This window comes from Talpa europaea, assembly GCF_964194135.1.
Source record: "Talpa europaea genome assembly, chromosome: 4".
NCBI classification, from domain to species: domain Eukaryota; kingdom Metazoa; phylum Chordata; class Mammalia; order Eulipotyphla; family Talpidae; genus Talpa; species Talpa europaea.
This window is the reverse complement of record NC_140070.1, coordinates 105,855,871-106,000,049: the sequence shown is the minus strand read 5'-3', so window position 1 is coordinate 106,000,049 and position 144,179 is coordinate 105,855,871. Positions and strand designations below refer to the sequence as shown.

Genomic DNA, 144,179 nt, shown 5'->3' with positions numbered 1-144,179 from the left:
AATCCCTCAGTCCCTCTTCCCTTCCTTGTACATATACTCTTCTGCTAAAGCATGAGCAGCTGAAGATTTGGGGGAGCTTAGGGAGATGAGAAGGGAAAATAATACAGAGTGGGGAAAACAGATTAAAATCAACATATTCTTGGGCCTTCCTGGTGGCACAAGGGGTTAAGACGCAACCTATAAAGCTGTCCACAGCCACTGCAGCACAAGTTTGATCCCCGGCCAGGAGCTACCCACATGGCGCAGCAGACCTCTCCTGTCTTGCCTGCTGCTCCCCTCAGCAGTGTATTTCAGTCAGCCTGCCTGTTCTGTTCCCCACTCTGTCTCTGGTGAATCCTCTTACCCCCTACACTTCTGACCTGTACCCCAGTTCTTGAATGCATAAATAAATAAATAAATCTTTAAAAAAATTAAAAATAAAATCAATGTATTCTAAATATCCCAAAATATCCACTTTGGAAATAGAAAATGTTGGGCGTTTCCATTTTAGGGAGATTTCCAGAGTCACTCAGTAGGGGAATCAGAAAAGAGAGACCAGGGAATTTATGAGGTTTCCAGAACCCTGCCCTTCCTGGTGCCATTATTCTGGTTACAGTGTGTTTCCTCTGTGCTCACCTAGTCTTCTTGGCTTAGGAGTCAGCAAAGGCAGGCAGATCAGAGAACAACAGCCTATGTGGGATCCAGTTTTCAAGGGATGGTAGAATATTATTTATTTAGCCCCTGTCTGACTCTAAAAGGATTTTAAGCAAGGGAATACAGTGTGAGATGGAAAGAGAGGTCCTGGGGCAGGATTGAGGAAGCGGGACAGGTGGGCTGGAGGATGGTGTGCCTTTAGGCAGGGACGTGCAAGGGCTGGTCAAGATGGTACAGGCTGGCAGAATTAATACAAGTGTCCAGGGTCCATGAGTTCTCAGGCCAGAAGGGTCATAGGAAGCACCCAGAAGCACCCTTAATAACCGAGCCTTCTGGCTGCCCAGTGATCAGTAACCCATTTCAGGAGGCTGACTGCAAGTGTGACGGAAACACATTCGGCCCCAACTGCCAACATACCAAGGACTTGTGTGAGGAGCCGTGCTTCCCTAATGTGACGTGCACTCCAGGGGAGGGCTGTGAGGCCTGTCCTCTGAACATGACTGGGGATGGGCGCCACTGTACAGGTGAGGAGGGAACAGAAGGAATTTCTGGGGACCTTGGCAGAAGGAAGTTCTGGGAACAGGTGACAACCTCAAGCATCTAGGACAACCAAGGGCAAACAATTTCTCTCCCTGAAGACACTGATGAGGAAAAATCCAAAGCAGTATAGACTGAAGATGGTCTGGAGAAGGAGAAGCCAGGGAACCAGAGAGAGCTGAGGATCTCAGACTCCTCAGAGGTCTGCAGAGATGCAAAGCCCAGGCTCTCTGCCTCTCCCCTGTCAGGACATTTGCAGGGGCTGCCGTAAGCATTGGGTAGCATTGGGTAGCCGGGGTGCCTCATTTTCCCTTTATCCTCCTCCCAGCATCAGTTCCTCAACCTCTGAGTCACTGGAGTCCTGATGAGAGGCCAGTGAGGTCTCCACCAAGACCCCTTAGAAGTCCAAATGAAATACAGAGACCGCTGTGTCTTCCGAGCAGAGGCCAGAATGGGGAAAGCCACCATCTTGTAAAGGCAGAGATCAGAGTGAAGTGAGAAAAGCAGGGTCCTTCTTCCACCAGGCTCTGGGTCCTTTCCTGATGTAGAGGGCCTGGCGGAGGAAAGGGGTTGTCTGGCAGAGAAATGCCTGGGGAAAGGAAAAGGATAGTTTGGGGTTCATAAGTAGAACACATATGGAGTGGGCTTTGGGGAAAAGAAACCAAGCCTGTCTGGAACAGGTTTCCAGGGACAGGGGCTCCCACTGCTGCCTGTGTGGTGCTGCTGACCTCTTGGTTTCCTGTGCAGTTCTAGAGAGCCCTTTCAACTGTCACAACAAGTCCTGCCCTGAGAATTTCTGCTACAACGAGGGCTACTGCTACATCTCCCAGGCGCTAAACTGCCAACCCACCTGCACTTGCCTCCCAGCCTTCACAGACGCCCACTGCTTCTTGGCTGGAAACAATTTCACTCCAAGCATTGTTGAAGGTACAACCACGTAGCCCCCTCACCCGCACCCAACTCCACCTCCACACTTCCCTCACCCTGGTGGGGAGTAGGGGGCACAGTGGTGGAGAACTCTGGGGGCCAAGGTTAGGTTTCTCAAACTCGCAGTGCAGAGCTCCAAGTCTTTCTCAGGTGATGGTACATTGTAGGCCTTGGGAGAAAGCGGGAGAAGCTGTCCCCCATGAACCATGGGCCTGAGGGTCTGCTGAGGAAAAACTCAAGGCAATCTTGTGACTCAAGGACACAAGAGTCAGGGAGCCCTGGCCATAATCAAATGAGCACTGGGGTGAGGGTCAGCACACTCGGCCACCCGTCCTGATTCCCTGGGGTCCTCTGTCACTAGAGAATGGGGCCCTTTCTCTGGGCTGGCCCAATGGCATCCGTGGGTAAGTCTGGGTAAACAGTGAGGTAATTATGAATCTGCTTCTCCCATCTCCAGAGCTTCCTTTAAGAGTCATCCGGCTCTTTGTCATTGAGGAAGAAAATGCCACCAAAGAAGAGGTCAACGCCTCGGTCAGTGCTATAGGCCTGCTCTGGGTGGGAGAGCAGGTCTGGCAGGTTCAGGGTCAAGTTTTAGCCATTACTTGCATGTTTGTCATCTTGTCATCCATCTAGATTCAATTGTCAGAGGAGAGCAGAGCCTCCTGCCTCAGGGAAGGCAGAGGGTGAGTAAAGCAGGAAGTCCTAGAACAGAGACCTCAGAGGAGGTTAGAATGATCGGCTCACCAGAAGCAGAATCTAGGGTGACCAAGTCACCTCAGCCTCTTCTGAGCTTCTTTCTCTGAAGACTTACATTTGGGTATTTTATGGAAGAAACACAAAAAGGCATTTCACCTCCAGGAAACCTTTCCTGACTTCCTAAAGAGAACTGGGGACTCCCTCTTCTTGGCTCCTGCCCTTGTCCATACCTCAGTCACAGACAAAGCAGCACAGCAGTTGAATTTTTGAGCCTCTAGAATTCTACATACCTGAATACAAATCCCTGCCATACCACTCACTAGAGCAGTGTGATATTAGACAAATTATTTTTATCTCATCTGTAAAAATAGATAATAATAGTACCTGTGTCAATAGGTTGTCAAGGTATAAATGATAATATATGTAAAGTACTTAGCACAGTACCTGAAACACAGTAAGTGTTCAAAAATTACTATCATCACCACCACCACCACCACTGCTACTGCTTCTATAGCCCTGCACACTCTGGTAAAATTTGTTGACATTTGTCTACTGAACCAGACTATGGGTCTTTGAGTATAGACTATTTCCAAATCACCTTGATATCCCCAGCACCTGACCATCCTTAGGTCTGACTAAACATGATCAATGTTCAATAAACATTTGGGGAGAGAATCATGGATGAGGTAAGGATCAGAGGCAAAGTAGGAACCATTCATTCTAGATAGTCATAGGAAGCAGTGGCAGGGGCCAGGGATGTAAATGACAAACATTAATTAAGCAGAGACCCAAGCCAATCACGGGCCTAGGCTAGGACATGGGGTTGAACAGATGGGGGGAGGAAAGTTCTGGGGACCAAGGGCTCACATTCAAAGAAGGAAACAGATAGGGATAAATATATGCATTAAAGGAGGGGTCTCCTCTTTGGACTGGGCCTCCCCTCCATTACCTCCCTCCACCCCCAATCCCCATCCTCTGCCCTAGGTGGCCTACATACTGGGGAACCTGGACGTCCGGGCCTTTCTCCGGAACAGTGAAGTTGAAAAAACGTAAGTGGACAGCCCCCCCGGCCCCCGTGTCCTCTCTCCCTCACTCCTTAACTCCTCGCTGTGTCCCTCCCACACAGCGAGCCTCTGATGTGAAGCCGGTGTACGCTGCTTGTTTAGCCCTGAACCACCACGGGTTCTTGTCCCGTGAAGCTGTAAAAAGGAATTTGTAGACAAATAAACTGAAAGAAGCAAATCTTTACTTAGAGTAAAGAAAAGTTGATTTAGAGGAAAAAGAACAAAAGTAAAGACTGCAAGGCAGCAATGCCAAGGAGGGGCAAAAGACGCCATGTGCCTAAGGGATATTTAAACCTTTTTTTCTCTATTCTAAAATCTCGTCATCCTCTTGGTGGCTGGCTCTCTGTCAGTGTCTGTACTTGTCTGGGCAGCTGTGTCCAGCTTTACAGCTCTTAGTCTTTCTCTCACTACCCCTGTCCAGGTTCACTTAACATTTACTCTCCTTGTTAACCTTAAAATTTACTGTCCTCATTAGCCCTCCTGGATTTCTCTGCCTTATCTTAGAAACTTCTTTAATTCTCCCAAAGTTCCTGCCTGCACCGTCCCTGAAGCTGCCCACTTAACCCTAACTTGTCCTAGGACTCGTATGGGGAGCTTTCAGCACTGGGCAGTCACCTCAGAATTCCAGTACCGCCCTCGGGGCCCTGTCATCCACTTCCTAAACCACCAGCTGCTGGAAGCTGTGGTGGAGGCCTTCTTGCTCCAGGACCGGTGGAAGAGATGGAAGAGAAGCGAGGAGCCCAGGAACAACGTGATCTTCTACCCCATCTCCACTAGACAAGTATTCAGTCTGGAGGCTTGTGAGTCACTATTTGGGGTGGGGGGACAGTTACAGGAATAACTGGGGGGAGGAGAAAAGTGGAGAGAGGCTGTCACAGATCTTTAACCCACACAAACCCCTGGCAGAAAAGTGTCCTACACAGAGCCATGACAAACACGAAGCAAGTTAATTTAGAGTTTTGTGTTTGTTTGCAATCTTTGAAAGACATTTTACCTACCAGCTTTCTAGATTGAAAACGGGAACACAAACTCCTTCCTGATGAATCCCCGTGGGTGCAGTCTCAGAGAGCAGCTACTCCAGCAGCTGCAGCTTGAAGTGTTCCTCTTTCCATAGACCTGAGGATGATTTCCCTAAAATGTCATTGCTGGAGGATATGAAATTAAACACTGTAAACCTGACCCAGGGCAGAGCTGTCCTTTCCCAAAAGGGGGGGGGGGTGGTCTGTCACCCTGTGAGAAAGCCATCCCCAATCCAGGCCTCCACAACCCAGAAAAACAGATGGGACTTCTGCGATTGACTTGAACAAATCCCAAAATGAGAATGAGATAAATTGGCAAGCTTGTCAGAGAGGGAGAGGAAGCGCTCACCCTATTTTCAGGGAAAAAGCTGAGAGCTGGTCAGTGACCATTCCAAACCCAACAGAAACTGTTTACTTGGGTCCAGAACCAAGCAAGATTATTCTAGAATCCAGGCTAGCCTCCTCCCTCCTGGGGGCAACAACATGAAATCCTCAAACTTACTGTGTGCATGTGTGGTAGGGGATGGGTTTAGGGGTAAGGGGACAATGACCCCAAACTTGACTATGGCTTTTGTTAAAGAAAACAAGTCAAGTCCCACTTCTATCATACAACATGCTGGTTGTATAGACTTAAGAACACAAATTAACAAAAAGAAGAGAAAAAGTAACCACCCATAATCCCAACCCTCAGAGACAAGTCCACGTTGCACATTTCCTTCTGAATTTTCTTGTATGAATAGAAACCTTCACACATATCAATATACATATACACACATATATATACATATATACTTATGTATAAAAGGATCATATCACACCTAGTGCTTGATAACTTCATTACATAAATGATTGTGAACATACTGCCTTGTATATTGTGCACAGACTCCCATCAGATCCATTGCTTTATATGACTGAATATAGTGTGATATAATATACTTTAGATAGAGGCCTATGCTAACAGCTGCCATGTATTGAGTGCTTACTGTGTGTCAGCCTTGGACTGAATATTCTGCATCTTTTACCTCATTTTTAGTCCATAGCAAAGTAGCTACTGTTATTATTGTTTCCTTTTTATTTATTTACTTTTTAAAAGATTTTTTTTTTTTTATACAAGTACTGGGTACAGTCAGAAGCGCAGGAGGGTGAGACAGTTCACCAGAGCCAGAGCTGGGAGCAGAGCAGGCAGAAGGACCGAAGTATACTGCTGAGGGGAGCAGCAGGCGGCAGGAGAGGTCCGCGCGCCATGTGGGACCCTCCTCTGGTGGCCGGGGAGCAGCCAGGGATTGAACCGGCACTGCAGAGGCTGTGGGCAGCTTCGCAACCCAGCGCTCAACAGCTGTGCCACTGGGGAGGCCCTAGTGTTTCCTTTTTAAAGATAAGGAAACCCGTGCTGAAAGAGTTAAGAGATTTCCCTCAAATTTCCAACTAGTTGGTAACAAAGTTTGAATTTCAACTCAGAACTGGCTGACTTCAAAACATAGTAAATCATGTGTAAATTATATGCTACAGGAATGTCTTTACCAATGTGGTTTCCATGCCCTTGTGCTTATTTAACAAACCCCTCCTGTTAAACATTGCTACGCCTATAAACTGTGCTGCCCCAGACATCCAAATATTTCTCAGGAAAAACACCTAAGATTGGAATTCTTGATCCAAAAAGTATGCAGTTGGCATTCATCTATCGCTTTCCTTGTTATCCCGGTCCTCCCTGACAGGGAATGTGAGCTTTCTGGAGACTCGCTTGAGCTGCAATGGTTACAAGGGTTACCGCCTGCTCTACAGCCCCCAGGATGGTTTTACCTGCGTGTCCCCGTGCAGTCAGGGCTACTGCGAGCATGGAGGCCGGTGCCAGCACCTGATTGAAGGGCCCGAGTGCAGGTGAGTGGACGGAGCAACAGGAGGCGAGAGCAGCACCAAGTTGGTAAAGATATAGCTAGGGGTCCAGGGACGCCATTAGAGCTCATGCTGGCTGACAATTCACAGAGCTCCCTTTGTGACTGAGAGAGTGTGGAATCAGAAAAAAAGAGAGTGGGGAAGAAGATTTCTGAGTTCTTACTCTCTGTCAAGAATAAATGTCCTGTATTACCTCTGAAAATCAAACTAGCCACCAGGTGGGTATGATGATGATTTTAAAGATGAGAAATCTAAAAACATAGAGATGATAAAGAACCTGTCCAAGGTACCCAGTAAGCTAGGTGGCAGGATGTGCTTTCCAAAGCCAAAGTCTCCCATCTGATAGTGCTTCTGGAGTGGACACCCTGCTGTCTCCCCGTGGAGAAGGAATTCACTGTGTCCAGGCCCAGCCCCCTCCTCCTTCGAAGTACTCATTCAGAGAGGCCTTCTGGCACTGGTGCCCTGTATCCTCTTGGTTCATCAAGTCTGAGTTCCCATGAGGAAGTGCACTAAGTCAGCAGGTGTTTTAAGGAGACAAAGGCAGCACTGCTTCAACCCTGCCCCACCCTCGCCTCTATTGCAATTACGGATGGGCCAGCCCCTTTCCCTCCCTTATTAAAGGTGTGACAAGGCTGGGGTTAAGACTTCAGTCCTGCCCTACATTTTGTGGGGTAGTTAACTCAAAGTGAGTTTACGGTGAGTTCAACCCTTTGCGTCCTCCTGTTGCTCAGTGGCCACACTTTAGCTAGGCCTCAAGGCTGTCCATCTCTGTCCTTGGAGGGGAGCCCAGCCTATTGTGGAGAACCATCTCTGGTCCAGCCGGCAAGGAGGAGTGAGGAGGCTGAGTGCTGCCTCCCAGCTCCTGACTATGTTCCCTCTCCCCGCAGCTGTGTGCCCTTCTCCATCTACACCCCCTGGGGAGAGCGCTGTGAGCGGCTGAGCATAAAACATGGAGCCTTCTTCGGGATCCTCTTTGGAGCCCTGGGGACCGTCTTGCTGCTGGGGACTGTGGTGTTTGTGGTCCTGCATTACTGGGGCTGCCCCAGGACCCGGTACTCCTACCCCCTGGACATGGCAAGTTGAGGCCTCCCCACCAAGGGGCAGTTGTGGCCTGAGATACCTCAAAACCCACCCTAAACTTACCCACACACGTCTAGGCATTGCTTTGGAGAGATTGGAAAAGAGAAAGTGACTGAAGGCGAATCAGGATTTTTCAAGTTTGAATAATGGGAGTGAATAATAAAAGGGCAAGAACATACCTTGTCAGAAGACACTGGGGCAGAGAGGATAAGGCCATAAAGACCTATAGCTTAAATGGGTGGATTCTTACACAGACATTGTGTAAGAATGGACATTGACCCACACACAACACAAATACACACACACCAGAGTTAATAACAGGGGGTGGCTTTAAGTTAAAATAGACTTACATACAAAATTCTCCAGTTTACTTCTAATTAAAGTTTATTTAAATAAAATCCCTTTTATCATTTGTGTTTCGAAAACCATGGATTTCATGGTTGATTTTCCTCTGGTGACTGAAGGGCTAAGAATGTGGGGTGGAGATTAAATGTTGGGCACTTGGTGGAGGTGCAGAGGGGGCTGGACACAGTCCTGCTTCAGCCCTCAGTTACTCCCTGTGGGGAAGCCCCAGTTGTTCTAGTGTAGACTTGGATTCTTGTGTCACTCTCCACATTGCTTCTTCCCCTCCCCCACAACACATGCCAAGGCGTTCCCTCTGAGGAGAACAGAGATATTCCCATAGGGGATATCCAAGACTCTCTAAGGACCCCTCCCTATGTTGCTGGTCTCTGTCCATCACTTTCAAGAGGATAAATGTATTGTGTCTTCCCTGGAGGAGGGATTCAATTATTTCAGCTCCTTTTCCAGGAACCAACTAGAGGAGCATGCCACCATGCCATCCTTAGACCATGGGCAGCCAATCCTGATACACTTTCTCTGTCTCTACCTGGGTCCTAGGTAGAGTCTTCTGGGCTTCTCCACCAGTCATCCCTCAGCCACATTGTCTGTTTGTTCCAGAAATGTAATCAGCTTCCATGTCATCCTCTCTCAGCCGGCAGGACTTTACATCTATCTGACCCACAACTCCTGTGTCTAAAGCACCTCAGTTCCAAATCTATGCAGAAAGTTGGTAACTGTCTTGGTCCGAAATACCAGATCCTCAAAGCAAGACTCTAATGGGTTCAGCTTGCATCAGTTATCTATTGCTGGTCCAATCAAGTGTGGCCATAGAGCAGGAAAGGAAGTCACATGATATAAACCTGGTGCTCAAGCTAAGAAATATGATCTTTGATCTGAGCAGAGGGTCCCAACTGTCTGCTTTACATCGAGATTGACTTTTTCCAGCAGGTGAAGCCTCTCCATATGTACAAGGTTCATAGGCCCCAAAATGTAATCAAGCCTCCACATAAAACCACATTCTTTTCTCTTTTCTTTTTAAATTTATTTATTTATGTATATTTTACATCATTGTTCATTTTTGTACAATATTTGCTTTCTCCTTTCAGGTGTAGTCCCCTCCGTAAAATCCCCACCACCAATTCACCCATGCACCATCACCATAGTCCCTTGTGCTCTTCCCTCCCCTGTTTTTGAGCCCTCTCCCCCCCCCCCCCCGCAGAATGTCTCTGATTTATGGTTGCTTGTTAATTTTGGCTTTTTATTATTATTTTTTTTTCCTAATCCCTTATTTGATTCCCCTATATTTCTCCTATAAGTGACCCATCTGATATTTTTTCTTTTTCCTTCTAGCTTATTTCACTGAGCATAATCCCTTCCAGCTCCATCCATGTTGCTGAGAATGGCATGAGTTTATCTTTTTTGATTGCTGAGTAATATTCCATGATGTATATGTACCACATCTTCTTGATCCAGTCATCTATTTTGGGGTATTTGGGTTATTTCCATAGCTTATCTATTATAAATAGTGCTGCAATAAACATAGGGGTGCATGCATCCTTTTGAATTAATGTTTTTGTGTCCTGTGGGTAGATTCTTAAGAGTGGAATTGGTAGGTCATATGGTAGCTCCATTTTTAGTAGTTTGAGGAACCTCCACATAGCTTTCCATAGTGGTTAGATCAGTTTGGATTCCCACCAGCAGTGTAGAAGATTCCTTGCCAACACTTGTTGCCAGATTTTTATTTTTTTTAATTTATTTTTTTTAAGATTTATTTATTTATGCATACAATACTTGGGGTACAGGCCAGAGGTGCAGGGGGTGAGAGGATTCACCAGAGACAGAGTGGGGAACAGAACAGGCAGACTGACTGGAATACACTGCTGAGGGGAGCAGCGGGCGAGACAGGAGAGGTCTGCTGTGCCATGTGGGCAGCTCCCTGGTGGGGGATCGAACTCATGCCGTAGTGACTGCAGATAGCCTTGTAGGTTGCATCTTAACCCCTTGTGCCACCCAGGAAGGCCCTGCTAGTTTTTTTTAATATGTGCCATTCTTACTGGTGTAAGGTGGTATCTCATTGTAAAATCACTTTTTTAAAATAAATTTTTATTGAGATAACATTGTGTTATAACATTGTAAGTTTCCCATGTTCAGCAATGTAATTTGACATCTGTATACACTACATCATGACATCACCAAAAGTGTAGTTTTGACCCCTTTGATCCATTTCAGCCATACCCCAAACCCCTTTCCCTTGCTACCACCCATCTCTTCTCTGTATCTTAGTTTTTCATTTTGTTAGTTCCTTTGCTTTGTTTCTTTGTATTTTACCAATTAATTAAATCAAATTAAATAATTTGTATGTCTCTTATTTATTTCACTTAACATAATCTCCTCAAGGTCTCTCCATGTTGTCAATGGCAAGATTTTATCTTTTTTAAAGAAATATAAAAACCATATGTTAATATCAATAGATGCTGAGAAAGCTTTCGACAAAGTGCAACACCCATTCATGATAAAAGCCCTTGAAATTCTTTGGATACAAGGAACATACCTCAACATCATAAAGGCCATCTATGACAAGCCAACAGCCAGTATCATTCTCAATGGTGAAAAGCTGAAAGCAATTCCATTAAGATCTGGAACAAGACAAGGATGTCCACTCTCACCACTGCTTTTCAATATAATACTGGAAGTCCTAGCCAGGGCAATAAGACAAGAGAAAGACATCCAAGGAATCCAAATAGGAAAAGAAGAAGTCAAACTATCACTATTTGCAGACGATATGATATTATACATAGAGAACCCCAAAAACTCCACAGAAAAGCTAATTCAACTCATCAATCAGTTCAGTAAAGTGGCAGGATACAAAATCAACACGCAAAAGTCAGTAGCCTTCCTATACACAAACAATAAATCTGAAGAAGAAGAAATCAAAAAAACCATCCCTTTTGTTATTGAAACAAAAAAAATCAAATATTTGGGAATAAATCTAACAAAAGAGGTAAAGGACCTATACAAAGAAAACTATAAAACACTGTTAAAAGAAATAGAAGAAGACACAAAGAAATGGAGAGACATCCCCTGCTCGTGGATTGGAAGAATAAACATTATTAAAATGGCCATCCTTCCAAAAGCAATATACAGATTCAATGCTATTCCAATCAAAATTTCAATGTCATTCTTCAAAGAAATAGAACAATTATTGATGAAATTCATATGGAATCACAAAAAACCCCGAATAGCCAAAGCTCTCCTGAAAAAAAAAGAAGGGAAGGGAGGCATCACACTCCCAGACTTCAAACTATACTACAAAGCCATAATCATCAAAACTGCATGGTATTGGAACAAGAACAGACATACAGACCAATGGAATCGAATAGACAATCCAGAAATAAACCCACAGATTTATGGTCAACTAATCTTTGACAAAGGAGCAAAGACTATGCATTGGAGCAAAGAAAGTTTGTTCAATAAATGGTGCTGGGAAAACTGGGTCGCTACATGCAAAAGAATGAAGCTTGACCACTACCTCACACCATACACAAAAATCAACTCAAAATGGATTAAAGAACTAGACATAAGACCTGAAACCATAAAATATATAGAAGGAAATATAGGCGAAACACTACGTGATTTGCACATCAAAGACATCTTTACAGACACATCACCCAAAGCAGTGATAGTGAAGGCAAAGATAAACAGCTGGGACTACATCAAATTAAAGAGCTTCTGCACAGCAAAAGAGACAATAACAAAAACAAAGAGAAACCCCACCAACTGGGAGAACATTTTTGCACACAACACTAATGATAAAGGACTGATCACAAAAATCTGCAAAGAGCTGATGAGACTCAACAACAACAAAGAAAAGAATCCAGTCAAAAAATGGGCAGAAGAGCTAAAAAGAAACTTCTCTGAAGAGGAAATGCAAATGGCCAACAGGCATATGAAAAAATGTTCAACATCACTTGCCATCAGGGAAATGCAAATCAAAACTACCATGAGATACCATCTTACACCAGTGAGAATGGCACATATTAAAAAAACTAGCAACAACAAATGCTGGCGAGGGTGTGGAGAAAAAGGAACTCTTCTGCACTGTTGGTGGGAGTGCAAACTGGTCCAACCATTGTGGAAAGCTGTGTGGAGATTTCTGGACCTACTAAACATAGAGCTTCCATATGATCCAGCAATTCCACTCCTAGGTATTTACCCAAAGGACACAGAAACATCAATTCCAAAGAACACCTGCACCCCTATGTTTATAGCAGCACTGTTTACAATAGCTAAGCTTTGGAAACAACCCAAATGCCCAAAAATAGATGACTGGATCAAGAAGATGTGGTACATATATACCATGGAATATTACTCAGCATTCAAAAAAGATAAACACATGCAATTTGCAGCAACATGGATGGCGCTGGAAGGGATCATGCTCAGCGAAATAAGCCAAAAAGAAAAAGAAAAATACCGGATGGTCTCACTCATAGCAGGAATCTAGAAAACTTAAATAAGGGACCAGGAAAATGAATAACTATAAGAAAGTGAAAATCAAAATCAACAAAAAACTATGAACCAGAGACACTTTTAGGGGGGCGGGGGCGGGAGGGGAGGGATTGGGGTCAGAATGGGGGGGCTGCAATTGTATGGGGAATATAACAATAAAATTTATTATAAAAAAAAAGATTTTATCTTTTTTAAACTGAGTATTCATTTATCTATCACATATATACAGCATATTGTGTGTGTGTGTGTCTACCACATCTTCATTCATTCATATGCCAATGGACATTTAGATTGCTTTAATATCTTGGCTATTGTAAATAATGCAGCAATGGGCATAGGGGTGCATGTATATTTTCAAATTATTGTTTTCATATTCTTTGGACAAATACCCAAAAGTGAAATTACTGCATCACATGGTAACTCTATTAATTTTTTGAGAAATTTGTATAGTGTTTTCCATAGTGACAATTTACATTCCCATTAACAGTATATGAAGAAGGTTTCCTTTCCAACACATCTTTGTTTTTTCTTGTCTTTTTGAGAATAACCATTAGAATAGGAGTGAGGTGATATCTGATGTGGTTCTGATTTGCAGCCTAAAAGGATGTACATTTTTAACTCTTTAGATAAATCACCAAAATATCCTTCAAAAAGGTTGTACCTATTTTGTGCACAGTAGCAGTATTTAAGGGTACTCTTTCTCACAACTTCATTAATATGAATATTATAATTTTTATAAATCCTTACGTATTTGGCACACAATAGGTAATATATCACATATTAATTAACCTTTTCTTGTAAGTAAAGTCATATTTTCAATTTCGTGGTAAAGAGGCACTTATATTCCTTGTTTTGTGAATTGCTTGTCTTGGACATTTGTTCACTCTTGAACAGGTATGTTTGCCTTTTATTGCTTTATAAGAGCTCTTTGTATATTAAGACGCTCTGGTTTTGCCCTATATGGTAGTATAGAGTGGTTCTTTCAGTTTATTATTTGTATGCATGCCTAATCTCCCCTATAAACTTTAATCCCCATGGGAATAGACTTCTCTGAATCCCCATGATACCCAAAATAGTCTCTTTCATTGTAGATACTGAAGAAATATGCTGGGATGACAGTTTGATTTTTGTTTAATCCACTTTCTAAAATTCATTCTGTTCCACCCTGCCAGAGGAAGGGTAGTCAATTGAATATACATATTCCCCTTAGAGCAATATCCAAGTTGTTTTGGTGATTCCTTCACACATTTAACAAATATTTATTGAGCACCTTTTATGTTCCAGGTATTGTCCTCAGTGGCTGGGATACTATAGTGAGAAAATTCTTTCATTCTAGCTGAGGGAGACAGATAATGAAGACAAATAAACAAGGTACAAAAAAATATGTTTTTGAATAAAATACGTTAGGCTGTGGTCAGTGTAATGAAGAAAATCAAAGAAGAGGATGCTCAGGTAGACTTTGCTGAGAAGATAGGGGAGGTGGGGGCATTAGCCTGGTGGCTATCTGAAGGAGAAGCATTCTAAGCAGACAGAGCAACATATGCCATGGTCCTAAGGCAGAAACAGGCAAGAAACAGTAGGGAGGTCAGTGTGACCAGGATGCAGCGAGCAAGTTAGAGAGCCTGGTGGGGCGGGTGCATGTTAGCTTTGCAGATCATTGTAGGAATTTTGCTTTTTCTCTGAATCAAATGGGAAGGTTTGGAGCAAAGGAATGTCATGGTCTGCCCGAGGTTGTAAAATCAACAGCTCTAGCTGACCTGTTGGGACTAGACCAGGGCTAGGAGGCAATGCTGAAAACAGGAAGATGGGCTAGGAGGATATTCTTAATCCTCACGGGAGATGACGACAGCTTGGACCAGGATGAGAGCAGTGGAGATGGTGAGGAGAGGGAAGATTCTGGGCAGATTTTGACAGCAGTAGAGCCAACAAATTTCCCGATGAATTGGATGTTAAATGTGAAAAAAAATATAGAGGGATAAAGAAAGTTTCCAAGGATTTTAGCTTAAGCATTAAAGAATTTAACTGTCATTAACTGAGGAAGATGCAGGCAAAGCAGGTTTAAGGGAAAGATCATGATTTTGATTACGGAAATGATGAATGCAATGTATCTCTAGAAATCAAGTGAAGAGATTGAATATATACATTAATAATAGTTGTATTTACACGGTATGACTCAAGAACTGTTTTTCTTTCTCTTCCTTTCTTTTCCCATTTCTTAAATTTTTTCTTGATCTTTTTGAATTTTTCAAAACTTTTTTTCTCAGCTCCATGTCCTCCCATTCACAATACAGTCCAGACCAGGGGCCTGGACTGGGGTGTATGTGGGGTGGTTTTACTTTGCCTCCTCTTTCTATACAGTCAGCATAAAGAACAGAGCCTGTGGTAAGCACTAACAGGCCTATTTTTCAAATTTTTAAAATCATAGGCAAGTTTTACTTTTATAGAAAAAAAATGTTTAATTTTAAAAAAATTATAAACTATGAGTTATGCAGTAGGAATAATTATTACAGACTTTCTTTTAAAACTTCTTGTGTCATAATTTGAAATTCAAGTGAATTCAACAAACATTCTCTGTGATCCTGCCACAGGCCCAGCGCTCTGCTAGCTTTAGAGGCAATTGAGATAAACTAACGTGGTCCCTGTTCTGAAGGAGCTCACAGTTCAATAGGCTCCAGGCCAGTCTCAGTAAATGGAGTCATCAAGGTCCAAACCAAAAACTGGGAGTATGAAGGGAGGAAGCAGTGGTGAGGTTGCACAAAATTTCTCCTTCATAAAAATGTCACAAAACATACAGTTCAGATAACTTCTGAGCCACACAGACATCAATTTTGATGTAGGTGGAAGCACACAGCAGATGACAAATGGGTGATCAGGTCACTTTTTATTGAAACGTTTGCCAAAGAAAATCCAAGGACACTTGCAGAACCAAGGAAGACCCTCTCCTAATACATGCCCCCCCCAGCAGACGTGAACCAGAGTCCCACTGCCATGTCTGGAGTAAGGGGCTCAGAGCACTTGCCTCTGTGGGAAACCTCCAGGGACATTTCCCTGCAGTCACGAAGCTCCAGTTGTGGCGGGGGCCCAAGCCATAGGCAGCACTGCCCCTTTCTGCACAGGCCATGCCTGACTGCTGCTGAGGTGCTCTAGTCCCTTCTGACACGCAGCAGGGAGACTTGGGTGGGAGGCACATGGGAGTACAGTTCGCGAAGGAGCTAGAGGGCAAAGGAAGCAGTTGGCATTTCTAGCCCATCTGGACCATGAGCTCACATGCCAAGGGCAGGAAGCAACAGTGGGAAAGAACTATGAGGAGGGCAGTGACACTTCCTGAGACCCCAGCAGCTGGGCACACACTAGGTGCTTCATGCACACTATGTCTCCGTTTAAGCCTCATAGCAACATTATAAAGCAGGTAGTATTCTATTCATTTTATGAGGGAGGAAACTAATAGGAATTAACTTACCAAGGGCACATAGTGAGGAGCTAGAATTCACACAGAGCTATCTGACTCCTTAGCTCATTGTTTGATCCCCGAGCCTTCTACCAGTGGGCAACTCTCAACAAGAACTAACTCAAGTATCCCTATAATCTGGCTCCTGCACCTCAGCTCCTGACCTGCTCCTGAACTGTCTATATAGTTTCAAGTTTAGGGCTCAGATCTGGCACAACCCTAGAGTCCCTCTTCCATCGGATTTATGCTTTCTTCTTTTATTATCATACATAATGAGCATTTGTCAATTATTTGGCTGATCCATTCAAACCCCCTTTGTCATGTTCCAGGAACTCCTTATTATGGGAGTCCTAATGGGCTTCCAGTAAGAGAACTTCACAGACCCAGATATTTCCACTTCCCATGAATGGCAGCATTATGTGGGCACAAGAGCCAGGCTGAAATGACCCATCCTAATCTTCTGATGAGTCACACCATCCCCCAAAGCCCAGAATTCTATTCCTGGAAGCTTGGGCCAGTGATGTGGACTTTAGAAGAATTTTCCCAACTAGTTGTACAAGTATATCCTGATCTTGGTTCTCATCTAGACCATACATCTACATGTTTATTTGTTTGTTTTTGGCCCAGCATTTTATTTCTTTTGAGGCCCATTCTATATGGTCCAGATTGGGCTGGTCATGCCAATGAAGGCAGACCTTCCTTGGTATGCTATACAGATCTTGGGGGAGGAAGTGCCTTGTGAATATAGGGCCATCACAACCACCCTTCCTTACAGATGCACAGCAACTTTGACAAATGAAAGGTGTAGAGCTAAGCAGGGAGAGAAAGAGAAAATCCTGATGCTCATGTTTGAGCTGCTGGGTCCAGACATAACTGGAACTAGAGAACCACTTCTAGTTTCTTAGCTTATCCCTTGCCTTTTCTGTGTAAGCTACTCTGAGTTGATCTGTCCACTTGCAGCCAAAAACCCTGCCTACCTGACAATCAATATCATTGGCTCAAGGGCCAGAAAGCCTGCACTTTCTAGAGACAGAGGAAATTGTGAGGGAAAAATATTTTTTTGAAACATAGTATAAAAGGGGACTGGGAACTCAATATTCAGGTAAAATAGACAGAAGGAAAACCAGGAAGGGATCCTTAGATTTAGCTTCTGATTTCCCCAAGAAACAGACTGCTCCCAGGGGTAGCAGTTGCTCTTCTGTATCCTATAGATCTTCCCCAGTGTCCCCAGGAATCTCTCTATTTCCCTTGAGAAAGTGCCCACTCACCTGCTGCATCAGCCTCTCTGCCACTTGGGGGTCAGTGAGGTCTTCTGGGGAGGCCACATTCAGCCGCAGGAGGAGGATGCCTCCATCATCCCCTGCAAGTTGAAAACAGTAGGAAGATGAAATATGGTTAAATCAATTCAGGAATCAAGATGTGCCCTGAACTACCAGCCTCTTTCTCCCCGCCACAGATATGTAGACATTGCCATGTGTTCACATGGGCTCTCACACTTACTCACCATAAAGACAAAAGAGGATAACTGGGCTCATTGTAGTGTCTTCCCAGCAAGTGTGACGGGAAGTTAACTAAGGACACCAAGAAAACAAAACATTTAATTGGCATCTGCCGTCTGGTTCCTGGAGGCTGTCCTTCCCGAGACATAATTGTTTGACTCTCTTTTGTGCGCTGCTTGTATCCTACCACTGCTTTCTCTTTTGCATAAGCTTTCCTGAGTTGCTTTCAGATATCTGCAACCAACTAATTGACATATTAATCTTCTCACCCTGAAGAACCCATGATCGTATCAGCCCTTCCTTGAACAGTCTTCCTCTCACAAAGAAAATCCTCTAATTTGTGTTCCACCTACCCATACCCAGCCAGTCCCTCAAGACCCAAAACTTTTCAGTAATTATCTGTGCCCTCCTTGATCTCCCTCTCTGGTTTTCTTTAACATCTAACAAACCATTGAACTTACCTTTCCTTTATAAATAGTGCCTTGTTCCCCCCCAAAAAAAAGAAAGAAAAAAATCTACCCTACAGGAAATAATATGCATGTGAGAAATGTACTATTTACTACAGTGTTTTTCATAACAAAATACTGGAAACCACTTAAATATTCATCCATAGAAGACTGGATAAATATATTTTGGTAAAACAAAAATGAAATGCCATGAGCCATAAAAACAATGAAAAAAACAGACAGAAATCTGTTTTATCATATGTCCCACTTGCATAAAAGAACAGGATGAAAGATATTTTCTTATATATATCATACTTACATGCATTATATAATAATAATTATATATTACATATCATATATAATATATAATACTTGATAGCTATAATATATTATAGCTATAATATATTATAATATATATTTTATATATAATATATTATAGTATAGTATATATAATATAATATGTACAAGCTACATTATATAATATATAAGCTATAATATATATTATATATCATATATAATTTACATATATATTTCCATATACATGTTCCATATCCAGAAGAGGCTTCAAAAGAAAGGGATACTATTGGTTATATGTGGAGGAAACCTGGGTAGCTGGGGACAGTAGAGGGAGAAAGACATTTTATGGTGTACCCTTTGTACCTATTGCATTTAAATCCTGTGAATCTATTATCTAACCAATAAATAATAAATGAAAGGGAGGGCACAGTGGAAAAAGACTGTGGGTTCCTGGATGGGGTGGTGGGGTGGTAACATACATCTGACAGGGTGTGAACCTGTTCCCCTAAATCATAAATAGTGTTGTAAACCAATGCTACCTCAATAATAGTGTTGTAAACCAATGCTACCTCAATAAAGGGTGGTAATAATAATAATAATAATAATTACTAAACTGAATTAAAAATAAAATTACTCAACTGAATTAAAAACTGAAATAAAAAATAAAGGCCCACTAGGAAGACTATGAGTTTTTGCATCAAACAGACTTCCATTTGAATACCACTAGTCTCTCTTAAGATAATTTAGTTACCGTCTATACCTATTTCCTACCTCTCAGATGCAGTAATAATACCCACCTTATATGGTTGTTTTGAAGGTATAATCAGAAGAGATATCATGTGTAAAGCTCATGCAACCCACCTGGCATTAGAGAACATCCAACTGGTGCCAGTGTGTACCGGTGTGAAAGATTTGTTATCACCCCTCCTCAGAATAAGATAATCAATCAGGTCTCTCTCAGGTCCTGGCTTCCAAGATGGCCAACAATAGACCATGGGAGCAATGGGGGCCTCCCTGGTGGCGCAGGGGTTAAAGCCTCAGTGCTGTCAAGCTATCAGTCTATCTCCAGACACTGCAGCATGAGTTTGATCCCCAGCCAGGGAGCTGACCCGTATGGTGCATCAGACCTCTCCTGTCTTGCCTGCTGCCCCCCTCAGCAGTGTATTTCAGTGGATCTGCCTGTTCTGCTCCCACTCTGCCTCTGGTGAATCCTCTCACACCCCGCCCCTCTGGCCTGCACCCCAGTTCTTGTATGCATAGGTAAATAAAAAATAAATCTTTTTTTTTTAAAAGGAGTAATGGTTGTTCCAAAGAGGGCAGCAGTTTATCGCTGTGCAGCTGTGCCCAATGTGTGCCCAAGAACAAGGCCATTAAGAAGGTTGTCATTCTAAACATGGTATTGGCCATAGCCCTCAGGACTTTTCGGAAGCAAGTCTCTTTGATGACTGTGTGCTTCCAACTGTATGTGAAATTACATCACTGCATGGGCCGTCATTCACAGCAGAGGAGTCAGGAACACTTCTCCTTCTTGGAAGGACTGAACACCCCCACCCCAATTGAGACCTGTGGGGGCTCCCCCATGACCTCCACCAAAGTCCATGTAAGGACCTCAGTTTATAAGGACTGAAGAAAAACTGTTCCTCTGAGGAAAAAGTAAAAGGGAAATTATACTTTAAAAAATATGTATTCAGTAAGGTTGTGATTAATATTTTCACTTCTCATCCCAAAAGGGCAGGGCAAGCTAAAGTTACTACATGGATGAACACGAGGACAAAGTGACAGAAAATGGTGCGGAGTTTATATGCTGGCCAAGGAGCCTCTGATTTCCACCTGAGAAGTGTCTGTTATCTCAGATTACAGCACCAGTAGCTTTAAACTCCCAAACTTTCACCCAATTTATCTTTTCAAGTAGTCACCACTCTAGCTCCAGCAGGTATATTCAGTGAACCCCACTTTCAGAGGCCCCACATGCTGAAAGGCTGGCAACTTGAGTCACATGCCCAAATGTTGCCCCTCTTTGTGGCTCTGACTGAACCAGAAGTTTATGAGCACAAGGGTCATGTCTTTTAAATAAAATTTGGGACCTTCTAAGACATACAGCAGTTACTCAGTTAATTTTATATGAGAGCAGTAATGGAAGGGACTTCGGAGCTCATCCAACGCAACCCCCTCCAGAGACAGGTGAAGAAACTGCAGCCCAGAGAGAGAGGGACTTGTCCTAGGTCACTGAGGTTGTTAAGGGCAGAGCCAAGATCTCAAGTCATTCCTCCAGATTTGCAGCCTCATAGTCTTTCCATACACTATCCTAATCTACTTGTTATAGATTTTGGCAAGAATCACGAGAAGATGAGGAGGTGACTCCAGAGACAGGGCTCAGAACAGACCCCCACATCTTTCCTTTCTCCCTACTCCTTAGATGTGAAACATCTTGGAGACTTCAAATCCCAAATCCCCAAAGGTCACACAGGGGGAAGCCACTTACTTGCAGTAACATCTGTGGTGCACCTCATCCAAGCACTGGTAGGTAGGATTGCTGGGGTCTTCCCCGGAGCCATGGTGTCTGTCTTTGAGGTCCCCTCTGAGCCTCTGGTCTTGGCTAAGGTGCTGTTTGTTTCTTGGCTGCCTTTGATGGTAGTCAGGTAGACATAAGGACCAGGGCTCCTTGTGCTGGGGGAGAGTCCAGCGGTGGTGCTATCTGAGGTAGAAGTCTGGGAGGGGGTGGAGTTCTTGATGGTGGCTACTTTGGAGGGGCTGTAGACTGTAGCTGAGGACTCCACAGGGGAAGCTGACCCAGCCTCTGTGGATATTGAGAACTTGCTGTGGCTTGTTGTCTCAACAGAGGGGCCTGAGGTTTCTTCCAGGTTCATGCTTCCTGTCATCAAAGTTCCACTGGGTGTGATGGTCTTGGCTGCTGTTGTTTCTCTTTCTGTGGTGCTGTTGGCAGTGAGTGGAGTCTCGACTGTGGTGTCAGATGCGGCTGACTCTGTGGTGCTGTCTATTGACGAATGTTTCACAGTGGCTGTGGTTCTGGTGCGGTATGATTTTACTTCAGTGGAATCAGACATTGCAAAAGTCTCAGGGGTGGATGGGGTCTTTCCTTTTTCTTCAGGGCTGTGATCTGTGTCTGAAGTCTCAGGGATCGCAGTTGTTTCTATCTCTATAATGCTGCAATTGATAACCTTGGTGTCAGTGATGTTATAGGCAATCAAGGCTTTAGCTGGGGCAGTGGTGTCAGGTGCCAGGGCTTGGGAGGTGGGAATGGCTGGAGCTGTGCTCTCAGGGTAGGGGCTGCTCTTCCAGGGCAGGGCCTCGGTTTCTGCCGAGGTGTAAGCCAATGTCAAGACATCAGTAGTGATCCTCTTTACCTCTTCAGAGCTGTCATCAGTGCAAAGGATGTCAAAGACATCTTCTGACAGATGGCTGCCTTTGACCGTCTCAACTGTGGTCATTGCTGTTCCTGTGCCACTTGTGACTGATGTTGCCATAGAAGTGGGGATCACAACCTTGAATTTGGAAGGTGTTATTTTTGTGAGGGCCTTGGTTTCTATTGCAGGAAAAATGGTTTTGGGGTCCCTGGTCTTTGCTTCTGAAAATGTACCTGGTAGGATTAAGTTCCTGACAGACGTCCGGGTGCTCATGGTTTGAGTTTCCAAAGGGGTGAGTCTTGGTGACGAGATCTCAGTGAGGTCAGTGGTCTGGAAGTCTCCCTCTGAGCTGGTCCCAACCCCTGGCGTCACAGCAAGCACCTCTATGTGGTTCACTGTCACCAAAAGGCTTGGTTGCTTGGTCCTATGGCCTGTATTGGGTAAACCAACTTTGTGAACATGTGACCCTGATTCTAAAGTTGTTTTTTTTTTTTTTTTTTTTATACAAGCACTGGGTACAGTCAGAAGCGCGGGAGGGTGAGAGAATTCACCAGAGCCAGAGCTGGGAACAGAACAGGCAGACTGACGAAGTACACTGCTGAGGGGAGCAGTGGGTGGCAGGAGAGGTCCGCGCGCCATGTGGGACCCTCGGCGGCAGCCAGGGATTGAACCAGCGCTGCAGAGGCTGCGGGCAGCTTGGCAACCCAGCGCTCAACCACTGCACCACCGGGGAGGCCCGTGACCCTGGTTCTAAACCTGCATTTCTTTATGTGTAACATGGAGCTACAGTACTTACTTCATGATATTGTGAAGACTAAAATAAATATAAAATGTGCAACACAAGCCTGGTAGATGAGTGCATGCAGGAGGTGGTATGGTCCAGGGGTTAGGCAAGTGTGGCTCTAAACTCTGGCTTCTGCAGGCGACTTACTTAATCACAGGGAGACTCAGTCTCACAAGGGAGCAGAGTAATTAAAAATTGCACCTCTTTCATAGGGTTATTATGAGGATTAAAAAGATAATGCGTGGGGATATATAGGTTATCTCTCTTTCATCCTCTCAATATTACTATGAACCACAAAAAATAACACCTGATAATGACATACCAATGTAGGTTCATCGAGTCTAACTCCAGAGCAGGAAAATGATAATGAGGGAGGCTACGCAAGGGGGCAGGGAAAGAGTACATGGAAACTCTATTTCCCACTCAATTTCGCTATCAACCTAACACTACTTTTAAAAATGAAGTCTTGAAAGAAAGATAATGCAGGCACAGTTCCTATTACAGATCATTACTTCTCTTCTGTCGTGAGAGCATTGCCTATTTCAGAATTCATCTTCCCCAAGGAGTCTGTGACAGACTTTTCTCACACATAGAAAAGTACATTTTAAGGAAATTCTAAGAGGCATTAGAATCTTGTCAAGCCACATTCTTTGGCACCAGCCCAGCTGCCCTGGCCCCCTCACACTTCCCACCCCACTGACGTACACACATAGACAAACACAACGTCACCTCACAATGATGACCCTCAAAATGATGTCACTTGTGTATGGGCCACAACATCATACAGGCTTAAATGGACACATTGCCCTTTGCATATTCTTTATCAACATAGTCTGATGACTATAATTAGCTCAAGGAGAACTGCCCTCACCACTAAGGGTGACCAGTGCTGAACGTCCTCAGAGCCCTCCCAGGAGCGAAGCCCAAAGGCCCTCTTACCCACTTACCTGCAAAGCTCTTGGGGGCCCCAGGCACCCAGAAGAAGAAGAAAAGGGGCAGAGCTAGGCCCCAGAGAGAGCCCATCTTAGCCGGGACTCCAGTCACCCAGCGCCCTTGGCCTCTCTCTCACTGCCAACTGTTCCTGCTTCCTCAACCCAGGGAGGAGGGGCGGTGCCTGCCTAGGTGTGACTACATAGCTTCCAGAATTCAGACAGGCCACCACAAACACATAGGCTGAGAGCCAGCAGGTTAGGCTGTTGCAAGCTAACCTTCCCACCCTGTTGTTCAGTGACCTCTCCTCTCTGAAGTCTGGTTTGAAGATACAGAATCATTTTCACAATTGCAAGGCCATAAGAGGTAGCTTTTCACCCTTCCCACCCACCTGCCCCCTGCCCTTGCTCCGTGCCTAGGCCTTGGCCTCTTGTGTTCAATAAAGGAATCAGAACCCCGACAGATACTCAAGCAGAGAGATGGGGTCTGGAGGAGACAGCCAGTGTGGGGCAGGACTTTGAGGCCTAACATCCTTCCATCTGCAGTGTCCTGAAATTGTGACAATGTCCTGCTCAAACCAGAACCTCATCCTCCAGTCTCATGGGAGGTACAGGGCAGGGAAGACATGAGCTGGGAGACTGAAAATGTGCCTCGGATCACAAAAGTGAAAATTTGGTAAAGGTTTGGGTATTTGACCACAAGAAGAGGAATGAAGTTGCTCATGTATCTCCAAATGCCCTAGAGAAGACTTTTACCCTCTCAAGGTGTCAAGGACGTGAGCTGTTTTGATTACAGCCAGTGGTCAGACAAGGCTACATTCAGAGCAAGAGTTTTGTGATGAAAGCATATTTAGGGCAGAAGAAAGATTGCTGGGTTAGCATCAAGAAATCACAAAATCTCCATGTAGAAAGGAACTTTATAGTGAGATCAGAAGGCCTAAGTTTGTTTCCTGCTACTTCTTTAATGGCAGCACAGAAGCTGTGTGGTCCTGGACAAGTTGTTTACCCTCTCTGAACCTCCATCAACAAGAGCTTCAAGGTCCTCCAGGCCAAGCAGTCCAAAGTTCTACCTTGGCTGTATGACTGTCTTCTAGAACTTCACCCTGCATTGGGAAAAAGGGTTCTGCTGCCAGGAGGAGGGAGTCAGGCCAGGTCAGGTGGGGAAGAAGACTCTGAGAAGAGGCTGAGGGGGGGGTCCATCTGGGACACATCCAGAATTAAGGTTTAGGGATTTGGGAGTCCAGTTCCACTATACCATTAATTGGAAGTATACTCCTGGCGGGTCAAGTGTCCATCCTCCCATTCAACCTGTCCCCTTCACTTTATAACATGGGAGGGTAAATTTCCCTTTGGGGAATTTCAGGGAGAGAAAGGCGCCTAAGGCATAGCAATGACCCAAATTCTGACTGACCATGTCTACTACCATGTGATCTAGTGGAAGGCATCCCCAGAGAAAAGAAAGAGAAATCACATCAAAATGCAGCTGCTTTCTGCCACACTCAGCCTACCTGAGCCACCTCTCTGCCCCACCCAGGCTGAGACAGGGACTTCCTCATTCCAGCAGCCAGTGACTTTATCCACAGAAGTATTCCAGGGGGCTTTTCATGCTCCCCTTCTGATTCCCTGTCTCCATTTCCATTTCCTTTTTATCATTTAAGTGATCAATAGCTCAGTTCTAGCCCAGTTGTCTCTGATGAGATCTAAACAGGAAACTGCTGGGAAGGAACCCTGGCTGAATGCTAGCTTGGGTTTGCTGAATTTTGTCTGCTCCATTTTCCTCTGTATGTGGGTGAATTTCCAAGCCTGGCACATGACTGTTGGTCCTGGGGCCATAATAATCTAATCCAGAATGTTCCCAGACGTTTTTTTCCAGCCAACTTAGCTCTCACCCTAAATAAGAGTAGCGGGCTAGTTTTATTAATTTAACACATCTCTATGGAGCACCAACTATAAGCCAGACACTGTTCTAGGCACTTGGAATACATCACTAAGTAAAGCAGATCCCTGAACTCAGGTAACCAGTTTCCTAGTGAGGAGAGATTACAAACAGTAGACATAATAAATAAGTGAATTATATAGGGATGAATACTACAGAAAAAAGAAAAGAAAGAGATAAGAGGACCCTGATGTGTGTGGTGGGAGAAGGGGAGGTTGCAATATTCAATAACTTGGTGAGATTTGAGCAGTGACTCCAAGTTGGTGAGAAAATTGGTCAAGGGGATACAAGCGGGGAACATTCCAGGCAGTCGAAACTGCTACAAAGGACCAGAGGCTTAAGGCAGGAGCAAGTTCAAGGAACACCTCTACAGGAGATAGAACTGGGTAGGGGTGTCAGTGGGGGGAGGTAGATATAAAGGGCCTTGTTGGTCTTGGTGCTGTTACCGTGATTGTGGTGGAGCTGCCCCCAGGGAGTCTTGAGTAAAGAGAGACAGGATACTACCAGGGCTTTAGAAGGGTCACTCTGGCAGCTGTGTTCAGAATGAAGGAGGAAACTGGGAGGTGGGCTTTTGCTCTAGTCCAGGCAAGAGATGAGAAAGGCTCTGACCTTGGAGGTAGCAGAGGAGGTGGTGGGAATTGGTCATATTTTTAATATATTTTGAAAGTAAAACTGATGTGGTTTTCAAATAAAGTTGAGAGAGAGAGAAGAGGAGGAGGAGGAAGAGGAAGAAGAAGAGGAAGAAGAGCAAGAGGAAGAAGAGGAAGAAGAAGAGAAGGAAGAGGAAGAAGAGGAAGAAGAAGATAAGGAGGAAAAAGAAGAAGAAGAAGAGGAAGAGGAAGAAGAAGGAGAAGAGGGAGAAGAGGGAGAAGCAGGAGAAGAGGGAGAAGAGGAAGAACAACTGTGAAGTTTCAGCCTGAATAACCAGAAGGCTGGAGTTGTGATCAGTGGCAATTGTACCAATTCCTACTCCCCTCAGCACATCCAGCGCGTCCTCCCTCACAACAAAACCAGTGCATCTTTAGGGATGAATCTGACTCAGGACAAGGTGTCATGTAAAGCCCAGAGCACTGGCCGGCTAAGGGCCTGATAACAGAGCTGACTTGATCAGATGTCCTTGAAATATAAGATTAAAGATCTTACAGGGTAAACTTTACTGTATTCATTTATTGCTTCTAAATTTTTTTGTGGAATTTTTAGCATTTTCTATGTATAATATGTCATCTGCACATAGTGACAGTTTTACTTCTTCCTTTCCAATCTGGATACACTTTATTTCTGTTTCTTGCCTAATTGCTCTGGCAGGACTTCTCATACTATGTTAAATGATGGTGGTGAAAGTGGGCATCCTCTTGTTCCTGACTTTGGAGGAAAAGCCTTCAATTTTTCCACATTGAGTGTGAAGTTGGCTATGGATTTGTCATATGTGGTCTTTATTGTCATTAGGTATGTTCTTTCTATGCTGTTTCATTGAGTTTTTAAATCATAAATAAATGGTGAATTTATCAAATACATCTGCATCTATTGAAATGATCATATGATAATTATATTTCATTTTGTGGATTTGATGAATCATATTGATGGATTTGCATGTGTTGAACCATTCTTGCATCCCTGGAATAAATCCCACTTGGTGATGGGGTGTGATCTTTTTAATGTATTGTTGAATTTGGTTTGTTAGGGGTTTTTTTGTTTGCTTGCTTTTGTTTTCAGGATCTTGGCATCCATGTTCATCCAAGAAATTGGCCTGTGGTTTTCTTTTGCTCCTCCCTCCCTCCCTCCCTTTCTCCTTTCTCTTTTTTGCTGTCTTTGTCTGCTTTGGGTATCAGAATTATGGGGGCCTCATAAATGGAGTTAGGAAACATTCCTCCTTTTTTCGATTTTTTGGAAGAGTTTGAGAAGAATGAGTATTAGATTTTTGAATGTTTGCTAAAATTCACCAGAAAAGAGGTTTGGTTCTGGACTTGATGTTTTTTGAGAGGTTTTTGGCTACTGTTTCAATTTCTTTATACAAGATAGGTATATTCAGATTTTCTTTCTTCATGACTCATTCTTGGGAGGTCATACGATTCAAGGAATTCACCCATTTCCTCTAGGCTGCCCAATTTGTTGGCATATAGATATTCATAGTAGTCTTGTATGATCTTTTCTATTTCTGTGGTATCCATGTGTTTAATTTTAGTATATAGAATGTGCCCTCTTGCATACACTAGCAATGTAGAAGAGTTCCAGTTGTTCCACATTCTCATCCACATTTGGTGTCCTCAGTCCTTTTAATTTTAGACTTTCTGTGGATGTGGGTTTCTCATTGAGTTTAACTTGCATCACAGGGAGCCCTCTGTTTCCCAGGTGGCATGCCGCTGCCAGGGAAATGACTTTCACAGGAAAGGTATTTGGAGGATTCAGTGAGGGAGCATGGAGCCAGGTAGAAATAAAATATGCACTCACACTTGCTCATATATGCACACTCAACTAGCAAAAGCCTGTGCCAGTATAGGAACATCTTGGACACTGTCTCTTCAGTTCGAATAAACCTAACTACGGCTGGGGTAGAGTAGTGAGGTAGGAGACACAGGAAAAGGAGATGAAGTTTCTGGGCATTTGGAAAGAAAATGACAACTGAGCCAAGAGAGGCAAAGAGCCCACAAGTCAGCATTTTTGGGCTCCTCTGAGGCCCACAGGATGATCCCAACTGTAGAGGCTTCATTCCACAGAGTGGTACCTGAAAAACTCTTCCTGGTAAAGAAAGGCGAGCTCAGCTACTAGAAGTATGAGTAGAGGCTCTCCCAAACAGGGCCCAGGGCTGTCTCTTCCCAGACTCAGCAGGAAGAGAAATCCACAGCTGGAAGAGCTGTTGAAGCCTATGTTCCCAAAAGCCACCAGGTGGGGCAGCTTTTATGTATCGCTTCAAATCCTCTTGGCCTTGCTTCCCACTCCAACCACTGCTGCAGTGACCAGATTCCTAAGAGTGACCAGGTAGTGCCTTGTCCTGTACACCTTGCTCCCTACCCCAGCACTTCCCTGGTGCCAAGGCTTGGGATGTTTCCAGAGCTGTTTAGCTCAGCTATCCAAATAATAGAGCACTGGGACAGTTATCCCCCATGGAGCAACCCAGAAGGCAGGGAAATGGGAATCAATGGACGATGCTTCCTTTTTCACCCCCTAAACAGACAGGTCTCAGGCAAATTCCATAAGATCCATGGGATCTTATGAAGATTCCATGGGATCAAGCCAAAGGCCAACTGTATAATACATCTTTGTACTGCTCTTACTTTTTCCCTGCTCCACTTCCCCTTTCCCTCATCCCTGCTCCTTGGGTTATGTTCCCATATTAATTATTCAGGCTCTGCATCCAGGAAAACTTAAGCTAAAACACACCAGTAATAAGGCCCCATGCTGACAGGGCCTTCTATGCCATCATTTACTTAAAAAACAGTTTTTAGATTTGCAAAGGCTGAGTTTGCTTGGGGTTTTGTTGTTGCTGTTGTTTGGAACTTTATTTATTTATTTTGTTTTTTATGGAAGTAATATTGTTCTATAACATGTTTTAGATTTCAAGTGTACTCATTACAGACCAGCATCTGTATGTTCAACTTCATGTTCACCACTAGAATTCCGGTTTCCATCCATCACCACACACCTGAGCCCTTTTACATGGTTTACCACCCCCTCCTGACACCTTCCCTTTAAGTAACCACTCTTGTTCTTATAATCTAAAAGTGGTTTTTGACCTGGAACTGGCAGTACCAGATCTCTGTTTTGGGTGGTGCAACGTGGGCAGAGATTGGTTAAGGCAAGAGGACCAGTCAAGAGCTGTGGCCTAAAACTTCAGCAGTGGTGCTGTAAGGGGAGCATATGTGAACCCTGTTGTCAAGTGGAACTAGGAACACTCAGCACCTATCAGGGGGAGAACTGGGGAAGAGAGAAGTGGAAGACGATCCGGAAGTCTGGCGTCCAGAAGGCTAGAGAACAGGGAACCATCCACAGAGCAGGATAAGCAGGTCTGGGAGGGAAGATAATGGGTTCAGCAGACCCCAGAGACCCTGGTCTCATCCTCCTAGAGCTATGAAATCCTGCATACAAGAAGACCCCCCATGAGGCCAGTCCCAGCCACCAGAGAGGCCCATCCCTCCTTTCACCCTGGAAAAAGAAGGGGGTAGGTGAGTACCTGCAGGGTTCAGGTCATTTGGGGACTTACCAGCAATAATGTGGAACCCGGGAAAGAATATTAAGGAGAGAGGCACAACTTTCTTAGCCAAAGTGGTGTTAAGTTCTTATTTTCTACTTTCAAGAAATGTTTGCTATATTCACTGTAACCACTACGAAATAACAAATACCATCAACAAGATTTATGTTCTATCATTTGTTATGACTGATGCTATGCACATTTAAATGTGTTTATAACAACCACAGATTTCCATTTTCCTCTATTTGAACCAACGTAGAAGCATCACTGGGCCCAGCGATAATGGCCCCAACAGGCCCAGTGGGGAGCACCAGCTCTGCTCTGCAGGCCTTGCTGCCTTCGGTAGGGAGGAGCTTCGGGGGAGGTGTCAGGCTCTCTTCTTGATTCCCTTCATGGAGATGGAGAGGGGCAGCCCTGGGAAGTTGCTTTGGAGAAGCTGTTGTACCTAAGTGAGCAGTAAGCAAAGCCTTTTCCCTCTCCAGCTTATTCAAGTGTTTCCACATAACCATGCTCTTGTATATCCACCAGAATCAGGCCCTCTCACAGTAGCCCTACAAGAAGAACTCTAGGACACAGGTGAGGAAAAGGGAGGCTCAGAAAGACTGAAGGATTTGTTTGAGGTCACCTAGTAATAAATCATGAGGCCAGGATTTGAACCCAGGTCTTTCTAGTTACTGAGTCCATGCTCCTGCCATTGTACTATGCTGCCACATATATGTTAGGGTGGGGGCCAAGGCCTCTCCTCCAGCATTGAGAAGAGAGCTCTGGCCAGGTCAGGGCTGAAGCCAGGAAACAGAGGGAAAATAAAGAACAGATGGTTTATGGCAGAGAGTGGAAAATCCCAGTCCCTCAGCCAGTCTGTTTCACTGCCTGTTTTTGTACATTTCAGAAATTAAGAATTTTTTTAATATATTTTAAAATGGTTTGAAAAGGTCAAAAGAAGAATAATATTTCATGACCATGAAAACTATAAAACTCAAGTATCAATGTCCATGGGTAGGAATTCGGATTCCTACTACCCTGAAGCCTGACTGCAATGGTGCTCTGTCCCTGCTCAGGCCTCGGATCCCTTCGATAATTGCTCTCCAACTTTGGAGACTGGAGGACAGGGAGATAGGAAAAGATTGCCTACCATTCTGGGTGAAACTCCAGGACACTCACCATGCTCTGCATCCAGTTTAGATTGCTTCTGTCAGGGTTTGGTGGCTTCTCCATCCTCAGCACCATCTGTAGCACCATCTTGGTAGCCCGAAGAACTGAGAAACAGGGTGAAAACTCCTGCCTTCTTCCATGCCACCCATGCCCCTCCCTGCTCCTGCTCAATATCCCTGCACTGCTCTTCAGAGTCTATCTGCCCTCAGAGGTCTACATTGTGCAGATCAAGAGACTTCCACACTGCAAGAGAAGGTGGGCACTTAGGTGGAACCTGACCTCTCCATTCCCCACTCTTAGCTCCAACCACCTACAGCTTAACCCTTTCTGTGGGATATGCAAAAGTGGCTCAGAGGGAGCAGCAGGTGGAGAGGAGCAGTAGGGAAACAAAGGTGGAAGGAATGTATAACACTTTGACATGAAAGGGACAGAATGTGAGGATTGTGGAACTGTCAGGGACCTTAGAAGTTATCCAATCTATATCCTGTCCTTGGCCTGTAGTACACATCAGGGATTTTCCTCTGTCAGGCACAGCATCCAACTCTGCCAGAACTCAAAAGGCGCCTCCATAGGAGTTACCAGGGTTACAGAGAGCATGGTGGTCAGGGCAGCAGTCTGGCACTACATGGCAGAATTCATCGCAGTAGCAACTTCCTCTCTTGCAGTGGTCATCTGTCCCAAGGCAGCACAGGGGCTGGGGTTGGGAGCAGCTACCTAGAGAAAAAGGGACATTAAAAGGGATGTATTTAGGGCCCTACACCTGAGGGGAGAAATCAAATACTGTACAAAAATGAATAGCAATGTGTAGAAGGTAGCAGACCCCTTAGGGCCCACGCTCAGGCTGTTTCAAGTGGACGTTAGACAAAAGCGAAATTCCGGTCCAAGTTCAAGACAATGAGAGGCCGAGTTCCTGTTCATACAGGATACATGTACCCACCACCCCCGCTCCTCCAGCACCCCGTACTTGGAACCCAGAACAAGGCCAAATGCTCTGCTGCTTGTAATAGCATATTTTAGCTTCTGTACTCCCACTTGCTTTTGGCACCTGCAACCTCTCGGATGCGGTTTACGGCTTTAAAAACCCTTGTCACGCCCTGCTCAGAGCTGTTCCCTGACGGAGGATAAGAATAGAAAAACTGGAAAGGAGATACAAGGTCAAGAACCTAACTCACACAAGGAGGTAGGGGTAGAAGGGATTAGCATAATCCATTAACCCACTTATAGACATCAAGACCCTTAGACATCAACGCCCAGATCAGGAGGTGCAACAGCCAGGAACTATCAAGACTGCTATAGGGAGTGTCAATGGCACAAACCATCCACACACAAGGAGCGAGCCCCTCCCAAACAGAAGACTGTATCAGTGCAGTCTATGCACAGGCTCAGGGCAGCACTCCCTCTGCTCACCTGTGCCTATGCAGGTGCCTATTCCTACCAACTCTCTCCTCTGCAGGGCAGCAGCCTCCTGCCTGCCCACGACCTGTCCATGTGGGGGCTTCTCTCCACTGATCTCCCTCAGCAGAGGCCACTCTCCTCAAGGCCGCCCGCCTGCAGCCATGCAGGCCTCTCTCAGCAAACCTGTCCTTTCCCTTTCCCTAATAAATCTGTTCTTTAAATAAAACTGTTGTAGAGCAACCCCGATACAAAACAGGGTGCCTGACTGTAGGTCCTCACCCGCGCGCTTAAAAGGACTCATCAATGCTCTACTGCAGGCACACGCGAAAGGTTCATAAAAGGTTTATTTACAAGGGAAGGGGAAATGAGGAAATGTACAACTCAGGGGGAAAAGTGGGAGACAAAGTTTTAAATGCATCCTACCCGATCCGCCGATCAGGAATCACAAAATGGCGCTCTGAGAGCTGGCCGCAAGCCAGGAGCCCTGAAGCCAGGAGGCAGCGACAGCGAGCCCCCCAAGGCCCACGTGTTTGGTTTTTATATCCAACCTGGCTGCCCAACTCCACCCTCAGGTCCCAGCCACCCTCCCTTGGTGGTGATGGGATTTGTCTTTCCCAATGTCCTGATGGCTTTAGTCTGGAGTGGGGGTGGGGTCCACAAAGCCTGTATGGGATTAGCTCAGGACATCCTTTCCCCCTAACAAAACTACTGTCTCTGTCTCGTGGAGAAACTCGCCTGGGAAACTCACCGCGTGCCGCTGAAACCAAGGCTCTGGTGAAGCCTTTCCCAGAGGGAACCCAAGGTCCCCACACTAACTCTACAAAACCACATCATTCCCTCTGTGAGGCACAGTTGCCGGGCGGCTAATAAAGACTTTCTCTGAAACTGAGTCAGACTCGGGTCTGTGTCTAGGGGGAATCACCACAACAAATGGAAAAAAAATTTAAAAATTAATAAAAGGAAATAAAAAAAGAGCTGGATTTAACAAATGGGGCTGGGACAACTGAACATCCATGTGCAGAGGAATGAATCTGGACCTCTACTTCACACCATTTATAAAAATCAACTCAAAATCAATCACAGGGAAGAGCACAAGAGACTGTGGTGATGGATCACCGGTGCTCTGGTACCAGCAGGGAGAACAACAGGGACTAGGCCGGAGGGAAATCAAATGTTATCCAAAAATTAACAAAGATGTATGTGGAGGTACAAGACTCCTTTGAAGTTAGACAAGAGCAGGGCACTTGATGGCCTTGGGGCAATGGGTATATATCACCACGGCGGGGTGGGGGTGGGGGGCGCTGACTGAAGTACTTTACATCCTGGGGACTGATCAGTGGAATGCCTTGTTAATAAGATTGGAGCCGTGGGTGGGGGTCAGAAGTACATCAGCAGACTTACCCTCCCTAAAGCCCTAAATCCAGTATTCAGTTTGACCCACACTTTTCTCTGTCAATAAAAAGGCCAGGATTTTTGCTTTTTTTTTTTTTTTAGAAAGCGCTGCCCCGAAAGGGATAGGTTTGCTGAGAGAGGCCTGCATGGTTGTGGGTGGGCAGCCTTGAGGAGAGCTGCCTCTGCTGAGGGAGGCAAGGAGGAGAGAGAGAGACAATAGACATAGGAGCAGACATCAGAAAGGATGACAAAAGGGACAGAAAAAAACCCCACAAAGATAGAGGAAGAACTCTATGATCCCTATTCTCAAAACAGTTTCATCAACCCCAAGTCCTACCATTTCTCAAAATTGCTCAATTCAGTTATTATCTGATTGTTGCCCATCCACTGTGAAGTGAGGGGTTTTTCTTCTGTAAACAATGGGAAGACAGGCATTGACTGGGAGGGACCAGGTCACATGATGAGTTTGTGACTTGGGGTGGAATATACCCAGGTCACTCCCAAGATTCTAGATGCTGTCCTCCCTCTAATTTATTTTGACCTTCCCAATTGCTTTCAGTTAGGTTAATACCTGCCTGGGGCTTTGTTTAAGGATAAACTTGAGAGCTTCCAAAATTGACAAGATCAACAGGGAGCAGGCCTCTGGGAGGATGTAGGGTTAAGCATGGTCAACCCAACCTGTTGTGGAAACAGGAGTCAGCAGGTGTCTGGTGAAAGTTGAGCGCTGGGCCCTGGGAGGTGAGACTTCTCAAGGTGATGGTGAGCTGGCTTGGGGTGGTGGCCTCTGAATTTGACCTGCCTGATCTCTGCCATCCTCTAAACCTGCATACCCGTGCTTTGAGTATTATTTGTTCAAGTTGTTTCTTCTGCTTGGAAGGCTCATCCCTTCTATAGCCACTAGAAGAAACATTTTTATCCTTCAAGACCATGTTTAAATTCAACCTTCCTGGGGCCTCCCTGGTGGCACAAGGAGTTAAGTGTCAGCACTATGAAGCAAACTGCAACTACTTCAGCACGAGTTCGATCCCCAGCAGCAAAGTGACCTACATGGCGCAGCAGATTTCTCCTCTCTCGCTGCTCCCCTTAGCAGTGTATTTAAGTCGATCCACCTGTTCTGCTCTGTCTCTGGTGAGTCCTGTCACACACCCCCACCTCTGGCCTGTATCCCAGTTCTTGTATGCATAAATAAATCTTTAAAAATAAAAATACAGGGCCTCCCTGGTGGCACAGCGGTTGAGTGCTGGGTTGCGAAGCTGCCCGCGGCCTCTGCGACGCAGGTTCTATCCCCGGCTGCTCCCCGGCCACCGGAGGAGGGTCCCACATGGCGCGCAGACCTCTCCTGCCGCCCGCTGCTCCCCTCAGCAGTGTACTTCGGTCCTTCTGCCTGCTCTGCTCCCCGCTCTGGCTCTGGTGAATTCTCTCACCCTCCCGCGCTTCTGACTGTACCCAGTGCATGTATAAACAAACAAACAAATAAATAAATAAATAAAACATGCCTCTATTTAAAAAAAAAAATAAATAAAAAAAAAAAATAAAAATACAAAAAATAAATTCAACCTTCCCAAGGTTGCTAGGAACTAGTTCATTATTCAGAAAATGATAACAAATCACATTTATCCAAATATTTCCATACAAATCAAATATTTGATGAGGGGAAGCCTTTCTTTGTAGGAAAACTCCAGGTAATAAATGCAGAAAGAATGCTAGAATTTAGAAAACTACCAATTGGCAGTCCCATCTGGCAAGAAAAATGCACCTCAGCAATATTTATCCATAAAGGCTAAAACCATTAGGGAAAAGTTGAGGAGGAAATTTTATAATGGTCATATATAACTGATAAAGTTTAACTCCAGCAAAAGCAGGACAGGCAGAATTACTGAAATACATTGCTAAAGGGAGCAGCAGGCAAGACAGCAGAGGTCTGCTGTGCCATGTGGGTAGCTCCCTGGCTGGGGACTGAACTCAGGCCATCATGGTAATAGTGATGAGACTTAACCCTTAGGCCATCAGGGAGACCCCACTATGTGTGTATTTTAAATTTTCCACAATAAAAAGGATTGTTTTTTTTTAAACTAACTATGCTCTATTCTAAGAGGACTTTTTTTTTATCTTTTTTTTTTATTTTTATATTCCCCATACAATTGCACCCCCCTTCTAAGAGGATTTAAAACCACCCCCCCTCAAACCCCTGCTGGGCTTAACATCTTCCTTTTCCTCTTAAAATCTATTGATTTTAGGTTAGAAGTTAGGTTAGAAACCTCTAACATAGCATTAATCCCTGTCCCCATGATTTTTGCAGTCTTTCTGAAAGTGTGTATCTGTCTTCCTCACCAGTTCGTGGAAGGCAAGAAATGCATCTTTGTATTTCTGGTGTTAAAAATTTTTATTTCATTTAACTTAAAAGATCTGAATCAAACTTGTGTCCATGGACCAGAAGAGAGCTACACAGTTCCTGATAGTCCTGATTGGTGCTGCATAGTAAGGAAAAGGGAGGGCACCCCACAGTGACCAAGCAGACATTCACTCACACATTTAATTTATTCTGCTGAAGCCTTCCTATATGCAAACAATCTGAAGAAGAAGAAATCAAGAAAACCATCCTTTTCATAATTGAAACAAAAAAAAAAATCAAATACTTGGAAATAAACCTAAGCTCTCTTATCCATTTTGAATTGATTCTTGTGCACGGTGAGAGGTAGTGGTCTAGTTTCATTTTTTGCATGTGGTGGTCCAGTTTCCATTGCATACTCTGTGCTCCTTTGTCAAAGATCAGGTGAAAGACCTATACAAAGAGGTGAAATACCTATACAAAGAAAATTATAAAACACTGTTAAAAGAAATCGAAGAAGACACAAAGAAATGGAACAACATCCCCTGCTCATGGATTGGAAGAATTAACATTAAAATGTCCGTCCTACAAAAAGCAATATACAGATTCAACGCCATTCCAGTAAAAACCTCAATGACATTCTTCAGAGAAATAGAACAAATACTGATGAAATTCATATTGAACCACAAAAAACCATGAATAGCAGAAGCCCTGCTGATGAAAACAAAGGAGAAAGGAGGTATCATACTTCCAAACTTCAGGCAATACTCAAAGCCATAATAATTAAAACAGTTTGGTATTGGAACAAATACAGAGACACACAAACCAATGGAACCGAATAGAGATCCCAGAAATAGAACAACACTTACATGGACAACTGATCTTTGACAAAGGAGCAAAGAATATGCAATGGAAAAGGACAGTTTGTTTAATAAATGGTGCTGGGAAAACTGGACCACCACATGCAAAAAAATGAAACTAGACCACCACCTTTCACTGTGCACAAAAATCAACTCAAAATGGATGAGAGAGCTGGACATAGACCTGAAACTATAAAATATATAGAAGAAAATATCGGTAAAACACTACAAGACATACATTGCAATAACATCTTTAAAGACTCATCATCACCCAAAGCAAAGAAAGTCAAGGAAAACATAAACACCTGGGATTACATTAAACTGAAAAGCTTCTGCACAGCAAGAGACATTAACCAAAACAGAGAGACACCCCACTGACTGGGAAAAAACTTTGCACTCCAGTCAATTGATAAGGGACTGATCACAAAGATATACAAAGAACTCACACAACTAAACAAAAACAAAGCAAACAATCCAGTCAAGAAATGGGCAGAAGGGGCCTCCCCGGTGGCGCAGAGGTTGAGCGCTGGGTTGCGAAGCTGCCCACGGCCTCTGCTGCGCCGGTTCGATCCCGGCTGCTCCCCGGCCAATGGAGGAGGGTCCCACATGGCACGCAGACCTCTCCTGCCACCTGCTGCTCCCCTCAGCAGTGTACTTTTAGTCCTTCTGCCTGCTCTGCTCCTTGCTCTGGCTCTGGTGAATTCTCTCACCCTCCCGCACTTCTGACTGCACCCAGTGCATGTATAAACAAAACAAACAAACAAACAAACAAACAAATAAAACATGCCTCTATTAATAAATAAATACATAAATAAATAAATAAAAAGAAATGGGCAGAAGAATTTAAAAGACATTTCTCCAAAGAGGAAATGCAAATGGCCAACAGGCATAAGAAAAAATGTTCAACGTTCTTTATAATCAGGGAAATGCAAATGAAAACCACATTGAGATACCACCTTACACCAGTAAAAATGGCACTTATCAAAAAAACAAGCAACAACAAATGTTGGCGAGGATGTGGTGAAAAAGGAACTCTCCTACATTGCTGGTGGGAGTGCAAACTGATCCAACCACGATGGAAAGCTGTCTGGAGGTTCCTCAGTCTACTATAAATGGAGCTACCGTAGGATACAGCAATTCCACTCCTAGGGATCTACCCAAAGGACACAAAACATTGATTCAAAAGACCACCTGTACACCTATGTTTATTGTGGCACTATTTACAATAGGTAAAACCTGGAAACAGCCCAAATGCCTAAAAATAGATGACTGGATCAAGAAGATGTGGCATATATACAAATGGAATATTATTAAGCAATCAAAAAAGATAAACTCATGCCATTCGCAGCAACATGGATGGAACTAGAAGGAATTATGCTCAGTGAAATAAGCCAGAAGGAAAAAGAAAAATATCGGATGGTTTCACTTATAGCAGGAATACAGGGGAACCCAATAAGATGGCATTGTAAAAAAAAATAATAACAGTACAAAACACAACAAAGCAAAAACAGACAATTACAAATCAGAGACATACTGCAGGTGAGAAGGAGGGAGAGGGATGAGAGGGAGGGAGGGAGGAGCACAGGGGACTGAGGTGATGGTGCACGGGTGCATTGGTAAAGGAAACTCTATGGGAACTACACCTGAGGGGGTAGGGGGGGAAGCAAATATTGTTTAAAAATGAACAATGATGTAAAAAAACAACAAAAAACATTTTAAATAATTTATTCTACTGAGCTGGGTTGGGTTCCATGGTGGACCATGGAGATACATTGCACTATGCCCACCCACTCCCCACCCCAACACAGCTCCCCGGAGCTCAGTCGGCTGAACAGAGCTTCCTCATACTACAAGTAACCAGAACATCACACATGTATGGCAAGTAAAGACCTGCAGCTAGGAGGGGAGTGCAGTGGAGTTTGGTGGGGAAGCAGTGAGCCCATTGGGAGTGGCTTCCTGGGGATAGCTCAAACCACACCTCTGTGACCAAGAGGTTAGTAGAAGTAGCAAGCTATTCCTCCTGGGGGTAGCCAAGAGAAGGCCCAGAAAGGACTATGCAAAGGACCCAAGCCTAATATTTTGCATCTCCGAAGCAATACTCTTTAAATATGTCTGACTCTTCTGATAATTTTACGAGACGAGGGTGAGCACTGCTGGAGAAGGATTTGAAGGAGGGCACTGGGCAGCTTCCTCCTCCCCTCTATGGTGCCCAGCAATCCTGCTCCGGCCCCAAACTTGCAAACCCAATTCAGCAAAACTGAAGCCCTGCCCTTCACCAGAAGTCCTGTCTACCAAGCAATACATGTTAATATGTTAATAACATGTTTATTACTTAAGCACACCCCTTGAGGCTCCTACCCTGCAAGAAGTATCCTACCAATGACATCCAGTTTTCTCCCAAATGAAGTTCTAGTAGATACAATATTATTCACGCCATTGCATTTCCAGGGGTGTTTGAGCAAATCTAATGGGTTAGTACTGGGCAGTTACCCAGTGAATCAGAGCTGATAATCTGGATCTGGGCTTATCACACCACCTTCTCCTGTCCCCCCCACCCCGCCCTGACAGTGCATATTCTAGAACCCACACTGCCTCTACTCACAGGAGCTCCTCTGCATACTCCTTTGAATCATCCCACCAAAGCACACCTTCCCAAACGAATCACCCAAGACACCCAAGTTTACAAATATGAAGGTGTATACACAGAGAAACCAGGTTAAGCACTAATTAATGAATTACTGAATATTAGCCCCCAGAAGGTAGATCATGCCAGGGACAAAAATGATTGAATGAATGAATGAAAGAGACTAGAGGCCTGGTCCCTTTGACCCTTGTAATGGTCATATTTAACTGATCAAGTTTAACTCCAGCAAAAGCTATCCTGGATCCTCACCTGTCTCCTGGTTTGGGGCCACAGGGCTCAGCCACAGCAGGAGGAGAACCAGCCACATGGCTGCAGGCACCAAGCAGAGAGAGTGTTGCAGGGACCAAGGCCAGGACTTTTAATTTTTACCCATCCCGGCAAAGTCATTTGGTGTCTGTAACCCTGGGGAGGAGTCAGCTGACACCTGGGTAGCCACCGGCAGAGATCAGAGACATGGCCCCAAAACAGTGGCACAGGTGTCCCAGCTGCTTGGCATAGCTTGCCAAACAGAGGAAATAGCGGCAAAAAACCATTTTCCCATCACCTGGAGACTCCTGGCCAGTGGGAGGCAAGATTCAAGAAATCAGGTGATATTACTGTCCGTCATATTACACTGGTGACAATCTGGTCTGAACATCCCATTTCATAGATAAGGGCCCAGGTAAACAAGGAGTACCCCAGGTTCACACAGGTCGGATTTATAGAGTTGAGGTAAGAACGCTGATCTGGTTCCCACACCAATGTCCTCTCAACCAAAATGTAGTGGAGGTATACAGAGGGACCATCAGTCAGGAAAACCAGCTGGGCAGCTCTATTCCCCTAGAACTGGTGTAAGATGTTCTCGCCGCAGGGATTTTAGAATGCTTGACAGAATAAGAGAAGACTGAGGGGAATAGATTTGAGGGAAATAGCTATTGTAGGAAAAAAGTAAGTTGACTCAATTGGTCACCAGAGACCCGGCTCTCCAGGCAGAGACTAGACAGAGGTGCCAGTTCTTAGAGGAACTGGCCTTGAGGCTGAGAAGATCACAAAAGGAGGAACCCTGAAATTTTGCTGGGTGAGCTTGGGTCAGCTCATTTTGTGCAGAAGAATAATCTGAAGGTATTGTAAAGCAATAGCTGTCTTGACTGCCCTTCAATACTACAGACTTTTGTACATACCTCCATATTTCAAGGGGAAGAACTTACTTCCCTAAAACAAAAGCAAAACTACCTCTTTTAATTATAAAAATGTGATTCTTTATAGTAATCTGGGTAAGCAGATAAAAGGGGTAGAAGTGACTATAATCCCATCATTTCAACACAACCACAATTTCATTCTTGTGTGTTTCCTTTCCTTCCTTTCTGCATTTTTTTTCTTTGCAGGGATATTTTTCCATAATTGTAATATAGATATATATATATAGATATATGCATACATATATATAAACTATTTTGGAATCATTTTGGATTTATAGAAAAGTTGTAAAGATAGCATGAGTTCTGCTATATCCCTCACTCAATGTCAGTTTTCCCTAATGCTACCATCTTACATTTTTCAAAAGTAAGAATTAAAATTGATACATTACCCTTTTACTAAACTCTACACTTTATTCATATTTTTACCAATTTTGCACTCGTGCCCTTTTTCTGCTGCAGGATCCACCCAGGAAAGCACACCGCAGTTAGTGGCCGTGTCTCCTTGGCTCCTCTGGTCTGCGACAGTTTCTCAGCCTGTCCTGGTTTTCCACAACTTTGACAGTTTTGAAGCGCACAGGTCATGCGTTTTGTATAACGTCCCTCAAACTGGGTTTGCCTTATGTGTTTTTCATTTGACTAGGGTTGTGGGTTTTTAGAAAGAGTACCACAGAGGTGATGTGCCCATCTCATCACATCAGAGGTCCATAATATCAACATGACACTCTAAACGATGTGAGCCTTGATCACTTGGTTAAGGTATTATGTGCCAGGTCTCTCTGCTGTAAAGTGACTATTTTTCTCTTTAAGTGAATCACTAACTCCAATCTATTCATAAAGTAAGGAGGGGTGAAGTACACCTCCTGGAGGGAGATAATTTACATATATTGCTTGAAATTCTTCTGTGAGGAGGATTTGTCCTTCCTCCCATTTATTCAATCATTTATATGTATCAGTATGGACTCATGATATTTGACATATATTTTTTTCACATACATTGCATTATAAGATTTCCCCATGTTACTATGTCATCCTCTCTAATCATCATTTTAATGATTGCATCAATTTTTTTCATATTCTCCATGATTAACTTTGGACACCCATAAATTATGTTGTCGTAAACATTTTTTGAAACAATCTATTTATTATTCTTTGTTTTCTAGCTCTGGCATCATATGTGAACACAGAACAGAGTGAATGTTCAATAGATGTTTGGTTGAACAGTAGGCCTGTTTTCCTCTTGAACAGTCTTCTCACTCTTGGCTTGTAAAGATCTCACGTCTAAGTCAAAAGTAGGGAAGAGAAGCTTGAGAATTTGCTGGAAATTAAGTTTTGTCTTCCTGTGAGCCATACCTAGCTCGTAACAATAAACAAAGGTCCTTAGCACAAAGCAAACACTTTGTACTATAAGCTATTTTCCCATCTTTGTTTGGCAAACATTTTATCAGAGTTAGCAGTCTTTCACATGACTTTATCATTCTTCTCTCAGCTATCTTTACAGACATAACAATGACAAATACCTAGGGGGTTTTAGGGCACATAAATATCATCATCTCTCCCAGTTTAGTCCCTGGCAAGTAAAAAGCTGGCAGTTTAACACTATAGTGAGCAAAGGACATTTGGAATGTTATCTTCTTTGATAATAACTACTGGGCAAAACAAAACAGAAACAGTTGCAGACAAAATAGCTGACTTAGGAGAAGGGAGATGAGGACATTTCCAGCACTTCAAAATTTGGGAAAGAAACCACAAAGAGATTTGGTGGCAAGTAAAGAGATAAGAGAGCTAGAAAGCAGTCAGAAACAAGGTCAGAACAACCCTGTCTCTCATCCCACAATGTACTTTTCTTTTCTAAAGATTTATTTATTTATCCATGTAAGAGCTGGGGTACAGGCCAGAGTTGCAGGGGATGGGAGGATTCACCAGAGAGACTGGGAACAAAACAGGCAGATTGACCAAAGTACACTGCTAAGGGGAGCAGCTGGTGAGTCAGGAGTGGTCTGCACCCTGTGGGTAGCTCCCTGGCCTGCCAGGGGAGCGAACTCGTGTTGCAGAGGCTGTGGACAGCGTCATAGGTTGCGTCTTAACACCATGCGCCACCAGGGAGGCCCCCACAATGTACTTTTGATCACTTTTATTCCCACTGAGAGGTGAGGAAAGAAGCACATCATATCAAGAATGGAATTTTCCCCAAGAGGTTCACCCCTTCCTCTCCAGGAATAGTGTCTGTCTATGTTTGTATAGGAAAGAGATAGGTAGTTGAACCCATGTGGACTCTGAGGGGTTAGGCATCAGAGTTTGTCTACATTAAAATCCTCTGGGGGTCCCTGATGTGGGGTAAGTCTTGCAATTAGACTAGGGAGCCCCAGCACCAGCAGGCTTCATATTTATCTCAGACTTCGGTGAGTGCTCTATTCAGGCTCTTTAAGTTAGAAGAAATGAGACCTACTGAAGCTGATAATAAAAAGGTAGAGCAGGGGCCTCCCGGGTGGCACAGTGGGTTGAGCACAGCTCTGTGAAGCTGTCCGCAGCTTCTGCAGTGCAGGTTTGATCCTGGCTGGCCGGCGAGAATCCCACATAGTACAGAAGACCTCTCCTGTCGTGCCCGCTGCTTCCCTCAGCAGTGTATTTCTATCATCTGCCTGTTCTGCTTCCTGCTCTGTCTCTTGTGAATCCTCTCACCCTCCCTCGCCTCTGGCCTGTACCCCAGCTCTTGTATAAAAATAAATAAATCTTTAAAAAAAAAAAAAAAGGTAGAGCAGTTGTTGCAAAGATCCACAGGGCTAAGAGGAGAAATGACTAAATTCACCTGACTGCAGGGCCCAAGAGACTGCCTGGGAAAGAGAGCAGCCAGAATGAGCACAAGTGGACTGCCCCTGCCTGGGCCTCCTTTCTGCCTAAGAACTCAGCAGGCGTCTTTCTGACTTACTTTGGAAGAGCCTGAGCTGGGTCTTTGCGGATCATCAGGTTTTTGCAGAAGGACTATGAGTTTAGAATGATTTAAAAGGACTGTGTTTGACAGTGGTAACTAAATGCCATTGCTGCAGTGAAGGCAATCCTTGTCAAGAAGCACACTTAAAGCTGTCCACCTGTCTCCATTATATTCTAATGGCCATCCAGCAATTCATGCATTCATTCAACTAAGTCATGTTTGCTTGTTGTGCTAAAAGGGGGAACATTAAATAACAAGATTGCATGAGAAGTGCTTTAACAGGAAGTTTAGAGAGTGCCAAGGGTTCATGGAGGATGGGTAGAGTTAAAGTCAGTCAGGGAAAGCTGGGGTGTAGGTGAAATACCTCTTTAAAGAAAGAAAGATCAAAGTGCATTAAGGAAATTGTTCAGTAATTCAGGGAATGGCAGATGAGGTTAGGAAATTAAAAAGTATGGCTGTGTATGAAAGATCCTTTAAGTGCCAGGGGAAGAATCAAACTTTATGCTATGTGAAAATGAACACTGGTGAGTTAGGAGCAGGAAAGTGAGACCCCACAGTAATGTTTTCCATACTCCCCACTGCTCTACTTACCCCTACCATGAAGGACAATTTAGTAATACTTAACAAAATTATAAGTGAATCTTTTTGTGCTGACCTTTCTACTTTAGAGAATTTATCCTATGATACACATGCACCCATAGAAAATGATCAACAGTTTTTTTTTCATTGTAGCATTATTTGTATTAATAAAGATTAGAAATAACGTAAAAGCCCATCAATAGGTAATCGTATTGTCTATCCATACAATCAAAATGTGCAGCTTTAAAATAAAGGAAATGCTTCATACAGGTAGTTCTCTAAGATAATACTGTTAGAAAAAAAGGTACACAAATATGTCTATAGTATGCTACTTTTTAAAAGGTAAAGAATAAGGAGTGTGTGTGTTTCTGGGCGTGTGATTTACATATAATCACTATAAGGATAAGGATAAGCAGAAAAGTAATCAGTGGCTACCAAAGAGGATGAGGCAGAAGCGAATACAGAAACAAGGACAAGTGAATACAGAAACAGGAGGGAGGGAGGGAGATTTGTTATCATTTTCCCTTCCTCTCCAGAAAGAGCCTTACACATTGGGTTTTGGTTAAGATATTACTTTCTAAGGGGCCTTAGTTGTTGTACTGTAAATCAAGTATCCTTGTTTTATATATGTGTATATATATATATATATATATATATATACACACACACACATATGTATATATATATATTACACATATATACACACATGTATAAAATCAGATGGCATATGTGCTCTTTTCCTTCATGGCGCTTGTAATTACATACTCATTATGGTGACAATTACAACTTGTAATTACATTCTCATTATGGTGACTCTGAGCAATGTCTGTTTCCCCCATAAGACTCTAAGTTTCTCAAGGGTGGGCTGTCTCTGTTTTGGGGCACTGTAGCCCCAGTCTACCACAGAAGGAGCATATAGTAGCTACCCAAATATTTGATGAATGAGTAAGTAGGGAGAAATGGCATGGTTGGAGATAGTTGAGAGGTAAGATAAGAACCTAAATTTGTGTGCTAGTGGTAGAAAAGAAACAAGAGGTTTATTTTAAAGAGGAAAATCAACAAAATTTTGGTAACAGGTGGTGGGAAGCTTTATAAGCTGAAAATGCCACTTTAAAACAACAAATACCACTTGAGAAAAAGGAGTCCAACACATCTAAGTTTTCAGACTGGGGTGGCTATTGGTTAGGTTTTGGGAAACATGATATTTATGTTGATTTTAGACATACCACCTGGAGATGATCAAGGATCTGAGGGAAATGTTGATAAAGTTTCAGGATGGAGTTAGAGCTCCAGTGGGCCAGGAGCATGAGAGAAAAAGCCAGAGACAGATGTTCACAGAAGAGGAAACAGAAACATCTGAGACAATCCAGATGTTGTGGAGGCAAAGATCCACTTCACTTTAAGGGACAGCATGCCAAGGGTGTGGGCACATACATTTGAAAGGACAACATGCCACAGAGTCTTTTATACATGAAGAAACAGAAATCCAGAGATTGGAAGTGACTTGCTCGCGGTCACACAGCAAGTCAGTGCTGAAGCATTTCAAGCACTCTCCTGACTTGTTAGGTCCAGTTTTCTGGCATTATATTACAGAAGCCCTCTGAATTTTCAGACATATCTGCTTTACAGTAAACTCTCAATACCGTTTCCTGATAGTCAAGGCAGGCAAACAAACAGCAGACTTTCATTTCCTTAGTTTATTAAATATGACAATGAATTGTTAGGCTGTACATGAACGACAGCAAGTAAAATCCAGTTCAGAATGTAAGTTGTACACACACAGAACATCTCTATTTAGACTCTTGCTCCTTTTATATTAAATCAAACAAAAATTCTAAAGCATTGGCAGAGAAAGTCAATAACAGCCTCATTTAAGTGGAAAATATATGCCTCCCACTCTTCTGCTATGACTTGAATCTTGTCTCCACCTAGCAAGCAAAATTGTTTTCCCTTCATTTATAGCAAAGAACACTTCTTTCCTCCCCTTTAATTCAGAAGGAACTCTTCTTCAGTGCATTCAAAATTTCTCTCCACAACAGTAGGGGATTTTTAGATACTGGTAAGTTACAAAGTGCTTTCAAAACATCCTATCCACTTTCCTCTCTCCCCCTACTCTCAAATGGATATTTAAACAGTGATGACAGCAGAGTGTCAGGGTCACTAAAACAGATATGCAATAGGGATGGATACGGGAGATGGGAATAAAACAAGCAGAAAAACAAGCAGGAGCATGTATGGTCACTGAGCTCTGCTTTAGAAACTGTGTCAGCATTTTCCTTCCTTGATCCTATGCTAATATGAAATGGGCAGGACAGAGAGTATGTCTCTCTTCCAGTGTAGTGACTTGGAATAAGGAGCTGGACTTGAAATTTTAATCAAAACTGCAAGTAGAGCTCACCATTTTTTCAACCCTCTAAGTCTGAACCTGAAGACTAACCTTTAGCGAGACTTGAGTTTTATGGGGTCATGCCCAAAGCTCCTTAAAGGATGGGGGAACTTCTACTCAGCTATTTCTGAGGCACTGGTTTTCAGAGCCTCCTAGCTAAGGGAAGGGAACCCTCTGGGCGTTCTAACCCACCCAGCCTTCAGATCCCAAGTCTGAGGCAGAGGGACCCACTTTATGAATCAGTTCCTCCCTGCTCCCTCTTGCCCTGGTGGAGTCTCAGCTCTGGTCTTTACCTTTATGTTCCTTCTACTTCCTGTGAGACTCTTGCATGCTCCAACTCAGGCACTCATCAGCTTCCACCAACTATGTGCAACGTTCTGTTCAGCTTTCTGGGGTAGTACCCCTATTAAGTGTTTTCTACTAGCAACCAACTATGGACAGACAGGTAGAAAGGAAGAAGTCAGTCCCAGAACAAAACTGCTGTGGGCTTTAATTCATAGAGCTGTCAGTCCTTGGTATAGAAACACTGGCCACACAGGTCAGGAGCTGTTGCAACTTAAAGACCACAAACGTATATACAGTTTCATCAAAATACACACTTAAAAAGAGGGTGTGTGTGTGTGTGTGTACTAAAATTAGTACTATGAAGAGGACGGTTGAACATAAGAATATCACTAGGCTAGAGAGTTAAGTGCATAATTGGCATAAAGGCTTTTGTTAGCCCAAGAACACAGGAACATCCACATATCCACAAATTGTCAAAGTCTTTACCACCACTAATAGTAGAAAGCTTTGCCCCCCAAATTTAACAAAAGAAACTCGACAGAAATCAGCCACCAGGGAAGGTTCCAACTCTGCTGCAGGAAGAGGAGAGAAGGAATGGACTTGGACATATTTTCATTCAGAACCACAATGACCATTAGCCAAGGACATAGTGGAAAGAGTCCTACAAAGATGGTGAATGGAGCTTCTGTCCTCAACTGAAGATGGCATCATGGATTTGCCTAAGCTTAAAAGACCGTACTTGCACCAAAGACCTAAGGTGACTGAGAGGGATCTTATCACTGAAAAGGAAGCCAACAGCTCCTCTGACTGATAAATGCTTCTTATAAGGTCAACAGAATTGTAGCCTCACTTATGATTGGTATAAGGCTACAAATGGCACTGGACTAAGCTTTTCTTGGTGGTTTTAACACCACCAAGGTAAAGAAAAGCTTGTTACATCATCTGTGCCTGGATATTTCAAACAAGAAAATCCTGGCTGCTTCGAGGTTTCTGAGGATTCTAATATGCTCTCAAAAATACCTAAATAAGTTGGACAGAATGCCCATGACATAGTCCAATTTCTTTTGCTTCTCCTCAGGGCACAGTTTGACCCTATTCCAGGACTTGGAGAGAGAATACTCCATCCTCCTGTTTAGCAGCAAAGGAGAAGTGAGTTGGTTGACCAGGCCTGGCTCAGAAGCTCTAGAACTGAAACAAAATAAAACTGGAAATCATACTTGAAATGCAGTTGAAACCAATGGACATGCCACTGGAAATGCCAGCTGATCCAATGGAAAGGCCATGGATGTCAGAAGAATTAGGTCTCATGGTCCATCCCCCTGACAGAGGCACTAGAAGTTTCATCTAAAGATCTATGTATCACTTCTGATGGAAATACCTGGAACCAACAAATGGTCATAACAGAATGGACCCCACCAACCTGGACATTAAACAAGTCATATAAAATAATAATGATAATAATTTAAAAAAAAAAACACAAGTGGGGAAAGTGCTTAAAAGGGTGGCTCAGTTCTGCATTATGTATGACCTTAGCCCTAGAAAGAGGGCCTAACTTGCTTTCTTCAGGTGGTCTCCAGGATGGTGGCCTCTAGAGCCAAGGCTTCAGTAGGTTCCTCCTCGAAGTCTGACATGTAGGACTCCAGACTCTGCTTGGCTAGCAACTCCCGCCGGGCCTGCAGCCGCTCACACCGGGGACAGCGTCCAGACTTGAAACAAGCTTTATGGTAACATGCTTTACACTCTATTCAGGAAGGGAAGTGACAAAGAGAAGAGAGCAATTTGTATTATCTCAAATTGGAAGTAAGTGACTGCAATAGCCCTTCTCACCATGCAGCTAATTGCTCCTGTGGTGAAACACCAGGAGTTGCCGAGTCAAGCCAAACTCTTATTAATAGGGTGACTGAATGGAAATATACCACTGTGTTCAGTCTTGTTTTCCCACCCCACAGCTGGCACCAGCCTCACCTTCACAGGTCCGGCACTTATGGAGCTCAAAAGGAAAGATGATGTCATCCTCATTCTGACAGAACTCACAGATGAAGCCTTTGGCTTGACAGAGCTGGGGAGGAAAGGGATAGGCATCAAAATGAGGGGCAGCATAGCAGGAATTGGCACCAGTGGGTGACCACAAATGGGGGCAGGGGAAAAATATAAATAAGATATGAATGAGCTTTAAAAGGTTCTCCTGCCTTCTGGGAAGAGAACAGAGCTGGGCTTGGAAGCCAAACATGGGCCAGGTTGGGCAGTGCCAGACAAGGCTCTAAGGTGGAGCTAAGAGAGGCAAGAGCTTGAGAAAACCCTATCATTGGAATGGCTCTCAAAGAAGAGATGAAAAGAAGGAAGGAATGTGCCATTAAAGACTTCTTAAAGTCAATACTCCAGTCTGGGTAATGATTTTATTTAGAAATAGGAAACATGGGGCCTCCCTGGTGGCACAAGGGGTTAAGATATAGCACTATGAAGCTACCCACAGCCACTGCAGCACAAGTTTGATCCCCAGACAGGGAGGTGACCCACAAGGCACAGCAGACCTCTCCTGTCTCGCCTGCTGCTCCCCTCAGCAGTGTACTTCGGTCAATCTGCCTGTTCTGTTCCCCACTCTGTCTCTGGTGAATCCTCTCACCCCCTATACCTCTGGCCTGTACCCCAATTCATGTATGCATAAATAAATAAATCTTTTTAAAAAATAGAAATAGGAAACACAATTAAGATAAAATGGGAAGGCAAGGATATTTCTCCAAAAAACACACAGCCTTGAGTCAGGTTAGTGCAAGTCTTTTCTAATTCCCTATACTACACAGGACTCTTTGTATAAGCTCCATTTTGATCTCTAACTCTAGAACTGTCAGAAGAATAAAAACTGGGTATATCTAAGATGGGAAATCATAAAGATGGAATTTTTGGCATATTGGGTCTATCAAGAACAATAATAACATAGCTATAGAATACAATAGAATACTTAGGCTATAAAATGCTTTCACATAAATTTTTTGATCAATCCTCAAAAACTGAGAGGACAGGGCAGTGGATATTATTATCTTCATTTTAGATATAAGAAGATTAAGACATTTAAGGACAAGAAATAATCTCAGAGAAGCAAAGTATTCCCTTTGATCACAGTGACTAAAAACAATAAAACTAAAACCAAGTCCCTCTCAGATGCTAATTCAGGACTTTCCTCCCATGTCATGACAATTCTTTTTTTTTTTTTAAAGATTTATTTATTTATTTATACAAGCACTGGGTACAGTCAGAAGCGTGGGAGGGTGAGAGAATTCACCAGAGCCAGAGCAGGGAGCAGAACAGGCAGAAGGACTGAAGTACACTGCTGAGGGGAGCAGCGGGCGGCAGGAGAGGTCTGCGCGCCATGTGGGACCGTCACCCAGCAGCCGGGGATCGAACCGGCGCTGCAGAGGCTGCGGGCAGCTTTGTAGCCCAGCGCTCAGCCGCTGTGCCACCAGGGAGGCCCTGTCATGACAATTCTTTAGTGGAAATCTGCTTAGTCCTGCCCATTACCCAGAGGCCAACAATAAATCTCCCTCTAATTCTAGGTTCTTTAGATCTAGATGATTTGGCTGTTCACCAGCCCTAGGAACGGCACTCCTCTTCAGTTTCTTTCACAGTATTGACAGGCTACTTCAGCTTCCTAGAACTAAATGGCAAGAGCTCTGGGTCCACAGCACTTTCTGTAACTCTAAGCAAGGAAGTAAGGGCCCAGTTACAAGCTAAAGCAAGACTTTCTTACCATGCAGCGCTCTACGTGGGCAGTCCCTGCCCTGGTGAGCTCAGCAAGCCTGGGCCCCAGCTCCCCCTTCCTAGTTGCAGTCAGGTCATTCAGTGAGTACAGGTGGAGATCCTCTGTCAGATGGCCCGGAACTACATCAAAGGAATCCAGAAGCCTACAGAAAATGAGGAAAAGTGGGTTGGAGCAGGAATGAACATTTTATGTGGCATAACAGACCAGCAGGAAGGGGAAGAGAAGGGTCCCAGGCAGAGGTAATGAGGATGGGCAACACTCAGACAGCCCAGGTATTCCCTCCCACAATGCCAGGTGTCTGGATGGCAGAAGTGACTTTGATACTTCTTCACAGAGTGATTCATGCCAGCTTATAATGAGCAGAGGTGGGTCTGCCCTGGATAGAATGATCACAGATTTCCGTACCAGGAAGAAGGTTACGGACTGTGCTGTGGTTTTAACATTTCTGTAGCCAAAGGCTCTACCCTTGAGCTAGCACCCCCTCCTCCCCCATTTAATATTTCTGGAATTTTCTGCAAGATTCCCCTGCCGCGGACCAGTACAGCGATGGACGATGAGGCCGTCTCAGGGTTGAGAGACTGCGCAGGGTGGTCAGGGATTCGATGAATAAATGACACACAGACACACTTCAAGAGAGTGAAAATCTGAGTGCGTCTTTATTAAGCTAGTGGTCAGTATATATATGTTTTTCTAAAAGCATAGGAACAGTGAACATCAAAGAGATCAGTTTGCTCATAGGCTTAGCTTAATTGACAGGGCAGTGATTTATGTCCGAAGTTACATCTGGACCTAGCCTCATTCCTAATTGGACAGGCTATAAATTCTTTTTACTGTTTTATATAATTATTTTCTAGTTGCACTAACTATCATTTTTACTCATAATTAATTGTCATGGGTGAATTTATTTTATAATGCAGTTAATATCAAAGGTACTAAAGTTAAGCACATAATAGAAAGATTATTAAACTAACAATTCTATTATAACACAGTGTTTAGTAATGTTTCATTTGCATTAGCCTAATTATTAAATTATGTATGTTTTTTAATTAGCAATCAATGACCAGAAAAAGGAAAGATTTTAGAAAGACAGTTGTAGCAGAATAAAGTTTGTGGGCCTTGAGAAAGCGAGATAAGGTTCCAGGTGGTCAGCATTTCTTTTAATCATTTTTGTGGCAGCTTCTGGTGGTCATTATTTATTGGCAGGCATTCGGCTTCTCTGCATCTTAGGGAGTTTGCTGTTCTCCCCCTGCGCGCATGGTTCCTTGCCCACGCCGGACCTCAGGGACCATGGCAACAGCCATTAGCCCTGAGGGTCACTGCAGGGGGGGGGTGCAGCATTCCCCTACTCTCCTTCACATAACAAGGGTAACTGCTGGGACATGTCTCTTTCATAGACATTAATTCAACCAGAGACCACCGGCCTCCACTTAAGACTTACTCTTTGGGGGCCTCCCTGGTGGCCTAGAAGTTAAGTGCTATCATTATGATGGCCTGAGTTCAATCCCTGGCCTGGGAGCTAAACCACATGGTGCAGCAGACCTCTCCTGTCTTACCAGCTGCTTCCTTTAGCAGTGTATTTCAGTAAATCCACCTGCTCTGCTCCCCACTCTGCCTCTGGTGAATCCACTCATCCGTGCACCTCTGGCCTACATCCCAGTTCTTCAATGCAAAAATCAACAAAAAAAAAATTTTAAGACTTACTCTTTGGCCAGTCGGCATGTCTTGAACATGTTCTTCATGTGATATAGCTGGATTCGCAGCAGCTAAAGAGTAAGACATTGTGGTGATGGGCAGGGAGTGAGAAGAGGTGTGGAAAAGAGATAGACAACTGTTAGATGTACCTTCAAACCCTGGGGGTCTGGAAGTTGTGCATGCAGCAGCCAGAACTAGACTGTTTTCTAAACTGTAACTCAACAACTCACTTCAAAGTGACTCCCAGTCAGGGAAGACCCCTCTTATAGGTCAATCTGTCCCAATCACATACACAGCTGGAATCAGCTGTGAAACCCAGAATTAGAATCCCCCATCTGATACCCTATTCTCTATTTAGTAATATTTTCAGTGAAGAGAAAAATCTTGCTTGAGTGTTATTTATAGCTTGAGTTGCTATTGCCAGGTATGAGACTTTTAACTAGACAAATACCTATGAAATGGCAAGAAATTAAGAAAGTACACAGAGAAAGCATGAATGATGAAACGGGGACAAAGACAAGTGTGGTGATCTTGGGAAAGCCTGTATGAATAGAAACAGAGGGGTAAGGGGATGATAAGGATACTCAATGGTGCAGCCTTTTCCATGGTCTTACCCGGACTTGATTGAGCAGCTTGACCTTCCTATAGAGGGCACTATTGATGTCCTGCACATTGAAGAGAGGATCATTCCAGATCTTTATGAGTAGGTCCTTGGAGAAATTGCTGACACAGTACTTGCTGAAGTCCCACTTGCGCAGAATCCGGCTGGGTATGACCATCTGGGCATTCTCGTGGCAGCACTGACAGAAGTACTTGCCCAAGTACTCACAATACCGCAGCCGCTTGATATAATCTGGAAAGATGGGCAAGTCACAAGGTCAGGTGTGACTTTCCCATCTGGTGAGGTACAAGCTCGTGAGGCAGCATGATTTTGCTGCTTATTCTGGAAGAGTGAGCCACTGGGCTCCAACCTGTGTCCCAACCCTCTAAAGGCCACTGAGTAAACAAACCCTGCCACAGTTGGTAAGATCTCACCTCCAAGAATCTGGCTGAAAGTATTCAATTTTCTTCAGAATACAATACTGGTAATGAGCTCCCAGAAACAATTTCCTCTGAGTTCCAGCATTCTTTCCCAGTCCTAAGCCTTCTCCTCAGACCCCTTCTTTCACTTTCCCCCATTCTGTTCTGTCACCTGCTCTTACTATATCTCTGGTCAGTCCCTCTCTCAACTGTGGGAGATGATAAAGTCCTTGGAGGTAGGTTGGAGGTCAGGAAAGAAACTCACCTGGGTCAGTCCGGATGCCACATCCTGCACATCGGTAATTCTGCTTGGCTACAGCAATTTTCCTCCTGAGGAAAGGGGAAAGAAAGGAAATTGGAAATACCAGCTGCATGAGGCCTCTGAGACATAAAGGTGAGGATACACAGAGAGAGATTCAGCTATTTTTTAGAGTTGGAAAAAAAAGAACCCATTAGAAGAACTAATACAAGCCAAGAATTATGAGGTATGAATTTAAGTCTAGGCAGCAACTCTCCCCACTAATTAACCATGCTTTCTGTACAAATATAAGAGATTAGACACAGTAGAGAGAAAAACACCCACTTATCTTAAAAGGACAGTAATCTCCCAAAACTATTAGGAAAAAGGCAACAGGTTGGGAATATCAGTGATCAAAGACCTCATTTCCAGTTAGTTCTGGGAAGGAATGGGAGGATCAAGTATAAAAATTAAGGCCAAGATGGATAATTCTCTCTTTATGCCTTTCAGTGAATAGAACTGTGTAGGAGGTACAGCTACAGGCCAAGATGAGAGGGTAAGGAGTTAGTCCTGATAATCCAGAGGGTGTTATCCATTTTTCCACAAGGCATAGCCACTGGCTACTTACGTTGGGGCTGGATGAACATTAAAAATTATCTGAGGCCTTGGTGGGGCCCACTCCAGGTTGCCACGAACACGAATACGAAGCTTGTAGATGTCAGCATGCTGCCCATCATCTGGTGAAATGGGCAGTGAGTCAGGGATGGGCAGGAGCTACAGAAGAAAAGCACAGGAAGAGGTAACATGGACTATCTGCAGAAACTCATAGGCTTGACCCTCTGGCCACGACAGAAGCATAGTTAATTGATGAAAGACATTTCAGGAGCACTCTAAGTAAGGGTTTCAGAGAAACTTGACCCTCAAAAAAAAAAAAAAAAAAAAAAAAACCATAAGGCACCAGGCTACTAGACATGAGGGCCTTGGGTTCCAAGAAGCAAATGGAATAGAAACATCACCCCACTTTGGTGGCATGCATTGCTAATGCTGTCCCTGAATGCACTCTAGGACCCTTGGCATGCCGGGTCCTTCATGTCTCACTCCACTGCAAAACAAAGAAGCATCTGAACAATTCACTTTTTCATGGTGTCTCAAAAGTGGTCATAACACAGGAGTTCCACCTCTGGGTCTCACTAGTGAGCTGTCATGTGGAATTTCTCCTCGTTTGACAATTGTAGGGAAAACCTAGGCAAGCAATCATTCATTCATTCATTTAATGCATCTGTAATGAATGACTTCTGTGAGTAAAAAAGGAAAAATACATAGTTTTTTTTTCTAGTTCATTCTAGACTGGAGACATGGGATAAAGAAGTACAAGTTCAGAAAGCCTGTCCAGTCCCCTGGGGCTGGAAAGAGGGTACAGAAAATAAGCTGAAAAACCTACCTTCTGAGGGGCATCATGCTCTGGAACTAGCCATTCTAGTTCTGAGGCAGCTGGGAGCTGCATCCCCTCAAACTGCTTCAGGAGCCCCATGGCCACTGCCTCTGCAGATGTGGAGTGTAGGAAGCAATGGGAGCTGGAAAGGAAAGATTCAAGGAAAGGTTAGCACAGCTAGACAAGAAGACGGGAGCTTTCCCTTCAGGATCTGATACTATATGCACTGACTTCTGGGTTAAGAGAATATTAGTAGCATGCCCAGTCTGCTCAGCTTTTCCTATCATTTTCACACATGTGTTTAGTGAAAAATGTACTGGTCTTACATGTAGTCCTACTACTAAGGCTACAACTCTACTTAGTAGCGTTACACAGCAGTGTTAGTTAAGGATTCTGTATCATTTCCTATCTCTAAACTTCAGTTTCTTTAATGGCATAATGAGTATTTATAAAGTTTGTTTAGAAAATAAGACCATAAAGTACTATTGTTACCCCAAGTAAGCTGCTATTTTCCCTATATGGGGCCACAGTGATGAAACCTGTTTAATCATGATTCACTGCTCTCTCAAGACCTGATCTTTTGGGGGCCTCTGATATTATCACAGTCAGCAGAGAAGGAATACCCTCTATCAGAGGATTGCGTCTACCAGATTCTACCATCTTTGAACCAATGATCTTCTGTTCTCTTTCCTTGGACTTGCCACCATCAGGGAGGCCAATCATTTTAACCTTGCCACTTTGTGAATCTGGATGGTTTCATCCACATCCTTTCCCATCCATATGCCTACATTAGGTTTTGTTCCTCCAAATGCTTAAGGGTTATATTGATATTTGAAAATATACACACAAACAAAAAGTACTTACAAGGACTGGGAAGAAATGAAGGATTTGCTGTTTGAGCCTGTGTTCCTTCTGATGTCAGCATCTAAATGGAAACCAGTGATAAGTGGAGCAAAAATGAGAAACGGAGGAGGTAAAGGATTAATTATAGAAGTCATTCAAGGTATTGATAGCTAAGCGCTCAGGGTAGTGGTTAGGTGCTCCATTCTAGGGGAGAGGGGATAGGAATGGGGGTAAGGAGCAAAGTCCAGGTGAAGCACTACACACAATTAATAGTTTGGCTCTGTTCAAGTCACAATCAGGTTGAATTAGTGACAATGCATAGCATTATGAAGGTCAAAGTGGCTACAAATCTAGATGGAAATACAAACTCAGATTTGGTACAACACAGTAAATAAGAAAAAGAAGCATCACAGGAACACACCCTCTACTACGGAAAAACATGAAATAAATTACTCCAATCGCTCCCTTATTCTCTAAATCTCTAGATCTCTTAAATAACATACTCTCAGAGGCAAGAATTCTGTCCAGTTCTTTGCAGTATCACAATAGTATCACTGTAGTATCAGTGCCGAATACAGAATTTGAATCATAGAGGTTACTCATTAAATGTACATGGAATTGAAACTTTTCTTCTGACATCCCCCACTACTGCTGTTACCCTTGAGTGTGAGAAATTTTCCATATCCTTAAAAAAGCACCAAGGAGAAGATTTCCTTCCTGTCTAGCAGCACAAGGAAGAAAAAAGCTTTTCTATGGATTGGCAACTTGCTGGAGATACTTGGTAATCAATATTCATGGAGATATCCAATATAATATCCAATATAATATTCAAATATTCACAGAGCTAGCCAATATAATCTTTACTATAGAATCCTCAGGCATAATTACAGGAAACTATGGTAGGTTTTCCAAAGCCTATTTCTGATAAAGGATTTTGAGGAGGATTTCTAATAATAACATGCCTGACTCTCCAGAGACCTCATCTCCCCCATACTTGTGATGAGGAGTATGTGAAATATAAGAGCCATGGCAAATAGAGCCTATTCATGTCAAGAAAACACGACTATTCTGATAAGTCTCATTCCTTTCTTTCAATGTCCAGAGAAAAGATCTTTTCCTAACTAAGCCTATACAATGAGCAGTAAACTTACATGACATCACTCTGTACTTAGCCATGAGTAGCTCAACTGTTCTTCATGCTCCTGTGTGTGTGTGTTTATATTTTTGTATGTGCCACTAGACTGTAAAATCTCCTTGCAAGGAAATGAAATTGTGTCTAATTCTTCTATTTGGTTTCAAAATACCTAACAAAGAACTTTGTATACAAGCACATATTCAAATAATATTCCTGACAAATTAATGTCTAGAATATTCAAAAGCTATATACACAAGTGATAGAACAGAATTTAAATCAGATTAGTTTTCATATATTCTCTAACCACAGAAAAACTGAGAACAGCAACAAAACATTTGACTAGTAAAGAACACATCAGATTTTACTTAGAAACAAAGATCATTTATGTTATATTTTCGGTCCGAATTTGAACCACCAAAATCCAAATTCCACTACACTGCTGGTTGTCTATACAATTCTAAATACTAGAGTTAGTGAAGATAGCAAAACAATTCCAGGCAATAGTGGACCAGATTTTTGCAGACCATTTGGCTTGTAACATTTATTTGGCTAACACTTATACTGCTTGGAATTGTACATTGCCTTGTCCTTGTAATCTTCAGAGTGCTTTGCATGTAATAGGCTTTTGGAAAATATTTTCTAAATGAATGATTAACTGGCTAAAAGCAAAGAGCAAATTTCAGCCTGCTTATGAGTGATAAGGAAGGGAAAATGAGAGAATGTCTTAGGTATGCTTGAATAAAGAGCTAACCAGTGTTGTTACTTCAGGGTTAGACTATTAAAGAAAATACTGTAAACCAAAGAGGAGAGATGGTTGATAATTCATGGTTGCTAAGGAAACCATTGTCGTCATAAAAACTCTTCAGCATTTCTTCATCCTCACAGAGAAGTCTTTTTTCCCCTTGAGGGAGAAAAAAATATTCTCTTTCCTTTGGAAAATATATTCAAGTCATATTCTTTTATACTTTTCTTTTTCTTTTTTTTTTTTTAACAGCAGTGCAATGAGGTCAGTGGTACGTGGCAGGGGCTTCGTAGCTAACAAAGAATACTTCTAGAGTGTAAATGTCCACACAGCTTAGGATGTAAAGATCTTATTCCAGAAGTGGTGAGGGAGAGGCAACACCTGTTATCAAAGGCACATGACAACTGACACTATTAAGTCTCATAAAGGCCCTTAGAGTACTGGGCTTTGGCTGCATCCTACTGACTCTGCAGTCAGTTCAAACAGATAATTAAATGAATATGGCTGGAACACTAACTGAAGATCTGAATAAAAGTAGACCAGGGTCTAAGACAGACAAGTAAGGAATAAATATAGAGGAAAAAACTATTCAACTAGATGGATTAAACATACCTCAAATGAGAGCATTTAGAAAGAAGTTTGAGATCACTTTCCAAGTGGAAGTTAATGTAATTATGAAAATCTTTGATTCATTCTATAAAAACAAGTATTTCTTTCCTAACAGAACTGATATGAAATGCTTCTGATCCTTTAGGTAAGTTTATTACTATTGACTGAAAAAAGGCTCAAAAATATAAAAACCAACTAACAAACCCCCAAAAAGTGACATTATAAGAAAAATTTTTGCACATCCAGACACTAATAGTGGGATGATCAGGGAAGAACCACTTAGAACTTTGATAGTCTAGCAAAATCTATAAATTTTTAAACAAAATAAGTGAGGCAGATTAAGAGAGTCAATTTAGAATTTATTGGTCAATTTGATGTTAGTCTCCATCCTGCTTTCCTTCTAGATAAGGTGATAACCCAACACATTTAGAAATCCAACTTCAATGAACTTCCTATAACTGCTGACCCAAGAGAAAATACTTTAAAATGGACACTGTTGTCATTGTTTTATAAGGAGAAAAATTTTTTATTAAAAAGGGGGGGCTGGTGAGAAGCAAGTGATTAGCTTGAATTGGATATACTTTTAAAAACTTGTCAGAAAATACAGCTTATAAACTTTGTCTTTATACATTATATTACCAATTTATTGCCTACCAACTCCAAACCTGCCCTTCTGTTTTGTCTGCTCTGTAATAATGCAACTGGACTGGTTGGTAAACGCTGGTTTCTGCCAGCTGGCACGATATTAAGCTTTGTCAGTAGAGGGCACTGGAGGGACACTGGATACGGAAGGGGTTTCTCTTGCTGGTTCTGGTGTGCTCCTCAGGGCTGACTCCTGTAGCAGCTGTGACTTTCCTTTGGGGAAGAGTGCCTTCACGCAGCTTGCAGCTCAGTGCCACTAGGGGTACTTTTCATAAAAGGTTTCCCTTGGCACCTCCTGGGAAAGCTTCATAGCAAGTACCATAGGCCTAGCACTTCCCATGAACCATTTTTTCCTGTATCCTAAGTCATGGCAACTCCCTGGCGCCAGCCTTCTCCTGCACTCCAGAGAATAGTTTCTGGGCAAGGCTGTTGGCAAGGCATCTCCCAAGGACAGTGTCCCCTCACACTCTCTCAGGGTACCTCTGCAGCTTCAGAGGCACTGTTCCACTATCCAGTGTGCCAGGAGACCTGAAGCTCAGCCTTGGGGATACAGCCTTCTTCTACTGATATATTTTCCTTCTTTTCCCAGATGTTCTACTTCAGCCTGAGTGACAGTGTCTACCACATTTGTCTGCTATTCCCATATTCTTTAGATTTCTCTTTACTCTTTATGGGCCAGCCTCCCATTACTTCAATGCCCCTTATTAATAATTCTTTATATTAAATTTTCCCTATTCAAGTTACTGTGGTTTCTGCCATATGTGTTTTGTATATGAAAGACTAAGATTCTACAAAGGAAGAGAAAGAAGAATTGATGTGATGTGCCAAAGCACTGGTGTTATAGTGGTTAGCATAGCTGCCTTCTAAGAAGTGATGAAACTGTAACAGAAGAGGCTGAATGGGGGATAAAGGACAACAAAACCCTAAAACTAAAGAAATTGAAAAGACTGAATGAGAATGCGAGATTCATGAATGGTGTCACACCAATTTAGCAGATACCATCAGAAGCAGATGAAGTAAAAAGCCAGACACAAAAGATCACATATTGTAAGATTCCATTTATTTGAACTGTCAAGAAAAGGCAAATTTCAAAGACAGAAGGTGGATTAGTAGTGGAATAGGGTTTGAGATAGGAATTTGAATTAATTGTAAAGGAGCACGAGGGATCTTACTGGAGAAATAAAAATGTTATAAAATTAGATTATGGCAATGATTGAACAACTTAGTAAATTTACTAAAAATCACTGAACTGTACACTACAGTGGGTGAATTTTTATATTATGCCTCAATAAAATTGTTTTTTTAAAAATAAACAGATGCTGACGAATACAAAGCTTTCTATGAATAAGGTTCCTATGATCACATGGTTTATATCCACTTTATTGCCAGAAGGAAGTAACTTTCAAATGTATTTCCTTTATAAACACTTCTGCTATTGATACATAGGTCTACTAGATAAATCAAGATCCAAGAAATATGATTTATATTAAACACATATATAAATATAATGTTATATTTATATTAAGCAGAATGTTATAGTATGCAGAGTATTTATCAAGTTCATAATACAATGCTTAAGTACTTTAATTTTTCTAAGAGTGTTATGGATTATGATGACCTTCCTCTGATAGTATCCCAAGAGACTTTTAAATATCATAATCATTTAAGGCATCAAAAAGAAATATGTCTGTAAACTTTTGGACTTGGTCAGGAAGACTGCTAATGAAAAGTTTTAGAAAGAATTTCGTAACAGTAGTAAATGTGACTAAGATCAGAAAGAGATGATAAACAGAAAGCAATGCAGAGAAAGAAAAGTAATCAAGAAAGGTGAATTATCAATTATACTTTCATAACTGAGATTCTGTGTATGGCAGGAAGGTAAAACAAGCCACTCCTTTTGAGAAATGCTTGTTGTGGTTGTTTCCCCCATTCTCATAATGTGTTGGGCTAAAGTAATTTTTTTAGTTGAAAGTGTTTCATATTCTTGTGCAAAACCTCTCATATGTATTTTTAAAAGCTTCCAAACTCTCAAATGTGGGAGAAAGGATGCTAGGAAGCCCAAATAAAAGTATATGTTATGATTGATGCAGATTCAATATGATCTCTTGGAGAAGTCAATCAGCAAAACAACAAAGGACTATAGTGGTTAAGTTAGAAGTCAGCTAAAAAGTGACTTTGGATAATTGCTTCTCAAGCAGGAGGAGGACTACTTAAGAACAAATTATAACTGGTAAGGAGTAGAGAATAAGGCACCTAAATTATGTTCATTTCTCAAAACCTTTAATGTAATTCATTGAGATTTTAGTGGCTGACAATAGTAACAGTTAAAATCAACTAATAAAAAGTTTGGAGTTTTGTTGTTTGTGTATTTTAAGGACACTTGGAATAGGAACCTGTTACTTTCTTTCAGTTAGCCCACCTATAGAAAGCTTATTTGTTTGGATCACAAAGCAACTATTGAGGTCAAACACTTGCAGCAATAAATCATAATTGCATACAAAGTACTTAGAAGAGAAAGCTTTCTGAAAGTTGATTCTGCAAATTTAAAACTCTACAAGAGACTCTAAGGGTCACATTGTTGCTGTCTGGATGAGCAGCAATAACTTCCCTACAGGTTTCAACTAAAATTTCTATAACTGGCCATTCCTTTCTTAACTGTCCACCACTTCCATCAGCCACAATGACCATTTAATCTATAATTATTATTGTAGAAAAGGATCAACAAGGACAATCTCAGTAAGGATGACTGTTGGGGTGACATGAGGAAGAAGAAAATGAATATCTGAATGTTCCTGGCTGGAATCACTTCAGTTCCTCCCACTGCAACCCTTTAGTCCTTATAACTCTGACAGGTGTCATATGATAAAGTATATACAGAAGCTGGTGCAAACATCCACACACATGCATGTACGAGCACACCCATACTTCCAACAGGCTACCTGAAAACATGGAGGCCATTGACACTGAGAGTCCACTCATTGACATGTGAGTCAGGTTAGATCCTTCGCTACCATCTGTGTAATAATGATTATAAAAGGAGGTTCTGTAGTATTCAGACATGAAGTAAATTGATGAGAATGACAATTGACTTTTGCTCCAAAAGATGAAACAGCTTGTAGGAACTAATGTCCACAAGTAGCTACTCACTACAGCTTATTATTGCTGCTTTCCCAAACCAGCCTAACCTTAAACACTTTCTAAGGCCTCCCTTGTTTCTCAACCAGGGGAAACTTGGTCCTCTTGCAGATAGTTGACATTTCTGAAGATATTTTTGATTGCCATAATTGAGGAGGAGGGTGAATTGCTACCAGCACCTAATGGGTAGAGGCCAGGCATCATGCTAAACATTCTATAATGCACAGGACAGTCTAGGACAGTCTAGCTTTGAGGTTGAGAAACTCTGCCTTAAGGTCTTTCCCTTTAAGGATTTTTGTTCTGAAACTGACTAGAGAGTTAGCTAATCAAACATCTCCTCTGGGTCCATACTGTATCAATGGTTTCCAATACAATATACACACTTTGTGCCACCCCCAGGCAGGCTATTTCAAATGTGACTCCTCCCAGACTGATCAACTTCCCCAGGCTCTGTGCTTTGTTGCAAGAAACAGACTTAGCATTAAAAAGAAACAATAGACCCAAAATGGAATCACTTATGCTAAACTCCACAGACTAAATAGCTAGTGTAATTACAGTTTCAACTTCTCCCAGGAGTAGAGTTTTAAACCAATCAGTCTGGAATTTTCCTGATCAACATTAGTAAAATTATCTGCCTAATAAAACCACATCCTTCCCAGGACTGAAGGGAAGATAATCTTGCCTGAAATAAACCCTTTCTTTTACTTTACTAATAACTTCCTTGTCCTGTCCCACTTTGGACAGTAAAAACCTTCCATTTTGTACAGTTCTTTGAGTGTTTCTTTCTACTTGCTAGATGGAATCTGCTTCAATCATGAATCACTTAATAAAATCAATTAGATTTCCAAATTAGATTTCCAAATTGAATGAATTTTGTGTTTTTACAGTAGTTAAGTGGACTGCTCCACAACCAGGGAAGGAGCATGCTGTGAGTTTACCTCTGTCACTATGGTTCCTATGGGGAATGGTGGGAAGCCCTGAATTTGCAGTTGGATAGTTAGGTGTGCAAGTAGCCTGGTGACCACATTTGTATCTGGCATTTGAAACAGTCTCATAGGATTGAGTCCTTAATGTGTGCGGAATGTGGCGACTCCAGGACTTATGGTCAGAAATGATATGTAGGATACTCAGTTGGTACCAGATAATTAGAGAACCATTATTGGAAAACTATTTACAAAGACAAAAATGGATTTCAAGTGATTATTATTGTCATGAATAGAAACCAGATACATCATGAACACAAGAAAAACTTCCTAGTGACGTGAAAAATTGTATAAAAATTGTATTTCTGATTGGGGAAGAACCCAGCTTATCACAGCTGGAGTTCTCCGCAGCTGAATGGATTCTCCAGATTGGTATAAATAGGAAATCAAAACCTCATGCAATAAAAGTTGTCATAAAATAAACATCATTGTGTAATGGAGGATTATAGTACAATTTACCTCTGAAAGAAAATTACTCTTGGTTTCATCCATGGGGGAAAAGCTTATATCTGTGTGTTTTTGCTTATTCATTTGCTTGTTGGACTTATCAGAGCTTCTAGAAACCTATGATCTATAGGACTAATTGACCCATTAATCACAGGGTTAGCTTGATTTTAACAAATAGCCTTCCCAGATTAGAACCCCATGGGAGCATTTCATTGTTATGCAAGTGCTCACAATAACAGCAGGAATCTAATTTTGCTAAGGAAATTAGTACTTTATAAACTTGCATCACTTCTCTACTTGGTAAACTTGATTTTCCCCCTTCTTTTACTTTTGTTCCCCCAATAACTCTTTCTGTCCTTTTCTGACTTTAACAGTCAGTCCATTCCACTTCAAACTCTTCCTTTCAGTGATCTATTCTGCTTAACATTTAAAGGGGGGTTTTAGCAAGAAATGATATGCCTTACAAAAGGTAACAACATCCCATAATGGAACATGTTGAAGATCCCAAATTGAAGGGAAGGTTCTCAGTCTATGATTCCAATCGAAAGGAGCAGGTAACGAAAGCCCCCTTGAAATAAACTGCTACTTCTTACCTTGGATTTCAAATTCATCAATCTCATCGGCAGAGCCTGAGTCAGAGAACTGGGCCGAGTCACGTGAACTGAACTGGGAGCTACTAGAAGTGACCCGAAAACCTGTTAAAAAAAAAAAAAAGTAATAAACAGGGCAGAAAGAGGTTTACTACTCCTAGGGTCACAGTATGACTTCAACAAAGAAGTAAATAGAACTCTGGCTGGGAGTGATGCTGCGCAAGTAAGAACTAGCTCTTTTTGTTGGTTGGCTCCATTTTATTTTGAAATTTAGAACATTTTATGTAAATAGAATTCTACTATCTGGGAAGTGAATCTGAGACCAGCAATCTTTCCTTATATCAGAAACCTGTTTTTTTAAGTTTATTTTATGTTATTTTATTTTAATTTTTTAAATTTTACATTAACCTTTACAATACATAATTTTTTTAATAACATTTGCTTCCCCCCACCCTATAGAGTTGAGTCCCTATAGAATTTCCTTCCCCAAGGCACTGTGCACCATCACCACAGTCCCCTGTGCTCCTCCCTCTGATCCCTCTCCTTCCTCCTCCCCTGCAGTATGTCTCTGACTTATAATTGTCTGTTTTTGCTTTGTTGTGCAGAAACCTATTTTTTTGGAAGCTATTTTGAGGTAAGAAATGGATTTTACTCTAAGACTCTGGTCTGGTAGGAAAAAAATCAAACCTTAGAAATTTTTTTGACAGCAGAGGAACCCTCATTTGATTATAAGATCTCAAATTAAGGCCAAAAAAAAAAAAGGAAGCCCATGAGGAAGCAAGTTATATTCTAAAACCTGCAGAAACAGAACAAAGTAGCTGACACCTTACTTACTTCCATGCTCCGTCTCCTGGTACACTGGGAGCAGATTCTTAGTCCGAATCTGCTGGCGACGAAGGCGGATCTTCTGCTTCAGTTCCTGGATCTCTCTATCACTGTCTTCCTCTTCTTCTTCCCCTTCTTCTAGGCACTGGTTCATCATGTTGCACTTCATTAGCTCAATGGCAGCAATCAAAGACTCTGAGATGCTGAAATGGGCATTCTCCTACAGGAAAGAGATTATCAAAGAAGTTGTTAATAATAAGCTAAAAATACTGGATGTCTCACTGAGTTCAGTAGTCTTCCTTTATCCCTGGGAGATATAGTCCAAGATGCCTGAAACCGTGGACAGTACCCAACCTATAAAACACTATGTTTTTTTCCCACATAGACATAACTATGATAAAGTTTAATTTATGAACTATATACAGTAAAAAATTAACAATCATAAAAAAGGACAATATACTGTAAGAGTTATGTGAATGGGTCTCTCATCTCTCTTTCAAAATATCTTATTGTACATATTATTTTTCAGACCAGGCTGACTGAAACTAAGAGTTCAAATAAGAGTAAAGTACTAATGTAAAATATTGAAAATTAGAGTTTCCATGACTCTACTCATATCACCCAAGAGGAATGTATATTTCAACTATAGGAAAGATGGTGGCCAGAAAAACTGTCCTAGATTCTCTTTGCTCTCACACTTGGCCATTCATGGCCTACTTTGTACATAAAAACATAACAGAGATATAGTCCAGGATTTCATATCAGTCTTCTAAAGTCATATACTTGTATACAAAATATTAAGGTACATACAACGCTTCAAGACAAAGTGAGTTGTACGGTACAAAATGCTCAGGGGACGTTATTTATACAAGCATCAGAACAAAATGTACATGTTGACTCTGGAAACAGTTTTTACCTAAGGTTCCAGAGTCAAGGAAACAATCATCACATAGCTAAAATTCAATGCTTCTCTGACCAGGTAGCTTCGAAGACAGAATCAATAATATTTTTGGACTCAGTGAAGAACAAATGCTCCCTGAAGAGCTCTCCTGAGACAAAACTTGAGCTTATCTTTATTATGAACTTATCTTTACTATAGTCTATACCATGTCACTGACGTGTACGCAAATCTCTTTAGAACAAGAGGCCCACAACCTCTCAGATCAGATCTCTCAACTCAGGGACTCTTAGCAACCCCTTAGATTCCTCACCTTTTCCAGATCTGCACAGCTGCCAAAGTCTTGCTCAGACAAGTAGCTGATGAGAGACTGTCCTTCTGATGGTCTTCGGAACATCCCTTCCCCTGAGCATAGATACTGACCACCCTCTGTGGGAAAATGGAATGTGGATTTGAAAAGCAAATTTGGGTGACAGTCAAGTTTCTTTGAGAAATATGGGGATTTTACAACAAAAGATGCTCCCAACTCTTCCTGGCTAATAGAAGGGAGAGACGTCTACCTTCTAAAGGAATTTCTCTAAATCTCAGAATTCCAGAGTACCAAGCCTTTTGGTTAGAGAATGGTAGAATAAATGGAGAGACATCCTTTTATCATCTAAATTTAAAGATGATATACTGGCCCTCCTACGCCACAAAAAAGAAAACATAAAACCTGTAATGAGAGTCAGACAGGAAACCAATGGCTTCTGCCTATGGATGACTTCCATGTGGAGCTCATCTTCTGGTAATTAAGCCCAAACACTGAAGTCTCTTTTCTAGGTTCCTCTCACCCACTCAGAGAGCCATTCCATCTGGATCAACAGACATACGTGGTGATAACACCCATAGCATAAGAGAGGGTGGGACCCACAAGTTGAGAGGAACAGGAAAAATGGCAGGGCGGTGTGATTTCTGCCACAGGGGTTGAAAATGATGAAAGGGAGGGCGAGACTGTACAGCATGTACCCTCCAGAGCTGAGGTGAGCCACACATCTCAGAACTTAGCAGGCACAAGGGGAGAACAGAGAAAAGACATAATGCAGCCCTGACCTTCCTAATACTCACTTACCATACTCCATGTACAGAGAGCTGGGTGTGCTGACTTCACTGCTTTGGCCAGAGTAGGGCAAGGGGCCTCTCAACTTCGACTTATCACTGCAGGATTCTAGTGTCAGTGACCACCAGGGAGTAAAAACACACATACGAGGTGAGCAACAGACACAGTCCCAAGCTTGGAGTTTCAACATTTAACTGCTCCCATTCCCAATGCCCCACAGGAGAGAGGTGGCACACCAACAGGGAACAGTCCAAAAATGCAGGAACACATGAAGGAGAGGAAATGGGAAGTCTGTATATTCTAATGGGAAAAGAGAAATCATGACCCAAAATGGGACAACACAATAGTGAAACAGAAATCAAAGTAGATTCCTGAATTTAGTTCTCTTCTATCTCCTCACCATGACCTTCCAAATGTTCAAAGACTACCAGCTTCTATCCTCTTGACAAACCAATTTAGAAAACTATCCTCAGATGGTAAGACAAAGTATACTTAAACTTTCTGATACCATGATACTAGGTTTACAACAAAACCAGAAGGGTTACACTCACCACTCAACAAGAAAATACTAGGATGTGGCCTCCCTTGAACTTGAACTGTTAATTGTCCCACCTACACATTTAATACGCTTCTGAATTGGCAGAACAACAAAATAAAATCCAGCAATGTCTTTAAAGAAGCATCAAGGCAATGCTGAAGCAGTCAAGGATGATGGCCCAGAGCCAAAGGGCTCAGTCCCAGAGTTGCAGGTCCAGCCTTACTGAGAAGGGAGGGAGTGGTTTCAAGGAAGGCTGGCAGTATAGGAAATGCCAGGGTAAAGGAATAATGAGACTTGGGCGTGAAGAAACAGCAGCAAGAGGGGCTCAGGCTATAAGAAGGGAAACAAAATTTCCAGTGCCACAGAAAGAGGAGCAGGCAGAAAAGCCGTGGGTACCTAAGAAATGAGCAGGATGCCCCAGGAGAATGAGTAATTGAGCTGCATCCAACCCATGTCCCTGATGGGTAGTACCAGCTTGTCAACTGCTCCTCTCACAAAAAGTGCCACAGTTGTGTGAAATAACCTTGTGTTTTCCTTGGGCCTCAAAAGATTTCTTGTGGTCCTGCCAGTGAGCTCTGCTCCATTACTGAACTGAATACAAACCAGCAGTCACCATTACATCTTGGTAAGTAAGAAACCAAGACTTTGAAGGGACTTTGAGGTCCCCAGTCAAACTTACTGTACAACACAAACTCTATCACCAGCACCCTATTCCTTTACAACACAGTGTTCCTGTCTTTGTTTCCTGAGCTCACTTCTTCCTGATATTGCCCATTCAAGTGAACAGATCTAATTCTTGTAATTCCACTTGAAATCTGTCTTTTTAAAATTTCTTAGCTCATATGAACAACAATGTTCTAAACAATGGTCCTATAGGCTTATTCCTCTTTAAGCTTCTCTTTGCTAAGTTAACTTACCCAGTAGCTTCAAACATTATCAGGAGGCCATGGTTTTCAGTCTTCCCTCACCACACTGTCTCAGTGTTAAATCTCCAAGAATTAAGGTACCCAGAATGGATCACAATATTCAGGTTGAACACCACCATGAAAACCAAAGAAACAGTCACTAAAAAACCCTGTGCAATGGCTGGAATGAGGATGGGGGGACTTACAGGTAAGGAAGATGGATGAAAGAGAAAGGAAATAGGACTGTAGGCAAGGCAAAAAACCAAAACAAAACATGCACCCACATTCAAGTCCACAGAAAAGGGAAAAACACATTCTGGTGCTAATTCGAAGAAAATAAAGTAATTCATAGTAAGCACTCAGTTACAGGAAAAATTCTGCACACTGATTTCTCATGATCCCTTAGACATACATAGGGCCACAGTTTCACTTTTGGTAAGTCATGACTCTGCCTCCCAGAAGCTGTTGGGAGACTGAATAAGACATATGGAAGTTGTGTGCAGAAAACATATCATGTAAAATACTGCATCATTTTATACAAACTTCCAAGCATCACAGCAGGCCCAGACTGTTCTTAATTTGACACCAGAATGGAAAAGGCGGTTCTGAACTAAGGAAGATGGTCACGGAGAAGGAGGAGGTGGTTGCAGACAGAAAGGAGGAGGACTGGCTCCCAAACCTGCAATGGGATCTTCAACTATAATGGTGATATTCCTAGGGCCTTCTGGAGGTAGACACACAGGTGCAGAGTAGAGTCCAGAGAGGAAACGAGAATAGAGAGAGTAAAAAAAAGAGAGTGTCCTTTTATCTAGTGGAGGTGGGGACTCATCTCCTGAGAGGGAACCCTAGTGTTGAAAGAAAGATGACTCATGAAAAGCTACATGTGATCTATACTCCTCTCTGCTTAGGTTTTCTCTGACTCTCTTTTTCACTGCAGATTACTGTGATTTCTGGAATCCATATGGATTCAAAAGTGGGGCAGGGAGTTTCATATGCTCCAATGTCGGTGGCCTGGAGTTTAGTAAACACCAGGTCTGCAGCAGAAGATGTGAAGTAAGTGTCTAACTCAAGCACTCTTCAAACCTAAGAAAGCTTGTGGGAAGAAAGACTTTGATTTGGAGGTTTTTTCCCCCTGAAGAGTTCCAATAAGCCAAACTACATTCTTTCAGGGAAAAGGGACAAAAGTTGTTATTCAGATGCCTCAGATGAGGGTCACAGCTCTCACCTTCAGATAATTACAAAGAGAAATCAATGGCAGCTCCAGGGCTAACGGAAGCCCTTTTTGTTTTTTAAGAATTTTTTCTATATTATTTCTGTGACTTTGCCATACAGACTGGCTTTGACACAAAGGTCTACATTATACTTGCAGTTTATGGGGATTCTTCTACAAATAAAACCCAACCCAAAGTCTGCCGAACACCAACAATCTGGGGGATGCGATGACAGGAAGATGGCAAGAACGACGAGACCTGATTCCCCATGCCTAGAGTGCTCTCTGCTAGCAGCTGGTGTTTCTGTGAAAGAGGTCTCAGTGGCCAGGGCCTTCTGACCTGACTGCCTCTCAGCCTGGATGACTGATGCAGCAATTATCTCCCACTAGTGTCTACTAGGTCACAACACCCCACACTCATTGTGTCCCTAGTTTTAATGAGGAAATCCTAATATCAGTTTGTCATTGTCATATTGGTATTATACCCTGACCAGATCTCTATTATCACAGGAAGGGGAAGAATTTAATGGGATTATTGTTAAAGCTCATTAGTACTTCCCCTCTATTAGAGCGATAGTTAAAACTTGAATTCAAGTCAGTCACCCATCCTCTGATAGTAAGGAACTAGTGAAAGTATTTGCTGTTCAGCAATGAATGAAAGAATAAAAATATTCTCAGAAATTTCTGGATATCCATATTACACTACAAATTTCTCTCTTATGTCATAAGTTGGATACCCACCAACTCATCAGAAATATAACATCTCTTTCTGCCTCTTGAAGATCCTTAAGAACAATCCCTCCCTCCACCCTAAATTCAGGAGGATACTAGGGTCTGATGATTGTCATTACCTGGGGTTCCTCTAGAGGCAATGTTGGTATCTGAATGAGAACGAGTATGGCTCTTCTTTGTTCCACTGGTGACAGTGAGTATTTGTCCCTCCGAGAAGCTGGACCTGCGAAGCACACTGGACAGCTGATTTTGCCCACCTCCCTCGGGGTCCCCTAGGGAAGATGCAGCAGAATCTGGCTTCTGGGAGCTGCTGGAGGAGAACAAATTGGAGCTGCTGCTCTCAGCATTGCTGCTGTGACTCTGACAGCTGGCAGTTCGGCCTCGGGGGTCCAAGTTGCCAATGGCCAAGTACTCAGGCCCCTCACTGGCATCACTTGGGGAATCATTCTGGCTGCTGACCCATGATGCTTCTATGGGGCTGGTCAGAGTGCTGGAGCTCATATCATTTGGGGTTGAAGAGGAATCCGTGGTTAATGCAGAGCCTGGAAGCAAGGGTGCTTGGATGGCTGGATCCTCTGCTGGTGAGATGTGCCCTCTGCTTTCTTGAGGTTTCTGAGGAAGGTCAGAGACTGAAAAGGAAGTAGATCTTTTTTCTAGAATATAAAAGAAAGGGAATAGAAAGGTAAATTAGAATCCTTTCATATATGTGAAAATTTTTTTCCCAAATAAGACCAAACTATCTGTCATTGGCGCCCAGGACACATAGTATGACCTCAAAATTGGTATGTCATTTGAGGTAAGGAAAAAATTATTTAGAAGCAGTTAGGCCAAGAGTCTGGACCCTTGAGACAGTAGTTTTATCGTTTATCCGTATGCGTTCCTCATCTGTAAAATAAGCAGTAATAAGTAATAACATCTACCTGACAGGCCTATTTTGAGGGTCCAATGAACTAATACATGTAAATTGATAACAACATGGCACATGGTAGGCACTCAATAAATGTTAGCAATTATTACTGAAATGCCTTCTTGGCATGTGGATTACACTTGATCTTAGTCAAAAGGCCGAGAAGCAAATGGCATGTGGATTAGAAACCAGGGGAATGTAAAAACATCTCTTTTCTCTGTTGCTTTAATGATTCTACTGAAATATCTTAGGCTAGTTGCTATACAACTTTTGAAGATGTCCATTATTAAGAGATGAATTATCAGACTGCACCAAACTAAGGCTCTATCTATATCCAGCCTGAGAACAGCCACAAGGCCCTCTACTTTCCAAGACTGGAGATACAAACAATGACTAATCCTCCTTATCTCCATACCTGAGTCATGACTGGGCATAGGCTGGTGGAGGCTCGAGAAGGACCCAACGTAGGAATGCTGAGTGTAACTAGTTGGAGGAGTATATGTGGAACCAGGCAGAGCTGTCAGACTCTGGCTCTTTGTCACCAGCAGCGGGCTTTCATGTTTTCTGGCAAACTACAAAAAAAAAAAAAAAAAAAAGGGTTCAAAGTCAAGGATAGAGACTCTTAGAAGACTGGCACTTGGCAGTACAGGAATACTGGCAGAAGCTGGCCTTCTGGAGCAGACATGGACTGCAGTCAAAGTTTATAGACACAGAGTAGAAAGTATAACTACCTTCTATTACAGCATACAACTTTGCAACAACAATGTCCCACTGTATACTCAGCTTCTACTGCTGGAATTCTAGGTGGTAAAGAAAGAATGTTTCTTAGTGGAAGCAGTACGACAAAGTACTTAAGACTGTGCACATGGACTCAGGAGTCAAATAGATGAAGGTACAAATCCAGGCCCTATCACAAGCTATTTGGTCCAAACTTTGACTGTGATTTACCTGCTCTGTCTCTCAGTGGTCTTTTTTATAAAGTGAGATTAATGCCTAGTTTATACAGCTGAGAGGATTAAATGAAAAGATATACATATTGTACATGGCACCACACCTGGCATGTAGAAAGTATCCCATGGTAAACATAACTCAGATTTAAGAACAGGAGAGACATGGAATTACTCCTTAAAAGTAATTCTTGTCTAGCTGAGACACTAATATTCATCATAAGGTGAGAGAACATCAAGTAACAAACTTTTCTTTATACCTCAAGGATAAAAATAATCCCATATAATCCTACTCCTCTCTCCCCCCCGTAGAATATCTGTTTTACAGTTGCCTGTTGATTTTGATATTGAGAATTTTACAGGGACTATAGCCAAGATGAGAAAGCATGTATTATACAAAAATTAAAAATGATGTAAAAAATATATAAAATAATAAAAAAAATTACCCTGTATAATACTTGGCCATACTAGGTCTGACGCTAGAAATCCTACTCTCAATTCAAAATTACCCCCTCTTTTCCCCAGCTCTTTGTCAAGCCTCCTCTTAAGGAGGTGATTTTAGTCAGACTTTAAAAAAAAAAAAAGAGTTTAAAACTACAGACACTTCCCTCCTCAAATAGATGTAAGCTAAAACTTTTTACTTTAATAGGTATTTAGCCAGTACCTCCCTTTCTCCCCAAACTTTTTGTTTGTTTCTTTTGGGTTTCTTTTTTGACAGTCTTTTTTTTTTTTTTTAAAGATTTATTTATTTATGCATACAAGAACTGGGGCACAGGTCAGAGGTACAGGGGGTGAGAGGATTCACCAGAGACAGAGTGGGGAACAGAACAGAGAAATATACTGAAATACATTGCTGAGGGGAGCAGCGGGCGAGTCAGGAGTAGTCTGCTGCGCAATGTGGGTTAGCTCTCTGGCCAGGGATTGAACTCATGCTGCAGTGGCTGCGGACAGCCTCATAGTATTCCGTCTCAACCCCTTGCGCCACCGGAGAGGCCCTCTTTTTTGACAGTCTTTCAGAAAGCCTTTCAGGAAATCATGGTGTTGCCCAGGAGCCCAACATCGACAAAATTAATTCCTTGCCCCCTTTACCATAGATGCATCTATCTGAGCCAGGAGGCGGGGGTTGTTCTGTTCCACTGCTTCCAGGCATTGGAGCATGGCTGTGACGTGGGCGTCGCTTAGCAGGAAAGCAGTATCTGGGGAGAGAAAAGCTACCGCTGTGATGGAGCCCAATAGGGAGATCTTTAGCTACTCTCTATGGCCCTGGGAAAGTTCAGAGAAGGAGAGAGGAAAAAGGTAAAAATGACTACAGGAGACTCATGCCACTGTGAAGAGAAGAAGAACCATGGATAAATAAAGTACAGGAGAGACTAATAATGTGCAATGTAGCAGAGAGACCACAGCACAAGGGTTCAAAAACAAAGGCTGAGATTTGAATCCTGGCTCTGGGTGACTTTGACCAAGTCACTTAACTTCCTTGAACTCTGCTTCTCTAATTAGAAAATAGAGATACTAATACCTAATTCTCATAAAGAATGTATGTTATAAAGAGTATATGTATAAAAAGTATAAAAGAGTAATTGACATACAGGAAACTCTTAATAAACTCTTACTGGTTTCTGTATATAGTTTGATTGTGTTTTACATGGGAAGTAAAAAAAGAACGAATATGTGCTCCTAATTAGAATCTTTATGACATCAAGAAAAAGTATGAGGCACTAGGTGAATCTACAAAGGAAGAGTAAAGTAGAAGAGAATGAGGAGTATTATCACCCATCCTAGCTAAGTGACTTCTACCTACCTGTGTAGAATTTTCTGATATATTGTCTATCTCCAAGCAGAGGTCGGAGTTGGGCTGAAAGACAATGGCATTGCAAGCTATGCTGCAGCCACAGCTCTGCAACAGCACGTTCATTCACACCATCAGTGCTGCTTTGGCCATTCTCATGCAAGTTGATGAACTGGAAGACAAGGAAACATGAGTCAAAACAAATATGTCCTCATAAATATACAAATATGAGACATAATAATCCTAATTATCTCAGAAAAAAAAAAAACTGAGACAGTAAGAGGAGACAATCAGAAAAGTATTTTTCCTCCAGCTAGCATCTAAAGGTTACTGAGAAGAGGAAGGAAGGAAAGGATTACTGGCTCTGCTGCTAGACTGGGCCAGAGGAATTAAGCAGTTCAGACCAGATATGCAGCTCCAAGAGAAGATATTTACCGCTGCATCTCTCTCTTTATGTTCTAACTTCAAAGAGGCATCTATTCAGAGGAATGGTGAACTTGATCTCTTGACTTCTCTCAGAGAACTCTGTTTCAGGTGGCTTCCAGAAAAGAATACAACAAAAACTTGGGAGAAAGGATCTAGGAACGATGCAACCAAAGAGAAACCATCTGACACATCTTTATGGCTTTAAGCACCGCATTCTTTATTTGGAACCTCCTTCTACTGGCTGTTTTTATTTATTTATTTATTTATTTTTTAATAGAGGCATGTTTTATTTATTTATTTATTTATTTATTTATTTATTCATTTGTTTGTTTTGTTTATACATGCACTGGGTACAGTCAGAAGCGCAGGAGGGTGAGAGAATTCACCAGAGCCAGAGCAGGGAGCAGAGCAGGCAGAAGGACCGAAGTACACTGCTGAGGGGAGCAGCGGGCGGCAGGAGAGGTCTGCGCGCCATGTGGGACCCTCCTCCAGTGGCTGGGGAGCAGCCGGGGATCGAACCGGCGCTGCAGAGGCTGCTGGCAGCTTCGCAACCCAGCGCTCAACCGCTGTGCCACCGGGGAGGCCCTACTGGCTGTTTTTAAAAGGAAGGTCTCATATCCAGGGATTATTGCAAAAAATGTATGGATGGCAATTTCAGGAGCTTCTAAGAGGAAACGACCACAGCAATATATTTTGAAAAGGGAAGTTAGAGGAGTTGGTGGGGAAAACAAAATGAGAAAAACAAAAAAATCTACTTAAAAAAAATCATTGGGTTCCAGCCTTTTCTCATTAAAAGGCCATTCTTGTGATTTGGTTCCCTGACAATTTAAAAACAAATTAACTTTCCTAACATCATTTCAGCAATGAATCTGGCATTAGGTGAGGTATAGAGCAAACAAAACTGGTCATATATCAAGTACTGAAGCTAGATGGTAGATGTTTGAGGGTGCATTACACCATTCTCTTTAATTTTGCTTGTTTTTAAAATTTCCCAGGGGGGTACTCTGCTGAGCTGAGAGGACAGGAAATTAGAGTGCTACACTGGTAGCCAAAGCTCTTAGGAGCACCAGCCTCCAGAAACCTTACTTTTTTTTCTAATTGGTATATCCTCTTCTTAAACAGTTATCAGGGTATCAGTTCTACTTCCCCCAAGTTCTTGGATTTTGAAAAGCTTTATTCTGATGCTATATATGTAATTTGAAAATAACAAAACTTTTTCACACCTTCCCCAGAGGAGAGGAAGTGACCTGGTACAATGGGCTTAAAAAGATATATCTGTTTTTTTTTTTTTCTTTTTTAATTGGGGTGAGAGGATTCCCCAGAGACAGAGTGGGGAACAGAACAGGCAGAACAACTGAAATACACTGCCGAGGGGAGCAGCGGGTGAGATAGGAGGAGATAGGAGAGGTCTGCGCGCCATGTGGGTTGCTCCCTGGTGGGCCAGGGATCGAACTTGTGCTGCAGAGGCCTCGGATTGCTTCACAGTGTGGTGCTTAACCCATTGCACCATCAGGGAGGCCCCTAAAAAGATATATCTTTAAAGCAAACAATCTTCACTTCCAAATCACTGCTACAGGGATAATTTCCTATCCTCAGTTGACACAACACTTGACACACACCATCCTTTTACTCTAGGACATTTTTCACACAGAACATCAACAACAAAGCCTATGGTTACCTTCACTTCTTACCTTTTCCACATGAAGGGCTGAATGGGGACTGAGCCAGCGAATGTCTTTCACAAATTGCCAGTAGTCAGTCTGGCGGCAACATACCTGCTATGGGAATATATAAGGTGAACAAATCACTACCATTTTGAACTAGGTCTAGTTCTAGTGTTGATATTCAGAGAGAGGAAAAAACACATAAACTTCCTTGCCTAACAGGTTCTCTCAGCAGCAATTAAAGGAATACATACATATATCCCTTTAAAGGATATTTGTTTAAAATTATTTTAATCATCTATTTGAACAGGAAATATATGGATATGATAAAGAAGATTATATAGTGAAAATAATCTATTTTCTACCCGTCTCTCTACCATTCAGTTTCCTAGAAGGTAATTCTTAAAACTGATCAAGAGTTACTTGCTAAAAATCAGAGATGGATGTTTTCAGTTCTTACTGCAACCAAAATCAAGTCAGTAAAGAGCTATTTTTCCCATGTTATTCAGATCTGTAAAGGGCTGCATTTAGAGTCAAAGAAATGCTTAGTTCTAGATAAAATAGACTCAGACTGGAAAAGGCTTGAACATGACAAAAAATGTTTCTATCATGAAGATCTAATTCTTATTTTTTTGAGAATCCTTACCCAGACTAGTAGGCAAAGGTTAAAACTGAAATCTGAGTAATTAAAAATATAGAACTAGCATAAGTATTGAGAAAGACTAATTGGGGGACAAAATAAACAGCCTAGAAAGAAACGTTAAAATAAATCATAACTTGATAAATGATCCCAAGAAGCACCTCAAAAATCAATGGGCCCCTCACCTAGATTGGGAAGGTAGAGTGAGAATTAGAAGAATTAGAAGTGTCAGATGTACAGGCTCTTTTGCCAATTAGAATCATAAAGACCTTTAGCACTTGGCAGCAGTTAAGCAGAGTTTCTAGTCTCTGTGGTTTAGTGGATATTGAGTGGTCAGGAGTGGGAGCAGTGAGCTATCAAGTCCAGCATGTCTCCTGGTTATGACACACTGGATTCCTTTCTTCAGACAAAATTTAAGGATAACTCAGAAATGAAATAGGGAACATCACTACAGATCCCATGGACAAAACTCCACAAAAGACATCTGATAAAGGACTGTTATCCAAAATATATAAAGAACTCTTAAAAAGCACAAAGAAAACAATCTAATTTTTAAAAATGGACCAAAGACATTAACAGATACCTCATTAAAGAAGATATACAGATGGAAAATAAGCACATGAAAAGATGTGCCACATCATATGACCAGAGGGAAATGCAAATTAAAACAACATGATACTTCTATACACCCATTAGAATGGTCAAAATCCAAAACAACATGAACACCAAAAGCTGGCAAGAATGTAGATCAAAAAGGACTTTTATTCTTCTTTGATGGGAATGCAAAATTGGTACAGTTAACTTTATAAAAGACTATTTGGCAGTTTCTTACAAAACTAGACATACTCTCACCATAGGATCCAGATATCACACTCCTTGGTATTATCCAGAGAAGTGGAAAATTCATTCCACACAAAAACCCATACATGGTTATTTGTATCAGTTTTATTTAAATTGCCAAAACTTGGAAGTAAACCAAGATGCCCTTCAATAGGTGAATGGATAAACAAGCTGTGGTACATGCAGACAATGGAATATTATTCAGCACCAAAGAAAAAGATAGGAGTTGTCAAGCCATAAAAAATACCTGGAGAAATTTAAATACATATCACTAAATGGAAGAAGTCAATCTTGAAAAGCTATATATCACATGATTCCAACCATATAACTTTATAGAAAAGGCAAATTTGTGAAAACAGTAAAAAATATAAGTGGTAACCGTGCGTTAGGGCATGAGTAGATGAAGCACAGAGGATTTTTAGGTCAGTAAAAATACTCTGATTATAATGGTAGGTAGATACATATCATTATATATTTTTTCAAACTATAGAATATATAAGACAAAGAGTGAATCCTAATGTGTTTTTAACATTACATACATAAATATACTCTGATTTATTTCATCAGTACTCTACTGAAAAATGTTCACATTATTTGCTTTTTTCATAATTTTTTCTGTTATAAAAATGCTGAACATTCATGTTTCCTTTTTTAGTTTTATGGAGAGAAATTTAAAATTTGAGACTACTCCTTACACTTGTACTTTTTTGCAATGAAATTTTTTTTCCATTTTAAAATCAATATCCTTATTTTTTCCCCTTATAGATTTTTAGTTTGCATTTTCTTTCATATTTAATTCTTCAATCCAGTTGGAATTTATTTTAGACTATGGTGTATGGAGAATGCTTAAATCAATCTACTTCTAACTACCCAATTTTCCCAACAGTGATTGCTGAATGATTATTTCTTTTCCACTGATATTTTTTTCAAGCAAAAAAGTTATTTATTTTTAAAGGGCATAAGTCTAAAAAAATTTTAACAGCTTTTCTTTTTTAGAGCAGTTTCAGATTCTTAGCAAAATTAAGCAGAAAGTACAGAGATTTTCTATAAACTCCCTAGAGTCTTCATTAATGCATGGTCTCCCCAGATATCAACATCCCCTACCCAAATGGTGCATTTGTTTTTTTTTTTTTTTTATTGTTTTTTTTTTTAAGATTTATTTATGCATACAAGAACTGGGGTATGGGCCAGAGGTGTGGGGGGGTGGTGAGAGGATTCACTGGAAACAGAGTGGGGAGCAGAACAGGCAGACTGACTGAAATAATCTGCTGAGGGGAGCAGCGGGCGTGTCAGGAGAGGTCTGCTGCGCCATGTGGGTAGCTCCCTGCCCGGGGATCAAACTCGTGCTACAGTGGCTGCGGACAGCTTCATAGGTTATGTCTTGACCTCTTGCACCACCAGGGAGGCCCCACCGAGTGGTGCATTTGTTACAAGTGATAAACCTACTTTGAAAGATCATTATTATTCACAGTCCATAGTTTACTGAAAAATCAGGCATTTCTGCAAAATGAAAACCATCATAAGAACTATCAAAAGACAAATTAGAAAAAAATATTTGCAACTCACATTACAAAGAACTAATTTCCTTAATAAATAAAGAACTCCTAAAAATCAGTAGGAAAAGACTTACAATCTAAAGAAAAAGGGGGGGAGCAGAGACAAGAAACAGTTCAAAGGAAAAAAATTTTTATGGCTCTTATGGATGTCTTTCATGGCAAGAGAAATCTAACTTTTTACCTATCATATGGTGATAGTTTAAAGTTTAGTAATAGGGCCTCCGCTGCTGGCACAGCGGTTGAGCGCTGGGCTGAGAAGCTGCCCGCAGTCTCTGCAGCACTGGTTCGATCCCCGGCCAGCAGCCAGCAAGGGTCCCACATGGCAAGCAGACCTCTCCTGCTGCTCCAGCGGCTCCCCTAGCAGTGTACTTCATCTGTCTGCCTGTTCTGTTCCCCGCTCTGGCTCTGGTGAATTCTCTCACCCTCCCGTGCTTCTGACTGTACCCAGTGCTTGTATAAATAAATAAATAAATCTTAAAAAAAAACTAAAAAACAAAAAACCAGGCAGTAAGTGCTTCTTTAAAAAAAAAATAAAATAAAAAATAAAGTTTAGTAATACTCTATATTGGCAAGGATATAGAGAATCAGATACCCTTACACACTGCTGGCAAGTTTCTAATAGGTATAATTTCTTGGAGGGCAGTTTAGCAATAGCAAACCAAAACTGAAAAGCATATATCCTTTAGTGCAAGAAATTGTATTTTTTTTTAATATTTATTTATTTATTTATTTATACAAGCACTGGGTACAGTCAGAAGTGCAGGAGGGTGAGAGAATTCACCAGAGCCAGAGCGGGGAGCAGAGCAGGCAGACTGAGGATACACTGCTGAGGGAGCAGCGGAGGGCAGGAGAGGTCTGCGTGCCACGTGGGACCCTCGCCCTGTGGCTGGGGATCAAACCGGTGATGCAGAGGCTGCGGGCAGCTTCGCAACCTAGCGCTCAACCACTGCACCACCGGGGAGGCCGAAGAAATTGTATTTCTAGGAATATCCAGGGCAATGGGCAAAATGACCAATATACAAGGCTATTCAGTATAGCATTTCCACTAACAGCAAATGATGGGAAACATTCTAAATGTCCTTTACCAGGGGACTGGCTAAATAAATTATGGTATATAAATACAATGGAATATTATAAAATGACAGCTATAAAAAAGAATGAAGAAGCTCTTGTATGTAATGATTTGGAAAGAATTACAAGATATACCAATGGGAAAAATTAAGGTGCAGAATAGTGATTATAGTATGCTTTTACCTGTATAAAAATTTAGGAGGAGGAATAAAGAAAATTATTCATAATGCTTTTATAAGGAAAAAGTTCTCTGGAAGGAAGCTATTAAACAGTACCTACTTATGGGTTCAAAAGGAAATGAGATTTCACTATATACATGCTCTTATACTTTTTGGGTTTTTTTAAACTAGATAAATGTATGATCTGGTTTTAAATTAAATATAAAGTCACAAAGTGATATGTAGAGTACGTTAATATTTCTAAATACACGTGATGTATACAAAAAAAGAATAAAAGATTTACCAGAATGTTAAAAAGAGTGGTTGTTATTACTTGATATTAAGATGACAGGTAATATTTACTTTCTTCTAAATTCTTTTTGGTATCTTCCAAATTTTTAACAAATAAAAATGTTACTAATATATTCAGAAAAGAAAAACACAGAGGTCTTTCTTGCTATTTTGTTATTTGTCAACTGGACCATTTATAGTGCCAAGAATGGATTTCTTCTTTATGGCAGAAAAACAGGGAATCCTCTCACTTCTATTCAGCTGAGAAATCTTGGGGACTGAATGAATCCACATATCTAAGCTGCAGAAAAGAAGTTTATCATATGTTTCTTGCCTTATGAAAGGACTACAAGGTAGCCCAGATGCAGGCTATCAAAGAAAATGAGATCCCACTAAGAATATGCCTTTGATCTGATAGCTTTCCTAAGCCCCTATATGATAAAAAAAAAAAATAAAATAAAATACACTTCACATTCTATAGTACACGCTTCTTATGAAAGCACATCAGAGATATGACCGGCATGAATAAGCCCTTCCCCCACTGCAAGGGCACAACACCCAGAATAGCTTCCTAATGACGCAACAACCAGAGCCTTTGAAAGTCTTAATCTTTAGGGAGGAAATGAAAAGGCAAAGCAAGTATTCAACATACTGAGTTTAACTTTTGGATTCTTAAGAGGCAGAACACAGCAGCGGTGAAACTGGTATAGATTTTTTGGTTTTGATTCTTCTCACTAGCGCCTATAATTGCTAAATGTATCTGTATATGAAAGATTTGCCTGCTTTGCTCTGCTTTCACTTATTAACACTATTATTGTTTTGCAGGTTATCATATGCATTAATACTTTTCATTCTGATGACGAAGTGCCTTCACAGGTATCATCATCACTTTTAATAAATACAAAAAATATGTTAATATTAATTTGCTTTTGCATACCATCTTTCATTTGAGAATTTTTTTGACTTTACTATTCCTGACACATTTTCTCCTGGCATAGATGGTAAAACTATTGGAATAAGCTAAGTAATTACTCTAGATGATAATGCAAAATTAGTGACATAGCCAAGAAAAGAACCCCTTTGCTATCAAGCCACAAGTACTTTAGCCACTAAATGGCAATGTCACTTATCTTGTAGCTATTTTGGTCATCATCTCGGAAAGTCTGTATTGAGATTTTGTAAAACGTGTTGGCATGACTCCCAAATTTCTGGCTTGAGAGACTTAGCAGCTGGCAATAACACAAATTAAAACTATCAAGATGTATGTTTATAGCAGCACTATTTATAATAGCTAAGCTTTGGAAACAACCCAAATGCCCAAAAATAGATGACTGGATCAAGAAGATGTGGTACATATACACCATGGAATATTACTCAGCATTCAAAAAAGATAAACACATGCAATTTGCAGCAACATGGATGGCGCTGGAAGGGATCATGCTCAGCGAAATAAGCCAGAAAGAAAAAGAAAAATACCGGATGGTCTCACTCATAGCAGGAATCTAGGAAACTTAAATAAGGGACCAGGAAAAGAATAACTATAAGAAAGAAAATATCAAAATCGACAACTATGAACCAGAGACACTCTATGGCGGGTGGGGGCCGGGGAGAGGAAGGCTTGGGGCCAAAATAAGGGGGTTGTAATTGTATGGAGAATATAAAAAATAAAATTTAAATAAAAAAAAAACTATCAGGAGGGAGGGCAATTTCATGAAAGAAAATAAGTTTGATTTAGGTTATGTTGTGCATGGCCTATAGGACACAGAGTTACACGATAACTTACAGAGAAGTTAGTCTTGTAGATATGGAGTTCAGCCAACAAGTCTGAACTAGGTGGGGTGGGGTCATTAATATAAGAGTTATAGTCAACACATTCAGGAAAATGTACAAAGTAAGATGAAATAAGCACATAGTTCAGAACCCCATTACAACAAAACTCCAAGAGGAAGAGAATCCAAAGAAACAAACTAGGAAAGGAGTAGTGACAGAGGTAGAAGTATCCACATCAGAAGACAACAATGCCAATTTTTCACAAATCAAGGTATGATGATTATCAACAGCAAAGAACACGACAGCGCTCAAATGAGAAATGTTCATTGGATTTGGTAACATGAATGTCACTATTTTATGCAAACTTCAGTAGTAATATCACCAGTGGGAAGTGTAGAAAACACACTGTAGTTAGTCTGCTTTGTAAATTCCAATGGTCATAATTATTTTTTTATTGAACTACATGTCATTTGAAAGGAACATTTATTAATTACTTTCTATGTACCACAAAGTACACTAAACAAATTTATATATATTTCATCTAATCTCCCCATCAAACACAACATAAATATTATTCTCATTTTTACAGATGAGATTGGCAAGGCTCAAAAAAACCTAAGTAATACGAGTGACTGACTGTTGTTTTCTAGGTATTTTTCATGTATTATCTCACTGAATTCCCACAATAATCCTGAGACGAGTACCAGAGTTATCTCATTTTAGAACTGAGACACCAAGAGGCAACACGAGTGACGTAATTTACACAATACCAAAGAGTAACGATGCTGAGATTAAAATGTGAGCAGTCTGACTCGAAAGTCTGTAATTTTAACAACTGCGTCACTATTTCACAAGGACTTAAGCAATGAGTCTGGATTTTAATCCAGATTCTATCTGATTCCAAAGATTTCTGTCAATCTACTATATATAATGTTGCCTCCAAATTCCCACAATGGTGTTTTAATAAGATAGCCATTAAGAAGAAGTCAGTTCTTGAAAGAAGAAAGTCTCCCAGTGCCCCATCTTCAAAGTTCTTTGAGAGAGGTCTCACTTTCAGAACTTACTGTGAACAGAGAAAAATCTAACATAAGCAAACTTCTCTACTGAACATCAGTTTCCAATGACATTCAACAGAGAAATGACATTGTAAAGAACACTAAGATATTGTCCAGAGATAATAAATCCATATTTTTAGAAGGAAGGGCAGCAAATTAAGTCCTATCCATTATGAATATCTTAATACCAATTCATTGCTTAGATCTTTTATAAAGTGATAGCTAGTTGAAAATAGATTCTACTAAAAAAGAAACACAAATCTGGCTCAGGGGAAAGAGGACCAGCTAAGAATACCAGGTCCTGACATGGAAAGAGCGTAGGTGTCTGGGAGCACACAATTATGCATGTATTTGTGAGGTCTGATCTTTTAAAAGTAGAATAACAGACCCAATACTCATTTAACTATTTTATGCAGAACCAGACCTTGTTTAAAATTCTGTAAATGAAGTTAACTGCCAATGATAAAGCAAAAACCACTAAGTATTACTGGATTCCACTCATTTTCCATAATCAAAGCTCAAAGTGTTTGAGCTTATTAAGGAGAAGAAACTCAGCATCAATAAAGTTGTAGGGCCTCCCTGGTGGCACAAGGGGTTAAGACACAACCTATGAAGCTATCTGCAGCCACTGCAGCATGAGTTCAATCCCCAGCCAAGGAGCTACCCACATGGAGCAGCGGACCTCTCCTTCTCGCTCGCTGCTCCCCTCAGCAGTGTATTTCAGTCAGTCCATCTAATCTGTTCCCCACTCTGTCTCTGGTGAATCCTCTCACTCCCCACACCTCTGGCCTGTACCCCAGTTCTTGTATGCATAAATAAATAAATCTTTTTTAAAAAATAAAGTTTTATATTTTAAAAAATGTAAGCTATAACTAAAACTACCATTCACAAGTATCAATAATTTGATGCAGTGGCGCAGCGGTTGAGCTCTGGTTTGCAAAGCTGCCGGCAGCCTCTGCAGCACTGGTTGGATCCCCGGCTGCCAGGCGAGGGTCCTACATGGTGCGCAGACCTCTCCTGCCACCCACTGCTTCCCTCAGCAGTGTATTTCGGTCCATCTGCCTGTTCTGCTCCCCACTATTGCTCTGGTGAATTCTCTCACCCTCCCGCACTTCTGACTGTACCCAGTGCTTGTATAAATAAATAAATAAATCTTTAAAAAAATGTATGAAAAAATGGTGCTCAGAGAATAGTCTGAAAATGAGACTATCTTGTAAATACTTCCCATCTATGTCCTAGGATGTTCCTAAGAGGAAAATCCCAATGATTCATCATCATTGTCCTTATGTTCTTCCTTGTCATTGTCATATAGCAGTCCTAACTTCAAAGGTTCACAGGCTAGTAGGTTTCATCTCCTCCCAGCCAACAACTTCATGCAAGTATTTCTTTCCAACAAGTGATTTAGTCAGTCTGGCAAAAAAGAAGAGATCTGCATACCTGGTCATGGATAAGTCCATGATAGAGAATACTCTGCATGTCCCTGCAAAGCCGCTCCAGGCCACCATACTTGGACCAGACGTTTGGGCTGTTGACTGACACCAAACCCTCCACTGTAGTCTTCAAATTACCCAGCAACTGCCAGTGCTCCCTCCTGCAAGGGCATCAATTATACTGATGGTTAGTTGACTTTGTTATACCTGCCCCTGATTGCATCAGAGAAAGTCAAGCCAAGAAACCTCATGCCCACATCCTAACATTTTCTCCCCTGTTAATTTTTTACTTGGGCATAAGATCCAATTCCGAGAAAATTAACATTGTAAAGAACACTTAGATTTTTTAAATAAATTCTCACATTCACATAGCATATTAAGCTTTATAAGGTGATCTTCACCTACTATCATTCAAGCCTCACCTCAATAGCATATTGCCCTATGTTTCTAGGTGTATGACCCATTAAAATCTACTTCTGAACAATGACAGTACATGGACAATATATAAAGAGCATTTGCTCAAAACCATTAATCTTTTGTCAAACAAAAAAGCCAACAAATGACATACATGAGGTACATATACCCGCACACAAATAGTATGGATAAAAATATAACCTGCCTGTGATTTCCACCCCCCTGATTTTTGAAGCTAAAACTGAGATAAAAATATCTTGCTTGCACTGAGCCACTTTTGGTTATGGCCCTAAATCAGTCAACTATTGGCTTATTCTTCTAGATGATATGAAACACCTTAATGGAAAATTTTTAATATTGCTACCCTTGATGATCTTCAAGGTTCCTCTCAAATCTCCAGAATTTTCTCAACAGCTTCTAACCCAATAAAAACTCCAAACCAAATGCATTTATTTGAACAAAGAGTTGGATGCATTGAATAATACTGGTTAAGAGGACTGGAGGAGATGAGGTGTCAAATTATTCCTCTTGGTTCCCCAATTGTTAAGGGACAATACTTCACACTCCCTTTTCTTTCTTTTTTTTTTTTTTAAGATTTATTTATTTATACAAGAACCAGAGTACAGGCCAGATGCATGGGAGGGTGAGAGGATTCATCAGAGACAGAGCAGGGAACAGACCAGGCAGACTGAAGAAATATACTGCTGAGAGGAGCAGCAGGCAAGACAGGAGAGGTCTGCCTTGCCATGTGGGATTCTCGCTGGATGGCTTGTGCTGCAGAGCCTGCAGACAGCCTCACAGTGTGGCACTCAACCACCTGCGCCACCAGGGAGTCCCTCCCTTTTCATTTTTCACTAGAATACAGCTCTTTCTCTTTATAAGGACAGTCATGGGCATGGTAGTAATTTCCTCAAGGAACTTATACCAAAACTATTTTACGTGATTTAAATGCTTATAGGAGTGAGAGGGTAATGAATTGAATTCTAATTCTATCAGTACTCAAAACTGATCACTTGTACATTTTATACATTTTCTGGTCATTTAAAAAAACAGAAGAATATAATAAAAGAAGATAAATAGAATAAAAGAAGCTAGGGTTTGGTATAGGAGTATCATCTAAAAAGGCAAAACCTGGGGCCTCCCTGGTGGTGCAAGGGATTAAGACACAACCTATGAAGCTGTCCGCAGCCACTGCAGCAAGAGTTCGATCCCTGGCCATGGAGCTACCCACTTGGCACAGCAGACCACTCCTGACTCACCCTCTGCTCCCCTCAGCAGTGTACTTCTGTCAGTCCGCCTGTTCTGTTCCCCACTCTGTCTCTGGTGAATCCTCTCACCCCCCCACACCTCTGGCCTGTACCCCGGATCTTGTATGCATAAATAAATAAATCTTAAAAAAAATAAATAAAATAAAATAAAAAGGCAAAACCAGACAGATCTCTGGTCTTCTGCTCTGAAGGTCTTAAGACAAAGAATTCAAACCAGGAGACTCATGAATTTTTTTGGTTTCCCAATGCACATAAAAGTTATATTTACACTGTACTATAGTCTATTAGTTATGCAATAGAAGTGTATCTAAAAAATATACATATCTTAATTAAATATGACACAAGCACAGGTGAGCACATGCTGTTGGAAAAATGGTATTGACAGACTTGTTCAATACAAGATTGCTACAAACCTTCAATTTGTAAACACATTATCTGGAAATTACAACAGAACAAAGCTCAATAAAATGAGGTATGCCCATATACCCAGAAGGAGAATTGCTAGATCATATGGTAGTCCTATTTTTAATATTTTGAGGACCCCCCATACTGTTTGGTGATACCAAGTGGTATCACCAATTTACATTTTACCAACAGTGCACGAAGATCCCCCTTTTCCACATCCTCACCAAAATGTATCTCTTATCTTTTTGATGATATCCATTCTAACAGGTATCAGGTGACATCTCATTGTGGTTTTGCATTACATTGCCCAGATTATTAGTGATGTAGAATATCTTTTTGTAAAACTATTGGCTATGTAACAATTCCATTTCTATACCAATCCCATGAGGTACCTCAAAATAACTAAGATGAACACAGGACTGAGGTGATCACTAAAATGCCATTTACTGTTATACTGTGAGAAACTGCCATAACAAAGGTGAGCTAAAAGTCAACTTTTCCTTCAGTAACTCTCCATCACCTGTGCTTTCTCAGGGCTAATCTGACCTGGTGTGACTGGCATAGATTTTACAATCCAACAGACTACAATCAAGTCAGTAATTCTAAAAATGAATCTGAGTCCTCAAGTGACTCTGCATGTCCGTGTTCTGATTCATTCTGTATTGATCTAAGCTCAACTGTCAAAGAACATCATAATCTTACAAAGGTTAACTTATGATAAAATCTGAAAGTAAGTCCTAAGATCCTAGGGTTTTGATTCTAAATTTATACAAAGAACTCTTAAATCCTAGAACCTGGAGCGTTCATATCTACTACCAACTTCTAGATGAAGCTAATAAACTTTCCTTCCCCATAAAAGTGTCACTGAGATACCAAAGCTAAAAGAAAATGTGGCTTAATTCTAAGATACACCAAGCCATGTATCTTTGATATATGTATGTAGAAAAAAAAATTTTTAAAAATGTGATTTATACAGCTAGTCTGTTTTTAGGATCCTTTATCCTAGTGATAGAGTTATCATTTTCAGAGAGTTGAAATACTAAGTGCAACTGAAGCCCATAAACAGCATGAGTTCGATCTTCAATGCGATTAAACAGATCATCATGAGAACTCAAATATCCCTTCCTATTCTTTATCCACATTTGCAGCAAGGTCAGTTTTTCCTAGGGTAAACCTGTTTGGTAATAATTGTTTCAATGACATTACCCTGTATTCACATTAACCTTCAACTAGGCACAAGGCAGGCCTTTGAAGTGTATGAGGTTCAAAGCCATCCTTTGCAGAACCACTTCTGAAAGTTTCACAGACTGTTCTCCTTTAATCAACATAAATTATAAGCAAATATTTCTAAGCAGCTCACCCTATCCCAAAGAAGATCAAGCCTGAGTGGCAAGAGACAGTATAATTCATCTCTACCCTAATAATTGTCAACAACGAACCCTAAAATCCTATTTTCTTCTGGGAGGAAAGAAGTCCTATTTTCTTCTGGGAGGAAACTGACTACATTCCTCTTTTAAAGAGGAACAGGAATTGTTTGAGCAACTCAAGGATATTGGAGGTAAAAAAGCTTTCCTAAATGTCAACTCAGTCCTCTTAAGCTTGCTTTTAAAAATACAATTAAATGTGTCACTCAAGGTTAAAACAGAAGCTTAAGTAAACGTTATTTTTTAAAAAGTGTTACACCATAGAACTAATCACTAAAATAAGTGAAAGATGGGGCCTTCCTGGTGGTGCAAGGGGTTAAGGTGCAGCACTATGAAGCTATCCGCAGCCACTGCAGCACAAGTTCCATCCCTGACCAGGGAGATACCCACATGTTGCAGCAGACCTCTCCTGTCTCACCCGCTGCTCCCCTCAGCAGTGTATTTCAGTCAATCCACCTGTTCTGTTCCCCACTCTGTCTCTGTGAATCCTCTCACCCCCCACACCTCTGGCTAGCACCCCAGTTCTTGTGTGCACAAGTAAATAAATCTTTAAAAAATTAAATAAAAGAAGTGAACGATGTAGTAAATACTGTGCAATTTTAGAGTGAGATTCAGTGCAAGAAATACACGTTGGCATTGCTTTGGTTCCCAAAGCTCTTTTCAGTGGTGAAAGGAAACAACTTCTATATATTGGTATATCCCCCCCACAGTTTGCTGTGAATCTGAAATGGACTGTGCTATCTACCTGAGATCACAGTTGGGGGTTAGGTCGTCCTCAGAATCATTTGGAAATGTGAGGAGAAATGAGTGATAGCCATGTAATGGAATATCATGAAATCATTATGAAAAAGCAGAAAAAAAACACTGAGAGAATGTGCTGTTATTAGTAGTTACCTTTCATTAAACAAGGGGATGGCAGAGAGGTGAGGAACTACTTAGGCCATCCTGAAACTAGCAATTAAAAAGTGATCAAAAATATGAACAACCCCTATGTTCACAGCAGCATTATTTACAATAGCCAAGACATGGAAACAACCTAAATGCCAACTGACAGATGACCAGATAAAGAAGTTGTGGTATATATACTAAATAGATTACTACTGAGATATTTAAAAAGATGAAATCATGTCTTTTGCGACAATATGGACAAAACTTGAAGTGATTATGTTAAGCAAATTAAGTCAGAAAGTGAAAGACAGGATGGTTTCTCTCATATGTGGAATATAAATAACCAAAGCAAACTAGAAAATCACAGCAAAAATAACTCTTAGATTCAATGAGAAATATTGTGGTTATGGGGAAGGGGAAGTGGAGGGAAAGGCAAAGGGAGTCAATTTGATAGTGGGAATGGCACTAGAAATTTGGTGGGTAGGTGACGTGAGGTTTACACACATAAGAGAGGTTGGAAGTTGTATTCCCAAAATGTATACGGTATTGTAAAACAATGAAATTTTATTTATTTTTTTTAAAGATTTATTTATGCATACAAGAGCTGGGGCACAGACCAGAGATGCAGGGGGTGAGAGGATTCACCAGAGACAGAGTGGGGAACAGAACAGGCAGACTGACCAAAAACACTGCTGAGGGGAGCAGCGGGCAAGACAAGAAGATCCGCTTCACCATGTGGGTTTCTCTCTGGCCGGCCAGGGATCGAACTCATGCTGCAGAGGCTGCAGATAGCTTCACAGTTCTGTGCTTAACCCCCTGTGCCACCAGGGAGAACCAAAATTTTATTTTTAAAAGTCTGAACAAAGCTAGCAAACAAGAAGCTGGAAAGTACCATAAAGGACTTTTTTAAACACCCAAGTACCCAGGTATCATCTAATGGTGAAAGACTGTGGTCAGGCACGCACCTGGGACTTTTAATGTCAGAAAGCACTTCCTGGAAAGAAGTAATGGGTTCCTTTTTAAAATAGAGAAAAACATAATTAAGTAAAATAATTATTGGTAACAGAAAGGGGGCAAGAGATCTCCACATTTAATTTGTGTTCAATATTCTTAACTGGCTCTATATTTCTGTTTTTAATTATACAGTATTTAACTTGCAGAGTATGTAGTTAAATATACAGGATGCTTTTTAAATAAGCAATGTGTTTGTAGAAAAAAAACAAACTTGAGTCGATCATATAATCTCTTGGCTCTGGGACACCTAGGTGAACAATTGACCAGTCCCATCCCTTCAATGGCTGACAGCAGAATCTCAATAAATTCATACCTATTAAATAAATGTCTCCTACTAAATTTGAATAACATCAAATTTGTTGAATTTCAATGATCAGATTTAATAAAAGAAACCTTGTGTCAAAAACCCAACCAGCAATGATGTATAAACTCCTATTAGAGTTCAAAATTTATCAATCATGTGGACCTAAATCTAAATACCAACTTTTCCTGCTCAACTCTACTTTTCTCAATTTGAATATAGTCTCTCTCTTTACCACACTTTAGTACAAATATATATATCCAGCTCAGGCCTACTTCCATGACTTCAAGCAGCCCTTTCTACTTGGGATGCTTCTCTTCTTGTCCCATTCCAAGGATTCAGGTTCAGCTTTAAATCAGTCTTCTCCAAAGTTCTTAACTATCTGATCTGCTACAACTCTTTTATTAGAACCCCCACAACACATGCTGTCAATATGATACAGAAATCATAAAAGGGAAAACTGTACTGCAGCACAGTAAAGTGGTGCTATTTTCCCCATCCCCACTTAAATGCCTTGGACTGCAAGTACCATGAACTGTGTATGGACTACAGTATGCCATGAATCAGATTTCCTGAGGGGGAAGAAGAGGGAGAGAGTTACTGGGATCTAGATGTGGAGCTAAGCAGCCGGTGAACCTACATAACATGAAGGCAGACAGGACCAACCAGCTCTTGTTTTTCCAATTTTGACTTGTACCCAGGGAATTGGAGGAGATGCATGGAAGGAGACACCTGAAGCAGAGACATGTAGTAACTCTTGGAAAAGACGTGGATGAGGGCCTCCCAAGTGGTGCAGCAGGTTGAACGCACTGTGCTGTGAAGCTGTCTGCAGCCTCTGCAGTGCCGGTTCGATTCTGGCTGGCCAGGGAGCTACCCACATGGCACAGCAGAACTCTCCTGCCTCGCCCTCTGCTCCCCTCAGCAGTGTCTTCCGTCCATCTGCCTGTTCTGTTCCCTGCTCTATCTCTGGTGAATTCTCTTACCCTCCCGCGCCTCTGACCTGTACCCCAGTTCTTAAAAAAAAAAAAAAAAAAGATGTGAGTGAGAGACATATGGAGAAGTTGTCCCTAGCCCTTGACAGAGACAATGTTCACCATTATATTGATATGTACTTTGATTTTGCATCTTCTTTTTCTACTTTGTCCCAGCTTTCTGGGACCTGCCTTATGGTTCAGGCTGAGAGCCTCCACTTTGGGCCAACCCTCTTTGGCTGGGCATTTGCCCACAAAGGGAAGGGTATTTTTGAGGGTTTTATTGGGCAACTATTACTAGACAGGAGAGGTCTGCTGTGCCATGTGGTTTAGCTCCTTGGCTAGGGATCAAATTCATGCTGCAGTGGCTGGTAATAGCTTGACAGCACTGAGAATTTAATCCCTGCACCATCAAGGAAGCCCCATCTTTTCTATTTTAATAAACAGAGAGAAAATGTCATGCAATGAAAAGAGAACAAGCTTCAGAGTCAGGTCCACCTGAATTTGAATCCAAAAACAAGCTGTGTAGGCAAGTCATTTAAACTCTGTAAGTTTCATTTCTCTCTGTAAAATGCAAGTAACAACTGCTTCATAAAGTGGAGTATAACTGATAATCTATAGAAAAGTACCATTATAGAGCAGACAATAATATTCCTTTCTTCTCTGTCTTTTCCTAATAAATCCAATTAAATCAGACCTAAAATAAAGCCTTCTTACCTATTTCAATTCAGTAAAAATTCTGCCAAAAAAAAAAATCTGGGATTAGACATTCTGCAATATAATTAAGATTGGTCACAATGCTCATCCATATCCAAGAAATATCTCAAATGCACTTAAACAAGGTTCAAATCTCCTCTTCCTGAGCTCAGATTCCAAGGCCTTATTTATGTTCACGCTACCCTCGCTGACAGAGGAAAGCAAGGAAAGTCTTGAATACTGGATATAACTTGTAAATAACAGAGATTCAAATCTGCTTACTTGACAGAATGGAAGAAACAGAAAGTTTTACTGCAAAACATAAAGTCATTTTATAAGTATATAAGAAAGCTAATCTCATTACCTCATAGTCACATTGTCTGGGTGGCAGAGTGCTTTACAAGCAAGACAAAGGAAATACATACCACCACTTCAACAGCAAAGGCCCACTAAGTTTTAGGGATACTATTTCAAAGTGAAAGGTAGCCCTTGGGCCTCCCCTGTTTGCGCAGCAGGTTGAGCGCAGTGCTATGGAGCTGTCTGTAGCCTCTGCAGCATGGGATAGATTCCCGGCTGGCCAGGGAGATACCCACATTGCACGGCAGACCTCTCCTGTCTTGCCAGCTGCTCCCCTCAGCAGTGTTTTCGGTCCGTCTGCCTGTTCTGCTCCCCGTTCTGTCTCTGGTGAATTCTCTCATCCTCCCATGCCTCTGGCCTGTACCCCAGTTCTTGTATAAATAAATAAATCTTTAAAAAAAGGAAAAAAAAAAACGGTAACTGTCATTAGAACTAAAACTAGACTATCTTAAAAACAGCTAAGGAGGGGCCTCCCCAGTGGTGCAGCGTTTGAGCGCTGGACTGTGAAGCTGCCCTCAGCCTCTGCAGCGCCGGTTCAATCCCCAGCCGCCGGCGAGGATCTCACATGGTGCGCAGACCTCTCCTGTCTCGCCACTGCTCCCCTCAGCAGTGTATTTCGTCAGTCTGCCTGTTCTGTTCCCCGCTCTGGCTCTGGTGGATTCTCTCACCCTCCTGTGCTTCTGACTGTACCCAGTGCTTGTATAAATAAATAAATAAATCTTTAAAAAAAAAAAAAAAAGCTAAGGAAAGGAAATACCAAGAGAACATTATAAAAATCATTTTGAAAAGATGATAGAATTAAGACCAAACAGGAGATAAAAATAAATGTCCGTGGAATAAACTCAGTTGTTTAAAACAAAACAGCCAATTAAACAGAATTGTAAGAGAAAACTAGGATATGAATATTGCGTCCCAGGGCAAGTTAGGGTTAAGTAGGCATTTTCAGGGATAGCACAGGCAGCGACTTCAGGAGAGTTAAAGAGGCTTCTGAGAAAACTGCAGAGAAATCCAGGAGGCCTAATGAGGGCAGTAAATTATAAGAGATGTTGGACAGGGGCAGTGAAAGACTAAGGTAAGAGCTGGGAAGCTGAACACAGTTACCTGGGGGAGTATGGCCACTGTGAGAGTGCCGATCACAAACAGGATGACCAGATTTTACAGGAGAGGGGAAAAAAAGGTTCAAGTACCCCTAGACATGGGCCCACAACAGCTTCCTTGCCCCTCCCAAGTACAGCGTATCTGGGAGTCCTTACTTTCTTCCTTTAAATGAACTTTACTTTCTTTAAAAAAGTTTGTTTCTCTCTACTTACTTATCTAAAATGTCTGCGAATTCCTTTTTATGGTTTCGTGGGATAAGAACCTGTGGTGGTTCAAGGGCTAAATTAACAGTGCACATGGGCTTCAATATCAAGGCTGTATTCAAGGCAAGTCTCGTTGAAGACAATGAAGGCACAATGAAGATTATTAGCTCCCATGAATGTTTATGTTTATAACAGCATTGTCTGGAATATAGAAAACAAAACACACACACACACATGCACACACACAGAGGAAATAAAAACTGTCTAAACATACAACAAAAATAGAAATGAAGATGGAAAGGGAAAGGGAAAAAACAACAGTAATGGGAGATTAACATTAAGATCATGAAAATCAAAAGTAAAAAAATAACTAGAAGAGCTGAGTAATATACAATTTAAAAGGTTCTATTGTTCCATTACATCTAGAACACTACATCCTGAAAAACACTTCTTCTAAGTACCCATAGAGCAGTCACAAAAACTGGCCTTGTACCAATGCACACACTTGTAAAAGTCCATAAATCCTCTTAAGTAAAAGTACTACAGACATATTCTCCGACCAATAATACAGTGAGGAAATAACAAAAGTAGGATGGGGCAGGAGGAAACAAAACTTCAAAACATGAAAACTCTCAAGGACTCTTGAGGCAAAAAAGAAAAAACCACGGTCTTAAAGGACATGGAAGGGGACCAAGAGCACGACCATTACTTGTTTCTTTCTTCTCAAAAGTATCCAAATGAGCAAGTTCATATGGAGACTCTCTTCATATGGAGACCTTGTATAGAGACTCTTAGAATCCTTTGGAAATTATGGAATTCTACTGACTATTTTCTAGTCAAAAATCAATTGTCTCTTCAGTTCTAATAGCCAGCAGGTTTTTTTGTGAATTTCACTGACATAAGAAATTGCCTCACAAACTTTGAGAAATAGTTTGCCAAGTCCCTAGCTAGCTATTACATTTTATAAGTGCCTTTAATAATCTTTTCTCCTCTCATGCAAGTGTGGGCTAAATCTCAAGTGAGCCTAATCCAGAAGAACTAAAACTATTGTAAGCATACTTTAGTTGTTTCTTGAAAAAAATTAGATTTAATAGTATTGTTCAACTGAACATTATGTAATGATGGAAATGTTCTATATGGCAGCCCCTAGCCACTGTGGTGATTAAGGACTTAAAAAGCTCAGTAGTGTGACCAAAGAACTAAAATTTCAGTTTTTATTTAAACTTAAATTAGCACATGTGAGTAGTGGCTATAATGGTGGAGAGACATGGTAGTTTGGTGAATCTTATGGAGGAAAGATTGCAAAACAAAAAATGGGAGAAATGCAATTTAGTGGAAGAAGTGATAGAGCAGATATAAAAAAAAAACAGCTGTGAGAAAGGTAGATGTGGAGAAAAGCTTCAGTTTAGGGTCTTTTCTTTTAGTTCTTACAGCTTTCCCTCTTGGGTTCTAACAATAGCATTTTTCCTAAAAGCATAAAAAGTATGTTTCTCTGGAGGACTTTGTACTATTAATTGGACTAACTGTGGATTGCTCTAAAATCATGTGATCCTCCCATTTTGCTATCAGTTGTAAAAAATCATTGGTCAATGGAAAAAGGGAAAGGGAAGAAAATACAAAATGAAGATAAATGTGAAAGTGAATAGGGAGAAAGGGATAAAAGGGACTTTTTTTTTTTTTAAAGATTTATTTATGCATACAAGAGCTAGGGTACAGGCCAGAGTTGTGGGGGGTGAGAGGATTCACCAGAGACAGAGTGGGGAACAGAACAGGCAGATTGACCGAAATACACTGTTGAGGGGAGCAGTAAGGCGAACCAGGTGAGGTTTGCTGCGCCATGTCCCTGACTGGCTGGGAATCGAGCTCATGCTGCTGTGGCTACAGATAGCTTTATATGTTGCATCTCAACCCTTGCGCCATCAGGGAGGCCCAAAAGGGACCTTTTCAATGACAACAGTGCCACTGGCACCTGCCCAACAATAAGAAGCATGACCAAATTGTTAACATTTTTATTCCTTACACAAATATTCATGAACACCAACTATATGTCAGGCATTGTGGAAGGCACTGGGTTTGTGTTGGTTAAAGAACATCCATTCCCCAATGTATTCAGAATGCAATGGGGGAAATGCGCCCTTATATAACTATGCTATAAAGTGAAAAATGCTATGAAAGAGATGGAAAGGGCAGGTCAGGAATGCCTTCTAAAGGAGCATTATTTAATGAATGACTAACAGCTCTCCAGGCAAAGGAGGAGGCATTTCAGGGAATGCAGAGGAACAAGAATGAGAATAGTGAAGACGGGGGTGTAAGAGTAAGAGATTATCATGGTTTTGTAACTGGGAACTACATAAGGACGAAAGTATAGATTAAATGAAATGAATTTTGACTATTTTGAGTTTCAAAGAGAACCACTGAACATTTCGGAGCAAAATACTATAGTAAATTTGTTTCTGAAAAATAAAGCAGGCAGCAGTGTGGAGGTTGTCTGGAATGGGAGGCTGCATTCAGTTTGGAGAAATAGTTAGGAGGGTACTGAGATTATCCAAAATGAGACATATTAAGATTCTATCTGCCCAGAATTCACGTCCCTTTATTTTGGTAACGGAACCCTAATTTTCCATAGAGGAATCACCCCACAACCACTTAATCTAGTCCATAAAGTTCCAAGAAAGCTTCACCCTAGGATCCAGGATTGGGCATATAAATCATATAATATCTGCCTGACTGTGCAGATATTTCATACTCTGATTACAAGAACAGGAACATAACTCAAGGAAGTCAGTGCCAAAAGAACCCCAGAATTTTCACTTTTGCTGTACCTCATCCCATTTGGGATTGCTAAACTTGAAGTTGCTAAGAGTTATCCTGGAGAAAAATCTGCCTGAAAATAAAGCAAACACATCCAGGAAACAGAGTCTAGAGATATGGAGTTTTTTTTAAGCACCTACATTTGGCTATGCCTGAAGCAATACTATTCCCTAAATTTTTAGTAAGATAAGTCAATATATTTAGAAATGGAGTTATAAATAAAGCTTCAAAAGAAAAATCAGGAACAGAATTCAAATACCTGCTTAGGCATGGGAAATAAAAAAGAGGGAATTATCAGATTTCACTCTGAAGGTCTGGCTAGGTTGATTGAGCAAAATGCTAATAACTAAGAGACCAGAGGAAGAAAAGTTTTTGGATCAATGAAATGATCTTAGTTTGGAGAGAGTAACATATATCTTAATACTTGAATTCTGACTCTATCTGGAGCACAATAACAGGAAAACAGTGCACAAGCTGGATTCCAACCTCACAAGCACTGAGTAGATTGCACAGCCCAAGGCAATCTAGGGTCACCGGTCAATGCTAAAAGAACCATCCCTTTAATTGTATAGTAGTTTCACCAGACAACTTCTGGCCTGAATAATGGGTAAAGAATGCTTTAAAAGTATTTTATGGGGCCTCCCTGGTAGTGCAAGGGGTTAAGCACCGCACTATGAGGCAGTTTGCAGCCTCTGTGGCACGAGTTCGATCCCCAGCCAACCAGGGAGAAACCCACATGGCGCGGCAGACCTCTCCTGTCTTGCCTGCTGCTCCCCTCAGCAGTGTATTTCGGTTGATCTGCCTGTTCTGTTTCCCGCTCTGTCTCTGGTGAATCCTCTCATCCCTTGCATCTCTGGCCTGTGCCCCAGCTCCTATATGCATAAATAAATAAATCTTGTAAAAAAAAGTATTTTATGCATTTCTTTGTCCCAGTATATTAGCATAATGAGACATACTGAAAGTACACAGTATAGGCATTAGAAAAGCTTTTTATTTTGTGCCTACTTGTGGCTGTGCAAGTGTCCTCTTCTCTGTTCCTTTTCCTAATAAATCTTCCCCTTAAAAAATGTTTTTAAAAAGTGCAGACTCTTTCCTTTTAGTCAGAATTACCATCTTCCATTAAGTTGCCAAAATGACCAACACAAAAGGAAAGAGCAGAGGCATCCGCTATATGTTTTCTAGGGTCTTTTTAGAAAACATGGAGTTGTTCCTATGGCCACAGACTTGCAAATCTACAAGAAAGGTGATATTGTAGACAACAAGGGGGTGGGCGCGATTCAAAAAGGAATGCCCCATCAAAATAGAAGAATCTATAATGTCACCCAGCATGCAGTGGTAACAAACAAGGATAAGATTCTTGCCAAGAAAATTAATGTGTATATTGAGTATATTAAGCATATACTAAGAGCTTCCTGAAACTTGTGAAAGAAAATGATCAGAAAAAAAAAAAGGAAGCCAAAAAGAAAGGTACTTAGGTTCAATGGAAGTGTCAACCTGTTCCACCCAGAGAAGCACACTTGGCGAGGACCAATGGAAAGGAGCCTGAGCTGCTGGAATCCATTACCTGTGAATTCATAGGTGTGTGACAGCTGTGGGGAAGAAACTAAAATAAAACTTCTGGACTATATAAATAAATATAGTGCAGGCTCTGGAGCCAGACTGTCTAGGTCTGAATCCCAGATCCACCATGATTCAGTGTGTCACCTTAGCAAGTTATTTATCCTGTCCATCCATATCTCAGTTTCCTCATCTGTTAAATGGCGCTATGAATATTACCTACATCATACAGTTGTTATGAGGTTAAATAAATTAATATTTGGAAGACTTTTAAGCAGTACCTTGCATGTGGTCTTTGTTAAATACATTAAATGAATAACTAGCTCAGCTAGATGTTTAACTAGATGAGGAGGAAATCTGAGCTTGAATTTCTGACCCAACCTTTCCCACATAAACTAGTAGAGGAAAATAAAAATTACACTAAAATTTCTTTAACAATTTATATGGTACTTTTACAGGAAGCATTTCATAGACATCTGGAGGAAAAATAAATAGCCAAATATACATAAGCAGAAACTGAAACATGGAAAAGGGAAGTAAGAGGTTCAGTTTCACTGAACACATCATTAACAGATCTCACACAGGACTCTAAAGTCTGGTCAGTCCAGGTTTTATACAGTAAGTCACAGGCTAACTGTGCACATAAAAAAGGAGTTGCCCTTAAAAACAGCCTGGTCTTCACTCAGGCACAACATCTCATGAATTTTCCCCTGCTGATATTTTCCCAGATTATTCTATTTCCAATCTCTACACCCCAGCTGCTTCTGAGACCATCACTATATCTCAATGTTTTTCAAAGTCAAGCACGACTCCCCTAGGCCACATTCCTTCTCCATTCTGTCATCACACCAGATTCTTAAGAGATTAAAACTAGAGTTATTAATGAAGCAAACCCCACAGGAAGCACCCTACAGCCTAAGCCACCATTTATCAAAGCTTTTAAAATCATAAATTCTCTAATTTCTAAAAGGTATGAACTTGGTGACAATTCCTCGTAAATAAAATTGTGAAGCCGCTTAGAATGCATTGTGGAAAAGAAGTGAACGCTCTGAAAAGGGAAAGGAAATAACAGAGAGGTCGTGACACTCTAACAGGGATCCAGCATTGACAAAGGGCACACACACAATTTCAAATCTCATTAGCAGGACCCCACCCCCACACCACTGCCAAAACAATCGGCCACTTTCAACAACCGTCCCTCATTCTTTCTGTTTTCTTCACATTCATTCCCTGCCTAAGCTTCTTTACAGGTCAGTCACAATGCCTAACCTTTGCTCTCACAATCTTATATCAGCCTTCTTGGTATTGGCTCACCTCGCTCTCACCGTCAGGTTTCAGTCCGGGCAGCAACCTCGTGCCCTACCCATATCTATACACTCTGGCCTATATACTCTCAGTGCATAACTTCCCCAGAGCCACCTCCTCTCAGCAGCCTTGGATCTGAACCTCGACCCACTTCTACTCCCCCGCCCTCAATATACCTACCAACCACCTCCACCTGACCCCCACTGAGCCCGTTCCCTCGATCTATCCACGCCCTGTCCGAGCCCCCCTTCGAAATTCTTCCCAAACAAGTCGCCCACGACAGTGGCCCGAAGGTCGCAACTGGCACTTCTCCCCGTGCTCTCCGAGCCGCCCAAGCCTTCCGTTCCTTGGGCGCACCCTTCTACCCGCGACTCCCCGAGCCCCTCCCAGCCCACCTGCTCTCCTCGGGCAGGGGCTCCTGGCAGCCACCGAGCTCCATTCCAGCGCCCTCCGGCCGCATCCGGGACTACGACGTCGCCTCTTCTTTTAAGACAGGGTTCCTGCCGCTTCGCCCCTCAGGGCTCCCGGCGCTTCCCGGGAACGGAGGAGACACCCACGGCGGGTGGGATCACGGTGATGCACTACACCCGGGTGACAGCAGCAGCGGTGACTGCTGCCTCAGCTGCAGCTTCTAGCCCAGCCACCCCCACTTCCGGCTCCGAGAACTACAACTCCCAGCAAGCACTGGGAAGTCCCGGCCGTTCCCGCCATGCACCGCCCTAACCAATCCCAGGACGCGCTCGCTGCGGAAAAAGGACCCTGGCGGCGGGCACGCGGGTCTGAAACACCTGCCAAGGCCAGTCTGTGCTAGGCTTGCGGGCCTTTGCGCTTGCCTGTCCCCCGCCATCCTTTGAGTCAGACTTAGTCAAGGTCTAGATTAGGAGATAACACTGGTTTTAAATAAAGTACAGTTAACCTCTCCACCTCCACCTACACTTGTTGGGAGTAAGGGGAGTTTCAAGCTTATCAGTGAAGATGCTCGCAAACTGAAGAGCACAGTTGCTTTGGGATCAAACAGGAAGAAGAAGACAAAGATTTTGGGGAAGGTTTTCTGGAGGTTTTGTGTCAGAGTTTTTAAGATAGTTGGCTAGGAAGAGACAGTGGAGAGAAAACACAGAGGAAGCATGCTGATTTGGGAACTGCCAATTTCAAATAGTGATCAGTTTGGAAGAGGTGGAGGACAGAATGGTATGGGTTCCCTGCGGACCAGATAATGATGTGTAATTCTAGGACTTTGGATTTTATCTTGAAAACATAAGGGTTTTATCCTGAAACATGCATGCAAATCAAAGATAAGCAAATCATTAAGTGATTTGATCAAACTTGGTTAGAAAGCTTTTGACAATGTGGAGAGGGAAGAGTTGGTGGTAAGGGTGGAAGAAGAAATATGAAAAGAGATTGGAAGGATCTTAAGGGGGCAAGCAGGTATTGCCAATGAGTGAAGTGACCCAATTGTAAGATAATGGCAAAAATTATCTGAATTGGAAATTCCATGTTTCCTCCATGAAGGGAAGTTTCACCTGAGCTATATTTGAATGTTGCCAAATGAGTATGTAGAGCTTCAGATATTCTGATATTTTCCCCAAATGCTTAAAAAAAAGTTTTAAAAAAATAGATAAGGATCTTAGTGTGGTTTGTGCTTTCTTATGACTGCATTTTGATCAATATAACCAAAATTTTAGTGTTTCATATGGAGATTTCTTCACTTATAATGATAACTTTTAGGTGTATTTTAAGTTACTTTCTGTTTTTTCTACAGTCTAGCATTATTAGAAGTCTTTGGCCAGTTTTAATGAACAGTTCACTAATTTTCCAAATTTATTGATTTCTGAAATTCTTTTTCTCTGTAATACAGCTTAGAGTAGTGCATATCAAACGGAATCATTTTAAAAACTCTTCAAGATTTTTCTTAATTTGAATTGATTGGTTTCTATTTTGTCCTTACATCAACATTTCCACTTTCTTTAAGCATTTCTATTGGTTCATTTATTCAGTTATACAGGAGGAAAACACATTGCCACCCATGGGCAATCATACAAATTAAGATTTCTCTCACCCTCCCGCGCTTCTGACTGTACCCAGTGCTTGTATAAATAAATAAATAAAACTTTTTAAAAAATTAAAATTTTAGAAAATTACAATGAAAATTTTAAAATCTTATTTCTGGACTGAGCAAATCCTTAGCACATTTGAAGAATGTTCACATCTGTCCCAGCAGTGTGCAACTCTAGCTGTATAAAGCTGGTCAAGAGATAAGATTGTCTACTGAAGGAAAGGTACAAATGAGAATTAGTCCAAGTTCAACCTGGCCCCTTTGTGCAGGACCAGGGAAGTCAGGGAGCAAAGAGAGAAGCATGAGGAGAAGGAAGAACGTCTAAAGGCTGCATGTCCCTGGAATCCTGTCTCTTCAGAACCTTCATAGACTACTGATTTATCTAGTACAAACCGAGGATATCTTTTCAAAAAGAAACAATCTTTATGTAAATAAAGATATGCTTGCCAGGATGCCTGCCCTGCCCAGAGAAGACAAAGCCTAATAAGGAGAAAGCTAAAAATCTAGCCCCTGATTCCCGGCAGAATTCCCCTTCAAGTTCCCCTGTCTACCCAGAACAGTTTCCTTAGTCAGTGAAAACAAGTGTTCAGGCACTTGGAGATATTAATGCTTCCAGCTATGCCTGCAATGCTGCCCGTCAAGTTCTCTGCTACATGACTGTACTATAGCAGTTTGTTGCACATAGTAGGAACTCAAACTGAATAAATGAATGAATAAATCCTGAGATTAAAATGCAGAAGACTAGAACAGCAAAAGTTTAGAATGAAGGAAAAGGGCAATCCAAAAAAGGAACAGGAAGCTATTGCAAAACAGCAAAGAAAAAGCTACTACAGCAGGAAACAGTATCAAGGTGGATAGATTGAGAAGAATTGAGCAGGAAAGAAAAACTACTGTGCATATAAGTATCTTGTATAATACCAGCATTAATACAAATTAAATCAAGATATGAAATCTAAAAATCCTCTTCTGAAAAGCAAGAGTTGATAGCAAAATCAGACAAAGATATTACAAGAGAAAGAAATTATATACCAATGTTACTCTTGAAAAGAGAAAGTTATAACAGAATATGAGCAGTAGCAGATGCCTGGTAAAGGGCATCTAAAAAAATCTAATATACTTAATATGGGAGTGAGGCAAAATATGAGTGGTGATGTCCATTTTCACCACTCCTATTAAACATGGTACTGGAGACACCAGTCAGTGCAATAAGGCAAGACACAGAACAAGAGGCACACAGATTGGAAACAATGATGCTGAGTAAAATAATCCAGATAAAAAAAGTATATACTGTAGGAGTTCATTTTTATCAAATTCTAGAAAATGCCCATTAGTCTATAGTGACAGAAGACATAAGGTAGTGGGTGGGAGAAAGAATTATAAAGGACAGAGCACAAGAAAATTTTGAGTTTGGGCAGCAGTTCTTCGGCCCACCTGTGACTATGCAGGTGCTTCCTTTCACTAACTCTCTCCCTCTTCAGGCCAGCAGCCTTCCTGCCTGCCCATGACCTATACCATGCCAGGGCTTCAGCTCTCCTCAAAGCCACCTCCCTGCGACCATGCAGGCCTTTCTTAGCAAACCTGTCCCTTTTGGGGCAGCTCTTCCTGCCTGCTTGTGTCTATGCAAGTATCTTTTACTCCTTAGTCCTTTCTTTTCTAATAAACCTGCTCTTTAACTATTAAAAAAAAATTTGAGGTTGATGACTGTATTTATAATCCTGATTATGGTGGTATTTTCCCAGGTGTATATACTGTACACCTGTGTAAACTGCATGCATTTAAAATATCTTTTAGTGTCTATCCGTTATACCTCAATAAAGCTGAAAAAGGAAAACAAAAGATATATCAAATTAATAAAAGTGAAATGGTAAATGTATAAGAGTTGTGCTTACCTTTGAAAAGAAGATGGTACTCCATGCACATTGTGGAGAGAGCTAGAAAGTGTTAATAGAAAAGTATGTTAACGTTGCCAAATTTAGCAAATAAAAATATGACTCCCAGTGAAATCTGAATTTCAGATACAGTTAACTGTTGAGTAAAAATATATTGTAAAAATATATTTTAAATATTGCATGCAACACACTGTGGTTAAAAAAATTGATGTTTATCTGAAACCTGAAGCAAACATACTTAAAAATTGCTCATTGTTTATTTGAAATTAAAATTTAATTGGTCTTGTAATTTATCAGGTAATCCTAGATGTTGCCTTATCTACATTGGATGAAATCAAGCCTCTAAAGAGGGCAACTACTCAAATTCTGTGTTTATTTTGACTTAGATCAAACTGATGAACTGCTGTACTCCATACAAAGATTGTATTGCCCAGTGTCTATCTAGCACCAGTGCCTTATTCAGAGTAGATGCTCAGAAAACATTTTTTGCTTTGCAAGCTGTGTGAAAATAGGGACCACATCCATCTTGCTCACCATTTTATCCCCAGGGTTTATTACAAGTCTGGTTCTTAATGAGTATATGATTAAATCAATAGCTGCCCCACATGGCCTAGAAAATTGCAGGGATGACCTTTTAACTCCAGCCCTCATAGCTGGCTGACTGACTTCTTGGACAAGCCCCAGTTCTGATTTCTTGGCTTGTCTGTATCTTCCCTTTTCCTGTGTGTATCTCAGAAAGCAGTTTGGTTAGGACCGCTCCCCCAACCCTGCACTGCTGTCTGAAAGTAGGACAATTCCTATTTGGTATGATCTGATAAGTTACTTTTTGGCCTGGGAATGCTATACTATTAAACTGGATAAAAAAAAAATTTGAGCATTCCCAGATTTCAAAATAACCTACCAAAACATAGCAAATAGGAACCTTCCACTGTTCTCTTTGTGAGGGAAGCCTGTATTATTTTGTGTGTTACTGACCTATCCTTACATACAATGCCTCTTTTTCTCTTGTTTTTTTTTTTTTTCCCCCCTTTGGTATCTGGATGATTGCTTTGAGACTCTCAGATCCCCGGGGAAATCTGAAAATTTAAAACACAAAAGCGAAGATTGCTTAATGAAATATTAAGGCATTTCCCTTTAGAGCTAAGGAGATTTGGGTTGGGGTTTCAGTTTGGGGAGGAAAAGTAAGATAAAAGGGAATCTTTATACATTGGTGGTATGGAGGATTTTATATTTCATATTTTTATATTTTTTATTTCTAGACCTATAAGTACCTGAAGTATAAAATGCATCCAAACTCTAAATATATTAATTTTCTCCCATAAAATGATAAACTTACCCTAATGACCCTCCCTGCACGTTACTCAGCAGAGATTGTAGGATTGTAGAAGATATTTCTAGTGAGAAAAGGATAGTGTAGAGAAAAATGTCTTGTGTTTAGAGGACGTTAGAACACACTAAGCAATCTTAGGAATAACTAATTCTAACATATTGTTAGAAGAACTACTTCCTTGTTTTGAAGAGACCCAGCTTCCAAGCTCACACATTGAATTGACTGGAGTGAGAAAGGTACTGCTCAATAAAATCTAGGTCTACTGAATACTTTTATTTCTATAACCTTTTTTTAATCCTAGTTCTTAGTAATCTGGAGAGGGGGTAGAAGTAATATTAGGCATATTATGCTAAAAGCATAAGTGCTGTTGTCCTTGATGTGCAGTATTTTGTTCTGGAGTCTTATTGAGTCCTCCGCCATTGAAGTTTCTTGTACCCCTTTACAGCTCTGTCCTTGGCTGATTCACTATTCTTATATGGTCATAGTTTGTCTTTGGGAAAAAAATGACTTGACCTTTGACCTTTAATCATTAGAAGTTATTTATGATATTTCAAAAAATCTAATAAATAACCAGAAATTTCTCTAAGATAAGATAACCCAGGCTCACAAAGAATTCATGGTTCATTGCTTTCAGTTAGAAATATACAGTTGTGTGATGGCTCTTGGTTTCATTCATGCTTCAGATATGGGAAATATTTGCATGTACTTTTATTGTTAGGGTGACCCAAGAATTGTCACTGCAACCTTTGCATTCAGAAGTGGAAGGAGGAACTGGTATGTAGCTTTTATTATTAATAAAAATTGGAAATATGTTAGGTTCCGAGAGAAAAATAATAAAACATGTCACTGGTGTTGAAGTTGAAAACCACATTACTGATGATATTCTGACATTACTATATAAACTACAGGCTACTGAGATTTGAGATACTTTAGGTCTCTGATTAATTTCTATGCAAAATTTTAGAAATTAAAAAAGAAAATTTAGGAGACAAGGAAGGTGGCAAAGATTTCTAAATGGACAGAATACCTGCCCCTGGTTTTTTCTTTAGGGCAAATGTCTGAGTTCTCAGTTGTATTAAGGATGATATAACCTGAATGTTTCCACACAAGCGCAGTTACTTTGGAAGAGAATGAGGTAAAGAGGAATTACCACGTTTTGTAAATAGGAAAAGAAAAGTTATTACGCAGGAATTCATCAAATATTAATAAGTTTTCTGTAGGGATGATTAGTAAGAAAACGAATCCGCCTATCAATTCCCAAAGCAAATAAATGAACCTGAGAAAATTGCAGTCAAATATGCAGAGATACTTACCCCTCTTCCAAAGAAGATGAGGTCTATTAAGGTCGCTAGTGCTGTGCAAAATGTTGTGAGAGTGCCGGTTGAGAAGTGGTACAGATACGAGAAACGTAAGCATGTACTTTTATTGGTAAGGTGACGTAAGAATTGTCATTGCAGCCTCTGTTTTGCGTTCAGACGCAGCGACTCCTCCTCACGCTGCAGGGTTGTTACTTGCCTGCCCGAGCGAGAGGGTTGCTGGGACGCGGTGCTGCAATATACTCTGGCAGGGGTCGGCACTGCCTCCGAGGCTGCATTGCGGTGGGGTGGGCAAGGTTTGTGCGTAGAAGTTTAGGGAACCTTTTTCTGTGGCAGGAGGGACTCAGAGGACACGGAGGAACGTGCTATCACTTAAGGCCCGTGATTCTGATGTGCTCAGGGGCCATCAAGGCGAACTGCTACAACAGCTGTCCTCGCAAGCGCCCAGAGCAGCGGGTGCAATGTTTCCTCCCGTCCGGCAAGGGCCACTAGGAGCTAGTCCCCGCGTGGGGCCGCTCTGGCCTGCCACTCGTCTCTGTAGCCCCTCCCCCCGCCCCCACCGCTCCCTCCCCCCGCCCTCGCCGCTCCTCCCCCCGCCCGCAGCCCCGGGTGGGAGCGCGAGGACGCCGCCAGCACGCGTGCGCGCTCCCTCGGTGCAGCGAGCCTGCGCGCGCGAGTGGGAGGTGGCAGGCCTCGGCTCGGGCCTTCCCCGCTGACTGTTCCAGCGCCGAGTCTCCAGCCATGAACCGGTTTGGTACCCGGTTAATGGGAGCCGCGGCAGCCCCGTCGCCTCCGTCGAAAGTCCGAAGCAATGAAAACCTCGACAAAATCGATATGTCTTTGGGTGAGGGGCCGGCTTGGACACCGAGTTGGGGTGGGGGGAGGGTATGGGTGGAACCGAGGGCCGAGATTTGTGGGGGAAGGGGCGGTTGACCGCGGTGGTCGGCCGAGTTTTCTCGCGGGGGCGGGGGGGAGCCGAGCCGGGGCCCGAGGGGAGAGACGGGGGCGCCCGCCGGGGCGGGTGGTGGAGTCCGAGGGACCCGAATCCCGTCGGCCGGCGTCTGTGAAGAGGGGCTGAGAGGGGACCGTGGGGACGGCTGGCCCGGTGGGCCTGGGGCTTGGAGGGTCGGGGGCCGCGTACCCCCGTCCCCCGAGGGGCGCCCCTGGCCGCGGTACCCTCCCCCCCCTTTGTGAGGAAAACTCGGCGGCTTCCCTTCGAGTGTGTTCGAGGTGGGCGTTATCGGGGGAGCCGGGGGAATGGGCCGGCCGAGCCATCCTTTCTGAGGGAAGGTCCTTGAGAGCCAGGCCGGGTCTGCGTTCGGTGGAAAAAATCGGTTCTGAGAAGGGCTCGTTGGGCATTTTCTGTGCCGGGCCTGCGAAGAGGCGCCGCCGAGAGTTGGCCATTTGTGACCAGGCGCGCCCCTCGGGGCCACACGGGGCCCCGCTCTCGAGCGTTTGTGGGAAAGAAAATAGCGCTGGGCAAGGACTTCATCAGATGGTGTTTTAATCGGCCGGTGCCTGGAAAAAGGCCTCAAAGTTAGCTAATTAGAAAAAAAATGAAGCAAAATCCCTAGGAGAGATTTACCTGGGGCGATGGGAAGCCAGGTGACGCAGGGGGTCTAGCTCCTGGAGGAGGGAGTCCTGGTTTGGTGGCACTGTAAAAAGCAGAGGTTGGTGATGGAATTAAAATTTCAGCCCTAACGCTGTTGAGACCTACCCATCCTGGCGGGGTTTCATCTAGTTGGGTTGAAAGTATTTCCATTTTTTTTTTTTTTTTTGGTCGGGATTCAAGTTTTGGTGTTCGAGTTACCTCTTCCTGCTCTTCTTTTGCCTAGAATGATAATTTTTTAAAAAAGATTTATTTATTTATGCATACGAGAACTGGGGTACAGGCCAGAGATGCGGGGGGGGGGGTGTGGTGGTGGTGAGAGGATTCACCAGAGACAGTGAGGAACAGAACAGGCAGACTGACTGAAATACACTGCTGAGGGGAGCAGCGGGTGAGACAGGAGAGATCTGCTGTACCCTGTGGGTAGTTCCCTGGTCGGCCTGGGATTGAACTCGTGCTGCAGAGGCTGTGGATTGCTTCATAATGCGGTGCTTAACCCCTTGCGCCACCAGGGAGGCCCCAGAATAATTTTTAATTTGAAAAGTATCTGACCATATATAGTGGATAGAGAGGTGTAACTTTTCCAAGAACGCTGTTTTTCTATTATGATTTTATCTCGAAAGTTTTTAGTTAGAAGTCAAGAAGCCTTGGCTTCTAGGGTTGCCACTAAAGAGGACCACGTATGTGAATTAAGTACCTCATCAGAAATAATAGCTTTTTTGTTTTTAAAGAAATAATAGGTTTGGCCGCAAGTCTTGTCTACTGCTAGTCAGTAGTGAACTCGAAAAGACTGACACATTTTTTGAGCTAAGACCAAGAAAGAGTATAATAACAAATGCTTGCTGAGTCTTTACTACCTGCTCTTCACCAGACTAAGCATTTTACATGTGTTAATTCAGTTTATCCTCATAGTAACACTGTGAGGTGTGTATTCCTCAGTATGAAGAGAATGGAATTGAGAGCCACACTGTCTCAGTTCAAATCCTGCAGCTGCCCCTTACCGGCCATGTGATCAAGGGCAAATTACTTCTTGGTGCCTCATCTGAAAAAAGTGGGTAATAATAGTGCTTATCTACCTCAGAAGGTTGCTGTAAATATTGCATGAGTCAGTAAGCATGTGACTGCTTAGAACACACCTAGTATACAGCAAGCACTATATTTACATAAATACATACAAGATATAAACCTTTGTTGACAGCCCACTTTACCAAACCTGAGGCATAGAGAAATAACTTGCCCAGTCATAAAACAAGTGTTGGAACAAGGATTTTCATTTTGGCTCTAGAGCCCCAAGTTACTGATGTAGTAGGAAATCATAAACATAAATTTTCATTGGGCCTCCCCTGGTGGCGCAGGCGGTTGAGCACAGCACTGTAAAGCTGTCCGCAGCCTCTGCAGTGCAGGTTCAATCCCGGCTGGCAGGTGAGGGTCCCACATGGTGAGCAGACCTCTCCTGTCTCGCCCGCTGCTCCCCTCAGCAGTGTATTTCAGTCAGTCTGCCTGTTCTGTTCCCCGCTCTCTTTCTGGTGAATCCTCTCACCCTCCCACAAATCTGGCCTGTACCCCAGTTCTTGTATAAATAAATAAATGAATGAATGAATGAATGAATGAATAAATAAATCTTTTAAAAAAAGTAAATTTTCATAATCAATGCATTTCTTAGGTTTCTAGGTTTTTCAAATATGTATTTTCTTTGGTGATTAAGATATTCAAGTAAAGAGAGCTGAGAGATAATTTTCTGAATGTAGAAATGATGTGTTGTGGATACTTAAAACAGCTTAGTCTCTTAGACCACACAACATTCTATCAGATGCCTTTTTTTTTTTTTTAAGTAAGAATTTTATAGAGATGAGGTGGTGTCTATTTTGGTTTTTTTTTTTCCTGATTGCTTTTTTAAATTTTTTATTATATATATATTTTTTTATATCATTCTTCGTTTTTGTACAATGTATGCTTTCTCATCTCAGTTATAGCCCCCGTGAAATTCCCGCCACTAGTTCACCTGGGTACCATCACCATAGTCCCTTGTGCCCTTCTTGCTCCTACTCCCTCCTCACCCCCTGCAGTGTCTCTGATGGATAGTTGCTTGTTTTGATTTTCACTTTATTATATTGAAGTATCTATTTTGAACAGTTATTATGCTTTGTGAATATTTCGTCACATCTGCAGAGACTTTAGATCTAATTTTGTTTTTTGTTTAAGTTATGGTTGTACCAAAGTTAACTATAGCTGACTTCATTGTGGCTCACTTTTCTTAATTTGAAAATGGGTATTTATTTCATAGAATTGTTTTGAGATTTGCATACATGTCAGGACAATGCCTGTTAGTACTCAGTTACTGCTATTGAGATTATTATTACCACATATATACCCCTAGTGCTGTGGAAGAAAATTATTATAAAAGTAGCTCATCATAATGGGTTTTTTCTTTTGATATCTACGCATCTACCCAAAGTGGGAGGAAGCCACATTCTTCTTTTAGATTGGAAGAATCCTTCATTTAATTTGAGGATTTAGCTAATAAAATGTTTAAATATAAAACAATTTATATTTGATATGCTTTGCTACTTTTAATTTTTAGTTGTTTATAATCTGTTCTCTCATAAAATCTGGTTAGTCAAAATAAGTTTTTTTTTCCATTGCTCCCCAGTGTAGTAGTATTTCTATTTCCTTTCTGCTCTTTGCAAATTTAGGGTGTTCATGTATCTGGACCCTTTTTTTTAAAGGGAAAAAAGCACTTTTTTTTTAGTGACCTTAACTCTGATAAACCCTTTTGTAGTTGAAGGATTGAATTACATCACATGACTACCTGTTTGAATTTGATTAAGAGTCTTGAAGAATACAGATGGGTACCGTAGAATAGTAATATAAAAAGGATCCCTTTAATCTACATTTCTTCCACTAACTTCAGAAAAGACTGATTATATTGATACAATTGTTAGAATATTTGTGTTTGGAGCTGTTTGAGAAAAAAAATAATGGAAGTTAGTTTTGTGAAATTTTACTAAGAAGTTGTTGACCATATTGAATTTTTTGCTTTATCATCAAAAATTGATATTGGAGCTGGCACTACTATCCTTTAAAAAGGTGCTACTTATTCTTCACCAGAAGTCTGAAATCTCAAGGCAGAGCCATGAGAATACACCAAAATTTATAGTCTTGGGAGCATTAAAAAAAAAGTACATTTTGACTAACCAAGTTTTATAAAGGTCATCTCATTGGGAATGACCTCTTGGTCCTTCTACAGTGTAGATTACAGATTATAAACATAACTAAAAATTAAAAGTAGCAAAGTATATCAAATATGCTGGCACTTTGGATTTTTTTTTTTTTTTAAGATTTATTTATTTATAGAAGCACTGGGGTACAAGCCAGAGGCGCGGGAGGGTAAGAGAATTCACCAGAGATAGAGCAGGGAGCAGAACAGGCAGAAGGACCGAAATACACTGCTGAGGGGAGCTGTGGGCATGATAGGAGAGGTCTGCCACGCCATGTGGGAATCTCCCTGGCCAGCCGGGAATCGAACCCATGCTGCAGAGGCTGTGGACAGCTTCATAGCGCTGTGCTCAACCCCCTGCACCACTGGGGAGGCCACTTTGGATATTTTTTAAATGAGTTTTTTTGGCTCCTAATAATAATCTCCTTTTAATAGACAGAAATAGCAGTTTGAAGTACATATATCAATAGTTTCCTAATCTTTACATTGTTCTCTTGCAGTATGAGAGTAATGTGATATTTGTGAATTATCTTGGAAAAATCTGAAAGTGTTTTTGGAAATAATGAGAGTAAGAGAGATCAGTGAAGAGGGAAAAATAAAGTAACCATGAACTACTTTGGTAGGGGAGTGGAGAACCAATAACACATTTTTTGTACTGTGCCTTTATTATGGTATTTCTTTAATCTTGTATTATTTACATATCTATATTCATCAGTAATTTTAAACTTAGAACAGGGATCATATTTTATTTTTGCTTCTGTTCCAATACAGATTACCACATATATTTATTATACATACAAATATACTTATGCTTAATATTTTCTGAATTGAGATGAACTTAAAATGTTTTAGTTTTGACTATGGTCTTACTGAAAGGTGGTTATCTTTAAAAAGTGGCTGTAATTGTGGAAAGTAAGAGTAAGTAACTTTTGTAAACAGGTTTTTTGTTTGTTTGTTTGTTTGTTTATACAAGCACTGGGTACAGTCAGAAGCGAGGGTGGGTGAGAGAACTCACTACAGCCAGAGCAGGGAGCAGAGCAGGTAGAAGGACCGAAGCACACTGCTGAGGGGAGCAGCGGGCCTCAGGAGAGGTCTGCACACCATGCGGGACCCTCCTCCAGTGGCTGGGGAGCAGCTGGGGAGCAGCCTGGGATCTGACAGGCGCTGCAGAGGCTGCAGGCAGCCTCGCAACCTAGCGCTCAACCGCTGCTCCACCGGGGAGGCCCTGTAAACAGGTTTTTGCTAAATTACATTTATCAGGGAAAGAAATACTATAAATAACACTTCATTAATTGGTAGATCTGCTTTGGGTAATGATTTGACCTTTCCCCACAAAACCTTTCTTCAGTGCTCCAAGTATATTGATTGATTTAAACTTTTATCATTATTATCCTCTTATGGAAGTGCTTTGAAAATAGAAAAAAAATTAGGAATATAGTAAATTTATCTAGTATGTCTATATCTAGGTATATAACTAGAACATATGAATACTTGAGTCATTAAGTCAAGTTATGGCATTTCTATCACAGATGATATCATCAAATTGAATCGAAAGGAAGGAAAGAAGCAGAATTTTCCAAGACTAAATAGAAGACTCCAGCAAAGTGGTGCCCGACAGTTCAGGATGAGAGTGCGGTGGGGAATCCAGCAGAATTCTGGTAAGTTTTGCAAGCAGGCTTTAATATAGAGCTGTTATTTGTGGCTCACAGTATACTATTAATATCTAAGAATGAATATATCAGTACCCTTTGATTTGTATTTTCTATACTGTGAGATTTTTGTTTAGTCTTCAAAATCTTGTAAAAATTTAAGTTACCTTTTAAATAGATGGTAACATTTCCTTAAAAATATGAAATTGTACTACAACCTTAGTATATTTTAAAATTATATTTAAGGTTATATTAAGATTATGTTTATGGGTTTGAATTACATTTAACATTATAAAATTGTAAAGGAACTTACATACCGTGAGGTCCTTCCCAATGAGCTGTCCCTTTAATAATCTGTCTGATGCATAACTATATAATTTAGCTGAAACACATTCAGTGAAAGCATACCACCTCACAAGACAACGTATTCCATTACTGGAGACAGAAACTTACTAGAAAATTCCCTTAATTTGAATTACATCATACCTAGCTATTACTTCTACAGAGTTACAGGAAACAAACTCCCTTTTCTATATGAGAACTTTTTAAATACATGGAGGTAACTATTCAGCATAGAAAATGACTTGCAGACTCTATAATATCATCCAATATCTTTAGGATTTGTTGGCTCCTCTAATGGTCACAGTCAAAATTGAATGCTTTAGATGTGATCCAACAATCTTGAAATTCTACATATACAGTTATTTTTGATAATTTGGAAGTTTTTTTTATTTTATAACCATTTTGTTCCAAAATGGAGTTGAGGTAGTAACTTATCAATATATATGACTAACATTTTTAGTAGTTATATCAGTGTTTTAGAGTAAACTTCAAAATTTTAAAACTCGATCTTTTTTAAATATACAAAAAAAATGTTTGCTAGACTAAGTCCTAAGTAGATTTTTTAAAAAGATTTCTTTGTTTTTGATACAATAACTGGGGTACAGGTCAGAGGCACGCACAGGAGGGTGAAAGGATTCACCAGAAAAAGAGCAGGGAGCAGAACAGGCAGACAGGCCGAAGTACAATGCTGAGGGGAGCAGCGGGCGAGGCAGGAGAGGTCTGCCGGCCATGTGGGTATCTCCTTGGCTGGCCGGGAATAGAACCTGCACTGCTGAGGCTGCACACAGCTTCACAGTGCCACCGGGGAGGCCCCCTAGTAGATTTTTATCCTGCAGTTGAAAAACCAGTGGGTTGAACATAGTTCTAATGTTCACAACTAATATGCCAGCATGTCCTCAAAAATATATCTGTAACTTAAACCATTGTTACCTCAGTTAAAAGAATTAAGGTTTAGGGCCTCCCTGGTGGCGTGGCAGGTTGAGCACAGCGCAGTGAAGCTATCCACAGCATCTGCAGCGCTGGTTCGATTCCCGGCCAGCTAGGGAGATTCCCACATGGCATGGCAGACCTCTCCTGTCGTGCCTACTGCTCCCCTCAGCAGTGCTTTTGGTCTGTCTACCTGTTCTGCTCCCCACTCTGTCTCTGGTGATGAATCCTCTCACCCTCCCACATCTCTGGCCTATACCCCAGCTATTATATAAATAAAAAATAAATCTTTAAAAACAAAGTCAAGGTTTATTTTTCCCTAATAGTTACTTAAATAGCAAAACCTGAGTAAATTTTGTGACAGGTATTTAGCTATAGAAAACAAGTATTTAATTTCGGTGATTTATACGCAGAGATTGCTATAAATGGGATATATGCTATTTTTATATTACATTTCTTTAAAATATATTTCTTTAAAATAATTTCAGCATTCTGAGAAGTCAGAAGTATATTCACTTATGCCAACCATATGTTAAATACCTGATAAATGCTCTGAACTGACTGGGTTCATGGGGTATGTAAAAATGTGATCTTTTACTTTAAGTAATTTCTTTTTTTTTTTTTAATCAAATTGTTTTTTAAAGATTTATTTATACAAGAACCATGGTATAGCCAGGTGTGCAGGAGGGTAAGAGGATTCACCAGAGACAGAACAGGGAACAGAACAGGCAGACCGACCAAAATACACTGCTGAGGGGAGCAGCAGGCGAGACAGGAGAGGTCTGCTGTTCCATGTGGGTATCTCCCCTGCCGGTGAGGATCGAACCAGCACAGCAGAGGCTGTGGATGGCTTCACAGGACTGCGCTCAACCGCCTGTGCTACCAGAGCAGCCCTAAGTAATTTCTAATAACAGAAATAAGATAAAAAAGATAGAGCTGAGAAATGTCATGAAAAAGTCTAGTGGTACTGTAGGACTTTAAATGGGGATTTTGTGCTAACAAAATCCATGATGATTTAATGATAGGTGAAAAAGGATCTGGTCCATGAAGAAAAGCTTTTCTGAGCCTTAAGATAAATGATATCTACCAGCAGCTTAGTATTTTAGAAGATTGAACTGTGCTTGTATGTTCTCCACTTACATGTGACAGGGCCTAAAATAGAACAAATGCTGCTGTCACCTAATATGAATAGAGAAATAGCATTGTCTTAAACTCTGATTGTTAGGAAAGGTTTACATTTCCACGTTATAATGTTAGTGAGGATGTTCATTTGAGGTAAGAGAATAAGTAGGACACAGAGGCCATGGAAAATACTCAATAAATTATTTTTGCTGGCTGCACTGCTAGGTGAATGAGTTCTAATTCTGTGCCCAAAATATAATTTAGTCACTGAATAAATGCTTCTACAAACAACTTAAATGTCTTTGAGTGGTAGAATATTACACAACAGTGGTTCTCAAAGTGTTTCCTGGGACTCTGGGGAATCCCCAAGACACAGGGTTCCACATATTTATATTAATACTAAGACGTTGTGTTTTCACTCTTGTGCCTTCTTAAAATGAACAGTAGACTTTTCTGAAGTCTACATGATGTGTGATAGTTAAAACAGATGGATACAGAAGCAGATAAAACAATCTAGCTATTTTCTATTAAGCCAGACCCTACTAAATGAGTTTTGCAAAAATGCAAAGCACTGCTCTTCTTTTTTTCTTAAGCTTTATTTATTTTATGCATACAAGAACTGGGATGTAGACCACAGGTGCTGGGGGTGAGAGGATTCACTAGAGGGAGTGGGGAGCAGAACAGGTGGATCAATTGAAATACACTGCTGAGGGGAGCAGTGGGCAGGATAGGAGAGGTCTGCTGGAGCATGTGGGTTGCTCCCTGGCTGGCTGGGGATCGAATTGGTGCTGCAGTGGCTGGGGATAGTTTGATAGCGCTCTCTTTAACCTCTGCGCCACCATGGAGGCCCAGCACTGCTATTCTTTTTATTAAATATTTTAATTTGAGGGGCCTCCCCTGGTGGCACAGCGATTGAGTGCTGGGCTGCGAAGCTGCCTGTGGCCTCTGTAGCGCTGGTTCGATGGTTCGATCCCTGGCCGACGGCGAGGGTCCCCCATGGCACATAGACCTCTCCAGCCGCGCCCGCTGCTCCCCTCAGCAGTGTATTTTGCCAGTCTGCCTGTTCTGTTCCCCACTCTGGCTCTGGTAAATCCTCTCACCCTCCCACGCTTCTCACTGTACCCAGTGCTTGTATAAATAAATAAATCTTTTTTTAAAAAAAAAAATTGTTGAGTTTAAAAAATTTTTTAATTTGGTTTGGGGGAAAATGTTATTTTTATTTAAACTTTTATTTGCCTTACATGTAGTGAGTTTATCATTATTTAATGAAATAATACTTATAAAATGTCTTCATTCTCATTTCTAGTATGGTATCAGTAAACATAAATCCACAGAAACAACAACTTTTTGGGGTCCTCAGTAATTTTTAAGTGTGTAAGGAGGTTCTGGAACCAAGAAGTTTGAAAATGCTGTTTATTTTGAAAATAGAACAGGGAAAGGAACCAGTAATGTGATTACATATATTCTGTAGTATGACATTTCCTAGAAAGCCCCTCAGATCTTCATGTAACTGTCAGAGTCCAGAAATCATTGAGTCAAGTGGATGTGTGTTGGGGGGGGAGGGGGTTGGTGGGGATTCATGAAGGATTTGGGCTATGGAGTCAAAAGATGAAAATTCCTATCTCTAGTTTTAGTTGTTCTCAACCTTTGTTGCACCTGTGGAGATTTATAAAATAGACTCACTGACTGCACTTCATTTCCACTAAATCAGAATATGTAGAAGTGGAGGCCTGTGGATTTTTTTAAAGCTCCATGTGTAGTTTGATACATGACTGTTAAAATGCTGAAAATGTGAACGAATCTTTGTAGAGGTAGTAGTTGAAGCAATAAGAATAAGGTGCTCTGTAAAGACAGAAGGGGAAAAACTAAGAAAACACTATTGCATTACATGATGTCTCTAGTGCCTCTACATAGAGCCTTTTAGAATATAAGGCAGTTACAGAAGACAAAAGGGTAGCAAATGGAGGTAGAGATTATGAACTATGACAATGAAATGGTGAAAAATAGAACTGTTGTTAAAATTAGATAAGGTAGTGAAGTGTGCGCAATGGTAGAGAGGGAAGTGAAGGGATGGATCTAGCTTGGATCTAGAAACCATTGATTAGAGAGAAATAAAAAAGATAGGGGAAGGATGATGAGTATGGGAACAATACATTGTTAGTATAGTACAGTCAAGAAACAGAAGATGCCCAGAAATAGAATTCTCTTCCCTGCTTTTTCTCCTTTTTTAATTCAGTTTTATTCTCATTAATGAGACTTTGTCATCAGTCTTTCTCATTTAAGTTTAAATTTTTGGTATAATAATGAATTCCTCCTTCTTTATTCTTTCTCTTTGCTCTAATCAGTCACTCATTCTGTTGGAATGAATACTTTCATATTTCTTTGTTCCTTTCTCAGCTGTTTATCGTGTAGTGTTTGAGGGCTGCAAGAGCATCTGAAATTATCTTATTGCTGCCTTTCCCCCCCTCCCCACAACACCTCTCCCCTCCCCTTCACGTTTCAATCTAAGATCCTTCTGGATTTATGTAGTTCTGTTGTGAATTCCTTGTCCAGTGCACTCTGTGTTTCCATTTAAAGCCCTCTTGATTTGACCCCATCATATCCATTCACTTCTTTTTTTTTTTTTTAAACATTTCTTTTTATTTTTTAATAGAGGCATGTTATTTATTTATTTATTTGTTTGTTTGTTTTGTTTATACATGCACTGGGTACAGTCAGAAGCACGGGAGGGTGAGAGAATTCACCAGAGCCAGAGCGGGGAGCAGAGCAGGCAGAAGGACCCAAGTACACTGCTGAGGGGAGCAGCGGGCGGCAGGAGAGGTCTGCGCGCCTCCATTCACTTCTTTATTCTTACTCTTCCCTAGACATTCACTATTCCGTGGTCACCCGTATCTTTGTACTTATCATGTCCTAGCTCTCTTCATGTTCAAATCTTTCCTGCTTTATAATACCCAGCTAGAGCCCACATTTTTTATAATAGTTTTTTTTAATTTCTTTTTTTGGAAATGAACCATAATTACAACTCCCTTATTATTTTTTAGTTTTTATTTAACAATTTAGAAAAATACACAGTTTTTGGAACCCCACACACTTGTACTTAATCACTATTTTCTTACTGTGACCTCTGGGTGGTTACTGTTTTTTGCCTCACTTTTCTTATCTGCAAAATTGAGATGTTAGCATCAACCTTATTAACTTCTTGCATCAAGCACAATCCCTAACACAGGTGATGCTAGCTACTTTATTGTTGAATAAAAATAAAAATAACAAGTAGTTGTAGATTTAATTTAAATGTATAGCTTGGTCTTTGTACAGTTGTAATTCTAGAAGGCAGTCACACACAGAGCAGCAATAATTTGATTTTTTAAATTTATAAAATTGGGCCTCCCTGGTGGCGCAAGGGGTTAAGCAACGCACTATGAAGCAATCTGCAGCCTCTGCAGCATGAGTTTGATCCCCGCGCAGGGAGCAACCCACAGTCCTTTAGTGGTGAAGCAGAACTCTCCTGTCTCGCCTGCTGCTCCCCTCAGCAGTGTATTTCAATCGATCTGCCTGTTCTGTTCCCCACTCGGTCTCTGGTGAATCCTCTCACCCCCCCACCCCCACATCTCTGGCCTGTACCCCAGCGTTTGTATGCATAAATAAATAAATCTTTAAATAAAATAAAAATAAAATTTATATCTCTTTATTGCTTTTTAATGGATATAAAAGTAGTAAGTCTCCACCTTTAGGACTGAGGCAGAGCACCCAAGAAGGAACAAATCTGGAAGAACTCCCTGTCCCACTTTGTTGCCATGCTGGTGGGACTGTCTTGGAAGCTATGGGGCGGGTTGTGGGGGGTGGGGTTATAGCTTAAATTCACTTGAGTATGAGCAAGGACAGAACTTTAGTGATGCCTAACTAGACAGATGCCTAAGGCCTCCCAGATTTTGTGCCCTAAGCACTTTTCTTGCCTTACCACAATCTCAGTTTGTTGGGGAAGGTAATGAATGTCTCTGAGTATGAGAACAAGTCCTCAGATATTCACTGGAAGTTGGAAGAAAAACCCTTCTTCCTCCAGAGTACTTCCAGTGCACTCTACTGACAGAGCTTAAAATGGTGCCTGTTGATCAGATAAAGAACTGTTCAGTAACAGTGCAAGGTAGAAAAGAGTGAATTGAGAGCTGAAATCTAATAAAGTCCCACAGTCAGAAAACCATGTTAACTTTATAGTTGACCCTTCAACAAGATGGGGGTTAAGCTGCACTGACCTCTGCACTGTCAAAAATTTCCATTAAGTTTTCATTTTAATTTTTAAAACTTTGACTTTTCAACGTTGACGACTCAAAAATATTTATTTGATTAAAGCATTTAGATTTTTTATTTATTTTTTTTATTTTTTATTTTTTTTTTGAATAATAAATTTTATTTTTATATTCCCCATATTATTGCAGCCCCCCCCCATTCTGACCCTAATCCCTCCCCTCCCGCCCCCCTAAAAGTGTCTCTGGTTCATAGTTTTTTGTTGATTTTGATTTTCACTTTCTTATAGTTATTCATTTTCCTGGTCCCTTATTTAAGTTTTCTAGATTCCTGCTATGAGTGAGACCATCCGGTATTTTTCTTTTTCTTTCTGGCTTATTTCGCTGAGCATGATCCCTTCCAGCGCCATCCATGTTGCTGCAAATTGCATGTGTTTATCTTTTTTGAATGCTGAGTAATATTCCATGGTATATATGTACCACATCTTCTTGATCCAGTCATCTATTTTTGGGCATTTGGGCTGTTTCCAAAGCTTAGCTATTGTAAACAGTGCTGCTATAAACATAGGGGTGCAGGTGTTCTTTGGAATTGATGTTTCTGTGACCTTTGGGTAAGTACCTAGGAGTGGAATTGCTGGATCATATGGAAGCTCTATGTTTAGTAGGTCCAGAAATCTCCACACAGCTCTCCACAGTGGTTGGACCAGTTTGCACTCCCACCAACAGTGCAGAAGAGTTCCTTTTTCTCCACACCCTCGCCAACATTTGTTGTTGCTAGTTTTTTTAATATGTGCCATTCTCACTGGTGTAAGATGGTATCTCATGGTAGTTTTGATTTGCATTTCCCTGATGGCAAGTGATGTTGAACATTTTTTCATATGCCTGTTGGCCATTTGCATTTCCTCTTCAGAGAAGTTTCTTTTTAGCTCTTCTGCCCATTTTTTGACTGGATTATTTTCTTTGTTGTTGCTGAGTCTCATCAGCTCTTTGCAGATCTTTGTGATCAGTCCTTTATCATTAGTGTTGGGTGCAAAAATGTTCTCCCAGTTGGTGGGGTTTCTCTTTGTTTTTGTTATTGTCTCTTTTGCTGTGCAGAAGCTCTTTAATTTGATGTAGTCCCAGCTGTTGATCTTTGCCTTCACTATCACTGCTTTGGGTGATGTGTCTGTAAAGATGTCTTTGAGGTGCAAATCACGTAGTGTTTAGCCTGTATTTCCTTCTATATATTTTATGGTGTATGGTGTGAGGTAGTGGTCAAGCTTCATTCTTTTGCATGTAGCGACCTAGTTTTCCCAGCACCATTTATTGAACAAACTTTCTTTGCTCCAATGCATAGTCTTTGCTCCTTTGTCAAAGATTAGTTGACCATAAATCTGTGGGTTTATTTCTGGATTTTCTATTCGATTCCATTGGTCTGTATGTTTGTTCTTGTTCCAATACCATGCAGTTTTGATGATTATGGCTTTGTAGTAGAGTTTGAAGTCTGGGAGTGTGACACCTCCATTCCCTTCTTTTTTTTTTCAGGAGAGCTTTGGCTATTCGGGGTTTTTTTTGTGATTCCATATGAATTTCATCAATAATTGTTCTATTTCTTTGAAGAATGACATTGAAATTTTGATTGGAATAGCATTGAATCTGTATATTGCTTTTGGAAGGATGGCCATTTTAATAATGTTTATTCTTCTAATCCATGAGCAGGAGATGTCTTTCCATTTCTTTGTGTCTTCTTCTATTTCTTTTAACAGTGTTTTATAGTTTTCTTTGTATAGGTCCTTTACCTCTTTTGTTAGATTTATTCCCAAATATTTGATTTTTTTTGTTTCAGTAAAAAAAGGGATGGTCTTTTTGATTTCTTCTTCTTCAGATTTATTGTTTGTGTATAGGAAGGCTACTGACTTTTGCGTGTTGATTTTTGTATCCTGCCACTTTACTGAACTGATTGATGAGTTGAATTAGTTTTTCTGTGGAGTTTTTGGGGTTCTCTATGTATATTATCATATCATCTGCAAATAGTGATAGCTTGACTTCTTCTTTTCCTATTTGGATTCCTTGGATGTCTTTCTCTTGTCTTATTGCCCTGGCTAGGACTTCCAGTATTATATTGAAAAGCAGTGGTGAGAGTGGACATCCTTGTCTTGTTCCAGATCTTAATGGAATTGCTTTCAGCTTTTCACCATTGAGAATGATACTGGCTGTTGGCTTGTCATAGATGGCCTTTATGATGTTGAGGTATGTTCCTTGTATCCAAAGAATTTCAAGGGCTTTTATCATGAATGGGTGTTGCACTTTGTCGAAAGCTTTCTCAGCATCTATTGATATTATCATATGGTTTTTATATTTCTTTTTGTTGATGTGTTGGATAACGTTGATTGATTTTCGGATGTTAAACCATCCTTGTGTCCCTGGAATGAATCCTACTTGGTCGTGGTGAATTATCTTATGGATACATTGTTGGATTCTGATAGCTAAAATTTTATTGAGGATTTTTGCATCAGTGTTCATTAGGGAGATTGGCCTGTAGTTTTCCTTTTTTGTGTTGTCCTTATTCGGTTTTGATATTAGTGTAATGTTGGCTTCATAGAACGTGTTTGGCATTGTCCCTTCCTTCTCAATTTTTTGGAAGAGTTTGTGAAGGATAGGCACTAATTCGTCTCTGAATGTTTGGTAGAATTCATTTGTAAATCCATCAGGTCCTGGGCTTTTGTTTTTGGGGAGGTTTTTGATTACCATTTCAATTTTGCTGCTTGTAATTGGTCTGTTTAGGTGTTCTATTTCTTCTTTATCTAGCTTTGGGTGATTGTAGAGTTGTAGGAATTTGTCCATCTCCTCTAGATTGTTAAACTTGTTTCCATATAACTGTTCATAGTAGTTACTGATTATTCTTTTGATTTCTGCTGTGTCCGTTGTGATTTTTCCTCTTTCATTGATGATCCTGTTTATTTGTGCTTTCTCCCTTTTTTCCTTTGTGAGCCTGGCTAGGGGTTTGTCTATTTTATTGATTTTTTCAAAGAACCAGCTCTTGGTTTCATTGATCTTTTGGATTGTTTTTATAGTTTCAATTTCATTTATTTCTGCTTTGGTTTTTATTATTTCTTTTCTTCTACTGGTTTTGGGGTTTTTTTTTTGTTCTTTTTCTAGATCTTTGAGCTTCGAGATTAGGTTGTTTCTTTGAGTTCTTTTTTTTTCTTGATGTGAGCTTCTATTGCTATATATTTTCCTCTTATTACTGCTTTTGCTGCATCCCATACATTTAGGATATTGGTGTCCTCCTTGTCATTCAATTCAAAGAATTTTTTAATTTCTTCTTTGATCTCCTCATTAGTCCAGTGGTCTTCCAGTAGTGTGGTTTTTAATCTCCATGAGGTAGGAAAGTTCCTTGCCTTCTTTTTATGGTTTATATCTAGTTTGATGCCTTCATGGTCAGAAAAGATGGTTGATATGATTTCAATCTTGGTGTATCTATTGATGTTTGTCTTGTGCCCCAGTATGTGATCGATCCTGGAGAATGATCCGTGTGCGCTTGAGAAAAATGTGTGCTCCATTTTTTGGGGGTTTAGTGTTCTATAGATGTCTGTTAAGCCCAAATGCTCTAGGTCCTTATTTAGAGCTTTAGTTTCTTTACTTATTTTTTGTCTTGTTGATCTATCCATTGTTGATAGTGGTGTGTTGAAGTCTCCCACTACGTATGTGTTTTCTCTGATGTCTGTTTTCAGAGAGGACAACAGTTGTCTGATATATTTTGGTGCTCCTTCGTTTGGTGAGTATATGTTAATGAGTGTTATTTCTTCTTGAAGTATTGTCCCCTTGATCATAATGTAGTGACCATTGGGGTCTCTTTTTATTTTTTTGAGTTTGAAGTCTGATATAAGTATAGCTGTTCCTGCTTTCTTTTTTGGTCCATTTTAATTTTTAAAACTTTGACTTTTCAAGGTTGACGACTCAAAAATATTGATTTGATTAAAGCATTTAGATTTTTTAAAAAAGCACAAAACTATCTCCTTGTCCATTGCATTCTCTGAATTAAAACCCTATTATCAATCCATGTGAATTTCCATATCCTGTAGATATTAGCTGTTTGTAAAAGACATATTTGACATTCATTCTTCGTAGTGGTTTTTATATTTTTAAGTTTTCCATTATATCTATCATGAGTTCAATTTTATCTCACTTATTTTTCATCTTTATTTTTCTTCCCTACCATCATCCTTTATTTTTCCCTTTAGCTTTCTTTCTCTTCTCTTAATCTCAGAGCCCTCAGTATATTTATTGAGGCCCACTGGTTTTTTGTTGTTTTTTTTTTTAAAGATGTATTTATTTATACAAGAACTGGGGTACAGGCCAGATGCGCAGGAGGGTGAGAGGATTCACAAGAGACAATGGGGAACAGAACAGGCAGACTGACAAAATACACTGCTGAGGGGAGCAGCAGGCGAGACAGGAGAGGTCTGCTGTGCCATGTGGGATTCTCCCCGGCCGGCCGGGATCAAACCCACACTGCAGAGGCTGCGGACAGCTTCACAGTGTGTCGCTCAACCGCCTGCGCCACGAGGGAGGCCCAGAGGCCCACTGGTTTTTGAAAGAGTTTTTACCTTTTCAAATTCCTGTGCAAATATCCAATATTTGTTTTCATTGTTTATTGTTACACATAGTTCTCTCAAATTCCCTCTATTTTGTTGGAAATGGCTATATTTTATCTTTTCTTAGGGCTATATAGTACTCCATAGTGTGGACTTAATAAATCTTGACCTTTTTTTAAAGATTTGTTTTTATTTATGCATAGTATAACTGGGGTGGGCCTCCCTGGTGGCACAACGGGTTGAGCGCAGCGCTGTGAGGCTGTCTGCGGCCTCTGCAGCACGGGTTCAATTCCCGGCCGCCCAGGGAAATTCTCGCATGGTACGGCAGACCTCTCCTGTCAGGCCCGCTCCTCCTCTCAGCAGTACTTTTGGTCCTTCTGCCTATTCTGCTCCCCACTCTGTCTCTGGTGAATCTCTTGCCCTCCTGAGCCTCTGGCCTGTAGCCTGGCTATTGTATAAATGAAAAAATAAATCTTTAAAAAGAAGAAAAGAAGAACTGGGGTGTAAGCCAGAGGTGCAGGGGGTGAAAGGATTTATCAGACAGTGGAAAGCAGAACAGGCAGATTTACTGAAAATGCACTGCTGAGGGGAGAAATGGGCAAGACAGGAGAGGTCTGCTGTGCCATGTGAGTAAGCTTCCTGCCAGGGATCCAACTCATGCCTCAGTGGCTGGGACAGCTTGATAGCACTGAGACTTTAATCTCTGCACCATCAGGGAGGCCCTACATGTTGACTTCTTGATCTAATCTGTCAGAGAACATTTCGTCTGTTTCCATGTCCTGCCAAGTGATTTTTGACTCTCCCAAAACTTAACTGCTCTTGACTGATAGCCTTGCTGATGATAAACAGTTGATTAACACATATTTTCTAAGTTATGTATATTACATATTCTCAAAATAAACTACAGAAAGGAAAATGTTACTAAAATCATAAGGGAAAGAATACATTTAGTTTACTGTATATAAATTTATGTCATCTGTTTACAAAAAATTCTCCTGTATGTGAAACTGAAATTCAAATGTGCATTGTTCAGAAGGTCAGTTGTGTTTAGTTTGACCATGAAACTTTTCTTTTGGAAGATCTGTTACCATATTGCAGGTATGTAGTAGTATACAGGATATCATTCTAAAGACATTCTCCTCCAAATTAGAAGTAAGATAAGAATGCACACTAGTTACATTGTTACTTAATGTGATTCTCTCGAATTTCTGGCCATTGCAATAGAAGTAAAAGGATTTAAGGTGTAATTATTGGAAGAAAAAAGGCTATCATTTATAGATGATATGATTGCCTCATAGAAATCCCAAGAAAATAATTTGAAACACTGTTAGAACTAATAAATGAATGCAGTGGGATGGATGATTGAACGATATTAATTAAAATCTCAGCTGGGGCCTCCCTGGTGGTGCAAGGGGTTAAGACAGCACTATGAAGGTATCCACAGCCACTGTAGCATGAGTTCGAGCCCCAGCCAGGGAGCTATCCACATGGTGCAGCAGACCTCTTCTGACTCGCCTGCTGCTCCCCTCAGCAGTGTCTTTCAGTCAGTCTGCCTGTTTTGTTCCCTACTCTGTCTCTGGTGAATCCTCTCAACCCCTCACCCCTCTGGCCTGTCCCCCAGTACTTGTATGCATAAAAAAATAAATCTTTAAAAAAAGTGTCTATTATTGGAATTTTATTAATAATAGTGTAGTATTAGAAGTAACCGAAATGATTACTGTAAAGTTGGTTGAATCAGGTATGGCACATGTGAAAAATAATGCAATAAAAGTATTAAAGAAATGAAATAATATTCACAGTATGGGGGCCTCCCTAGTGGCACAAGGGGTTAAGATGTAACAGTGAAGCATTTGTAGCCATTGCAGCACGAGTTAGATCCCTGGCCAGGGAGCTGTCCACATGGCGCAGCAGACCTCTCCTGACTTGCCCACTACTCCCCTCGGCAGTGTATTTCAGTCTGCCTGTTCTGTTTTCCACTTTGTCTCTGATGAATCCTCTCACCCTCCCCACACCTCTGGCCTGTACCCCAGTTTTGTATGCATAAATAAATAAATTTTTAAAATAAAATAAAATTGAAACATTTTACATAATTTAAAGGAAATAGATATAAATATCTAATAATGTAACAATAATATAATAATATAAGAAATAGAAATAATATTTGAAAAATCACTCATATCTTCTACCCTGACTAAGAAATAGAATATACTACCTCTTTGTCCCTGGTTGCATTCATGGATTGCTATTTCTTCCCTTTTTCTTCTCCTACAGGTTTTGGTAAGAATAGCATTAGCCGCAGAGGAAGAGTAATGCCTGGAAAGAGACGTCCTTATGGAGTTATCACTGGCCTTGCAGCTAGAAAAGCAACTGGAATTCGAAAAGGAATTAGTCCTATGAATCGACCACCTCTAAGTGATAAGGTATTGTTGACTTAATCCTGACTCAGATATCCTTTTCCTTTGTTTGTGCTAATATTTTTTGTGAACTTGAAACAGCATTTTATTTAAACAGTTTGATTTTTTTTAGTGTACTACTGTGGGACTTATATAAAAACTTTAATAACTCAATTATTCATGAATAATACCTATATTTGCATATTCTCAAAAAATTTTTACAGGTTCCTGACTAGTATGTGTATATACTTTTTAACAGTTTGTTGAGATATAATTTTATGATATAAAATTCATATACAGTTCAGTGAATTTTAGAAAATTTACACAGTTGTACAGTCATCACAGTCTAATTTTAGAGCATTTCTATTACTCTGGAAAGAAACCTTATGTCCATTGATAGTCATTCCTCACCATCTGTCTGAGTGAACACTAATCACTTTGTGGATTTTCTACAAATTTTGCCTTTTCTGCATTTTGTATAAATGGACTCATAGAGTAATATTTAGTCTGGCATTTAGCCATAATCTTTCTGAAATTTATCCTGTTGTAGATGTATTAGTATTTCATTTCTTTTATTATGATAATACTCCATTATATTGATATACCATATTTTGTTTATCCATTTATCTGTTGATGGACATTTTGATGGTTTCCACATTTGGGGTGGTATTGTATTGAATATTCATATGTATGTATGCATGTATGGATATAAGTTTTCATTCCTCTTGGGTAGATACCTACTCTCTAGTTGATAGTTTCAATTACCAAATACAATTGTTTGCCCACCATAAGTTAACTGCTTTTAAATTTTCAACTCATTTTATTTACATCTCAAGGAATAATTTTTGAGTTAGTGAACACATTTCTAAAGTAATTTAACAAATGTTTTTTCTTCTGTTATATTAAGTAACTCTGAGCCACCAGGAAATTTAATGTTCTACTCTTCTATTTGTTTAATCCGTTTGGTTTTTCTAATTGTGAAAGTCATATAAAAATTGAAGGCATTTATTATTTATTATTATTTTATTAAGTTGCATTTTTTTTATTGAGGTAACATTGGTTTATAATACTGTATATGATTTAGAGCTATAGATTCAAATTTCTTTAGATGTATATTACAACACCAGTCCCACCACCCAAGAACCCATAATCTTCTACCATAGTCCACTGGGATCACTCCCCCAACTTTGTTCCCCATCCCACTCCCTCCCCTCTGGTAGTCTCAATTCTGCAGTCAGATTTCTAGGGTTTGTTTTGTTTAGTTTTGTGTTTTTCTTTGTTTTGTTTCTTTATATTCCACATATAGGTGAAGTCCTACAGTACTTTTCTTTCTCCTTTTGACTTTACTTAGCATAACCCTCTCCAGTTCTTTCAGTGTTTTCACAAATGGTTAAGATTTCATTTTTTTATAGCTGAATAGTGTTACATTATGTATATGTACCACATCTTAATCCACTCATCTGTGGTTGGACACTTAGGCTCTTTCCATAACCTGGCTATTGTAAACAGTGCTGTGATGACGTGCATTCCTTCAAATTAGTGTTTTTGCATTCTTTCTGTACCTCAAAGTGGAATGCTGGATCATATGGTAGATCTGTTTTTAATGTATTGAGAAACTTCCATACTATTTTTTGTAGGGACTGGACCAGTCTACATTTCCACCAAACTGTACAGGAGTTCCTTTCTCTATACCCCTCACCAGTACTTGTTGTTTCTGGTCTTTTTGGTATGGACTGTTTTTACAGTCTTTAAGTTTTTTTTTTTTTTTTTTTTTAAGATTTATTTATTTATGTATACAAGAACTGGGGGACAGGCCAGAGGGGTAGGAGGGGCAGTGAGAGGATTCACCAGAAACAGAGTGGGGAACAGAACAGGCAGATTGACTGAAATACACTCCTAAGGGGAGCAGTGGGCGAGTCAGGAGAGATCTGATGCGCCATGTGGGTCATCTCCCTGGCTAGGGACCGAACTTGTGCTGCAGTGGCTGCCAATAGCGTCATAGTGCTGCGTCACCAATTGCGCCACCGTGGGGGCCTCCCCTGAAGTTATTCTAAACATTTGTATTCTGGTTCAGAACTGTGACTGTCCTTAGAATCCTTGACTTTTCAATGCTAACACCACCAGCAGGTGTTCTCTCCTCCAAAATCTTGCCAGAGGACTTATTTATTTAGGAATTAAAAGAACATTAATGAGATGTGGATACTGAAAGAGAGATTGGGTTGGACTAGTAACTTATTATTTGGCTCTAGTGAAAAATTTTAAGTTAGAAAAAATAGTGAAAATAGAAAATGTACAAAAGTAGTAAGAATTGTACTGAGTATGGATATTAAGATCTTAATTAAAGTTCAAATGATTTTGACAGAGGTATGGTTTAAAACACATTGTTTCTTAGCCCCTTCTTCAATCTGCATAAAATTAACCTGGTTAGGAGAGAGTATAATACTTGTGAAGCAGATGTTTTCTACCAATTTAGAAAGTTTTCTATTTATATGTAATAACTCATGCCTTCCCTTTCTAATCATTAAACAGGTTACTTAAATAATTTAATTGGTCTTGTATTGTGTTATGTGCTTAGACAATTTATATTTAAAAAGGCAATTTTGACCATAATTAGACTTTGTTACATTCTTTCTTTCCATTATTTATAAATTAGTGAAATATTATTTTAATAAAGATAGATAAAGTTTCCTTACCTATGAAATGAGTGACTGGGAACAGACAGCATACCTCATTTACACTATTGGTATTTACTGAGAGAGCAAATGACTGTTAATGGAATAGACATCTCTCAGAATGAAGTTTTTTTGATCTAGTGTCAAGGACAGCATGGATCATCTCAAAGCATCATACTAAGCAAAAGAAGTCAAACACAAAAGACTGTACAGTGTGATTCCACATAATTGATTTTGTAGAAAAGGTTAAACTATATTATACATTAGTCCTTGCCTGGGGTGGGAGTTAGGTGAGGGAAGGAAATTTATTGCACAGGGGCACACAGAAATATTTTAGGATGAGGACACTGTTCTATTTCTTGATTATGATGTAGTTATCAATACATGAATATATGTAATTACCCATTTCATCAAAATGAATACTTAAAATTTCATTGTATATAAATACTAGTTTAATGAAATTAACATTAAAAATGCTAGTGCCTTGTTTTATTCCTTAGTGAATAATTTTTTATAACAAAATTATTGTGAAAGAGAAAATTACCCTTAGGTTTATTTTTTCAAAAACATTTATGTACAGATGCAAAACTCAGGTCCGTGGAACACACATTCACCATGGGTTAATGAATTATAGTTCTGTTCCATGTATTCATCATTTAACTAATGTTGATTGAGTACCCACTATGGGGAGTCCACAATAATGCAATAGAAAATCACTCTATTCATGGGGAACTCAGAAAATATTACATTATCCCACAAATAATTATATAATTATTATATGGCATTTACTTTGAAGGAAAATAACATAACAAAAGGATCAGAGAAGAGACTTTCAGATTTAACTATAAAATGGCCCTTGGAGTATTTATTAAAAACAGAATACAGGGCCTACCTGGTGATAGTTCTCAGCACTATCACCCCTGCAGCCTGAGTTGGATCTCACATGGCACAGCAGACCTCTCCTGTCTTGCCCACTGCTCCCCTCAGCAGTGTATTTTCAGTTAGTCTGCCTGTTCTGCTCACCACTCTGTCTCTGATGAATTCTCTCATCCCCCTCCATACCTCTAGCCTACACCCTAGTTCTTCTATGCAAAAACAAAAATAAAAAATTGTTAAAAAAAGAAAAGTCAAAATACAAAGCTTGGAATTGACCATTAGTAAGATTTCACAGCATTTTTTCTACATCTTAAAGTTCTTTATCCTTTTTCACATTTTTTTTGAAAAATTTATTTATTGTGAAAAATTTATTTATTCCCTCGAGACCGAGTGGGGAACAGACCAGGCAGATGTACTGAAATACACTGCTGAAGGGAGCAGCAGGTGAGACAGGAAAGGTCTGCTGTGCCATGTGGGTTAGCTCCCTGGCCAGGGATCAAACTCGTGCTGCAGTGGTTGCAGATAGCTTCATAGTGCTGCGTCTCAACCCCTTGCGCCACCAGGGAGACCCACACATTAACTTTTTTCTAAACATCTGTGAAAATTAAGAATTGTATAATTTTTATATTTTTAAAGTTGATACTTACGAAGTACTTCTCATATGCTGGAAATAAATGGAAATCCAGGTTAAGATATGGTACATATTGTGAGAGACTTTTGGAAAGACTTCACAGAAACATAAATTAGGCTTTAATGATGGATTAAATTTATGTGGAAGGAGGAAAAAATGGACATTTCATGTGCTTGTGTTCTGTGATGTAGAATTTTGTTGATTCTGTAATTTTTTCCATAACCATTTCTATTCAAACTTCTTGGTTATCACAGCTTCCTCTTTTTCCCCCTTTTCACACATTTGTTTTGAAACTTGTCCCCTTGCCCCCTTCATTTGGTATAAAAATCATATAAATTTTATATATATATGTATGTGTATATATGTGTAAAGTGATCTCCTAATTTACATACCTGTGTCTCTGATTCTTCTGAGCTTCAGAGCCATGTTTCCCTATCACCTGTGCATCCCCCCAGAGCATCTCAAACTGAACATAACTAAAATTGAAGATGAAATTTACTTTTCTGTTTGAATTTTCTTTGTTGGAAGTATTTTTAAGTATAACGTAATATCTTTTCAATCACTTAGACTGGAAACTTTCAAGTCATCCTAGCGTCTTATCACTCTAACTTGCACATTTAAGCAGTTGTCAGTCCCTATCCATTCTGCCTGAGAAATTTTTATTGAAGTAGAGTATTTAACAAAGGATAATCTGATTAACATAGTTTTTTTACTTTCTGAAAGAATATAGAAAGATACTTTCCAGTGTTAAAAAGGAAGGCAAACCTTCTGAGACAAAATGAAATGCAGAGGAAACCAGTTGCAGTTCTCAAGAGACCTAACCAGTTAAATAGAAAGTAAGTACTCAAATGTAAGAAATAATGTTATCATAAGAAATAATGTTATGCATAAAAACACACTTGCAATAAGTATTTAAAGGAATGGATTCGTTGTGATATTTGTTGTTATGGGTTCACTTTCAGGAGAGATATTTAGAATATTTATTTGAACATTTGACATGACACATAATAACAGATTACTAATTTATTAGACCCAATGTTATTGCTGGATTTAACTAATTGCAAATTTTTAAAAAATCTCTTTGCTTTTTTACCTCGACATAGAGAATAAAATTGCAAGAGCTGAATGTTTTGTTAAAAACACCTTAGCCAAAATTATTCACAATTGAATTCTGAAGCAGAATTTGTTTATTCAGTCTCAGTAGCTCTTAATAGAACAATGTCTGCTTTTTTGTGTGCAAAAAGCAAGCTAGAAAGAATTTTGCAGAATCCTTAAGCTGAAATTATTTTTATATTCAATGGAAACGCATAACAAAAACTAAAAAAAAAAAATGAACTACTGGGCTTCCCCGGTGGCGCAGCGGTTGAGCGCTGGGTTACGAAGCTGCCCGCAGCCTATGCAGCGCTGGTTCCATCCCCAGCTGCTCCCCGGCCACCGCATGGCGTGCAGACCTCTCCTGCCACGCCCGCTGCTCCTCTCAGCAGTGTACTTATGTCCTTCTGCCTGCTCTGCTCCTCGCTTTGGCTTTGGTGAATTCTCTCACCCTCCCGCACTTCTGACTGTACCCAGTGCTTGTGTGTATAAACAAACAAACAAATAAATCTTTAAAAAAAAAAAAATGAACTACTGTTACGGCATTCTGTTCCCTATAAGAATAAAGAGGGCAACTGTGAAATTTCCTTTATTCAGTTTCAAGAATTATTTATTCACCTCTTGTACACAGTCACGCAAAACAAAATAAATGTGGATTTAAGTTTTTGTATAAATGGAATGACTAGAATTGCAGTTTTACTTAATTATCATCGCTTTCTCTGGAATCATTTGGAAAAGGGGACTTTTAACTTCCATGAGCCGTTAATGAGTACATGCTTTTTGCGCTAGCTAGGGAAATTTTGTTCTTGAGCTTCAATAAGGTTGGAGATAAGTTTAGTATAAAAATTTGTTAAGCACTTATTTATATGATTATTATACATATATAGGTACATAAATATATGTGTGTATATTTATATATAGGTACATAAATAGGAAATGAGCAAATAAATACAAAAATTTGTTTTCTCATACTTCCTATAGAAACAAAAAAGGAATTGGTGAAGGTCAGGTCAAATATAGTTAATAGTATATTCTGTGTATGAAAGAACAAGAATGAAGAGTGTAAGTTTGTCCAAATTTAATATCTAAAGGTTTTTAAGTGAGAAAGGGAGAAAAATGGAAAAGATAAGACTTTCAAGACTTTTTCTTCTTGATTTTCAGCAGTTTGACTGGTGTGATTTTCTTTATACTAATCCTATAAATAATTTTATATATTTATGTCTTTCACAAAATTTAGAAATAGCATTAAAAATGTTTTTTCTACTGTCATCAGAAGATATATTACATGTTGAAATATTAGAGAGCTGAATCCTTGGAAGATATTAAAAATTAACCAGTTATTACATGATATGCTACAGAGGGAAGTGTTTGTAAATCAAATCTCAGTAACTTCATCTTAAGTAAGGAAATAATTCAGTCTTCATGTTTAGTGTACCTCAGATTTTCAGGTTATGAATTTAACTATTTTTGCTTGTTTTTTCTCAAGATGTTTAAGTCATTAAATTTGAAAGTTGTTACATAGCTCAGATGATTTATTGTATATGTGGTTTTGTTGCAGAAATAATGTTCCAGCCAATTTTACTAGGAGTGGAAATAAATTAAGTCATCAGAAGGACACTCGTCAGGCAACTTTTCTTTTCAGAAGAGGCCTTAAGGTATTTTAAAAACAAAAACAAACAAAAAACATTGGTTGTGATTTCTTTTTACCCCAAACAAAGGATCCTGAATATCATTCACCTTTAATAATCCTATATCATAAGGATGGTCCATGGTTGAGGGTAGAGGTTGGGTTAGACATCTGTCAAACGTGACATCGAATTAGTTCTTTTTCTAATATTTTTTTCTGTTCTCTTTTATTACCCTTAATAGCAGCAAGTAATTTAGAAATAAACTTGTATTTACCACTTGTTTTAATACAGGAGGTGTTGCCAGATGAGGCATACACCCCTTTCATGCACCCACTATACTGGGTTTTAAAGTTACAAAACAGACTAGGTCTTGGATTCAAATCCTCTGCTTTCTATGGAATCTACTGCTTTTTTTTTCCCTTCAGGTTCAGGCCCAGTTGAACACAGAACAACTGCTAGACGATGTAGTAGCAAAGAGAACTCGTCAGTAAGTTTCAGTTTGTTTTTCAAGATGTAATTTCAAAACCTCCAGAATAGGGGCCTCCCTGATGGCGCAGGGGGTTAGGACGCAACCTATGAAACAGTCCACAGCCACTGCAGCACGAGTTCGATCCCTGGCCAGGGAGCAACCCACATGGTGCAGCAGACCTCTCCTGGCTCTCCTGCTGCTCCCCTCAGCAGTGTATTTCAGTCAGTCTGCCTGTTCTGTTCCCCGCTCTGTCTCTGGTAGATCTTCCCACCCTCTGCGCCTCTGGCCTTGTATGCATGAATGAATGAATCTTAAAAAAAAAAACCCTCCAGAATACTAGTGACCCCAAATTACTATGTGTCTCAGACCAAAAGAAATTAAATGAAAACCAGAGTAAATTAACTATTGAGCCTCTATTCTACTTTAGTTTTCCCCCAAAAACCCATTTACATTTTTACATGAGTGTTAAGAAATAGTTTTAGCTATAAAACATCATTTTAAAAAAAAATTTTATTTGCCTATTTATTCTGTTGTGATAAGGCTGCTCTTTTTCTTCCTATACTGCTTTTATGCAAATGAATCTTTTTAAGGAATAGCTTTTAGAAAATTTATGAACACTGCAAAACAATAGATATTTTCCTTTTTATGTATTTCCCCCTTTCTCCCATAAGTTTTTAAAAATCTGTTGTCTGTTAGAATTGTACTTCCCAAGTGTGAATTATAACATTCTAATTGTGTCAGTATGATCAGGTTTTGTGATTAAAGTTTTTAAATTATGGCTACTTTTTGAAAGACAGCATATAACGTGGTCATAGTCCAGATCTGATGCCAACTAAAATGGGACATGATTTTGAGCAATAGGAGTATAAGAAAGGAAACTATTTGAACTTGACACTGCAGTATTCTTTGGCACATGGGGTCATGACAATGAAAACCATAAGAAAGGAAATGATCATAGTCTGTTTGCTTCTGTCTTCTGTGATGAATATCTGCATAATTGTAGCAATATAAATGCTGTTTGTTTTGAACTTTGAGGACAATTCTATAGTACAAAGCACAAAATATTTAATTTGGTAATGATAAAACACAAAGGTCAGATTTTGGCTAACATAAATATGAAAATAGAGTTGAAAAAAAGTGGGAAATGCAAAGTGGGAGAAGAGAAGGAAAGAATAAAAGGTAATGCCTCCTCTGGTGGCGCAGCGGTTGAGCGCTGGGTTGTGAAGAATAAAAGGTACTCATATCCTTTCATATGAAGTAAGGATAGAAAGATATAAAGAGATACTAGTAAAAGAGATATAAATATATTTAAAGTTATAATGGAAGTGAAATAGTGATATAGCCATCAAAATGTTTAGAGAGAGGTAGGGAGACTAAGGGATAGTGTGGTGAACCTAAGTTCTTATCATTGTGTGATCTAATTACATAAGCATCTTGTTTTGTGAAGCAGAGGTAATGTGCTAGCAATAAAAACAGGAAAGAATAAAAGTGCTGCCTCTGTAGAGCAGCAAAGTGGAGCAGGAAGGGAGAAAAGAGTGGGCTGAAGAACTCTTACTTTTAATTAGAAGCTCTTCTGTGCTATTTTACTTTTCTAAACGTGCATATATTTGTTACACTGAAAAATATTTAATAGATTCATGTGTCCAGTTCCATACCTGTGGTGCTGGTTAACTATATCATGGTGTGACCCAGGTATCTATATTTCTGAAAATTAAGAAAAAATACTGCCTTCTGTAAAATGTGAGCTTTTCTATGGAATATACCTTAGGATTTATAAACTTCCATTTTAGTGAAGCTTTTGGTTTCTTGAAACTAGATGGCGGACATCTACCACAAATGGAGGAATTTTGACTGTATCCATTGATAATCCTGGAGCAGTGCAGTGCCCAGTGTAAGTCCCTTTTATTTTACAAAAGTTATAACCCCTCGCTCTATAAAATTATAGAAAAGTATCATATTTCAGCTCAAAATATGGTGTCCAAGTTAGGATAAACTGAGAAAAGGATAAAAGTAATTATTGTGGTTCAAAATGGAAATAGTATAGTATAAACTTTATACTAGTATAAAGTATACTTTATACTAGTATACTTTATATATACTTTATATGTAGTATACTATACTATATACTTTATATATAGTATACTATACTATATACTTTATATATAGTATAGTATAAACTTTATACTAGTTTAAAAGTAAAAGCTCCTTTGATTCCAGGTTGTACAGCCCTAAAGTAACCACTTTTAATAGTTCCATTTTTTTTTAAGTCTGTGAGTATATAGCAAATAATATGTAAGCATATTTTTAATGTTTAATAATAAGTGAGATAATACTATATATATACTTGTTCCCTACTTCCCCTCCCCCCAGTATATTTTGGACATCTTTGCTTTTAGTACATACAGTACATGCCTTCCTTTTAAAGGCTTCATAGTGTATTCTTTTATCTAGATGACCTTACCTTAACCATTCCATTAGTTTTATTGCATTATAAACTTACCAGGTTTATGGAGTTTTGGGTCCTTCCAGCCATATTAATGATTAAAATAAAAAGAACATAGGAAGGATGTCTAACACTTCAGAGGTTGCATTATTTTGTATAGAACTTCAAGACTGGAAATCATTGATTGCTCCAGATTGTTGAAAAGTTCAGAGTTCTACTTACAGAATTATTCTGTGGGCAATTATAAATTTTAGTCTGCCTGTTAAGGTTAAGTTACTTTTTTTGGAAAACCTAAAATAGTCCTATATATCAAATTATTTATTTTTCTTCTTTTGATTGTTAAGCTGATCTGGTTTCGTTTTCTTTTTTTTCCAATAGAACTCAGAAGCCACGATTAACTCGTACTGCTGTGCCCTCATTCTTGACAAAACGGGAGCAATCTGATGTAAAGAAAGTCCCTAAAGGTGTCCCCCTACAATTTGACATAAACAGTGTTGGAAAGCAGGTAAATTGTTTACCCTGAATTTCCTTGAGCCACACACTTGACACTATTTTAATTAACAAAACAAATGTTATATGATGAATTATAGGATGTCCTAAGTATCCTTATCCCTAGGAAACCACTAATTTATCTACTTCCTGTTATAGATTTGCCTCTTTTGAATATTTCAAAAGATCAGTACATGATCTTTTTGAGAGTGGCTTTTTTCACTTAGCCTAGTATTTTCGAGGTTCATCCATATTATATCAATATTTCATTTCTCTTTTTGCTGAGTAATGTTCCACTGTATGGATATACCATGTTTTATTTATTCATTCATTACTTGGTGGATATTTGGCTATTGTGAGTAGTCTTCCTCTGAACATTCATGTACAAGTTTTTGTGTGAGGGTATGTTTTAATTACTCCTTGGTAAATGCTGAAGAATAGAATTGATAGGTAATGTCATGACTCTTTAACATTTTGAGAAAAGGACAGACTGTTTTCCAAATAGTGACTGCACTGTTTTACATCGTTACCAGTATGTATGAGGGTTTAAATTTCTCCACATCTCATCAATGCTTGTTATTATCTATCATGTGATTTTAGCCATCTGATATGGTATATGCCACCATGATTTTTACAGTGTTTTTATTAACCTTATATCATGTGATTTTGTTAATTCACTTACTACTTTTAATAATTTTGTAGATTCTTGAAGATTTTCTGTGTAAATAATCATGTGCTCCAAATTCCTTTTTAATTTCTAAATCTCTTTCTTTTCTATTAACATAATGGCTATGACTTCCTGTACAGTGTTAAATAGAAATAGTGAGAGCATGGAGAAAACATTAAATGTTTCACCATTAAATCATGGTAGCACTGGGTTTTTAGTAGATACTCTTTATCACAGGGAGTTATCTTCTGTTCCTAATTTGCTAAAAAAATTTATCATGAATGATATTGTATCTTTGGTATCTACTGACATAATAATAATCTGGAATTGAAGATATGAAGCATGGAAGAAAATCGAAGATGTGAAGTACAGACTTTGTCCAAAATTTTTTTTTTTTTTAAAGATTTGTTTGTTTATTTATACAAGCATTGGGTACAGTCAGAAGTGTTGGAGGGTGAGAGAATTCACCAGAGCCAGAGCAGGGAACAGAGGAGGCAGACTGACGAAATACACTGCTGAGGGGAGCAGCTGCCACAGCAGGAAAGGTCTGCGCGCCATGTAGGACTCTTACCGGTGGCCGGGGATTGAACAGGCGCTGCAGAGGCTGCGGGCACATTCGCAGCCCAGCGCTCAACCGCTGTGCCACCAGGGAAGGCCCTTGTCCAAAATTTTTTATTTGTTTTTACTTTATTTTGTTGTTACAGAAATAGTGAACTTTCTGTTGTTTGGGTACACCTTCTGCTGCTAGTCAAAATCCAGATTTTGATTTGTTTGTTTCTAAATATTCATATGTCTAAATTTTTAATCAGACATACTTGATAAAAGTGTTTGCAGAGCCTGAAAACGATTCAGAGCTTTGGGTGTCTGATTTTGTGTAGGCATTATAATATTATAGGTATTTTATGTAGTGTATGATACAGCTAGTTATAGTGGCTAATAAATAAGGATTCTGGGACCTTCCTGGTGGCGTAGGATTAAAGTCTCAGCACTATTAAACTATCCCAGCCTCTGAGGCGTGAGTTCAATATCCAGCCAGGGAGCTAACCCACATGGCACAGCAGACCTCTCCTGTCTGGCCCACTGCTTCCCCTCAGCAGTGTATTTTCAGTACATCTGCCTGTTCTGCTCCCCACTGTGTCTATGGTAAAACCTCTTACCCAATCCTCCACCTCTGGCTTACATCCCAGTTCTTTTTTTTTTTCCCTTAAAAAATCTCAATTTAACAATCTTTTTTTTTTTTTTAAGATTTATTTATTTATTTATATAAGCACTGGGTATCGTCAGAAGCGGGAGGGTGAGAGAATTCACCAGAGCCATAGGGGAGAGCAGAGCAGGCAGACGGACGAAACACTGCTGAGGGGAGCAGCGGGCGACAGGAGAGGTGTGCAAGCCATGTGGGACCCTTGCCTGGTGGCTGGGAATCAAACAGGTGCTGCAGAGGCTGCAGGCAGCTTCGCAACCCAGCGCTCAACCACTGCGCCACCGGGGAGGCCCATACCCCAGTTCTTATATGCATAAATCAATAAAATAAATCTTTAAAAAAAATAAGTAGGGATTCTGAATCAGAATTTGCCTGGTTTAAATTTTGGATCTTCAAGTAAACGTGTTACCTAACTTCTGTACTTCACTACATTCACCTCTTTTATATGGTTTTTGTTTGAATTGTGTTTGTACACATAAATATTCGGGAAATGTTAATTATTATTACTCTCAATTGTCAAAGCAAATAAAGCTTACCATCAAGTCATTAATATTTTTTGTTTGTTTTATTTTCTCTAGACAGGGATGACTTTGAATGAGCGATTTGGGATACTGAAGGAACAAAGAGCCACTCTCACGTATAACAAAGGAGGAAGCCGCTTTGTAACTGTGGGATAGATCTTGTGTTAAAAGGGACTCTTGAGTGATGACTATATTAAAAGTTGAGTTGCTTGAAAAGTTCATCACAGAAATTCAAGAAACTTTATTTCAAAATACAAGGCTAAATAACTCTTATTTTTATTTTGAAGTTGTTTTTTTTTTTTTTTAAACATATATAAAAATGCCCTGAAAGTGTACCAGGGAATATACCTTATCTGTTCTCAAAGGTTTTGTGGTTGGCCAAGATAGACCAATTCTCTATTTGACTTTAGTTCCTCTTGCCACAGAAAGACGACAGAAAGATAGAAATTGATTATTTTTATGATAGTGGTATTTAGGATCTCATTGCCTTTGCCCATTTTTTACTCTTTGTCATGGTAAATTTTGGTCTTCAGAAATAAGAGTAGGTCCTTTTGTTGCTGTCTCTTATCCTTTAATAGTGTTGATGTAACAGTACAGTTGACTTTTCCTCATTAAAGATATTAAAAATATATTAGAATTCCAGTTTTGGGTTTTAAGATTTATGGAAATATCTGGAACTTAGTTCATTTTCAAGTAATATTCTGTTAATTCTCCAGAGTTGTAAATCTTTAGTATTGAACTTTCAATAAAAAAATTTGGTTGTAGGCATTAGTCTCAGTTTAAATGTTGGTGTTTGAAGGCTATAAATGTGTGTTGCAGTTATTTGATAGGGTCTTGAAGGAAAATGTCCTCCAAAGTGCAAAAATCTGAAAGTTGTGTTTAGTAAATGAAGAAAGCATGAAAGGAAGTAGATTGAGGATGGTAACTGAAGTGAAAAACTTTAAAACCCAGGTCATAGGTATACTGTTTGGATTTAGTGTAGTCTTGAGTCTAGTGTCCACAAAGAATTCTTCAAATGATATTTGGAAGAAATATAATTATTAAATGAATTGAGTCCCTTAGATATTTCCATAGTAAAATTAATAGTCATAAAGCCCTAGATTTTCTTATTTAAGAGTTAGATTTTATAAGCTTTTGAGCTTACTAAATTAAACTGTATACAGCTCCAAAAATAACAAGTGTATGTCACCAAAACATGCAGAATAATAGAGTTAATATTGTAACCTTGTTTTACACCTTTCGCTCTGATTTCTTGTATAAAATTCAGGCATTTATGAGAAAAGAGTCCTCCCTCCCAACTTTGGAGGGGAAGGAGGAATTAGTGGTTGTGCCAAGCCAGAGCTAGCAGTTCTCAGATGGTTATATACTCTAAGTTATGGTATAATGCTAGAATGGAGCAAAATATTCCAGTGACAAGTTTAAAGTTTGATCATCTTAATGCCTGACCTTTTGGTTTTCTATAATGTTAAAACTTTTAAGTAGGTGTTAGTTTCCCTGGAGTATTTTATTGTAGTTGATTTTTCCTGTAAAAAAAACAAACAAAAACTTTTCACCCCTGCCTGCCTTGCATTGTAGATTAGACTTCATTGTTGTCATATTCTCCATGGGTTTACTTGGTTTATGCTAGCCACAGAAAACTGTCAATAATAGTTACATGCTTATACCAAAGAATTAAATCTGATCCTTAACATCTGGTATTTTGCCAGTAAGTCTATTGATAAGGGATTATTGGAAGCCAGTCACTATTTGAAAATAACCGCTAGTCTTTCCATAGACCAAGGACTCCTACAAAACATTTTTGCAAGTATGAATGCTTAGATTTGATCCATGAATGATGTATTTTAGACTGGTTTATAATTACTGGCAGCTTAAACAAAGGGAAAACAACTGAGCTTGAGTTTGCTGCGTTTAAACAATTTGTTAAAATGCAGTATAAAGATGTTTTCATTTTGTTATTTTAAATACAGAGTTGTTATTAATGCCATTTTCTTTTTTGGAAACCTTAAAAATTGTCCCAAATATTGACATTAAGTGCATCAAAAAACAGTGTCTTTATGTGTTAAACTTTTGCTCTTTGTGCTTCTGTAATTTCATTTTCTTTTTAAATATAACATTTGCCCTTGTTAAATCTAAATTAAAATTCTTGAGTGCCGATATGGTGTATATAAACAAAAGAAGATGTTTTGTTGGAGAAAAATTTTCTTTCATGGAATGTGATTGTAGTCATCCTTTTTCAGTTCTACATTTTTTTTTTTAAGAGGATGCAACTTCAAATTTCCTTTGCATCAAGATGTATGCAAAACATTGATGCAGTGCATCAAAAATGAAAGTTTGTATTTAATGAGATGCTTTACACTGTAATTTTTGGTGTTTTTGGGAAAAGTTACATTTAGATCTATTCTGAAGCTGTTCATTTTTAAAAAATAAAATGTTACAGGTCTCACATGATTTATTAGCTATAAAGATTCAGTTGTGGTTTTTAGAATGTTGGATGTTGCAAAGGACTTTATAGTAATTATAATTTTTAGGGTTTGAAAGTTAACTACAAACTAAATTGGTAAATCAGTCTAGACCCATATTGATGTCTCTCTTAACTGCCTTTTGGTCATTTCCAATAGGAGATAGCCAGGAAAACTTAATACAATTTACTTAGAATACAGAATATTAGGTTAGATGAGTCTTTAGAAACCATCCAGTCAATCCCTCTTTTTACATTTTAGTTAAGTGTAATCCAAATTTTTGAGATTTGTATGTTGGAGAGTCATTTTTGGAGCTCAAATCTTTTAATTCTTGGTTCATAATAAACTGTTGCTCTGAAATGAACATCCACAGAAAGTGGTGGAATGCTATGTGGCTTGTTAAATATCTAAGAAGTGATAGTAGCCTTGCTTTAGCATTTATCGTATGGTTAGTAAATCTGTGCTAGCAGTGATTATTATGAAATGTCAGTTACTTTGGTATTTAAGTTACGTTAAACCCACTAGAAGAGGCCAGTGTTCATAATCAGACGTTATGTATTTTTTTCATACAGGCATAAACCTCACAGTTTTAATTGTAAGCAAATCAAAATATTCCTAAGTATCAAGAAATTTTTGGATTTCATTGCCTAATGGTTATTTTTTGTTACATTAGGTATGTATATCATATTTTGATGTCAATTTTTATAATTCACGCAATATACACTGTGTCAGGGAATTTTGTTGTGATTTTATTTCCTGTAAGGAGATGAGAGTGACTAATAATAGCTGGCGTTGCACTACAGAGAATAAATACCATACACTCTGAATAAAGGCAATATTGGAACCAATAATTTCTTTATTTCTGATCAGTATATTTTTGATCTTGAATCAGAATTATGTGATAGTTTTTTTTTTGTGGTTCCCTTTAAAAATAATTCTTTTTGCATAGATCACTTGGAGTTAGTTTCTTTTTTAAAATGATACAAATAAACCTAAGCATTTACAACAAAAAATTTAAATTACTGTGGACCATTAATTAGGGATTTTAAAATGTGCTTATAAATTGTTAACTTCAAATGTCTCCTTTTTTCACCCTGCCATTAGTTTACTTTCTAGCTGAAATCTGTTCAACAAAAGCTTGATGAAAGAAATGTTACACCATTCCAGAACAGAAATTCTTTGTTTTGAGTGTATTCAGATGAAGTTTACCAGTGTTTAAAGACAATAGGAAAACTACTTCTCTAGTGTGTATGTGTTTAATTTCTACTTTAATGTCCCTCAAATGACAAGAAAATCACATTGTCTTAATTTTCTTATCTAAAGTTTTAAAAAGTCAATTGGTGGTTTATTTTTAGATTTAACTTTACATTTTATTTTTCCCCATGTATTGTTACTTACTTTATTTTGAGGTAACATTGGTTTACAATACTGTATATGATTTAGGGGAATAGGATCAAACTTCTTCAGATATATGTTACCACACAGCACCCACCGCCAAAGTACCCATAATCAATTGTAGGTCACTGGACATCCTCCCCCCTTTCTGCAGTCACATTTCGAGCTTGTAAAGGAGAAAAGGAAGAACCAGACTAATTAAATATATTCAACAAGCCAGTTTCGTGCTTTACATATTAAGAGAATGGGATTGATCGAGATTAATCCTAGTGCTTTGAATTTATAAAGGAGATTCTTAAGAGAGTAATAATATATTTCTTGTAAGTAGAAATGGGGAAAGGACTTTAAGTTTACATGATATAGTGAGATCCATAGTTGAAGAGAAATATTGAGATTTAAGTGAGACTTTACCCCAGTATTGAATGAGTTAACTTTTAGTCTGTAAAATAAACAGGAAGAAGCAGGGAAGTTCTCCATATCAATTCCTAACATTCAATATCCCCCACTGCCCACTTTTTTCAGCTCATGACCACAGAGCAGTAGTAGAATAGGTTATAGATCCAACCATTTTGCAATTGTTTCTCAGTTCTTTAACCACGACTTGATGAACTTGCCACACAGTAACTCCTATTATATCTTCATTCTCACAAAATGACCTTGTCACTTGCTTTGGGGAGAAAATTGGATGGGATGCAAATTTCCTCATAGTCTATATTTGTAGATGAAGCCTCAAATCATTAGAAGTCTAGAAAGTAACTCTTCAATCAATCTACCAACCTTTCTTCACCTGGGCTTGGCATTTCCCCCCATATCTACAGGACTTTCTTTTGAACATTAAATGTCTGCAGGCCTGTAAGCTACTCAAAAATCATAACTTCTCCTTCCTGCCTTCTGTATTAGTACAAAACCTCCACACTGTTAGTACAGAATCTATATTTTATCTCTGCTGCTTTCCACTCGTTCTTACTATTTTTAAATTCCTGTGATAGTCAGCCCTGACATTTGGGAGATAATTATAGTACAGAATTAAACATATTAGAAACCCTAAAATCTAGTTGAATAGACAAAATAGCATCTTACAAATTTGGTATGTTGTAATTACAATGATGTGGAGGCAGATAGAAGGAAGCCATATTAGGGAGAACTTGTCAGAAGAATTTAGCATACATGTGGAAGGTAATAGGTAATCAAATATAGATGACATGAATGATGCATTTTAGAAAGATACTAGCCACTTTGTATAATGTATTACTATATAATGTATAATTATACGCAATCATTGTAGCTGAAATCTCACCAAAAAATTAAAAAATGAGGTCCTGCCGTAAAATAACTGAGTCTTTCCAAAAATAACAAAACTTTAAGACCAGAATAACAAATTCATATATATCAGGTAAGTGTTTTTTGCAATGATGGCAAATATACATCACTTCCCATTGGGTGACTCATGCTCATAACATTGATAATCATGGACTTGTTAGTGAAGAACTAAGAATACAGTATTAAGAGTTCATAGGACAACTCTGAGTT

The 144,179-nt window shown here is 40.4% G+C and overlaps 4 protein-coding genes across 9 annotated transcripts; 1 reads left to right on the top strand and 3 right to left on the bottom strand.

The window, feature by feature from the left end:
• Positions 1-15,763: 15,763 nt before the first annotated feature.
• On the bottom strand, positions 15,764-23,559 carry MUC20 (mucin 20, cell surface associated; the record flags this gene model as incomplete). The annotated part of the gene is made up of 4 exons (XM_084232689.1): positions 15,764-15,909; positions 17,414-17,505; positions 20,870-22,183; positions 23,484-23,559. The coding sequence occupies 4 exons, from the start codon at positions 23,557-23,559 to the stop codon at positions 15,841-15,843; spliced, it is 1,551 nt and encodes a 516-aa protein (XP_084088815.1). The 3' UTR covers positions 15,764-15,840.
• A 7,733-nt stretch (positions 23,560-31,292) lies between these two features.
• LOC311170309 (uncharacterized protein) lies at positions 31,293-39,666 on the bottom strand (the record flags this gene model as incomplete). Its single annotated transcript, XM_084232687.1, has 2 exons — positions 31,293-31,453; positions 39,609-39,666. The coding sequence occupies 2 exons, from the start codon at positions 39,664-39,666 to the stop codon at positions 31,293-31,295; spliced, it is 219 nt and encodes a 72-aa protein (XP_084088813.1).
• An 8,612-nt stretch (positions 39,667-48,278) lies between these two features.
• Positions 48,279-99,901, bottom strand: RUBCN (rubicon autophagy regulator; the record flags this gene model as incomplete). Of its 4 annotated transcripts, XM_084231295.1 has the most annotated exons (22): positions 48,279-48,457; positions 48,682-48,775; positions 50,462-50,615; positions 52,175-52,236; positions 52,780-53,018; positions 53,451-53,515; positions 54,052-54,197; positions 54,865-54,997; positions 55,720-55,780; positions 61,766-61,840; positions 63,985-64,086; positions 64,816-65,026; positions 66,018-66,133; positions 66,813-66,908; positions 68,923-68,967; positions 70,305-70,838; positions 71,508-71,664; positions 73,129-73,235; positions 73,841-74,000; positions 75,946-76,029; positions 84,737-84,890; positions 99,837-99,901. In XM_084231295.1, 22 exons carry the CDS (start codon positions 99,899-99,901, stop codon positions 48,279-48,281), a joined length of 3,039 nt encoding a protein of 1,012 aa, XP_084087421.1. The 4 variants fall into 4 exon arrangements, with proteins under 4 accessions (XP_084087421.1, XP_084087422.1, XP_084087423.1 ...); XM_084231296.1 differs by lacking the exon at positions 61,766-61,840; XM_084231297.1 differs by lacking the exon at positions 66,813-66,908.
• A 6,869-nt stretch (positions 99,902-106,770) lies between these two features.
• FYTTD1 (forty-two-three domain containing 1) lies at positions 106,771-139,144 on the top strand (the record flags this gene model as incomplete). 3 transcript variants are annotated; one of them, XM_084231102.1, is made up of 9 exons in its annotated part: positions 106,771-106,873; positions 112,385-112,513; positions 125,985-126,133; positions 131,009-131,121; positions 132,936-133,032; positions 133,431-133,492; positions 135,291-135,365; positions 136,296-136,422; positions 138,853-139,144. In XM_084231102.1, 9 exons carry the CDS (start codon positions 106,771-106,773, stop codon positions 138,949-138,951), a joined length of 954 nt encoding a protein of 317 aa, XP_084087228.1. In that variant the 3' UTR covers positions 138,952-139,144. The 3 variants fall into 3 exon arrangements, with proteins under 3 accessions (XP_084087228.1, XP_084087230.1, XP_084087229.1); XM_084231104.1 differs by lacking the exon at positions 135,291-135,365 and having other exon boundaries at positions 132,963-133,032; XM_084231103.1 differs by lacking the exon at positions 135,291-135,365.
• Positions 139,145-144,179: the final 5,035 nt, after the last annotated feature.